The sequence below is a fragment of the Chenopodium quinoa genome, unplaced genomic scaffold (genome assembly GCF_001683475.1).
Source record: "Chenopodium quinoa cultivar QQ74 unplaced genomic scaffold, ASM168347v1, whole genome shotgun sequence".
Lineage (NCBI taxonomy): Eukaryota > Viridiplantae > Streptophyta > Magnoliopsida > Caryophyllales > Amaranthaceae > Chenopodium > Chenopodium quinoa.
The window spans coordinates 3,955,573-4,096,319 of record NW_018744633.1 but is presented as its reverse complement, the minus strand read 5'-3'; the positions used below and the strand labels follow the sequence as shown (position 1 = coordinate 4,096,319).

General features: G+C 38.0%; 17 protein-coding genes, 2 long non-coding RNA genes and 3 pseudogenes across 21 annotated transcripts; 2 read left to right on the top strand and 20 right to left on the bottom strand.

Annotated features, from left to right (window-relative positions):
* The first annotated feature begins 4,032 nt into the window (after window positions 1-4,032).
* Window positions 4,033-7,391, top strand: LOC110701125. The gene is made up of 3 exons (XR_002507315.1): window positions 4,033-4,255; window positions 4,332-4,402; window positions 7,265-7,391. It is a non-coding gene; the product is annotated as an uncharacterized LOC110701125 (long non-coding RNA).
* Window positions 4,602-8,993, bottom strand: LOC110701124 (wall-associated receptor kinase-like 8). The gene is made up of 3 exons (XM_021878715.1): window positions 7,585-8,993; window positions 7,320-7,487; window positions 4,602-5,913 (listed from the first exon to the last, which is right to left on the bottom strand). Exons 1-3 carry the CDS (start codon window positions 8,579-8,581, stop codon window positions 4,739-4,741), a joined length of 2,340 nt encoding a protein of 779 aa, XP_021734407.1. The 5' UTR covers window positions 8,582-8,993; the 3' UTR covers window positions 4,602-4,738.
* A 392-nt stretch (window positions 8,994-9,385) lies between these two features.
* On the bottom strand, window positions 9,386-12,921 carry LOC110701123 (wall-associated receptor kinase-like 8). The gene is made up of 3 exons (XM_021878714.1): window positions 11,590-12,921; window positions 11,289-11,465; window positions 9,386-11,094 (listed from the first exon to the last, which is right to left on the bottom strand). Exons 1-3 carry the CDS (start codon window positions 12,521-12,523, stop codon window positions 9,899-9,901), a joined length of 2,307 nt encoding a protein of 768 aa, XP_021734406.1. The 5' UTR covers window positions 12,524-12,921; the 3' UTR covers window positions 9,386-9,898.
* A 339-nt stretch (window positions 12,922-13,260) lies between these two features.
* LOC110701122 (wall-associated receptor kinase-like 8) lies at window positions 13,261-17,408 on the bottom strand. Its single transcript, XM_021878712.1, has 3 exons — window positions 15,389-17,408; window positions 15,078-15,254; window positions 13,261-14,722 (listed from the first exon to the last, which is right to left on the bottom strand). Exons 1-3 carry the CDS (start codon window positions 16,347-16,349, stop codon window positions 13,527-13,529), a joined length of 2,334 nt encoding a protein of 777 aa, XP_021734404.1. The 5' UTR covers window positions 16,350-17,408; the 3' UTR covers window positions 13,261-13,526.
* Window positions 17,409-29,451: 12,043 nt separating this feature from the next.
* LOC110701121 lies at window positions 29,452-39,243 on the bottom strand (annotated as a pseudogene).
* Window positions 39,244-40,720: 1,477 nt separating this feature from the next.
* On the bottom strand, window positions 40,721-49,977 carry LOC110701113 (annotated as a pseudogene).
* Window positions 49,978-50,915: 938 nt separating this feature from the next.
* LOC110701428 (uncharacterized mitochondrial protein AtMg00810-like) lies at window positions 50,916-51,893 on the bottom strand. The gene has a single exon (XM_021879085.1). It carries the CDS (start codon window positions 51,891-51,893, stop codon window positions 50,916-50,918), a length of 978 nt encoding a protein of 325 aa, XP_021734777.1.
* Window positions 51,894-55,704: 3,811 nt separating this feature from the next.
* LOC110701115 lies at window positions 55,705-57,455 on the bottom strand (annotated as a pseudogene).
* Window positions 57,456-57,878: 423 nt separating this feature from the next.
* Window positions 57,879-61,939, bottom strand: LOC110701107 (wall-associated receptor kinase-like 8). Its single transcript, XM_021878701.1, has 3 exons — window positions 60,125-61,939; window positions 59,897-60,016; window positions 57,879-59,417 (listed from the first exon to the last, which is right to left on the bottom strand). The coding sequence occupies exons 1-3, from the start codon at window positions 61,050-61,052 to the stop codon at window positions 58,210-58,212; spliced, it is 2,256 nt and encodes a 751-aa protein (XP_021734393.1). The 5' UTR covers window positions 61,053-61,939; the 3' UTR covers window positions 57,879-58,209.
* Window positions 60,765-65,500, bottom strand: LOC110701117 (wall-associated receptor kinase-like 8). Its single transcript, XM_021878710.1, has 2 exons — window positions 62,694-65,500; window positions 60,765-60,852 (listed from the first exon to the last, which is right to left on the bottom strand). Exon 1 carries the CDS (start codon window positions 64,788-64,790, stop codon window positions 63,825-63,827), a length of 966 nt encoding a protein of 321 aa, XP_021734402.1. The 5' UTR covers window positions 64,791-65,500; the 3' UTR covers window positions 60,765-60,852; window positions 62,694-63,824.
* A 617-nt stretch (window positions 65,501-66,117) lies between these two features.
* Window positions 66,118-68,843, bottom strand: LOC110701427 (wall-associated receptor kinase 2-like). The gene is made up of 2 exons (XM_021879084.1): window positions 67,925-68,843; window positions 66,118-67,785 (listed from the first exon to the last, which is right to left on the bottom strand). The coding sequence occupies exons 1-2, from the start codon at window positions 68,841-68,843 to the stop codon at window positions 67,562-67,564; spliced, it is 1,143 nt and encodes a 380-aa protein (XP_021734776.1). The 3' UTR covers window positions 66,118-67,561.
* A 1,874-nt stretch (window positions 68,844-70,717) lies between these two features.
* LOC110701106 (wall-associated receptor kinase-like 8) lies at window positions 70,718-83,519 on the bottom strand. The gene is made up of 4 exons (XM_021878700.1): window positions 80,773-83,519; window positions 78,396-79,462; window positions 72,325-72,504; window positions 70,718-72,179 (listed from the first exon to the last, which is right to left on the bottom strand). The coding sequence occupies exons 2-4, from the start codon at window positions 79,369-79,371 to the stop codon at window positions 71,017-71,019; spliced, it is 2,319 nt and encodes a 772-aa protein (XP_021734392.1). The 5' UTR covers window positions 79,372-79,462; window positions 80,773-83,519; the 3' UTR covers window positions 70,718-71,016.
* A 43-nt stretch (window positions 83,520-83,562) lies between these two features.
* Window positions 83,563-86,595, bottom strand: LOC110701110 (pentatricopeptide repeat-containing protein At1g10270-like). The gene has a single exon (XM_021878704.1). It carries the CDS (start codon window positions 86,452-86,454, stop codon window positions 84,484-84,486), a length of 1,971 nt encoding a protein of 656 aa, XP_021734396.1. The 5' UTR covers window positions 86,455-86,595; the 3' UTR covers window positions 83,563-84,483.
* A 2,186-nt stretch (window positions 86,596-88,781) lies between these two features.
* On the bottom strand, window positions 88,782-95,117 carry LOC110701111 (wall-associated receptor kinase-like 10). 2 transcript variants are annotated; one of them, XM_021878705.1, is made up of 5 exons: window positions 95,080-95,117; window positions 91,419-91,428; window positions 90,781-91,363; window positions 90,535-90,648; window positions 88,782-90,268 (listed from the first exon to the last, which is right to left on the bottom strand). In XM_021878705.1, the coding sequence occupies exon 5, from the start codon at window positions 90,000-90,002 to the stop codon at window positions 89,088-89,090; it is 915 nt and encodes a 304-aa protein (XP_021734397.1). In that variant the 5' UTR covers window positions 90,003-90,268; window positions 90,535-90,648; window positions 90,781-91,363; window positions 91,419-91,428; window positions 95,080-95,117; the 3' UTR covers window positions 88,782-89,087. The 2 variants fall into 2 exon arrangements, with proteins under 2 accessions (XP_021734397.1, XP_021734398.1); XM_021878706.1 differs by lacking the exons at window positions 91,419-91,428; window positions 95,080-95,117 and adding an exon at window positions 91,437-91,719.
* LOC110701591 (wall-associated receptor kinase-like 8) lies at window positions 90,030-92,327 on the bottom strand. Its single transcript, XM_021879222.1, has 4 exons — window positions 92,243-92,327; window positions 90,781-91,683; window positions 90,535-90,648; window positions 90,030-90,268 (listed from the first exon to the last, which is right to left on the bottom strand). The coding sequence occupies exons 1-4, from the start codon at window positions 92,325-92,327 to the stop codon at window positions 90,030-90,032; spliced, it is 1,341 nt and encodes a 446-aa protein (XP_021734914.1).
* On the bottom strand, window positions 92,741-109,868 carry LOC110701590. The gene is made up of 13 exons (XM_021879221.1): window positions 108,131-109,868; window positions 107,908-108,027; window positions 106,487-107,669; window positions 103,783-105,307; window positions 99,450-99,643; window positions 97,338-97,389; window positions 96,859-96,912; window positions 96,651-96,757; window positions 96,366-96,458; window positions 96,212-96,248; window positions 94,714-95,551; window positions 94,472-94,588; window positions 92,741-94,223 (listed from the first exon to the last, which is right to left on the bottom strand). Exons 1-13 carry the CDS (start codon window positions 108,978-108,980, stop codon window positions 93,043-93,045), a joined length of 6,351 nt encoding a protein of 2,116 aa, XP_021734913.1. The 5' UTR covers window positions 108,981-109,868; the 3' UTR covers window positions 92,741-93,042.
* LOC110701120 lies at window positions 95,524-98,257 on the bottom strand. The gene is made up of 3 exons (XR_002507314.1): window positions 98,109-98,257; window positions 96,651-97,266; window positions 95,524-95,589 (listed from the first exon to the last, which is right to left on the bottom strand). It is a non-coding gene; the product is annotated as an uncharacterized LOC110701120 (long non-coding RNA).
* On the top strand, window positions 99,097-102,317 carry LOC110701109 (putative wall-associated receptor kinase-like 16). The gene is made up of 3 exons (XM_021878703.1): window positions 99,097-100,296; window positions 100,419-100,535; window positions 100,740-102,317. The coding sequence occupies exons 1-3, from the start codon at window positions 99,423-99,425 to the stop codon at window positions 101,918-101,920; spliced, it is 2,172 nt and encodes a 723-aa protein (XP_021734395.1). The 5' UTR covers window positions 99,097-99,422; the 3' UTR covers window positions 101,921-102,317.
* Window positions 103,387-105,713, bottom strand: LOC110701112 (protein NUCLEAR FUSION DEFECTIVE 4-like). Its single transcript, XM_021878707.1, has one exon. The coding sequence runs from the start codon at window positions 105,322-105,324 to the stop codon at window positions 103,645-103,647; it is 1,680 nt and encodes a 559-aa protein (XP_021734399.1). The 5' UTR covers window positions 105,325-105,713; the 3' UTR covers window positions 103,387-103,644.
* A 79-nt stretch (window positions 109,869-109,947) lies between the features above and the next one.
* LOC110701589 lies at window positions 109,948-116,776 on the bottom strand. The gene is made up of 7 exons (XM_021879220.1): window positions 115,919-116,776; window positions 115,695-115,814; window positions 114,264-115,437; window positions 113,807-113,870; window positions 112,087-112,972; window positions 111,859-111,975; window positions 109,948-111,587 (listed from the first exon to the last, which is right to left on the bottom strand). Exons 1-7 carry the CDS (start codon window positions 116,751-116,753, stop codon window positions 110,398-110,400), a joined length of 4,386 nt encoding a protein of 1,461 aa, XP_021734912.1. The 5' UTR covers window positions 116,754-116,776; the 3' UTR covers window positions 109,948-110,397.
* Window positions 116,777-116,797: 21 nt separating this feature from the next.
* Window positions 116,798-120,942, bottom strand: LOC110701114 (wall-associated receptor kinase-like 22). 2 transcript variants are annotated; one of them, XR_002507313.1, is made up of 3 exons: window positions 119,457-120,942; window positions 117,385-118,560; window positions 116,798-116,883 (listed from the first exon to the last, which is right to left on the bottom strand). XR_002507313.1 is itself a non-coding variant. In XM_021878708.1 (2 exons), exons 1-2 carry the CDS (start codon window positions 119,484-119,486, stop codon window positions 117,496-117,498), a joined length of 1,095 nt encoding a protein of 364 aa, XP_021734400.1. In that variant the 5' UTR covers window positions 119,487-120,942; the 3' UTR covers window positions 116,890-117,495. The 2 variants fall into 2 exon arrangements, 1 of the variants encoding a protein (XP_021734400.1); XM_021878708.1 differs by lacking the exon at window positions 116,798-116,883 and having other exon boundaries at window positions 116,890-118,560.
* A 3,032-nt stretch (window positions 120,943-123,974) lies between these two features.
* Window positions 123,975-130,208, bottom strand: LOC110701118 (flavin mononucleotide hydrolase 1, chloroplatic-like). The gene is made up of 7 exons (XM_021878711.1): window positions 129,040-130,208; window positions 128,107-128,182; window positions 127,138-127,189; window positions 126,206-126,320; window positions 126,037-126,107; window positions 125,012-125,099; window positions 123,975-124,414 (listed from the first exon to the last, which is right to left on the bottom strand). The coding sequence occupies exons 1-7, from the start codon at window positions 129,273-129,275 to the stop codon at window positions 124,273-124,275; spliced, it is 780 nt and encodes a 259-aa protein (XP_021734403.1). The 5' UTR covers window positions 129,276-130,208; the 3' UTR covers window positions 123,975-124,272.
* Window positions 130,209-140,747: the final 10,539 nt, after the last annotated feature.

The following is a 140,747-nucleotide window of genomic DNA, read 5'->3' as shown; positions in this document are numbered from 1 at the left end:
CTCTTCTTGCCGCCTGCTTCTTGAACAGGCGCACTCTCCTTGACATTGTCAAGGTCTATTTTTCCACCACTCGACCCAGTGGCCATAACAGTGGGCTTGACATCCGAGAGATAGCACTCTCGAGCCATCCTCTGATCTCCCCTTAGGGACCCGACTGTTCCATTATCCCTCTCAAACTTGAGCAACATAAGAGATGGGATTATAACAGCCTTGGAATTATTCAGGGTTGGTCGTCCCAGAATCATGTTGTAGGCCGAGAGTTCTTCTACTACCAGGAACCGGACTACCATGTGTCGTCCTTCCCCTTTTTCGCCCAGGCGGATGGGTAAATCCACTCGTCCCACTGGGTGGACGACTCCTCCTCCAAACCCTACTAAAGGGTGGGATGCCGGATGTATGCAATCAGTCTGATATTTTAGTTTCGACAGACATTTGCTACTGATGAGATCTGAGGAGCTTCCGGTATCTATGAGGATTCGGCCAACTCTCTGGTTGGCCACTTTACATTCAATAACGATAGGGTCGTCATGCGGCCCTCTTACCCCTCCTAGATCTTCTTCAGTGATGACAATCTCAGGAAATGAATATTTGGAGGGTCGTTCTTGGTGAACGGAATTTACATCTAACCGTCTGATATTGTCTTTGTTGCCCCTAATAGTGGGGCCGCCTCCTGAGAAGCCGCCTGCAATGGTGTAGACGACTGCATCATCTGTATCGGAGCTGTCGGCCTGTTGATTCTTTTTGGTCGACTGCTTTTTCGAGGAAGTGTTCCCCGTAGATTTCTTGACATAAGTGTCAAGATCACCTTGCTCAGCCAGGCGGTCCAGATACCGCATGAGACTGATGCATTCATTGGTGTGATGACCAACATCTTCATGATAATCACAGAATTTTTCTTGGTTCCGATTGTTTGCAGAACCCTTCATGGGGACCGGCTTCTCAATTGAGATCCGTCCCTTGATTTCCTTTAGGATAAATTGGCTATCCTTGTTAAACACATACTTTGGGGAGTATGGTTTGAATTCTTTTTTCTTCTTCTGGGACGGCTGTTTAGAGGAATCAGTTGCCCAGACCTCTTTTCTCTTCTCGTCTTTGTTTGACGACTGCTTCTGTCGTCCTTCTCTTTTGTCGGACCTTTTCCCGTCTGACTGTTTTACCGTACTACAAAGATCAGTCGCCTGTATATAGGCTTCCGCTTCAATCAAGGCCTCTTGAAGAGTCGCCACCCTCTTTCGGACCAAATCAAATTTGAAGGTCGACCCGTCTTTGAGACCTCTGAAAAAGTCAGTATAGGCTACTTCATCCGGTGACCCTTGAATCTGTATTCTCATCAGGTTAAACCGCCTGATGTAAGAACGAAGCCCCTCCTTCTCGCCCTGCTGAATTGTTCCTAAATCAAGGGTCGTCTTCTTCGCAGGGATGTTCATGGCGAAGTTGGAGGTGAATAAGTAAGCAAGCGTCTTGAAGTTATTTACACAACCAGTCGGCAGGTTGCCGAACCATTGTTGTGCGATTCCTTTGAGAGTCGCTGGGAAACACTTGCACCAAGTGGGATCATCCAACCCTTGAAGGTACATCAGGTTGGTGAATGCCATCAGATGGTCTTCTGGGTTAGTAGTGCCGTCATAGGCGCCTACTAATACATTTTTCACTTTGGCCGGCTGAGCGGCTTCAGTAATTTCCTTGGAGAAGGCCGACGGCTGTTCACCAAGTCTAAGCAACCGTAGCTGCCAGTCCATAGGTTGGACATTTTTTGCTGCATGTCCACCAAACGGAGGTGGCTGTAAAAAATACTATTGTTGCGGTACAAACGGTAAGTTTGGTACCGCCTGGTCGCTATGAAAGCCGGACTGACGGGAGGTGCCGCCTGACTGACTCTCATGATACGACTGAGTATGCCTCATCGAGGTATTTCGCAGACTGTCTTGGAAGTTTGAAGTAGAGGCCGACTCTGACAATCGGTCACTCTTCTTCTGCTCTAGCAGTAGCCGAGCGTCTGTGCATGTTTTCCTCGACCCGTCCGCCTGAATATGACGAACAGGTTTCCTATTTCCTGGAGTAGGAAAACGGTATTTTGTGAAATCAAGGGCAGGTGGCTCCCACTTCCTAGATTTAGGATGAGGGGTCGCCTCTCGCCCTTGAACTGGCTTCCTCTTCCGTGAAGTGGAGGGTTTCTTAGCCGACTGCTCCTTGTCCAGAGCAGGCGGCTTCTTGCTGATCAACTCTTGAATTTCTCCCTTGAAGTCCCTCATGAAGGTCATGAGTTCGTTCCTTGTGATGGGAGCAGACCAATCAGTCGGCTGCTGCCGAACAGGCGGTGCGCCTGCTGGCTCGCTTCCAGTTTGAAGATGTTCCCGCTCCCTCCTTTCGGTATGACGGGTACGTCGGGCCCTTAGGGTTCCGTCTGAAGCTGTGTGAGCTTCAACTTCAAATTCATTCTCAGTATCGTGTTCCGATTGAACTAGAGGGTCGTCCAGGGGACGTCTCTCTTCAGGAGCCGGTACAAACGTGGATGCCATCTCAGAAGTACTCTCCCCACAGACGGCGCCAAGATGTTTCGGGGTTTTCTGATGTCCTGCGGGAGAGTTACAATTCCGAGACTGGAACCGGACGCCTGTACCTGCAAAACAAACGGATGCTCCGGATGATTGGAGATCCGCCTCCGACGGTCAAGTTAGTACTTGATTAAGGAGTAATTAATGCGGAAATTAAAGTGATTGGGTCTCTCTAGGTGAGAGTGTTTAATGTGTGTAATCTGCGTAATCTCCCTTAATGAGGATTAAGGGAGGTATTTATAACCTCGGGAAACGTGCCAATCTAGGTTTAGGTTAACCTTGGGCTGATTGGGCTTCCCTCGGAAGTTGGGCCTAGGTGGCCGACTTCTCCATTAGGCATGGAGTATGCCACGTGTCATGACATAATAGGTCCAAGGCGGACGAATAAGCGTGTGCCACGTGGCAAGCCCTGAGAGGTCCAACTGGGGAACACTTGGCAGGACCTGATTGGCCCACGTGGCGCATTCCGATTGGTGGGAGCAAAATCCCCTAATCAATATGTATTTGTGTTGGAATAGTATATTTCTTATAAATTGTTTGTAAGTGTCGTTTAGCTATTTATTATTAATGAAATCCTTCTTTTTCATGTAAAAAAATAAAAAAATAAATAAAATAGATGTGGGGTATGAGATTCGGGATCGGTAGATTACGAGTGATGGGGGTGAGCTAGTATGAAGTAGGACGGTACAACCTTAAATCCACCCGCTCTATCACCCATAACGGGTATGATCTTTATCCCCATCACCCGCCAAACCAAGACGTTTCCTCACTCTATTGGGACGGGGATGGGGCATGTCTCCTATTTGACTCACTCTACTGACATCCCTAGATCTAGGGGTGTTCATGAATCGGTGCAGACCGAAAAAATTGACCGGACCACCCCAGACCGAACCCGGACAGGATCGAATTAATCGGTCTGGTCTTCGGGTCTTGAAATTCATTTTTCCGGTCTTCGATCCAGTCCGGTCCAAAACCCTATAAAAACCGGTTTTTGGACCGGACCGATTTTTTTATTTAAAATATATGTGAAACCTTAAATAATAGTTAAAATTATCCTTAATAAGCTTAGTAAACTTTAACTTTATAAATTTTTTGCACTAAACATACAAAAAATGATGTAAAAATGACGTTACATTATAGTTTTTCCAATACTTTTTTTTTGTTATCTTTTACTTTATTAAAAATTTAGTATTCTTTTTAAAAAAATTCTTAAATCGTCCAAAGCGGTCCGGTCCGGGTTTTGGACCGATTCTTTCGGTCCTGTCCGGGTTCGGTCCTAACATAATTGGTCCGATTTTCGGTTATTAAAATTCTAATTTTCGATCTTCGGTCCAATCCGGATCGGTCCATACCGGTCCGGTCTTGGACAGATGAACAACCCTACCTAGATCAATATCAAATTTGACTCATGATATTATTTAGATGTGTGGATTTGGATGTGTAGGTCGGGCTTCGGTCTGGCCGGCTTGTACTAGTTATTTACTTGTTTTGCTCCAGACTCGTTATTTCACCTCCACTCGATTCACTGTCCTAAACTCATGAAACAAGAAATGGAGAATGAGAAAATAGTGTACAGAGTAATTTCTCATTGAAATCTTGATTTCTATCAACCAAACATCCCTCAACTTCGTTGTAAGTGCTCCGTAATTATTTCTACCGTTATGAATTCACAATCACCAACTATTACTCTCCATTTATTGGTATGTGAAGAAACACTTCTTTGATTAGTTTATTTATAATTGCGTATCTAATTACAAAAGGTTGCTTGATTTCCAGGTTTGATCAAATTTCCAAAAAATTAACACGACCTTCTGCACGCCAACTGTTTGATGAAATGCCTCATAGAGGTATGTGAATATGCTACTACATTAATTCATTTTTTTTCTTAATTGTTTCTTGTTTTCTTTGCATTATTTATAGATTGTTAAATGTTAGAGTTTACATATAAATGAATCTTATATATATACCCAACAAGATTTGCACTTTTCTGATTCACCCAATTGATTATATAACTTGTTAAGTTTATTTGACAAATTTCGTAACAATTTGAGGAACAATATAGGAATGCAAGACATATATGATCTGTATCGAGTACATGTACTTCAAAGAAGGAATGATTAATGATAAGACTATCATTAAACTTGAATCGAAAGCGTAAGTAGCAAATGTCAAAGATATCAGTGTCATCTGGGACTGAATGACCGAGACAATTCACTAGGACTGGAAGAACTATTTTCTGGGGAAGGACCATATTTTACTATTTCAGTCCACACTTCTTGGGACTTTGGCCATTTTGGAGTAATTATTTGGGGCAAATGGTGTGATCTGACCGCTTCTATTTCTTGTTGAACTTCGTTCATGGCGGGTCTTTTCTTTCCTTCCAAGTTTAAACACCTCATTGCGAGATTGGCAATAGCCAGGAACTCTTCCTTTGAACCCTCTTCTAGGATTTGAGGATCTATAATGTCCAGCAATTGAGAATTTTTCATGTGGGAATGGAACCATGAAATTAAACTTCTGTCTTCTTCATTAGTTGTGCGTAGAGGCTTTTGTGCAGTTAGAAGCTCAATAAGAACCACTCCAAAACTATAAACATCACTTTTATCTGTATATTGGCCTAAGTGAAAGTATCCTGGATCCAAATAACCAAAGGTTCCCATAAGACGAGTAGTTGCATGGGTTTGATCAATAGCGACTAATATTGAAGTCCCAAAATCTGATATTTTTGCCCTGTATTTGTCATCCAACAATATGTTGGACGATTTGATGTCTCTGTGAAAAATAGGATTAGAAGATGATGAATGCAAATAAGATAGTGCTCCGGCTGAATCAGAAGCAATTTGCAGGCGCATTTTCCAAGTGATTGGAAAGTCTTCATTTGGATTATGAATATGATGGAAGAGATTTCCATTTTGAATAAACTCATAAACTAGGAGTGGGACTTCTGTCTCCAAACAACATCCTAATAGCTGAACTATATTCCTGTGGTTAATCCGTGATAGAATTACCATTTCATTGATGAATTGTTGTAACTCTAGTTCATTCACTATGTTTGTCCTCTTTATGGCAACAAGTTTTCCTTCACTCAACATTCCTTTATACACAGTGCCATGGCCACCTTTTCCATGTATCCTGTCCTTGTTAAAGCCATCAGTAGCTCTGTATAACTCATCAGCGGTAAAGATTTTCATCCCTGCTATAACACTTTCACTACAAGAAATTTGTTGCTGTAACAACATGCCACTGTTACGCTCTAAATTTTTTCTTTTTTGCAGAATTTGTTTTCTTTGTTTCGTAACTGCATACAAAAACCACCCAGCTAGAAGCAGAATTATTGTTCCCAGGGATGTGCCCAGTCCTGTGGTATAGGTTGCAAAAAAAAAATGCATTTATGATCAATAACTACGACTTCTTGAGCTAATTCATTTGCATCTTATCGTATCAAAAGAAAAATAAATTCTTAGGGCCTGTTCTCTTTAGCTTAAATTCAGTTCAGTTCAGTTTCTCCTCTCATAAAATGTTCAGTTCAGTTCAGCTCCAATCAGTTCAATTCAGTTCAGTAAATCAGAACAGACCCTTAGCTTACTAGTAGCTATATACAGCTAAGTTACTCCTTCCATTCTCCAATAAGTGTATATTAAGTCTATTAGTACCAAAAAGAAAAAAAAAACCAAAAGTCTAATATCCCTACATTTTCATGTTTCTAATAAATTATAGACAAGATACAAGAAGAAAATAATTTTATTCAGGGGCGTATCAGTTAAATAGTTAAATTTAAACCCACAAGATTTTTCTTAAGTAGTGTGTTATCTTTCTACAAGACTGCAACTGATTTTCTCATTGAGTACATAACAGAGAGACAATTCAATTTGCTGCTTTACCATTTTAAATGAAAACATAAAATATAACTTCTAGGTAATCAGAATTTGGAAACACCAGGAAGCTACAAAAACACGCATTTATATATGTTTAAGCTCAACATTTCATTTCTCTCATTGATTGGGTCACCCATGCTAGTGTTGTGACTAGGACTTTGTATTCTTCACCTTATTCTTATTGCTTTTGATTTTCATCTTTGTTAAAACCAAACTAGATCAAATTAAATGAAATAATTCAGATCTGACTTGAAAAATCAGTCCAAAGTAGTAGAAACAATCATGAAGAACCAAATTTAGACCAAACATGAAAATTAGTCTAGATCAGAAAATTTCACACGGGTTCATACTAGACCAGAACTATAAATATTTAGATGAAAACACCTCAAGTTATCGAGAATATAGCCTGACATTGTTGTTGTAGCGACATGATTGAAGAATGAAGTCAGATTAGAAAATCTGTTTAAGATATTTTCTTATTGAAGCGATTAATTTCTATTCACTTTCCACCGTTCAAGATAGATAAAGGTCTCACTTAAAATTGTTTTTTGTTACTTTGGTTAAAAGACCAAGCATTATGAGTGTTCCTAAGTAGACTTTAATTGCTTGAGGTAAGAAGCCACTAAGCCACATAGGGTGGTTTTGTTTTGTCAGATCAATTTTGATATTTATATCCACAATGATTATAACTATAATGCGTTAGAATTTTGGTTTGTTGCCTTGTTGTAATCTTTTGCTTTTGTAAGGCTTGAATGTATAATCTAGTTATGCAGTCCTAGAGCATCGTTCAATGTCTTTTTAATGCCACATTTCAATAAAATTTCACTTTGGCAGTGTCAGCATATAGGAAGGACTTATTCTTAAAAAGTCAGATGAATTCAGAAATTACCAATAATGACATCTTTGAAGCTGTTTTCTGAAATCTTTACACAGCCAGCTCTAGACTTGAATCCGTCACCAGAATATCCATTTGGGCAAGAACAATTGTAACTCCCTTGAGTATTTATACAATCCATGCTACATGGGCTATTTGAACCAGCAGCACACTCATTAATATCTGGAGGAAAAAAAGCAATTTGGTTGTTAAAATTCCATCATCAAATAAAGAGCAGGGAAAATAGGGAAAGTCTGATAAAGTATGGAGTACCACCAACCTGTGCAACCTGGTTCGAGGTAAGGGTTGCCCTCGTATCCAGAACGACAACTGCAGTGATACTTTCCCCCATCTGATTCAACACACTCACTATTTGACTGACAAACATACGCAGTAGTGTTCTTTTTCGCCTCTTTGCAGGAAGCACTACGTTCAAAAGCCCAATTAAGCACTAAAGGGACTCCCTGCATGGTTCTCTTGAATACAGTGCCATTTGGTGTCAAATCTGAAGCTCCGCCAAAACTGAAGTTACCCTCTCTAGCAAAGAAAGCGTAGGTACATGGCTGAAGTTCACTAATTGTTTTATTATGGGGATTCTCAAAGAACCTGTAAAGATCAATTTTGAACTTTTGCAAGCCAACTGGGATGGATGTCTGGCAACAACCTAAACCTGAACAAGACCCTGGGATCACCTCATTTGTTTTATCTGGCTCAGCGCACATTGCCATGCAACCAGCCCCATAATAAAAGGGAGTCTCATGAGACTGATTCCCTCTATAAACACCAATCATTGCATAATCATTACAACCAATGACTGTGAGCTTGTTTGCTGTGTGTGATATAGTAAAGGGAGAACCTACTATATTTAAGTCCCCAAACCTCTCTGGGATCTCATTCACCTGGGACCTGTAGCACTTGGATGCTATCTTATTCCGAATCACTACTTCGGTCTCTGTTATTTCCACGATTTCCCTATCTTTTAAATCAGGGGGTGTCTCAAGGAAGGATTTCGGTGGGTTGTAGGTGTTGTCACATTTGATTATGAACCAGGCATCAAGTGCACATTCTGCACCAATGCCAAAGGGGTATGGGATGGTTAGATTGCCACACTCCCTCTGACAGCCTTGTTTGGTGGTGTTTCTTGCTGTGAGCATGTTTTTAGGTATTATGGCTGTGTTGTTGCTGGCAAGAGGGGCTAGTGCTATGGCTTTCATTGAGACCAGCAAGAGGAAGAGGAGAAACCATGGAACTGAAAGACTCATTTTTACAATCCTCATAGTTCAATTACCAAGTTCTGCATTGACTAATCTATTACTTGCATTGATAAAATCAATGTCCTCAGCCAGAAAACGCCCATTGTGTAGAAATTGTCCTGATTAAGCATATACTATTTGTGTCTGGTAACATCGTGCGCGACTTGAAATAAGAAAACTTCTCTCTTAGAGCAACTTGACATCCGAAGAATACTTCTATCTTAGAGCTTGAGTTGCATACAAAGTATAATTGCTCTTGGTCACAGAAAATTTCATAATGCATGTAATACATATAGAAAGGAAAATAAAAGAAACAGCCTGAAGTTCTTGTTTGCCATATTGTTATAATAATGTGGATCTGTTTTGAGAGACGACTGAGCTTCAGTGCTCCACTTGGTTATTTTATTTAATTAAATAAAGATAAGTATGCTTTTGACAATTGAAGCATTCTATACTTTTCACAGGATTGACTGTGCATTTATATATGTGTTTGTAGACGAGAATGAAAGGTTACCGTCCACAAGGCCACAAGACTAACCAAGCAAGCTGGCAGAGATGTTTTACATACTTTTCACAGGTTTGAATATGCACTTCATTTATTATATGTATATGCTAGTATGCTACTCCATGATCTTTCTAATTAAAATAAGTCAGTTCAGAACAAGTGGGTTTACTTTAGCAAAAATGATTTAAAAAAGTAAAATCCATTTTAGCAAATATTAAATTTGTTTTTGGATAGAGAATATACGTAAAACAGTCTTCTCTAAAGTTTGAGTTACGGAGTATTTAATTTTAGTAAAATAACACTTAAAATAACTTGTTGGTTTCTTCAATTAGGACTTTCATTCTAGCCTTATACTAGATATGTATCAATGAGTATCAACAGTTTTATAAGAAAAATAAAGTTTAGTACTCAGATTTTTGATCCTGAACCTATACTGGCTTGAGAGGGGGGATAGCTAGATAGCGGCGATTGTCTAGGTATGATAACTCGTTTTATTTTCATACGGAGTACTTGCTGGAGTTGCTGCTACTCTGCTAATAAGGTAGGCTTAACCCAATACAGTTCACACTGCACAGACTCGTTCACAGAGATGTTATGGTCATTTCACATGGGGTAAAGATGGTAAATAATTAGACAACACTTTAATTAAGAGTTCATTTCATTTAGTATGAGACTAGAATTTCTAAGCTAGAAATGAAGATAAACAATAGTTAATTACGTAGATCTTTTCAGTTATAATCTTTTCAACTGTTTTCCAGATTTTCCCAGTCTATAGTTTTTCCCCTTGACTTCTAGACTAACTGAAGGACTATTCCATCATCTACTAGAGATGTAAATTATCTGGGATTGAATAACAGTGACATTTCAGCAGAATCTAAAGAGCTATTCTCTGTGTAAAACGAGCTAGAACTTAAAATCCCATCACAAGTATGTTTAGCTGTTCCATTGTGCTCGGTTTCTAGGCCATTCTTTCGATTTCTTTCTGGGATACGAAGTGACATTACTCCCTCTATCTCTATTAGAACTTCTTTCATGGTTGGTCTTTTCTTTCCATCCAAGTTTAAACACTGCCTTGCGAGATTAGCAATAATATGCAACTCTTGCTCTGAACCCTCTTGTAAGACTTGAGAATCGATAATATCGAGCAAACGAGTATCATTCATATGGGAAAGGAACCAAGATGTCAAGCTTCTATCTTCTTCTTTCGTGGCACGTATTGCTTTTTGTCCTGTTAAAAGCTCGACGAGGACTACTCCAAAGCTGTAAACGTCACTCTTTTCAGTGAATTGACTTGATTGAAAGTACTCTGGATCTAAATAACCAAAGGTTCCCATGACACGAGTGGTTACATGGGTTTGATCAATAGCAATCGACATTGAAGTCCCAAAATCTGACAGCTTCCCCCTGTATTTATCATCCAAGAGTATGTTGGAGGATTTGATGTCTCTATGAAGGATAGGAATAGAAGACGATGAATGCAAGTAAGCAAGTGCTCCTGCAGAATCAGAAGCAATCTGCAATCGCATTCTCCAAGTGATAGGAAACTCTTCACTTGGGTTATGGATATGATGATAGAGAGTTCCATTTGGAATAAACTCATAAACTAATATCGGAACTTCAGTTTCCAAACAACATCCTAGTAACTTCACTATATTCCTGTGGTTTACTTGTGATGATATAACCACTTCATTGATAAAACCTCCTAACTGACTTTCATCAACCACTTTAGCCTTCTTTATAGCAACAATTTTTCCTTCACTCAACATTCCTTTGTAAACTGTTCCTTGACCTCCTTGTCCAACTATCCTGTCTTCATTAAACTGGTCTGTTGCTCTTTCTAATTCGTCAGAAGTAAAAATCTTTAGTCTTGCTACTACACTTTCATCAGTAGCCATCTGCTGTTTTAACAGCAACCCGCCATTCCGCTCGAAGTATACAGCCTTTTGCTTGATGATCCTTCTCCTTTTGATAACAGAAGAAAACCACCAACCAATAAGGAGCAAAATTACTGTTCCCAAGGATATTCCTAATCCTGTAGTTCACACAAATACAGATTAAAATTATTACATCATTACCTCCGCTACAAAACACATTTTATTTATTTATTTATATATTAACTTGCATCAAAAAACAAAAAAACAAAAAAAATTCAATGCCTATGGCATAATCGCTTGACATGTTCTGCAGTCATCTTTTTAACCATAAACAGATTAACAGATAAATTACCTAGAGTGATTTTCTTGAGGGAGGATGAGCTTTTGTCTAAATTCTTTATGCAGCCAATCCCAGATTTTAATCCGTCGCCAGAATATCCTCTGGGACAAAAGCATCTGTAACTCCCTGGAGTGTTAACACAGGCCGTGGTACATGGATTATTTGGACCAGCAGCACACTCGTTGATGTCTGTGCGAAAGTTCAACAAAAATGGAGTGCTTTACTTAGAATCAAATTGGAAATTTACCCTTTATATTTAGACTCAAAAATAATTAGGACACAAACACCAAATCTGAAATGCTCTAGACTGTACCTTTGCAACTGGATTGAAGATAAGGATTTCCCTCATAGCCAGGGAGGCAGCTGCAGCGATATCCTCCCAGATCTGTATCTATGCATTCAGTATTGGACTGACAAAGATATGGTGTAGCAGTCGAATTGTTTTTTTGTGCCTCTTTGCACGAAGTCTTAAGTTCTACAATCCAATCAAGCACAATAGGGGCTTGCTGTAGGATTCTGTTTTGAACAACACTAGTATTTGTCATGTCTGAAGCTCCACCAAATACAAAGCTTCCATTTCGAGCAAAGAAAGCATAGCTACAAGTTGACTGATTAGTAAATGAACGGCGGTTTTCCAAGCTAAAGAGCTTAATATTGAACCCTTGCCAGCCAGTTAACACAGACGTCTGACAGCAACCTGACCCCAAACAAGAACCTTTGGTCACCCCTTCTGAATTGCACAAAGCAATGCAACCACCCTTTTCATAGAGTGAATTCTCTCCAGAACCATCAATCAGTGCATACTCGTCACAGCCAATGACTGTGAGCTTGTTTGCTGTTGATACAGTATAGGGAGAATCCCACATATCTAAGAACCCTGAAACCTCAGAGCTCACATTCTCTTGTGGATCGAAGCAACGTGAAGTTACCTCAGTATTCCAGATAATTATCTGGGTCTCGGTTATATCCAATATGTCTGTATGCCTTCTTGAACCAAATGGTATAACAGGGATCGCTTTAGGAGGGTTGTAAGAGGTGTTGCATATGATACCAAACCAGCCTTGAAGGAAACAATCGCTACCAATACCGAAGGGGTATGGGATGGTCAGGTTACCACATTTCTGCTGGCAACCGGGTTTGGTTGTGTTTGCGGCTGTGATCATGGTTTTTGGTGTTATCAAAGCGTTGGTGACTACCAAGGGGGTTGCACTCATTAAGAGCAAGAGGAGAAGCCATGGAAGATGCATGTTTACTGCTCAAGTTATTTTAGTCTAAGCCTTGAGATATAAAGTAAATTAAAATGTGCACAACAAATGGTAGGAAATTAAGCAAAGAAAGATCTTGAAGGAGTTGGTGTGGCACATGAAGATTTTCAACAATGACAAGCTCCAACTAGGCAACAAGGCTTTGGTACACCGCAGACTTAATAAAATAAGACCGGATCTAGCTCACGCGCTGTTGGTTGAGGTAATTTTTCTAATCAATTTGTATTTCATCAAGTTTTCATTACAATCTTCATTTCAACATCTTTGTGGAATAGAAGGATTGAAGAATATTACTAGTTGAATGATATGTTCCCTTCAAAAATTTGTATGGTCTCTCTTTTTCGCGTTCAAAAGGATGGATAACCCTAAAGTCAACCAAACATTTTTAGAAAGTAATTAATTGATACATCCATAAATCTTTTTAAAATTAGTATATTTGTAAAATAAAATACCTACCTGCCTCATAAGAAATTGAGCATACAAGTATACAACCAATATAGTCATATAGATATATTTTTTGGGTGTGAACACGCGGACTTGCATATAAATTGAAAACACAATAACCCTCTTTTAAAAAAGAACTAAATGGCAAATTGTAGTATAGTATTATAAAATCACATTGAAAATTCCAACCATATTTTCAATAAGTCTAAAATGACACCGTAGTTAGCCTGATATACACGTTATGAGTAAAGAAAACCAATAAAATACAAGTTGATGAATATATATAGCAATACCATTGAACCATCCATAGATTTTATTGACAAATAGTGTGCAAAGCGAAGTACAGTATTGTTTCACAAGTTTTTGGCAGATAAAGATATAATATACTTCCCACAGTTGGAGCTATTAATTCATGTAAGCATAAAAAGAACCTACTTACGGAAAGCTTGGAGAAGAGATTGTAATTTGGGAGTTAGTAATTGTAGGCGCATAATGTTGAGGGAAATACATAAGAGTAGTAATTCATCAGTGTTAAACCGAATCACCTTGGGTTGTTTAGTAAAGATACATCAGCAGAGCTTGAAGAGCTATTTTCCAAGTAAAAAGTGCTAGGACTAAAAAAAACACCATTACTTGTTTCACTGAACATTTGCCTTGATTTTGGCTCGATTTGCTCGTTTGCGTGGGGCAAATGAAGTGACAACACTGCCTCAATCTCTAGTAGAACTTCTTTCATGGTGGGTCTTCTGTTTCTGTCTAGGTTCAGACAACGATTTGCTATTTCAGCAATAATGAGGAATTCTTCCTTGGAAGTCTCTTTCACGACTTGGGAATCAATGATATCAAGTAAACGAGAGTTTTCCATGTGGGAAAGAAACCATGATGTCAAGCTTTTCTCTTCTTCTAGTGTACTTCGTATTGCCTTTTGTCCTGTTAAAAGCTCAACCAAAACTACCCCGAAACTATAAACATCACTCTTTTCAGTATACTGGCCTAATAGATAGTACTCTGGATCCAAATAACCAAATGTTCCCATAACACGAGTAGTTGCATGGGTTTGATCTATAGCAACTGACTTTGAAGTCCCAAAATCTGATAACTTTGCCCTGTATTTGTCATCCAATAGTATGTTGGAAGATTTGATGTCTCTATGGAAGATAGGAATAGAAGACGATGAATGTAAATAAGAAAGTGCTCCAGCTAAATCGGAAGCAATTTGCAACCGCATTCTCCAAGTGATTAGAAATTCAGAGATTGGACTATGAATATGATGATCCAGAGTTCCATTTGGTATAAACTCAAACACTTGTAATGGGGCCTCATGTTCCAAACAACATCCTAATAACTTCACTACATTCCTATGATTAATATTTGATAATATGATGACTTCATTGACAAAATCTCCACACTGATTTTGATCAACAATAACTTTGCACATTTTTATGGCAACAATCCTTCCTTCACTCAGCATTCCCTTGTAAACTGTACCTTGGCCGCCCTTTCCGAGGATTCTATCCTCAATGAAGTGGTCAGTGGCTCTTTCTAACTCTTCGACGGTGAAGATTTTTATTGCTGCCACAACACTTTCATCAGCAGCCATTTGTTGTTGCAATAGTAACCCACCATTTCGCTCAAAATTTATAGCCTTTTGCTTAATGATTCTTCTTCTTTTTATTATAGTAGAAAACCACCAAGCAACAATGAGCAAAATTATTATTCCCAAGGATATGCCTAGTCCTGTAGCTCACAATAAAAATAGATTGAATTACTAATTGAATAAAAATAAAAATAAAAATAAATACTACTTATATTTATAGTTTAATTAAGCCAAACAATTCTTTAATTGCAATATTGTGTTGTCTTCAAATATTTAGAAAGTCTACGTATCCAGTTCCATACTGTAAAACATGATCTACTATTGTTTTTTAAACATAATCCTTGTACTGTATCTTTCTTGATGATAAACATTGTTCGGTATATATTCAGTTCCATACTATAGAACATGATCTATTTAGTATTATCGCCTTTTAAACATAATAAAATGCTAACCTTAATTATTGCCAAAAAGAGATTAGATTCAGAAATTACATACCAAGAGTGAACTTATTGAGGGCTGATGAGCTCTTATCAATAATCCTTACACAACCAATACCGGATTTTAATCCATCTCCAGTATAGCCACGAGGACAGGAGCATTTGTAACTCCCCGGAGAGTTAACACAAGCCATGGTACACGGATTGTTTGGACCAGCAATGCACTCATTGATGTCTACACAAAAGTAAGACGAAATAAATTTCAAGTACCTTACCTTATTACCTTGTAAAGAATTAAATCAACTTTCATTCTTTTTATAGAAAATTCAACTAAAGAAGACAGCATAAAGTGTGACAATATAAACTAACCTGTGCAACCGGGCTTAAGATAAGGATTCCCCTCGTATCCAGGAAGGCAGCTGCAGCGATATCCTCCCTCCTCTGTATCAATACATCTAGTATTTGACTGACAAAGATAAGGATTAATACTAGAATTGCTCATCTTCACCATTTTGCAGGAAGTATTGAGTTTTATGTTCCAATCGAGAACCATATTAAGTTGCTTCATAATTCTGTTTCGAACAACATCAAAATTATTCAGTGTCAAGTCAGAAGCCCCACCGAAGATGAAGCTGCCTTTTTCAGCATAGAAAGCATAGCTACAAGACTGATTAGATAAGAATCTGGCTATTGAATTAACTCCTTGTTCATCTTCAACTCCGAAAAGACTTATTGTGAACCCTTGCCAGCCAAATGGAACGGAATCCTGGCAGCATCCTAATCCAGGACAATGACCCGGAACAGGCTCAGTTTCAATACTACACAATGAAATGCAACCAGTCCTTTGGTAGCTCTCTGCAGTGTCTCCGGAACCACTAAATACCGCGTAATTATTACAGCCAATGACAGTGAGCTTGTTTGCAGTGTTTGAGATGGTAAAAGGAGAACCCCACATATCTAAGTTCCCTGTCTCAAAGGTTACATTCCCCTGCGAATTTTGGCAACGCGAGGCTATAATTGTAGTCCTGATCATTATTTGAGTCTCGGTAATATCTAAGATGTCAAAATCGCTATAGGGTATTACAGGGAAGGCTCTAGGAGGGTTGTAGGAAGTGTTGCATATGATACCGAATGAGCCTTGCAAGTAGCAATTTTGACCGATGCCAAAGGGGTATGGGATGGTTAAGTTGCCACATTTCCGTTGGCAACCGGGTTTGGTTGTGTTTGTTGTTGTGAGCATGTTTTTGGGTGTTATCACAGTGTTGGTTCCGACCAACACTGTGATAGCACCCATTGAAGAGAGTAAGAGGAGAAGCCATGAAAGATGCATGTTTACAAAATTGCAACTCAAAGTAAATTACAGCACTACTAGCAAAAGACTTTTTTATGTGGGGTGAGTCTAAGTGTACGTAGAATAGTCTAATGGTGTTGAAATGCATTTGTGGCTGGAATACACTTGATTTAAAATATCCAGATAATTATTGGTAGGGGCGGGGCAAGAAAATTTATTTGGGGCCCTGTACAATATGTCAATATCTTAAAATGGGGGCCTGTGTAAAATATCAATTACAAAATAATAATGCGTAGATTATAATTATAAATAATAATAAGTCGTCACGTTACACTCCAAATATAAAATAAAAAGCAATGTTTCAATTACAAAATACTAATATATAAGTAATATTAAGTCATCAGGACTCATCACATTACACTCATCACTAATATTATAAATAATTAGCATGTTTTAAGACAAAATCATCAACAAGACAACAACACTTCAACATCAGGAGTTGAAGATTGCAAATTTGCCATATATCCCAATAATTCTGCAAATTAATTATTCTTTTTTCGACAACCTGTTTTAATCCAAAAAAAAAAAAAAAATGCTGAATTGGCGAAATAGATTGACAAACTACAACAATCAAAGAGATTAACTGGGCATCCCCTGTGTTTTCTTGTGCTAAAATTTGATAGAAATATCTTGAATTTCATATCGGAATAGTTTTCCTTTTCCTTGACTCCCAACCCCCACCCACCCAAAAAAAAAAAAAAAAAGAAAAGAAAAGTCATTCACCGTATCACTTTCCTTCGTCATTTTCAACTAACTAGTCAGTGCAAGTGGTAATGGTCATGAATAAATATGAAGAGAAGGAAATTGGTAGTACGTTGAGTTGAAGTAGCATCGAAATGAATTTTCAAAAAAAAAAATTATGGATTTATAACTTGCACCGATTTCATTAATTCAACTCTACCACGAACATTTATGACAACATATAATGATAATATATGGTTTCGAACGACATTATATGACCCGAGATGTATCCCTTAAAATCCTAAGGTTTTTCGATAACGGCCCCAGAAACCTCCAAAATTTCTCAAAAAACATGGATATTAGCCTTTAATTTAGAAATTTTTAACTTTTTTTCGCCCGAAAATAAAAATTGATGAAATATTTACCATGGTCCCAATTATCCTCCGGGAGTCCCATTGAATGGGTGGAACCATCCAATTTACCTTTAAACGACAAATTTACCGATTTACAACTTGCACGGATTTCATTAACTCAAGCCTACAACGAACATTTATGAAAAAATATAATAATCATATATGGTCCCAAACGTCATTATATGACACCAGGATGTATTCCTTGGAATTTCAAGACTTTCCAACACCGAGTCCCGAAACCTTCAAAATTTCGCAAAATGCGTGGATATTATTAGTCTTCAATTTTGGATTTTTTGACTTTTTTTGCTCGGAAATAATAATTGTCAAAATGTTTTCCATGGTCCCTAATACCCTCCTGGAGTCCAATTGACTCGGTGGAACCGTCCAATTTGCCTTTAAACGACCAATTTACCGGTTTACATCTTGCACCGATTTCATTAACTCAAGCCTACCAATAACATTTATAACAACATATAATGATCATATATGGTTCCAAACGGCATTATATGACCCCGAGATGTATCCCCTAAAATCACAAAGCTTTTCGACAACGGGCACCGAAATCTAAAAATTTTATCAAAACGCGTGGATATTAATCTTCAATTTTGGAGTTTTTTGACATTTTTTCGACCGAAAATAAAAAATGCCGAAATTTTTACCATGGTTCTAATAACCTCTAGGAGTCCAATTGGGTTTGTGGAAACATCCAATTTGTCTTTTAATGACCAATTAATTTAATTACTAGTTTACAACTTGCACGGATTTCATTAACTCGATCAAGCCTACTACGAACATTTATGACAACATATAATGATCATATATGGTTCCAAATGACATTATATGACCCCGAGATTTATCCCCTAAAATATTAATACTTTTCTATACGGGCCCCGAAACCTCCAAAATTTCTCAAAAAGTGTGGATATTAGTCTACAATTTTGGAATTTTTTTTTACTATTTTTCGCCTGGAATTAAAAATTGTTGAAATGTTTACCATGGTCCCTATTAACCTCCGAGAGTCTAGTTAGGTGGTTGGAACCATCCAATTTGCCTTTAAACGACCAATAATTTACCGGTTTACAACTTGCAGCGATTTTATTAATTCAAGACTACCACGAACATTTATGACAACAAATAATGATCATATATGGTTCCAAATGTCATTATATGACCCGAATATTTATCCCAAAGAATTTCAAGACTTTTCGACACCGGGCCTCGAAATCTCCACAATTTCTCAAAAAGCGTGGATATTAGCCTTCAATTTTGGATTTTTTTTTGACTTTTTTCGCCGTAAAAAAAAAATTGCCGAAATTTTTACCATGGTCCCTAATATTTTTCGGGAGTCCAATTGGGTGTGTGGAACCAATGAATTTGCTTTTAAACGGCCAATTTATCGGTTTACAACTTGCACCGATTTATCGGTCTACAATGACCAATTTAATTAACTTGCACCGAACCCGAATTGAACTGAAATTGACCCAAACCTGTTTTAACCCGTCAAAACCCGAATTTAACCTGACTTGTTACTAACCTGACCTGAATTCAACGGACCCGTTCCTAACCCGACTCGAATTTAACCCAACCTGTTACAAACCCGACCTGAAATCAACCCGACTTGTTATTGACCTGATCAAAATTCAATCCGACATTATATTGACGCGACCCGAATTTTACCATACGTATTACTTACCCAACCCAAAAATTCAACACGTTTTGTTACTAACCCGACTCGAAATTAACAGGGCTTGTTATTGACCCGACCTAAATTCAACACAAATTGATCCTGACCCGATTTCAAATCACTTTTAATGCAATTTAGACCACCTTATTATTGTTGATCAAAGCATTTTGTCTTGGGAGACCAAGTCGGTCCAGGCCTGCAAAAGAAAGGAGCATCATCCTCAAATTTAAGAGTTAAATATAATATATTTTTGTTGTAAGGTCAAAGGAGATAATTATCTTTCTAAATTATAGACTATAGTTCCCTAGTATATTTCCGTATATATTATAGTCAAGGGAAATAATTAATTATCTTGATAAAAATGATAATTATCTATTTATAGTTAGTTGAACCCGAATATGACCTGACTTGGAAATGACCCGACTTGGAAATGACCCGACCTGATTGTAACGTGCAAATTATTGACTTGAACATAACCTGACTTGACTCTGAGATTGACTCGAATTGGAAATGACCCAACCTGATTATAACTCGCAGATTATTGACTTGAACCCAACCCAACTTGAACCCGAGAATGAACCGACATGAAAATAAATGACCTGACCTGATTATAGTCTGCAAAGTATTGACTTGAACCGAATCCGACTCAAATCCGAGAATGACCTGACTTGAGTCAAACCCGCAAATTATTGACTTGAATCGAACCCGAATCGAATCCGAGAATTACCCTAACCCGTTTTGACCCGTGAAATGCGAATTAAACCCGACCTATTGTTCAATCGACCCGAATGCAACCCGACCTGTTATTAACTCACCTTAAATTCGACTGAAACCCGATAAGAAGTATGACCCGACGTGACCCGACTCACGCATGACCCAACCCAAACCCGATCCGCATAGGTTATGAAATTCATCTGAATTGACCCAACCCGAGTTGACCCGACCCACTCTTACCTGACCCAAACCTGACTCGTTTACCCGAATTGACAGCTCTAGTAGTTAGCCCGATATACACGTTATGAGTAAAGAAAACCAATATAATACAAGTTGATGAATATATATAGCAATGCCATTGAACCATCCGTAGATTTTATTGACAAATAGTGTTCAAAGCGAAGTACAGTTTTATTTTCATAAGTTTTTGGCAGATAAAGATATAATATACTTCCCATAGTTGGAGCATGGAGTATCACAATAATGCAGTTGATGAGCTATTAATTCAAGCAACTATGTAAGCATAAAAAGAACATGTTTGGGTCCAATTTAGTCCAATTGGGCTTAGGCATTAAATGATCCAATTAAAAGCCCAAGGTCAAGGTTCATCTCTCCAATTGTGCTAAAGTCAAAGATAGGCCCTCAAGGCAAGCCAATTGGGCTAAGGCCCAACTTCTCCATATATGAAGAGGTATAAAAGCCATCAATATTACATTTTTACATGGATTCTCATTCATTCTCATATATTCAAGCAAAGCCTCAAGCAACTAATTCTCTTGCATAGTCTTCTCTTTCAACACATTGTACTGACTTTAGCATCGGAGGGGCCTTCCTCGGCAACACCCCCGAGGATAGTTTACGTGTGTTTACTGTGCAGGAAACCTTCGGCCCAACATTACTTGGACCGGATCAAGTCTTCTCCGTTTCATCGGACCTTCGGCAAGGTCCCATTGTTTTCACCCGAAACAATTTGGCGCCGTCTGTGGGGAAGACTTTCAAAAATCTTTAAGCCAAATTTCTAACCAAGATCATCTTGCAATTATCTTAGTAGCAATGGCTAAGAACCGCAAGAGCAAAGGCCTCCGTCAAGGAGCGGGCGAAAAGCCTAAAACCCCTACACCATCACCCTCGCCGGACCGGAACTCTCCCAAGGGTGCCAGCTCGGGGGGGAGGATCATACAAGGAGGATTCCCTTTCTCCCGTAATTCATGACTCTCATTATAGGCCGAGTCACTCTCGGTCTAGCAGGGGTGAGTCCGATCATAGGACACATTCAATGCCCCAAAGCCAACCATCGACTGTGCGCCCTCATTCCCATACTCGGCCGAGGACCCCTTTGACGGGGCCCAGCTCGGAAGAGGTGGCAAGAGCGCTGGCAGTGCTCATGGAGGCGATGAGGGCACAAAATATGCCACCACCTCGTGATCGAACTCCTCCGCATACCCGGCATCAGCGGAGGAAGCTAGACCATGATGGTGGGAAGCTTCCTTCCTTCCGGGAACTGGAAGAGTGGGAAGAGGATACCTGGAAAAATGAAAAAGAGAGGAAAAAGAACCCTCAATTTTTAAAAGGATCCTCATCCTCCCGACCAGAAACGCATAAGAGCAGCAGCTCAGCTTCTCGGCCAGAATCTACTCACCGAGAACCTGAGACTGTTCGCCGAAGCGTCCTCGACCGACTCGGCGGCAAGGAACCGAGCGTGCGCAGTCGCCTCTCGTTCCCTGCGGCCGAGGCCCAGACTTCCCAGCCAGGGACGAAAACCACTCCTACCTCTCTAAGAGGGCGGAGCGCGGTCCCTTCGGCCAGGAACAAGGGCAAGGCCGTTATGCTACCCGCCAGTTCGCCATTCGAGCAATGGATACTGGAAGAGCATGTGCCCACGCTTAAAATACCGTCGCACATCACATATGACGGGACCTCGGATCCGAAGGACCACGTGGCCTCGTATGAGACTCATATGCATCTTTGCCCCAGATCCGAAGCGACTTGGTACAAATATTTCCCAACCACTCTCAAGGGGGTCGCGCAAGCGTGGATCTCCAAGGGAGTAAAGCAAGGCTCCATAACAGGGTGGGATGATCTGTCCTCCAAATTTAGGAGCAAGTTTTCCACGGAAAACCGCCGAGAGAAGACTACTGCAGAACTCATGAGTCTGCAACAGGGGGAAACCGAAAGCCTCCGAGACTATCTGACTCGTTTCAGTAACGAGTCATCCAGCGTCTCTCAGCTGGACCAGGGGCTAGCCGTTTTTGCAATGCAGAATGGCCTTCAGCCCGGGAAGTTCCTAGACTTCATGGTCATGCATACCCCGCAGACCTTGGAGGAAGCTCTGAATGCCTCGGATAAGTTCATCCGAGCCGAAGAATGGAACAAAGCGAAAACCCAACCTCAATTTGGGGGAGGGAAACAAAAACAAATACCCTTGTCTGAAGTTAAAGGGAAAGTCAAAGGCCTCGGAGCAATCTTCGGCCAGCGACCCAAAGAAGGAAAAATCTGCCTCATACACAGGCAGATACGAGACCTACACTCCGCTCTCTCTTCCACGCGCCAAAATTTACAGCGTGACGAAGGAGGAGCAGAGTTACCGAAAGCCGAGACCACTCCCAGAGTGGTATCAGCGAATAAATAAAAATCAGTGGTGCGAGTTCCACGAATCTCCGGGACACAACACTGAGGAGTGTATCCAACTGAAGGACCAGATAGAGGACATGGTCCGGAAGGGATACTTGAAAAAATACATCGCGGATCACCGCGAGAAAAAAGAGTCCGAGAAGTCAGCAAAGGACTCTCGGCAAGACCTCGACTTCCCCCGGAAGAACAGTAAAAAGCCGGAGGGGAAATTCTCTCCGATCAATGTTATCTCGGGAGGAATATACTCTCGGAGGGAGCACAAGCGACAGCTTAGAGCTTTGACTCACCAGGTGAACAACACTGATATTCAATCTCCCCAATCGCCGGTGCCGAACATGACGTTCACAGCCGCCGACTGCCGGGGGATAACGTTCCCTCACGAGGATCCGTTGGTGATCATCGCCACGGTGGCCAACCACGACGTCAGTAAGGTCCTTGTTGACGGTGGCAGCGGAGCAAACATTCTGTTCCGAAAGGCCTACAATCAAATCAAGTTGAAGCCCAAGCACCTTACGCCGGTACCCTACCCGGTATCCGGGTTCAACGGGGCTTCAACTTATCCAGATGGGAAGGTGACACTTCCTATCACCATCGGCTGCGATGAGGCAGCCAGGAACGTCATGATTGAATTTTTGGTCATTGACGCTCCTTCAGTGTACAACGTGATTTTGGGGAGACCCATAATTCATGAGATCCAAGGGGTCGTCTCAATTTATCATCAGCTGATGATTTACGTCTCAGACGTCGGCTTCCCCGAAAGGATACAGGGCAACCAAAAGGACGCCCGAAGGTGCAACTACCTCAAGCCATCCAGTAGTCGCCCAGATAACGACAAGGATGGGGGGGAGAAAGAAAAAGAAAGAGAGCCAAGCACAAAAAAGCCGAAAGGCCTAAGTGCTTCGGCCCAAGGATCTGAACCCAGAGGTAAAGGGCCCGAAAGGGAAAAGGCTAGCTCTTCAGCTGAACAGCAAGACTCAGAGAGCCAGCCGAAGAACAAAAAGACTGGGACACCTGCTGACATAGGCAGCAGGCCAGATTATGAAGAGTCCAGTCCATCAGCAATGGACATGGACCAACAGACTGAAACAGTTGAGTTGGTCGAAGGAGACGTTGAGAAATGTGTAACAATCGGGATGGACCTTGATCCGAACACCCGTTGTGAACTTATTCAGCTCCTTCGGGACAACAGAGATGTGTTTGCTTTCTCGGCAGCTGATATGCCCGGGATAAGTTCAGACCTCATCTCCCATAAGCTTAATGTTGACCCAACGTGTCGACCAGTTAAGCAAAAGAAGCGGAATTACTCCGCTAATAAGAACCGAGACATCGCAGCCGAGGTCAAAAAATTGCTGGAGGCAGGATTCATCGAACCTTGCCAATATCCATAATGGCTGGCAAATGTGGTGATGGTTCAGAAGCCCAATGGTACCTGGAGGATGTGCGTTGACTTCACAGACCTAAATAAGGCTTGTCCGAAGGATTTTTATCCCTTGCCGAGGATCGATCAGCTAGTCGATTCGACAAGTGGCCATGCCTTGCTTAGTTTCATGGACGCATTCTCGGGGTATCATCAGATATTCATGCACCCCGACGATCGAGCAAAGACAGCATTCGTCACGAACGCTAGGGTGTACAATTACAAAATGATGCCCTTCGGATTGAAAAATGCGGGGGCAACCTATCAAAGGCTGGTGGATCAAGTTTTTGCCGATCAAAAGGGCCGAAACATGGAAGTCTATGTCGACGATTCGATCGTCAAAAGCAAAAAACCTGAGGACCATGTTAAGGACCTGGCTGAAACTTTCGCCACCTTAAGAAAGCATCATATGAAGCTGAATCCGAAGAAGTGTGTCTTCGGCGTGAAGTCAGGGAAATTCCTTGGGTTCATAGTCAGCAAAAGGGGGATTGATGCCAATCCCTCCAAAGTCAAAGCGGCGCTCGACCTTCCTGAGCCGAAGACAAAGCGGGATGTTCAGCGGCTCACCGGAAGAATGGCAGCCCTCTCGAGGTTCATTTCCAGAGCTTCGGATAAGGGGTTACCTTTCTTCAAAGCCCTGAAACTCCCGAAAACAAAAGAGCTCGTTTGGGAGGAAGAGCAAAAAGACGCCTTTAAACAGCTTCGGGAGCATCTGGCTCAACTCCCAACGCTGGTTAGCCCAGCTGAAGGAGAAACTTTGTACCTGTATGTGGCCGTTAGCCCAGCCACCATCAGCGCAGTACTGCTGAAGGAAGAAAGTAAAAGTCAGCAACCGATCTACTTTGTCAGTCATACACTAACGGATGCCGAGACTCGCTACCCTCTACTCGAGAAAGTCGCTTTCGCGTTAGTAGTAGCTTCTCGGAAGCTGAGGCCCTATTTTGATTGCCATCAGATAGTGGTCTTAACTGATCAGCCGTTGGAAAAAGTTCTCGGCAAGGTTGAAAAATCCGGTAGGCTAGCCAAGTGGGCTTTTGAGCTCACCGAATTCAGCATCAGCTACCGTCCGAGGGCTGCCATTAAGGCTCAAGCTCTAGCGGATTTCTTGGCCGAATGCTCATACCAAGAAGCGCTAGACAATGAAAAGAAAGTCTGGACCGTGTTTACGGATGGATCTTCCACCGAAAACGGTTCGGGGGCAGGAGTAGTGATAACTTCTCCCGAAGGCAAATCCTTTGAGTATGCACTAAAATTTTCTTTTAAGGCCTCAAACAATGAAGCCGAATATGAGGCAGCAATCGCCGGCCTAGAATTGTGCATCTCCCTGGAAGCCGATCATGTCTGCCTGAAAACAGACTCTCAGCTAGTTGCATATCAGATCAGCGGCAGCTACGAGGCCAAAGAGCCCTCCATGATAGCTTATCTTGCCAAGATCAAGTCAGTCATTGCAGAGCTGAAAACTTTTGAGGTTCAGCTGATCCCAAGGGGTCAGAATACTCAAGCCGATGCACTTTCCAAACTTGCCAGTTCATCTCTTACCGAGCTGAACAGATCTGTATATGTAGAAGTGCGTCGAGAGAGAAGTGTCGACGAAGCACCTGAAGTGTGCTGCGCTGACCCAGAGCCTAGTTGGATGGACCCCATCCTAGCTTTCAAGCTTAGCTCTCTGAGCTTCAGCAGCAGCAGCAGCCTCTGAGAGTTGGACATCCCTAGCTTGGAGCATCTCTTCAGCTGCCATTCTGCTGGCTTCAAGAGCTTCTAGCCGTTGCTGCACTTCAGCTTGTGTGCAGCAGCTCCTTCCTGGATTCGGCTCTCAGTGGCAGCCTTGAATTTGGAGACGTCCACTCCCATGTGCTCTTGGAGGAATTTTTCCCCTTCCATCAGTGGGGGAAAAACTTCCTTCTCCATAGCGTCGCAGAAGGTTTTGAGGGCTTCAGCGGCTTTTTTCTCGTATTCCTCACCCTTCTGCTGCTTCTCTTCAGCTGCTGCTTGCTTCAGCTTAGCAAGCTTTAATTCCTCTTCGGCTACCTTTTTGTCGTGCTCGGCAGCGTCTACCCTATCTTGTAGGGTATCTATCAGCTCTACAGTGAGAGTCTGATTGTGCACGAACTGAAAACAGGAGCACAAGTTAAAATAAAAAAAATAATAAAAATAGAGCTGAATTGTAGAGGAAATAAAGTCAAGGAAAATCACCTGCATCATCAGCAGTTGGTTAGACCTGGATGGGTCAGGAACTGATCTGCTGGATTCGCCCATCCCAGCAGTGGCCTTCAGCGACCAGATTCTTGCCCTATCTACTTCGGACGTGCCAGCAAAATCGCCGAAGTAGGCTGCAGCACCTTCTCGGTTCTGACCCCATATGAGGTCCCAGATGTGATCTGGGATTGGAATTCGGGGGGCCGAGAAACCCATTTCTCCAGATTGCAGAGTCTGGAATGAAGGAAAGGATGACGACGGAGCTTATTTAGCTTTGGATGGCTCAGCATCCTCCTTCTCAGAATAGTCAATTATTATGACCTCTTCTTCTTCAGGGGTGAGGACGAAAGCCTCAACCTCTCTTGCAATGTCTGCCGTGAAACCCTCAGCACTGGGCATCACGGCATCCTTATTCTTGTGCTCAGCAGCACTCTCCTGAATTTCTTCTTGGACCCCTCCCTTAGATTCGGGAGTTTTCTGATCCACCTCCATCTCAAGAGGTGGCGGAGGGGTCTTTTGAGGTGATTGGGGTGGTGGCCGGGGAACCCTCGGCGATCCATTGCCTTCCTCGGGTTACCTTATTTCAACCCCGATGGTCATCGGCCTCCGCTGAAAGTCATGCAGGCCGATGATGGCCATTCTTCGGCGCCTTTTCTGAAGCGGCTGCTCGTCCATATCTGAGTCTGAAGACTCTTCTTGTAACTGGTCTTCGGGACGAACAGGGGCTTTCCCTTCTCTGTGTCTGTTACTCTCTTCAGACTGTAAAAGACAGGGGGGAGGAAGAATGTGAGTAAAAAAAAAAAAAAAAAAACAACAACAACAAAGTTAAGTCTGAAAGCTCACCGAGGTTTTCAGCAAAGCCTCGTCTTCTTCAGCTGCCCTAGCTGCAGCTTCCTCTTCAGCAGCCCTGGAGGACCCTTCTCCTCCTTCACAAGCTTCGATAACCCGTGCAACCTCTTCGGCCGTACGGGCAGCTTCAGCTTCTTCGTCTAGCAGCTGAAACCAGGGATCTCTCTTCTTCCACCAAGGCTTCTGCCTCTGATACAGAGCAACAGCCTCAATTTGGAAGTGGGAAGAGTCTAGATGAACTTCCCTATGCCTCGGTTCAGTGATAGAGGGGGCCCGATCAGTTACAACTCGTTCTCGGTTGACGCCAAGACGAGCGTAGTTAATGCCGACGTTGGTCTCGTCCCGCTCTGAAAAAGAAAAGGGGAAAGGTCAGTTCAATTAGGTTGGCACAGCATAAAAAAGCGAAGTGAGGAGAAAAAAAAGAGATAATTAAAATGCCTCGGCCCCAGCCGAAGAAGCTTACCATCCTTAAACTTTCGGCTGAGGCCAACAGCTGCTAGCATGTTCTCTTGGAAAACATAATGCGTATCGGGGAGCCAAGTCTCTGGGATATGTTGTATTCGGCCGCTACCCCCCCGGTTCGGCAGCTTGCCGAAGATATTCTGTTGATTAAGGTTTGGATCTGAGCCGTTATCTGCGGGGGGACCGAAGCTTCCCATGTCGGGATCAGGCTCAGCAAGGTACCGGGGAGCGCTGAAGACGCAAGGGTGGCTCGGATCCGTGGGTGCCCTAACCCAAATCCATTGACCTCTCCAGTCCTTGTCTGAAGAGTCGTTTGGCCACATGGTTATGTACTGGGGCCGAGACTCAATCCGGTACCACCTAGAACCATGACTTCCGTGCCCACTTTGAATATTTGGCACTAGCCGATGAAGCTTTTTGAAGCAGTGCAGGTTCGACACATACTTGAAGAACTTGCAGACCCATAAGTATGTCATCACCCTTCGGATGCTGGTAGGAGTTAGCTGACATAGGGAAATATTGTAGTGGATCAGCAAGTCTCGGACGAATACGTCCAAAGGGAACCTCAGCCCATACTGAAGTTGTCTTGTGTACACCCCCACATACCCCGGGGGTGGACGATGGATTCTATCGGATGCCACGGGCATTCGGCACCAATACCCATCAGCTTCAAGGATGCCGTAATGCAACTCAATTTGTTCGGCAAACCGATACTGTTCGACATTCTCCACCCACCATGAGTAGGGGCGGTTCTTTATCATGGCCGAAGCTACTTCGGCATCCTCCCACTCTGAAAACCCGGGGAGGATATCCCAAAGGACAGGGGGAACTTCATCGTCCCGTCCAGAAGCGCTCGGCCCCTCCGTTCTCTGAGGAGGAGCCGAGGAAATTGGAGTCGCCCTAATCCCTTCAGCAGGGTTAGACTTTGCTCTTTGTCCATTCCAGGTCCTAATCCTGTTCCTAGGATCGGGAATTAGCCTTGCTCTTCTTGGAGCACGGGCTCTACCTCTAACTCCTCTTGCCATTGATAATTTCGAAGAAAAAAGTCGAAAAAAAAGGGAAGGAGTTCGAATTCGAAGAAAAATAAACTAAAATCAAGGGAATTTACCTTAATCTGAAGCGAAAGTTGCCGATTTACGAGTTCGTAGTGGCAAGTCTCAGTTTCTAAGCTTAATGCTCGGGGAATTTGCGAAGTTTTGATGCGGGTTCTTGGGTTCTCTCGAGAATTTTGGGTTTGTGTTGGTGAATAAGTGAGGAGAGATGACGCGCCTCTGATTATATCTCCAGAAATGGGAATACGGGGAGTCCGCGTTTCAATTTCTCTTAAATACCCCACTAATTAACCGTTAAACACACGACCTTGCGATTAAACTGCCCATTATCCGTCCAACTTCCACAATCATCCGCCTTAACCGTTGTTATATCATTAATTACGGTTTAAATTCAAATTTTTGGATTAATTAAATCATTCACTTCCCTCCTTTTCTGAATTAAATCAAACCCGACCCGTCATCCTTCCAAATCGGGTCTGGGGGGCAAGTTGTTTGGGTCCAATTTAGTCCAATTGGGCTTAGGCATTAAATGATCCAATTAAAAGCCCAAGGTCAAGGTTCATCTCTCCAATTGTGCTAAAGTCAAAGATCAGCCCTCAAGGCAAGCCAATTGGGCTAAGGCCCAACTTCTCCATATATGAAGAGGTATAAAAGCCATCAATATTACATTTTTACATGGATTCTCATTCATTCTCATATATTCAAGCAAAGCCTCAAGCAACTAATTCTCTTGCATAGTCTTCTCTTTCAACACATTGTACTGACTTTAGCATCGGAGGGGCCTTCCTCGGCAACACCCCCGAGGCTAGTTTACGTGTGTTTACTGTGCAGGAAACCTTCGGCCCAACATTACTTGGACCGGATCAAGTCTTCTCCGTTTCATTGGACCTTCGGCAAGGTCCCATTGTTTTCACCCGAAACAGAACATACTTATGGAAAGCTTATTGGGAAAGAGATTGTAATTTTGGGAGTTAGTAATTGTAGGCACATAATGTTGAGGGAAATACATAAGAGTAGTAATTCATCAGTGTTAAACCGAATCACTTTGAGTTGAATAGTAAAGATACTTCAGCAGAGCTTGAAGAGCTATTTTCTAAGTAAAAAGTCCCAGGATTAGAAAAAACACCATTGTAACTTGCTGTTTCACTTAACACTTGCTTTGATTTAGGCTGTATTTGCTCGTTTGCGTGGGGAAAATGAAGTGACAACACTGCCTCAATCTCTAGTAGAACTTCTTTCATGGTGGGTCTTTTGTTTCTGTCTAGGTTCAAACAACGATTTGCTATTTCAGCAATAATGAGGAATTCTTCCTTCGAAGTCTCTTGCACGACTTGGGAATCAATGATATCAAGTAAACGGGAGTTTTCCATGTGGGAAAAAAACCATGATGTCAAGCTTTTCTCTTCTTCTAGTGTACTTCGTATTGCCTTTTGTCCTGTTAAAAGCTCAACCAAAACTACCCCGAAACTATAAACATCACTCTTTTCAGTATAATGGCCTAATAGATAGTACTCTGGATCCAAATAACCAAATGTTCCCATAACACGAGTAGTTGTATGGGTTTGATCTATAGCAACTGACTTTGAAGTCCCAAAATCTGATAACTTTGCCCTGTATTTGTCATCCAATAGTATGTTTGAAGATTTGATATCTCTATGGAAGATAGGAATAGAAGATGATGAATGCAAATAAGCAAGTGCTCCAGCTAAATCGGAAGCAATTTGCAACCGCATTCTCCAAGTGATTTGAAATTCAGAGCTTGAACTATGAATATGATGATCAAGAGTTCCATTTGGAATAAACTCAAACACTTGTAACGGGGCCTCATTTTCCAAACAACATCCTAATAGCTTTACTATATTCCTATGATTAATATTTGATAATATGATGACTTCATTGACAAAATCTCCACACTGGTTTTGATCAACAATAACTTTGCACATTTTTATGGCAACAATTCTTCCTTCACTCAGCATTCCCTTATAAACTGTACCTTGACAACCTTTTCCGAGTATTCTATCCTCATTGAAGTGGTCACTGGTCAGTGGCTCTTTCTAATTCATCGATGGTGAAGAATTTTATTGCTGCCACAACACTTTCATCAGTAGCCATTTGTTCTTGTAATAGAAACCCGCCATTTCACTCAAAATTTTTAGCCTTTTGCTTGATGATTCTTCTTCTTTTTATTAGAGTAGAAAACCACCAAGCAACCACGAGCAAAACTATTATTCCCAAGGATATGCTTAGTCCTGTAGCTCACAATAAACATAGATTGAAATTACTTATTGAATACTACTCCTTAAATTTAAATCCAAACAGTTCAAAATCACAATGTTGTCTTCGATAGATTTGAAATTACTAATTGAATTACAACTCATAATTAAATAGATTCATAGATTACCAAGAATTAATTTCTTGAGGTTTGATGAGCTCTTATCAATAATACTTACGCATCCAATCCCAGACTTTAATCCATCGCCAGTATAACCACGAGGACAAGAACATATGTAACTCCTCGGAGTGTTAACACAGGATGTGGTACACGGATTGTTTGGACCAGCAATACACTCATTAATGTCTACACAAAAATTAGATGGAATTAAATTGAATTCAAGCATCTTTACAACTTTTTCAATATTGTGGGCTCTACAGTTGAATAAAGTTGAAAATTTTGTTGATTTATTCACAAAAATGATGGGGCATCCTCCATCTTAACTAGCTTATTAAGAATCAAATTAATCGAAAATCCAACAAATAAGAGAGGAAGCTAAGACAACATCAAGTATGACTAACCTGTGCAACCGGGTTTAAGATAAGGGTTTCCCTCGTATCCATGGAGGCAGCTGCAGCGATATCCTCCCTCCTGAGTATCAATACATCTAGAATTTGACTGACAAAGATAAGGAGAAATGCTTGAATTGCTCATCTTCACCTTTTTGCAGGAAGTATTGAGCTGTACATTCCAATCGAACACTATAGAAACTTGATCCAGGATTTTATTCCGAACAATATCAAAATTATTCCTTGTCAAGTCAGAAGCACCACCAAAAATAAAGCTACCTAGTTTACCATAGAAAGAATAGCTACAACTCCCTGGGTCACCTCCAGCACTTATACCATGAACAGCTATAGCGAAATTTTGCGAGCCAAATGGGATGGACACCTGGCAGCATCCTCCCAGACAAGAACCCGGAACAGGCTCAGTTTTATTACTGCACAGGGCAATTGATAGGCCGTCGTCGAGCCTACCAAAGATAAAAACCTAACTTGGTCTCTCTAATGGGTAGAAAGGGTAAGTAAGGGTCGATCCCACAAGGACTAAGGGGAGCACTAACAAATATCGATTTGTGATAAGCTAAGTCAAGTCTTTTTGGGTTATGAGTTATGAAGAAAAAACTACAAACAATAATAAAGAGGATCTCGGGAAGGTATCCACCAATTAAGTCGTTCACAAACTACAATTTAACATACAAGACATAGCAATTTGGGGATAAAATTAGGGGAAGTCATCTAAGGCACCCAACTACTCTCTCAAGCTAGAGGGATTACTTGAATCATGAATACAACCTACTCTCGTGGTTACAAAGCATAAAACAAGTGTTAAAGCATAATCACGATGACATAAACATTCCCTTGATCGGAAATTCCTATTCTCATGGCATTTCGGGTCAATCAAGCATAAGGGAGCTAACTCAAGTTCATCTCTCGATCCTTCGTTGAGAAAGCTTAGATAAATAGTTCTAGCAATGGCCACTTACAAGAACTAACAATGAAACCACTTAAGCTCAACTAATTAACATCCCACATTAGCTAAATCAACACATACAAACAAGTATTTGTGAATTCATCAATGATTTCAACAATCCCAAGTAAAAGAACTACTCACAAATCATAATAAATTGCAAAACTAAAGGAATTAACAACTAAGAACATGAAACAAACACTAATCTAACATAAACAAGTAATTAAGGATGAAAAGATACAAAAATAAGTAAATAGAATAACAAAATAGGAGAGAGAGTAAGAAATTCTCATTGATATTGCAAGGAGTATCCAAATCTTCAAGTCTCCTTCCTTCAATTCTTCATATTCCAAGCTTTCAACAAGATTTTCTCACTTTCTCTCTCTAGAAAATGAGAGTTTCTCTCTCTAAAAACCCTAACCTAAGCTAAAAATAAACTAAGAAGATCCCCCCCCCTACAAATGAAGCTAAAGGGATATTATATAACCCCCAAGTAAAAGGACGGAGAAACCAAGAATCGGCCCGTCTACAGGTCGGCACGGACGTGCCAAAGGTTGCACGGACGTGCAGACCTGTTAAAATGAGAACAATAGCTACTGCCTGACCTTGCACGGACGTGCATCAATTGACACGGACGTGCATGAATTGGCACGGACGTGCATCAATTGGCACGGACGTGCAGCTTTTTCTGGCGAAACAGCTTTATTTCGGAAGGTCATAACTTCTTCATTACTCATTGGAATAAGGCATGTAAGCAGTCGTTGGATAGCTCTTGAGATGAAATTTAATATCCAATTTGAATCACTTCAAAAACTTGAGTAGAAAAAAAGTTATAGTCATTTGAAGTTGACCTTAGTGAAAAAATCCTTCCAAAACCCTTCCAAATGCTCTTATTTCACTCTTGTACACTTTTTCTTGCTTCTTTCATTCTTCCATAGCTCCCTTATTTCCTCTTCTTGTCTCCAACTTCTTTTCTTCTTTGTCCAAAAGCTTCAAAGTGCCATATTTATACCTAAATATGCACCAAAACACTAGCAAACCCGTGAAGCATATGATACAAAAAAAATGCATAAAAATAGAGTAATTAGTGAACTAAGCATTGATTTCCCACAATTCTAAGGCTCAAAATCACTTTAAAATCATACAAAATAACAAGTTATCACATCCCCCCAAGCTAAGCTTTTGCTCGTCCTCGAGAAAAACAATAATGTCAAACCAAAGAAGGGAAATAACGTGTTAGAATCTAAACAAGGAGGGGCAACAAGGAGAATGCATATACACACTAATCCGTATGGTAGCCACCACTATCACTTTAAGCGCAAGTGAGAAGCAATTTAAACCTCTAAGTCGCCCTAGAGGACGAGTTTTTATCTCGTGAGGGTTTCCAATGAGCTTGCCCCACAACTCACGCAACCCACAACACATCGTCAAAAATCACACAATTTCAATTTTTCGCCCAAGTCAACTCATCGGGATATGAGACACAAGCAAGACAAGTGAACAACTTTCAAGAATTACCAATCATACAAATGTACACATGAGTTGGGGGTAGAGAGGAGAACTAAACAAGGTTGCACTAGGATACTTCCTTTGGCCTTTTACTAGTTCATTAGAGCACACCTAGATATTCCAAAGTTGTAACAAGCCCTCTTTCGGTTATAAAATCTCAAAATGCTAGTCCACCTCCCAAAATGCACACCCAAGGCCCCTTAACTACACTCTAACTCGGGAATTTCATAAGAAACAACAATGCAAACAAGGTGTGGGAGGCATCCACGAGTTGACCTCTAAAGAAGAGAATTTTTTTATTTTTTTTTTAGAAGTTTTGGGGTAGTTTTTGTTCTCCCCTTTTTTATGCTCTTCTTCTTTTTTTTTTTTTTTTTTTTTATTTTCAATGCCCTCGCCTCTTTTAACTGTGAGCGGCTCTTTCTTTATTGAGAACGTGTGGCTTATTACGCCACTTATTACACATGATACAAGTAGAACCAATTCCCTAATAGAGTTTCATTTCGGGGAGGAAAGGGGACACATCAAGGGCACAAGGGACCACAAATTTATTCAAACATATCCTACTTGAGCAAATTAGACAATATCTTATACTAGGCGTGCAATTGAGCATTCATTGGCTTTCATTTCATATACTCCAATGCAATCAAGATTAATAGACCTCTAAATGACCCCAACTCGTGCACACACTCTTCTAAAAAAACTTTTACTCATCACTCAAGAGTCAAGCAAGCAAAACATATAATCGTCATTTGAGTCTCATCCTTGGCAATTTTTTTTATTTTTTTTATTTTTTAATTTTTTTAAAGTTATATTAAAGAAAAATAAAGAAGACCATGAATATCCAAATGTACAACTATGAACGAATTCAAGCATCAAACTAACAATCAACCCCCTTCATGAAAGTGTGAAGCTACCCCCCCCCCCCCAAGCTTAGACGAAGCGTTGTCCTCAATGCTTTGAAGAGATAATCAAGGGGGAGGGAGGGAGGGAAGGGAACACAATCAATCTCAACAAGTACCTCTAATCCAACATCCATAACTACAACAAAAAACCACAACAATAAAATCTAGCCCCAAACCAAACTCTTTAACAAGCAACCAATGAATGGCAAAAATAATTATAAAATCAATAGCTTGAGAAGGGATGAAGAGAGGAAGAGATATTACTCAATTTGATGCAAAATTCTTCATAAATTCTTCAAAACTTTGTAGAGTATGTTGCGTCTTTCCAATGTAGCAAAAACTCCAAAATTCTTGTGAATTTGAGACTATATGATGTAATTTGGAATGGAGTGATAAAGAGTACCTAATTGAGAATCATTTCATAAAGCTCGTTAGTTCAAATCATCAAACAATTAAAATCCATGCACATCGTTATTCAAAAATAAATAAATAAATAAAAAAAAAAAAATTGCCTTTCTTTTCGGTCTTTGGCTAGACCTTAGCTAGTAAGTAATTTGACAAACTCCTAAGGAGCTTATCATATGCACTTGAGCACATTTCACAAATTGCAACCATAAAAATAAGAAGAAAATTTAAAGAGAAGAAGAAAAGGATATACATTAATCTACAAAGTTTCCTAAAATAAAAATGAGAAGATCTAAAAAAGGTCCTAGATTGAAAAGAAGAAGGAAAAATAAAAGTATACCTATCAACAAAACACTTTATTGGAGATTCATTTGGTAAATCAAAAACCATATTTACATCAAATTCACCCAATTGAGTATCGTTGGTTAGAAATTGATCATGTAAATCATAGAATGAAGTACAAAGAGGCTCATGGGAAGTGAACTTAGGAAGAGAAGTGGGGAAAAGGCTTGGAAATGAGACAATAATATCAAGAGTTTTTGAGAAAGGGACATGAGGCTCAAAAAAAGAATGGTCAATTGGTAAAGACTCAACAATCACCTCACTCTCAACTCTGTGGTCCTCAAAAGAGGGACTTTCCTCCACTTCATACCTTTTATCCTTACTTTCCCAAAATTTATCATGAATATCAAGGCTACTATTTCCAAATTGATAATTATCCTCAACACCTCTTGAATAATCATCAATATAATCAAATTGAAGAATACCATCAACATTATATTTGGACTTTAGTAGACTTATATCATTAGTGGAATTCAACAAACAATCATCAACTTTGTCATTATTCATAATTAAAGGTACATTAGGCTCATTATACAAATTGATGATATTTGGAAAAATAGGGTCATCAACCAAAGGTTTTTCAAGAAGAGGTTTCTCAAAATTTTCATTTTCATTCATTTGAACCCTAGAAGCTTCACTAAGATGATTCATGGATGTACAATTGCTCTTTATGTCCATTAGATTCTTAGAAATCTCTTCACAACCCTCCAAAAAACATTCTAGAGCAATCTCTAAAGAAGACTTGGGTTCTTGAGGATGGGAGAAATTTCGAAAATCACAATGAGAAGAGGTGTCAACATTATGCACATTAGCCACATCATAAGGAGTACATGACATAAAATTGGAATCCAAGAAAAAAGTTGGGGAATTTTGACAATTTGCATCACCAAAACTCGAAACATTAGAATCCAAAACATTATCATCACATTCTTCAAATGAGTTCGCACCATTAAAATGGTCATACATCTCATGATTAGCCATCTCCCAATCATAAGTATCTTTAGCTAGCCATTCAAACATACTCCAATTCTCATTAATGGTTTTATACATAAATTGACCTTCGGACATAGATTCAACAACAACTCGCATTTCATCATTTAAACCTTCAAAAATTACTTCACAAATATCCACCTTTAAAAGTCTATGACCATAATTATAACCAACATAATCATTAACCCTATGGTAATATCTCCAAAATGTTTCATTCTCGTATTGGGGAAGGGAAAAAATTGCCATTTATTTCAATGGAAGAAACCCCAAAATAAAATATAAAAAAGAAAAATAAAAGGGAAAAAAATATATGTACAAAGACTTAGACTCATCTAATCAATAATTAGACAATGTCAACCGAAGTCCCCGGCAACGGCGCCAAAATTTGATAGGCCGTCGTCGAGCCTACCAAAGATAAAAACCTAACTTGGTCTCTCTAATGGGTAGAAAGGGTAAGTAAGGGTCGATCCCACAAGGACTAAGGGGAGCACTAACAAATATCGATTTGTGATAAGCTAAGTCAAGTCTTTTTGGGTTATGAGTTATGAAGAAAAAACTACAAACAATAATAAAGAGGATCTCGGGAAGGTATCCACCAATTAAGTCGTTCACAAACTACAATTTAACATACAAGACATAGCAATTTGGGGATAAAATTAGGGGAAGTCATCTAAGGCACCCAACTACTCTCTCAAGCTAGATGGATTACTTGAATCATGAATACAACCTACTCTCGTGGTTACAAAGCATAAAACAAGTGTTAAAGCATAATCACGATGACATAAACATTCCCTTGATCGGAAATTCCTATTCTCATGGCATTTCGGGTCAATCAAGCATAAGGGAGCTAACTCAAGTTCATCTCTCGATCCTTCGTTGAGAAAGCTTAGATAAATAGTTCTAGCAATGGCCACTTACAAGAACTAACAATGAAACCACTTAAGCTCAACTAATTAACATCCCACATTAGCTAAATCAACACATACAAACAAGTATTTGTGAATTCATCAATGATTTCAACAATCCCAAGTAAAAGAACTACTCACAAATCATAATAAATTGCAAAACTAAAGGAATTAACAACTAAGAACATGAAACAAACACTAATCTAACATAAACAAGTAATTAAGGATGAAAAGATACAAAAATAAGTAAATAGAATAACAAAATAGGAGAGAGAGTAAGAAATTCTCATTGATATTGCAAGGAGTATCCAAATCTTCAAGTCTCCTTCCTTCAATTCTTCATATTCCAAGCTTTCAACAAGATTTTCTCACTTTCTCTCTCTAGAAAATGAGAGTTTCTCTCTCTAAAAACCCTAACCTAAGCTAAAAATAAACTAAGAAGATCCCCCCCCTACAAATGAAGCTAAAGGGATATTATATAACCCCCAAGTAAAAGGACGGAGAAACCAAGAATCGGCCCGTCTACAGGTCGGCACGGACGTGCCAAAGGTTGCACGGACGTGCAGACCTGTTAAAATGAGAACAATAGCTACTGCCTGACCTTGCACGGACGTGCATCAATTGACACGGACGTGCATGAATTGGCACGGACGTGCATCAATTGGCACGGACGTGCAGCTTTTTCTGGCGAAACAACTTTATTTCGGAAGGTCATAACTTCTTCATTACTCATTGGAATAAGGCATGTAAGCAGTCGTTGGATAGCTCTTGAGATGAAATTTAATATCCAATTTGAATCACTTCAAAAACTTGAGTAGAAAAAAAGTTATAGTCATTTGAAGTTGACCTTAGTGAAAAAATCCTTCCAAAACCCTTCCAAATGCTCTTATTTCACTCTTGTACACTTTTTCTTGCTTCTTTCATTCTTCCATAGCTCCCTTATTTCCTCTTCTTGTCTCCAACTTCTTTTCTTCTTTGTCCAAAAGCTTCAAAGTGCCATATTTATACCTAAATATGCACCAAAACACTAGCAAACCCGTGAAGCATATGATACACAAAAAATGCATAAAAATAGAGTAATTAGTGAACTAAGCATTGATTTCCCACAATTCTAAGGCTCAAAATCACTTTAAAATCATACAAAATAACAAGTTATCAGCAATGCAACCAACCTTTAGATGATCCCCAATATAGCCTCCAGAACTATCAAATACCCCGTAGTTATTACAACCAATGACGGTGAGCTTGTTTGCTGTCTTTGAGATAGTAAAGGGAGAACTCCCTATATCTAAGTAATTTACTGAGCCTTCCCCAGAAGGGCTTGTTTCATTTCCCTGCGAATCATAGCAAAGAGTGGCTATGAAAGTATTCCTGACCGTTGTTTGGGTCTCGGTTATATCCAAGATGTCGCCAAAGCCGTCTACAGAATTGACGAAGGCTCTAGGAGGGTTGTAGGAGGTGTTGCATATGAGATTGAAACCGTATGAACCTGGAAAGGAGCAATCATAACCGATCCCAAAGGGGTACGGGATTGTTAAGTTGACACATTTCCGTTGGCAACCGGGTTTGGTGGTGTTTGATGATGTGATCATGTTTTTGGGTATTACCATAGCGTTGGTCCTGACCAACACTGTGGTAGCTCCCAGTGGCGGACCCAGGAATTTCCGATTGGTGGGTCACAATCGATAATCAAATATGTAAAAAAAAAAAAAATTACCGAACAACCAAATAATAGTACTAAAAAATACATCCAAATATTCAAACAGTACAAAATACAACCAAATGTTCATATAATACAAGCAATTTCACATAATGACATAATCACATAAACATATTACACAAAACACAATTACACAAAACAGATTTCACATAAGTAATAAGTTCAAGAGATTTCAATTACACAAAACACAATTACACAAAACACAATTACACAAAACAGATTTCACAAAAAGAATCAATTGATGATTAGTTGATTACCTACCTTGCTTAGCGGAGGCGAGCAGCGGAGCAGGCGGAGCAGCACTGCAATAGGGCCACGGGCAGTCGGCCAGCACCGCAGCACGGCAGTCGGCAGCACTCAAGTCTCAGGCACCGAGGCACGCACTCAGCAAGACAGCAATTCGCCAATTCAGCAGCACAGCCAACTACAAATTAACAAATCAACCAAAGTTTAAACCAAAGTTTAATAAAATTAACTAATTAGACTGAATTAATTTGAAGATTAGAAATTAAAAATAAAAATTAGAAATCAACTTACTAGCGAGTAGCGATTTCGAAATGCGATTATGCGACTATGCGAGAAGCCACGAAGAGGACGGAGTCCACGACCACCGACGTCCGACCACCAGGCGAAGAGAACGGTGGCTGCCTGGCTGGGACGAAGCGAAGAGGCGAACTGAAGAATGGAGATGAGGCGAAGTCGCGAAGAGAAGAAGGCTAGGGCTTGAAGTCTTGAACTGAATTCGTGTTTGGTTTTTTTGGGGAAAACTGATTTTAATTTTATTTTTTTTTAAAATAACTTAAATTTTTTTTTTGGGCCTGGTGAGTCACTTGACCCACCAGGTCTAAGCCCAAGTCCGCCACTGGTAGCTCCCATTGAGGAGAGTAGGAGTAGAAGCCATGAATATGAAAGATGCATGTTTAGTTGTTTACAACTCAAAATAAAATTCAGCACTCTTAAATCTTAATAGAAGACTTATATTGGAGGGAGAGGCTAGAATACATAGTCGTCTAGTAGTGTTGGGCTAAGCGTAGAATACTCTGATCTTGTTGAAATGCATTTGTGGCTAGAATACACATAAATTCAAGTATCTAGATATATATAATATAAATATTACTTCCTCCTATCCAATGCCTTTAAATCTTCATATAAGAGTCTATTAAACTTGAAATGTGGTGAGTCTATTAAATTTGAAATGTGGTTGTAGCATGAGGTACTTAAATGCTTAATATACCATTTCAAAAGGAGTGGACGAGATCACGAGTTTAAGGACCAACTAAAGTATAAGGACCAATTCAACTAAAAGTTCATTTAAGCTGATTATGGTTAAGACTAGGAAATAAGTTTCATATTCTATCACCATTTTCATGACAAACATTAAAAACTTTACCACAAATTCTTATTAATATATATATTTAAAAAATGTAATATAAGATGTCGTTGGATACGTCTTAATGGATAGCTTTATAATATCAAGTTTTTATACTCCGTAATATTTTAAAATGTGTAATGTAATCACACCTTACTTAATTAAAGTCCATTTTGTAGGTGGTAATTAAAAAAAAAATTGGGAGTAAATCTATAAAAAGCGTTTATTATTGAGAGTAATATGAGAAGCCATGAGAGATACATGGCAATTAAGTTGGCAACAAGCCAACAACTCAAAATAAATTATGGCATTTTCTAGCAAAATCTCGTTGACGAAGACTTTAGTGTGGGGGGTAGTCTAAGCGTAGGATAGTGTTGAAACGCATTTGTGGTTAGAAATTTATTGGTAGAAGTGAATCCGTAAATGTGTGGCACAAAGAGCAGCTAATAATACAGAAACATTAATGTTTTTGGTGCAAAAAGAGAGACATTATTGTTGATTGATGCTATATTTCAAATAAAAAAAAATGTTGATTGATGCTACTTGCAGCCCATTTGCGATGTCGTAGTGTTAATGGAACGTGTGGTTAAAGGGATTTATAATATTTTTTTTTTTTTTTAAAAAAAAAAAAAACAAACAAACAAACAAACTTCCGGGTTAGATATAGATATGATATTCAAGATATTTCAATCAAATTTTGCAAGGACAAAACACCAATCTAACTAATTAAATTAATAATTGTACGATATCACTAAGATACAAATTTATTTTGGGTGAACCGTAGTGGACACGGCCAGCTCGAATTTCTTCAAGTTATACATAGTACAAGATTGAAGATACTTGCATCATCTAGGAGTGAATACTTGAGAGGCCTCAATAGAGCTTAAAGACTTGCTTTCCAAATTAAATGTACTAGAACATGAACCACAATCGTTGAATGAGCCTTTGAATGCTTCAGTAACAAACACTTCATCGGGTTTTGTTTGCGTATCTGGTTCATTCACTTGGGGTAAATGAAGTGACAAGACTGCCTCTATCTCGAGTGACACTTCTTTCATGGATGGTCTTCTCTTTCCATCGGAGCTTAGACATCGCTTTGCCAAAGTAGCAATTGTGTGAAACTCTTCCTTATTACAATTTTCTTCTAGGACTTGAGAGTCTATGATATCAAGCAAACGCGAGTTTTCCATATGGGAAAGGAACCATGATGTTAAACTTCTATCTTGTTCTGATATAGCACGTATTGCCTTTTGTCCTGTTAAAAGCTCAACGAGGACAACACCAAAACTATAAACATCACTTTTTTCGGTAAATTGGTTGGTTTGAAAGTACTCCGGATCCAAATAACCAAATGTGCCCATAACACGAGTAGTTACATGAGTTTGATCAGCATCAACAAGTCTTGAAGTTCCAAAATCTGATAACTTTCCCCTGTACTTTTCATCTAAAAGTATGTTTGAAGATTTGATGTCCCTATGAAAGATAGGAATTGAAGATGAATAATGCAAATAGGCAAGTGCTCCAGCCGAGTCAGAAGCAATTTGCAAACGCATTTTCCAAGTGATTGGAAACTCTTCACTTGGATAATGAATGTGATGAAAAAGGGTTCCGTTAGGAATAAACTCAAATACCAGTAATGGAACTTCCGTCTCCAAACAACATCCTTACAACTTCACTATATTCCTGTGATTAATTTGTGATAGGATAGCAATTTCATTGATAAATTCCATTATTTCGCTTTCCTCCAATATCTTTGGCTTCTTTACAGCAACAATCTTTCCTTCGGCCAACATCCCCTTATAGCCGTCCCATGGCCTCCTTGTCCAAGGATTCTATCTTGACTAAAGTTATCAGTGGCTTTTTGTAGCTCAGCAATAGTGAATAATTTTGTTCTTTCTACAAATCCTTCATCCAAAGAGAGTTGTTGTTGCAACAACAAACTTTTCTCATAATATATAGCTCTTTGCCTGATAACCTGTCTTCTTTTGATCATTTTATATAACCAGTAACCCAAGATAAACAATAGTATTGATCCTAAGGTTACACTCATTCCTACAATTGACAAACAAAGCACACAATAATAATTACCAATAATTTGTATCAGTCAATTTACTAAAAGTATTTTAATAGAAACATATATAGTACATATTTAAGAATTGTAAAAACATCAAATGAAAAAAAATAAAAATAAAAATAAAAACCCAAATTACCCTCCTATATGCATGCCTAATAAATAGCGGTTATGCGTTGAGATGGATTTTAACTATTAGCGCATAGCTGCTATTTGTTACCCAGTTAATTTAATTCTATATCTCTACTACAAAAATACAATAGTATTAGAGGTGTCTGGTAAAAGATTATTGGGACAAAATTAGTTTATTTGACCGATGTTAGTTGGTAACCACTACAATAAGCTTATTAGGATGTTTGATGGTGAGTTGATTAAGAGAAGTAATTTTATTAAGTTGCTTAGGGAGCTTTATGATCATCCAACTAATTATTGTCCGGTGGTGATTTCCCTTCATGTACACTCGGACACTTTGTCCCTTGATTAATAAATGCATTAGCTCTGTTTTTCTCAAAAGAAAAAAAAAATATTGTAAGGTGTAATAACAATTTTATCCTTATTTAACCCAAAATCTACCGCAATGAAATACGTCAATGTCTTTTCTTAGTTTTATTTTTTTTAAGAAAAAAGTTAATGTCTTTATTAGTCATTTCACCCACTTAAAGCTTTATAAAACCAACTTTTTTCCAAACACTTTTCTACCGTTACTAATACTATATGTTAGTCAACATCAAATAACAAAATTAGCTTAATCTTTTAGCATGAGATGGTATCATAAAGGTTAGGCTTCTATAATTCTCTTTAAAGGTACTTGGTGAATCGTAACCTTTTGCTATGTCACAGGAGGGAAGTGTCACACCTAAAATACGGAGTACGAGTACGTAGTAAAAAGTCGCCCTTCAAACCAAGGCCAATTGGTCATATTGGTGTAAATGTTAGCATCTTGGTGTTATATAACATATATTGGTATAAAAATTAGCATATTTATACCAATGTATCACAAATTGGTTAACTTTTATACCAATATGTCGTCACTTGCTAATTTGTATACCAATATATCGCCGACAATAATTTTTATACCATTATGTTACAAGGGTGCTGATTTTTATACAAATATGGTTCATTGGCCCTTAAACCAACGCCTATATATGAAGAATAATTGAATAATATAGTAAGGAAACGTACCTACTGCCAGTTTGTATTGGCTTTGATTAGGAGGACTGCAAATAATATTCTTTGCATCCGTGCTGATATCGTTGTAACCTTTAGGGCATCCGCAAACATAACTTCCATTTTTGTTGAAACACTCCGCTAGGCCTTTACACGGATTGTTGAGCGGATTACTACATTCATCAATATCTATTATGTACACATGCATGGAATATATATATTATTAGTAGGGGTAGCGAAAATTGCAGGTTTCCGAAATTGGAAGCAGGTTAGGAATCAATGGGTCCGAAACTGGAATTGGACCTGGCTGTTCCAATTTTAGGTAATAAATTAAGGAACGAATTGCAACCGGTTACAATTTCAATTCTTAATTTTTTGGAACCAGAACCGGTTGGACACTCGTTTACCCAACATATATTAATGCCTAACATCAATAAAATAGCTTAATACATACACAAATATAGGTATTAATCGCTAAAAAGGAACATACATATAGACTAATATAAGTATTTGATGTACACATTCTATACCATATTTTACCCTCGATTTATAGCTATTTTTGTATGATTTCTAAGCTCTACGGAGCCATTTCTCGCTAATATCCTCCTCTCTAGTGTGGCTTGGTCTATTTGATTGATTTTGTAGGCATATGAAGATTTTCGGATGATTTGGACGCGTTTTGGATAGCCACGAGAGCTTAGTAGGATGGAAGAGATTTTTCCCATGTCCGCCCTGGAGGGCAACATTGCCCTGGCAGCCAAGGCGAAGAAGAAAAGAAGTGAAAAAGTTCAAATTCCGTCCGCCCGGACCGGGCGGCATTGCCCTGGCAGACCGGGCGAGCAGAGTATTATGCGAGGAGGTGAAGTTGTTTGTCGCGCCCGACTGGGCGGCTTTGCCTGGTCTGACCGGGCGGAATTTCGCGGAGCTGCTTTCCCTCTTTTTCGGGATTTTTCTTAATTAGGGATATAAATACCCCTTTGTAAAGTCTGACTAAGGACTTAATCATTATCTTAGCAGTTTTAAAACACTACTAGAACCCTAATATTCTCTCTAGATCTAGAATACATTACACTTTCAAGTTTTAATCCTTGTTCATCAACAATTGGTACTTTTCTTCATTCAAGCAATTGGTATTCATCTTCATTTCTTCTTTTACTTCTAATTACTTATTAATCATGTTTTCTTCATTGATTATTGTTTTTTCTTTCATTAATATGTGTGATTAGTTTCTTTATTCCAAGATCTAGCGGAACCCGAATATGATTAATGCATGATTTAATTCTTTAAATTCTCTAATAATAATTGTAATTGATATGCTTAATTGATTATGCTTATGCCAATACTAGATTAGGGTTAATTGGTATTGTTATTAATCCTTTGTTTTAATTTCAACGGGAGTTGGGTTTTGACGGATTTGAATAAATCAATTAAGGGTTTGAAGTTCATCACGGGAGTAGTTGATTGGATAATTAGGAAGTTAGAGTAATGTGCTCAAGGTCTTTAATTTACATGATTCCATGGAAGTAGGCTTGATTGTGATTAGATAAGCCATTGATAACTCGGGAGAGACCATTGGTATTATTCATGGATTACTTTTCCTCTTTAATCAATTAAATTATGTGTTAGGGGTAGAACGACTATTGCATTAATTGTATTCGTGGTGAAGCTTGATCTTGGATGTTTTTAGCATTGAATTGTCATTTTATTAGATTTTATCATTTTAATTAGTTCTTTAGATATTGATTCCCATTTATTTGATTTGGTTACTTGCTTGGTAATTGCTTGAGTCTATTTAATTGGTTGAACCATAGTCTCTTGGGATCCGACCCTTGCTTTCCCGTCTACATAGTAGTGGTCTAGTTAGGTTTATTTTTGTTAGGTACGCGACACGCCTATCAGTATTATAATTTGTACTATCCTATTATATTTTGATAGTTATATATATATGACCTGGTTGTTCCAATTTTAGGTAATAAATTAAGGAACCAATTGCAACCGGTTACAATTTCAATTCTTAATTTTTTGGAACCAGAACCGGTTAGACACTCGTTTACCCAACATATATTAATGTCTAACATCAATAAAATAACTTAATACATACACAAGTATATGTATTAATCGCTAAAAAGGAACATACATAGAGTAATATAAGTATTTTTATTTGTACTATCCTATTATATTTTGACAATTATATTTATCCCTACCTTATAAAAAGTAGGAGATTGTGCTTATAAGAAGTGCACGAACCTATATGCCCTTCAAAATGTTTGTTTACGTTCTTACGTACCCCCATATATAATTTCTTACATTTAAGTCCTTCCATGTGTACAGATGTAATAATAAGTGTTGATCTTTCCCTCTCCTTACATTTATGCACTTTTATATCTATATTATATATTAAAAAACGTTTCTAAAATTGATTATGTGCCACGTCATTCCCCTCTCATAGCATTGTGCCACATTATCACTTAATGACACGTCATTATCATTTAACAAATCATTCCAACTATTATTAAAAAGCTTTTGATGAGTTTCGAACAGTAGAACTTAAATAAACAAGATCTACTTCCTTACCCATGCATCTTAGCCAATAACAATTGATGTCACCTATACATATAAACATAACTATAAATGACATGCATCAATTAAAAAGGAAATACCATATAAGCAGTTTGAAAAAAAAAAGGAATAAAATCAACATTTCACAAACAATAGTGTTAAAAAATTATCTTTCTTTACACTTTATCAATTAGTAACTTAATTTTTAACATTTATGCATTACATACATAATAGATGAAAATATATTTCATTTTGTCAAAAAAGATGATAATATATTTTATAAATAAACAATTTAATCAAAGTGGTAAGCCGGTACAACGTTTGGGCCGCATGCTAGTTATTTATTTATATTATGGGTAAATATATTATAGGTAAATTTAAAGGTCACCTATATTGCAATATTGTATGAATAATTGCATAGATGTTTCCTGAAGAAAAAAAAATTGTAAACAATTGAAAAAGCCATGCATGAAAAATGAAAAGTTTAAACACAACCCAATATACACATTTCATTAATTTATTAAACTATTTACTCCAAAACCCAATGTCGTAAAGTGTTTAAACACAACCCAATATAAAAATCAAGAAAAGGTAAGCCACTCCGCGCGCGTTAGTTGCTCTAGTACAAATTAAAATTGGGTACTCGGAATCTATACCCAACGGTTCCAATTTGATTTCTTAAATTTTAGAACCGGTTAAACATGTTTCAATTCCGGTTCCACATTTTAAGAACCTGTCCCAACCAGTTCTTAGTTTGGTTCCTAAAATTTTGATTGAGTGGTTTGCTTATCCCTAATACAACTATATTAGCCATTTAACTTATAATATCAAATTATCAATAACAAATACTTCGTATACCATAGAATTAGTAGAGAAAATGTACTATTAGTCACTCATAATAACTCTACTGGAAGAAAAAAGAAAATGCATTACTTAGTGTACATACCTTGGCAACCTTGAATGTAGGGATTACCCTCGAATCCGGGCTTGCATTGGCAGCGGTATCCTCTTGCAACGTCAAGGCACTCACTATTATTTCCTTTGCATATGAAATCTGCTTTCGAATTCCGGGCCGTATCACAATCTCCAACTCCAATAATCGATCAATAGTAAACTTCTCGAAGTAAGTAGAGTCTTGGGATAGATTGTCCGCAACATCGGTGGGCATAGCATCATTTGCGACCGCAAATGCAACACTACATGGGTTGAAATCTAGTACATAAGTGTTATTTGTAAAGCTGTAAGCTCTTATGGATCTTAACTGGTCCAATGTATCAGGAATTGAGGCAATGCAACAACCAGTAGAGCACCTATTATTCTTATCAACAAAACCAATATTCATTGCTTGCCTATTGTCACACTTAGCCGAACACTGTAAAAGAAATATTGTATTTGTATTATTATAGTTCCCATAACCAAAAGCATCCACAAACGCATCACATCCATAGCCAAAAAGAGAATTTTTTGTAGATGAAAACTCAAACCAGTCGTGATGCTAAAGCTAATGTATCAAAGTCGATCTTTTTGTCAATCTCTTACAATTATCGAAGTAACTTTCATTTGTGTGGCTAGAACACAAATGAATCAAATATCTCAATAATTATTGCATGCATATTGCACAGTACCAAATAAAGCAGAAAAAAAAAAAAAAACATATATATATAACTTTAACAGTTGTAACTGGTCTATATCGAGGATCCTTGCTAAAGGAGATTGGGTTGGGTCCCGATAAAACTCTGAAATGTCTAAGTAAAAGCATGATGATTTTGATCCTATATCGAGGATCCTTGCTAAAATACATGGATATGAATCCTGATGATATTAGTATCCAATTAGTACATATGATCTTGATTCGAGAGCCGATACACATACAACCATTGTATGTTGTCCCTACATACATACAACACCATTAGAAATTTGACACATCAACTAAACATGGGAGAAAATTAGGAGTCAAATATAAATTGAATTTAATGGGACTTGTGCCTATTATTTTAATCAATAGAAACATTACAAATTAGAGTTGTATGTAGGGACCACATACAACAATTGTATGATGTAGCCTTACCAATTCATATGTTGTCATTTTATTTAACACTCCCACGTCTATGAATATTGTTGCGTGCAGCCCAAATTCTCATAGCCGGGTGTTTTGGTGGAGTATATGTCCGTGTTGAAGAAGCTACCAAATAAGACAAACATTTGTCGTTTGAAATATGAATATTATTTATTGTAATGTTAAATAATATTATTAGTTCATTTGTTCACATAATTATATGACCATAACGTAGAAAGTATTTGTTCTCTTTCCTCATGATCCTCACATTTATTATTTAGCAATGCTCTAATCAAGCATCGTAATAATTAATTCTCCTATAAATCACCCTATATATACAATATCACCCTATATATTTCTCCTAAATCTCCGTGTAAATGTAGTGTATTACTACAGAAATTGAGGGAGTTATATATAGTGGTTAGAAATGAATTTGTATGTAAATTTATAAAGAAAATTTTATCTCATTCTCATGGCAATGCTAAATTTATAAAGAATTTGTGTATGTCATATATATAATGAATTTGTCCCTTTGAGTTTGGATAATATATATTATATATAGATTTGCATACCAAAGTGATATGTCAACTTGTAGGATGTAAAGACTAAGAGCCATACAAAGTGAATAGATAACCAAATGTGCCCATAACACGAGTAGTGACATGAGTTTGGTTGGGTGGTGAAGTCCAACCCACAGGGCTTGGGGGTGGATGAAGGAGGAAAACATGGAACTACTTCGTCTGTCATTCATTGCGAGGTTTGGGCTTGCCTTGAAGCAATGAAGTGGGCTAGGACAAAGGGTAGACAGAGTATTCTTCTGCTCTCAGACTCTACTTCTCTTTTGCATAACTTGCAGGATAACAGTGGTAAGGAGATTTCGATCAACTGGGTGCTTAAGGAACTAAGGGAAGTAGGGAGCTCGTTTCAAAGATGTACAATCCTAAAGGTTCATAAGGATCAGGTTAAAAGGGCAAACGACATTGCTAAGGAATGTCGTGTTATCCTTTCTAACCTAATGTAGTTTTCTTCTTGTTCCTTTGCTATTGTTTAAAAAAAAAAAAACATGAGTTTGATCAGTAGGCACAAGTCTTGAAGTTCCAAAATCTAAAAGTATGTTTGAGGATTTGACGTCCCTATGAAAGATAGGAATTAAAGATAAATGATGCAATTAGGCTAGTGCTCCAGCCAAGTCAGAAGCAATCTGCAAACGCATTTTCCAGGTGATCGGTAACTCTAAACTTGGATAATGAATATGATGAAAAAGGGTTCCGTTAGGAATAAACTCGAAGACCAGTAATGGCACTTCAGTCTCCAAACAACTTCCTAACAACTTCCCATTTTTGCTACATTTGACACTATAGATAGATATTTATTGCTGGTGTAATATTATAGAAACATCCCTCTCCTATACCAAATGGGTATGGAATGGTAACGTTGCCACATTTTTCAGTTGTGAGCCACCAGAAGCAACTGATGATAGACATACTAAAGCAACAACAACTGCCCAAAATAGAGCCAAAATATGTAGCAACATTCTTATAGCTAGCTTTGTTGTGATTTTATTTTTTGAGTGAAGATGAATGCTCTCTTTTTTTTTTTTTTTTTTTTTTTCTTTCAAATAAATCTTACAATTCTATGGCTTAATTAGCGTAGTTTGTGTATGATAAGCTAGATAGAGTGGATAAGTATTTAATAATGCATTGTAATGGATGTTATAGCTAATGGACTGCATATATAACTTTCATATGTTTTTTCTAAACCACACATATGAAAGTTACTTTGATGATTGTAAGAGATCGACTTTTATATCATCAAAGTAACTTTCATATGTGTGGTTTAGAAAAAACATATGAATCAAATATCTCAACAATTATTGCATGCATTATTATTATTAACAGTAGTAAATGTAAAGCAGCGAAAAAAGATGTAGCTTTGCCAGTTAATACTGGTCTACTTGTTGGGACAATAATAATATTTACTTTATTCCAAATAATTGTTTCCCATTGGGTTTTTAGCTCTAAAATATCTACTCGTAAGTATTAGCATAATGATCTTGGTCCGATTTCAATTGTGGATCCTAGGCTAAAAAACTTGGATATAATAAATTCGGATATTTGGTTTAGATAAGGTTAATGCTTGCATATAATAAATCAAATAAGGTTAATGCTTGCACTTAATTTTTCTAGATTTATGTAGGTAAAATTGGTATAAATTACCTTTTTTGTCCAATTTTTTTTGAAAAAAACCACCTTTTACGTTTTTTTTGTTTACTTTACCACCTTTTAAGTACGTAAATTTTTTATTGCACCAGCTCTATTTCAAATCTAACCGATTGTACCTCAACCATACACTTCCAAATCATCAACCTCAACAAAATCTTCCCTTCCATCTCAACCATCCACTTCAATTACCTCAATTTAGGGTTTGAAAATAAACATATACTATAATTTAATTTTTTTAGCAAAATTAGATTTGGTTTTTTAGAGTTTTAGTCAATTTAGTCATGCATTTATATAAAGGGAAGGGTCAATGTCAAATCAGAGGCAAATTAATATGAATATAATTATCTGTATTCTTCTCTTTGATATTCACGGCCAAAAACATGTATATATACTACTAGGGTAACAAACCAAACCCCAATATTCTACCATATCTTTTCACAAGATATATTTCCTAAAATATATCACAATAATATCTCCAATACCCCCCTCAAGTTGGAGCATACGGGTCACAAATGCCCAACTTGCGGAGTAAAAATTCAAACTTGACCTTTCCCAAAGCCTTTGTGAAAATGTCAGCCAACTGAAGCGTCGTAGGTACATATGACGGTTTTATGAGACCTTCTGCTATGGCGTCCCTGACAAAATGACAATCGGCTTCAATATGTTTCGTTCTCTCATGAAACACCGGATTCTTCGCAATGTATAATGTCGATTGACTGTCACAATAGAGGTGCATGCCACTCTCATGTCGCACACCTAAATCTCTCAAAATCCGCTTTAACCACTTCAACTCACGAGTACAAGAAGACATGGACCTATACTCTGCCTCTGCAGAACTCATAGCTACTGTGGGCTGTTTCTTGGTTTTCCACGACACGGGAGATAATCCAAGAAACACAAACCAACCTGTCAACGATCTCCGAGACAAAGGACAACTCGCCCAATCCGAATCACACCATCCTTCTAACTGTAGAGCACTATCAGACCTAAGCAGAATACCTTGACCTGGACTCTTCTTCAAGTATCTCACAACTCGCAAGGCAGCATCCCAATGCTCTACCCTCGGACTCTGCATAAATTGAGATAAAATAGGCACAGAATAGGTCAGGTCCGGCCTAGTGACAGCTAAATAAATCAAACGTCCTATGAGACGTCTATACCTTTCGACATCATGAAAAAAATCACCTTCCGCCAGAGCTGGCCTGTGGTTTTGCTCCATAGGAAAATCGGCTGGTTTTGCATCAAGTAACCCTGTTTCAGTAATAATGTCTAAGGCATACTTCTTCTGACACATGAAAATCCCCTGTTTGTTTCTGGCTATCTCTAGCCCCAAAAAATATTTCAACACACCCAAGTCCTTCATCTTGAAACAATCACCTAGATATGCCTTGAATGACAACAAGGCAGTTTTATCGTTCCCTGCAACAATTAAATCATCGACATAAACTAGCACATTAAGTTGCATTTTCCCTCGTGTCAGAGTAAAAAGAGAATAATCATAGTATGACTGTTTAAAGCCATAATTCTTCAAAGCCGTCGTCAATTTTGCAAACCAACACCGAGGAGCTTGCTTCAAGCCATACAATGACTTGTTCATCCTGCACACTTTCCCTAAGATTATTTTTGTTAAAACCAGAGGGAATTTTCATGTATACCTCTTCCTCTAAGTCGCCATGTAAGAAGGCATTGTGAACGTCCATCTGATGTACTTCCCAATTCTTCACTGCTGGAACCGCAAGAAAAGTACGAATTGTCACCATTTTGGCTACCGGAGCAAATGTCTCATTATAGTCTAGGCCTTCAACCTGATGATTGCCAAATATGACTAGTCTAGCCTTCAATCTTTGAAGATTCCCGTGCTCATCATACTTTTCTTTGTAAACCCATTTACTCCCTAGTGCCTTCTTACCACGGGGTAAGTCCACTAGTTCCCACGTGCCTTGATCCTCAAGTGCCTGAATCTCATCAGCCATGGCCTTTCTCCATCCTTCATGTCGCATAGCTTCCTTGAAATTTTTCGGCTCATTACCACCTGTAATCGCTGCAATATAGTGTCTATGTTTTGCAGAAAATCGGTGAGAATCAACAAAATGTGTTATGGGATAAACAGTACCTGAAGGAGGTGACGTGGATGAACGATGATGCGTGGATAGACTTTTATTCCGAATAGTGTGAGTCACATAATCTCGAAGCTTGACCGAACGATATTTTTCTCTTTTTCCTTTACCCATATCGTCCCCATTCTCCATATACTCAAGGTCTGCCGACTCACGGATTTGCTGCGGAGTAGAGGCCTGTTCTTCACTGTTCGGGGACACAGCAGGCTCACCTTGAGGCTGCCCATGCTCGCTGGAATCCAGTGAGGCCAAACCAGCGTGCGCTGGTGACCCAGCGAGCTGTGCAGAGCTGCTGGCAGTCCCAGCCACGGGGTGGCCGCGGTCTCCTGTGCTTTGCCACGGGCTGGCCGTGGACCCTTCTGCCTTGGTGGTTTCGGCAGCATACTCAAGCATCTCTTCATGCTGCACTGACTCCCTCCCTTCTTCCATACTCCATTCATCATCACTCACACAATCAGCCATATGTTGCACATAGGTAGGCCGTGAAATATCATTGCCAGCAGAAATTTTAAATGGGAACTCATGTTCAACAAATTTAACATCTCGTGATACTAAGGTCTCATTAGTCTCCAAGTCGAACACCCTCCAACCTTTCTTACCAAATGGGTATCCTATAAATACACAACGTCGACTTCTACTAGCAAATTTATCCCCCTTACTGCGTTGATTATGAGCATAACACAAGCATCCAAAAACTTTTATATGTTCATACATAGGAGATTTACCAAACAACACCTCAAATGGAGTCTTAAAATCAAGCAATCTAGAAGGAGTACGGTTTATCAAATGACAAGCCGCTTGCACACATTCCCCCCAAAATTTAAGAGGTAAATTAGCTTGAAATCTCAAAGCCCGGGCCACATTAAGAATGTGTTGATGCTTACGCTCAACACGACCATTTTGTTGAGGCGTACCCACACACGAAGTCTCAAATATTATCCCATTAGTAAAAAAATATTCTTTCAAAGAATTAAATTCCGTCCCATTATCACTACGAACAATTTTGATCTCATACCCAAATTGACGTTTAATTAAAGCAACAAAATTGAGAAACATCAATTCAACTTCAGTTTTATTGCGTAATAAATACGTCCACACACCTCTAGAAAAATCATCTACATTGTTAAAAAATAATGGGAACCACAAGTTGACGCGGTCTTATAAGGACCCCACAAATCAACATGAATAAGTTCAAACAAATGACTAGCTTTATTTTTGCTTAAGGGAAAACTACTCCTATGATGTTTTGCCCGAGGGCATACATCACAAGTTTTAGGACTTCTATTAGAACCACTCATAACAGGAAGATGTTGAAAAACCTTCCCGGAAGGATGCCCCATTCGTTGATGCCACAACTCTGCCGATCGATCCCCATCTATCTTCAAAGCTTTCACCTCAGGAACACCACGGAAATAATAAAGTCCATCCACTCGTTCACCCGCTCCAATCACCTTCCTCGTCGTTAGGTCCTGTATAACACAAAGTTTGTTAGTAACTTGCATAGTGCAATTTGATTCATCACATAATTGCGTCGCGGATATTAAATTGCAATTTAATTGAGGTACAAAAAGAACATTATCAATTTTCAAACCCCCTTGCAAAATCACGGAGCCGATTTTAGAAGCATAAGCACTTTTTCCATCCGGTAGTCCTACCGGACAATGTGGCACATTAGAAACATTCGTCAAAAGAGACAAATCACAAGTCACGTGGTTGGATGCGCCGGTATCAACGATCCAACCCAATTGATCCTTACCATGAAGCTTATTTTTCACAGAAGAAAGATGATCAAGAATCTGCTGTATTTGTGCCGGTGTCACCCCCGAAAGAGCAGCCCCATCAGAAGTTGTGCTCCTGCTGTTTGGGGTGGTCTGTGACCCACTTTGACCCCCTGTCTTGTGTGCTCGGACCTGAGCAGCAGGCACTGCCACGCCCGCCTCGGCCCCCGCCTTTGCTGCCTCCAAAATCACCACGGCCCCGTCCTCTACCTCCACGACCACGGTCACCCCACCATGAAGGATAACCGTTCAATTGAAAACAGTCAGACTCCTCATGTCCTACTCTGTTGCAATGGTTGCAAAATAGCTTCGAAGTATCACTCGAACGCGGTGGCTTTGTAGAGGAATCATGCTGAACTTTAAACGCCATAGCACTATCACGAGCCGCAGTAGTAGACACGGCTGATTCACTCCCCTTCAAGCGTTCTGCTTGAATAATTTGCTGATATGCTTTATCCACAGTAGGTAAAGGATCTTGTGCTAGAAGCTGACCCTTAATCGAGCTATATGTGTCGTCTAGCCCAATTAGAAAATGGTGCACAAAATCCTCCTGGCGCAATTTCTCAACTTGTGCTACAATATTGCAAGTGCAAGCACCACACTTACAAATAGGTACAGCAAAGTAGGTGTGCAATTCATCAAAATTTTTTGATATTCTTCCAAAATAAGCAGCAACCGACTCAGAAGCAGCCTGCTTACATTCACTCAAAGCCGACTTCAATTGACAAATTCGGGTTCCACTCACAACACAAAACCTATTTTTGAGATTAGTCCACAACAATTGAGCATCATCATACTCACCAATGGTAGCCCTCACTGATGAGTCCAAGGTATTAGTAATCCAAGCAACCAACATCGCATGAATAGCCACCCAATCGTCCAATTTATCACTATCAGTTGGTTTTGCGATTGAACCATCAATAAAGCCGTATTTCCGCTTTGCTTTCAACGAAGTCCTAATTGCCCTCGCCCACTCATCATAATTCTCACCTCGAAGTTGAATCGGAGTAATAATATTTCCCGGACCATCACTCGACCCTAAGTGATAAGTCATGTCAACCTTAACTTTCCCTCCATCGCCACCACCACCGGACCCTGAAGCACCGCCAGTCATAAAAAATTTAGGTACTTAAAAGATGGTTTATAATACTATAGAACATTATGACAGTGGAACTCGTGGAAGCTTTTACATATTACTAGCATGTGCAAGCCTACATGAAATCAGTTGACTTGGTACATATAGGAGTATAGGACTAACGGACTATAGATATAGTGTCGTGGTGGATATGACCAGCTCAAATTTCATCGAGAGTTTGAGTGATTGACAAAAATTAGGCCCTTCAAAAGAAACAGGGGATTAAAAAAAATAAAGGAAATAGGCTTATACATGATAATGTTCTTCAATTATACATAATACGGATTACAAGATTGAAGATATATGCATCATCTAGGATTGAATAAAAGAGAAGCCTCAACAGAATTTACAGACTTGCTTAACAAATAAAATGTGGTAGAGCTGGAAGCACAATCACTGAATGAACCTTGGATTGCTCCGTTAACAAATACTTTATCAGGTTTTGGTGTTTTGGGTTCATTCATTTGTGGCAAATGAAGTGACAAAACTGCCTCTATCTCAAATAGCACTTCTTTCATGGAAGGTCTTCTCTTTCCATCCAAGTTTAGACATCGCTTTGCCAAAGTAGCAATCCTGTGTAACTCTTCCTTACAATCTTCTTGTAGGACGTACTTGAAAATCTATAATATCAAGCAGACGGGAGTTTTCCATATGTGAAAGGAACCATGATGTTAAACTTCTATCTTGCTCTGATATAGCACGTACTGCCTTTTGTCCTGTTAAAAGCTCAACGAGGACAACACCAAAACTGTAAACATCACTCTTTTCGGTAAATTGGTTAGATTGAAAGTACTCTGGATCCAAATAACCGAATGTGCCCATAACACGAGTAGTGACATGAGTTTGATTAGTAGCCACAAGTCTTGAAGTTCCAAAATCTGATAACTTTCCCCTATACTTTTCATCTAAAAGTATGTTTGAAGATTTTATGTCCCTGTGGAAGATAGGGATTGAAGATGAATAATGCAAATAGGCAAGTGCTCCAGCCGAGTCAGAAGCAATTTGCAAACGCATCTTCCAGGTGATTGGAAACTCTTCACTTGGATAATGAATATGATGAAAAAGGGTTCCGTTAGGAATAAACTCAAATACTAGTAATGGAACTTCCGTCTCCAAACAACATCCTAACAACTTCACTATATTCTTGTGATTAATCTGTGATAAGATGGCTACTTCATTGATGAATTCCCTCATTTCGCTTTCCTCTAATTTCTTTGACTTCTTCACGGCGACAATCTTCCTTTCCCCCAACATTCCCTTATAGACAGTCCCATGGCCTCCTTGTCCAAGGATTCTATCCTCACTAAATTGATCGGTGGCTTTTTGTAGCTCAGCAATAGTGAAGATTTTTGTTCTTTCTACAACTCCTTCACCCAAAGACATTTGTTGTTGCTGCAACAACAAACCGCCATTTTTCTCAAAATATAAAGCTCTTTGCTTGATAGCTTGTCTTCTTTTGACCAGTTTATATAACCAGCATCCCACGAGAAACAAAAGTATTGATCCTAAGGTTACACTTAGTCCTGCAATTCACAGATTAAGTACACAATAAATAGAATCAATCAATTTTATACGAAGTATTTAATTGAGAAAGAGAGAGAGAGTTTAAAAGAACTAGTAACACGTTAACACCAAGCCTCTAAGTTGATCTTCAAAACCTTTTATATCTTTATTTCACGACTATATATATGTTAAAACATGTGAGAGTTATTGCTCCATCCCTTAATTGTTGTATGATTAAGGCATATACAATTAATTTTTTCCTTTACAAGTTTCGGTGATTGAAGAAATGAGAAAGAAAATTGGTGGGACTGAAAAATTGATTTTGTGAGAGTAAAATAGTGGTTTCAAATTTGAATAGCCATTTATAAAACGGATTAATGGAATGATGCAAATTTAAAGAGACAATCCTAAAAGGATGGATAGTGGAGCAAACTATTGGGTACGAGGGACTATTTTGTAACCTTTTGATATCTAACAAGTTCTATCGAAAATAGTAAAAATATAATTTTATTGCTTAGCTTGTTCTTGTATATAGTAGTGTGGAGTGGACAAGTATGCATTGCCTTAAATTGTACTTCGGTGCAAAACTAGTCCAAAATGACCGCGTCAAAGTCTTCTCGTCAATCTCTTACAATTATGTACATATTGTACCATTAGTTTATGTGGTTATAAAACGAACATGTCATATGATTCTATCTAGATAATTATTAATTTCCTCATTCATGTTATCAAGTGAAGACATGGAGTAAATGAGTACTAACTTTCTCCTCTTAGCTTAGTTTTCTTACTTATCTACCGGGCTAGGGCTAGGGCTAGGGCTAGCTAGATAGTGACCAGACTACACTACTCTCAAATAATTGTTGCATACATAGTTTTACTTTTCTAAATGCATAAATGCAACAATTACTGTCTTTAATTCCCGGTAAGTAAAAGTTACAAAATCGATAATATCAACACAAGTTTGATAAGATTTCACGTGACTCGTGAAAGTTTTTACATATTACTAGTTAGCATGTGCAAGCCTACATGAGATCAGTTGACATAGTTGACTTGGTACGTATAGGACTCTAAATGTAGTGTCGTGGTGGATACGACCAGCTCCGATTTAGTAAAGAGTTTGTATGATTAACAAAAATTAGGCCCTTCAAAGAAAAACAGGAAAACAAAACGGAAAGGGAATAGGCTTATACACGATAATATTATTCAATTTTATCATAATACAACGACCCTAGATTGAAAATCTCTGCATCATCTAGGATTGAATAAAAGAGAAGCCTCAGCAGAACTTAAAGACTTGCCTGGCAAATAAAATGTGCTAGAACTTGAAGCACAATTGATGAATGAACCATTGGTTGCTCCATGGACAAACACTTGATCAGGTTTTGGTGTCTTTGATTCATTCATTTGTGGTAAATAAAGTGACAAAAATGCCTCTATCTCCAGTAGCACTTCTTTCATGGAGGGTCTTCTCTTTCTATCTAAGTTTAAACATCGCGTTGCCAAGTTAGCAATTATGTGAAACTCTTCCTTACTATCTTCTTGCAGGACTTGAGAATCTATGATATCAAGTAGATGAGAGTTTTCCATATGTGAGAGGAACCATGATGTTAAACTTCTATCTTGTTCTGATATAGCACGTATTGCCTTTTGTCCTGTTAAAAGCTCAACGAGGACAACACCAAAACTATAAACATCACTTTTTTCGGTAAATTGGTTGGTTTGAAAGTACTCCGGATCCAAATAACCAAATGTGCCCATAACACGAGTAGTTACATGAGTTTGATCAGCATCAACAAGTCTTGAAGTTCCAAAATCTGATAACTTTCCCCTGTACTTTTCATCTAAAAGTATGTTTGAAGATTTGATGTCCCTATGAAAGATAGGGATTGAAGATGAATAATGCAAATAGGCAAGTGCTCCGGCCAAATCAGAAGCAATTTGCAAACGCATTTTCCAAGTGATCGGAAACTCTTCACTTGGATAATGAATATGATGAAAAAGGGTCCCATTAGGAATAAACTCGAAAACTAGTAACGGAACTTCCGTCTCCAAACAACATCCTAACAACTTCACAATATTCTTGTGATTAATTTGTGATAGGATAGCCACTTCATTGATGAATTCCCTCATTTCACTTTCCTCTAATCTCTTCGACTTCTTCACGGCGACAATCTTTCCTTCGCCCAACATTCCCTTATAGACCATCCCATGGCCTCCTTGTCCAAGGATTCTATCCTCACTAAAGTGATCAGTGGCTTTCTGTAGCTCAGCAACAGTGAAGATTTGTGTTCTTTCAACAACTCCTTCACCCAAAGACATTTGTTGTTGCAACAACAATCCACCATTTTTCTTGAAATATATAGCTCTTTGCTTGATAGCTTGTCTTCTTTTTATCAGTTTATATAACCACCAACCAACGAGAAACAAAAGTATTGATCCTAAGGTAAGACTCAGTCCTACAGTTAAAATAAAGCACACGACAATTATTACCAATTATTTAAACCAGTCTATTTAAAGCACACGACATCAGAAATGGATAAGTAGTAACACACTTATTAACAGCACACCCAAGAATCCAAGGTGAACTTCAATAGCAAATTTAAATTGTCATCAATCATAATAAAATTATGGTATAAAATGTACTAATTTAGCATGAGATGTCACATAAAGTCATAAGGTTAGACGACTAATATATATACTATCTCTGTTTCTTATTATTTGCAACAAAGTAATATTTTATGTCTCACAAATAATACCCCTTTGTTGCAGATAATAAGAAACGGAGGTAGCATATATATTTTTACAGGTAGTTGGTAGCTTTTTTATATACAACAAGTTCCCCCTAAAATTGGAAAAGACGCCCCTAATATATATCCTTGATAATAACAAATCCTAAATATGAACAAGAATAATAGTTAGGCAAACGTACACATACCTACTAACAGTTTGTATCGGTCGCTTAGATCACTAGAGATACAATGATAACTTCCAAGTGTGTTGACACAATATGCTGGGAATTTACACACATTTCTGTCGAGCGCACATTCATCAATATCTAAAAAAATGTACACATCCAACATATATGAGTCTCTTAATTAATTTTCAAAATCATATTAATAACAAACATAACCTTAAGGTAGAATTTGCAAAATGCTTTACATACCTTTGCAATCATGAAGGTAGGGATTACCCTCGAATCCAGGCTTGCATTGGCAGCGATATCCCTTCTTAAAGTCAAGGCACACGCTATTTCCCTTGCAAATGTAATTCTGACCTGCTTGTGCAGTTTTACAATCTTCCGTTCCAATAATTGACCAATCGTAAACAACAGGAAGCCGCAACTTCTGGAAGAAAGAAACGTCTTTGGACAGAAAGTGCGCAACATTAGAGGGTATAGCTTCATTTGCGACCACAAATGCAACACTACACGGGTTGAAATCCACCACTCTCTTATGATCATTGAAACTGCGAGCCGTTATGCTGACTAAGGTTACTCCATCAGGAATCAAGGCCTTGCAACAGCCAAACCCAGAGCATACATTATTTTTACTAGCACTGAAAATCTTTGCTTGTTTTTTGTCACACAGAGTCATACACCCTGAACGAATCTTTGTTGTTTCATTTGTTCGCCAATCAGCACCAACAAACCATACGTATGTATCACACCCCAACGCGACAAGAGAATTTTGGGTCAATGAAAATGTGAACCCATTATTATATAAACTGCTGTTAGTTGCGTTATATATAGTATGATCCATGATCTGCCCATTTGTACTATGATAGGCATAGCAATCATATGCTACGGGGTGACGTACCCAAATTTCACCATCTAAAGTTATCTTGTCTACCTCTGCATCACCTAAATATGTTGTAGGAGGATCTGTACTGTCGCTGCAATGGAGACTATAGATATTAGTGTCAAAACCATTAGTTGCAGTTATACTATCATAAAAACATCCATCTTTTATGCCAAATGGGTAAGGAATGGATAGGTTTCCACACTTTTCGGGGCAATTCGGAAGGGTTGTTTGTGAGTGAGCACCAGATGCAGCTATAGCTGCCCACAATACAGCAAAAATATGTAAAAACATTCTTATACCTTTGCTGTGCTTGTTTTCTGTGCGAATGAAAGATGTATGCTGTTTTTTTTATTTATTTATTCTAGGTGCAAGTGTGCAACAGGCCAACAGTAGTCCAAATAGACTGCGTCAAAGTCTTCTCGTTAATCTCTTACAACTTTCTAAGTACCAATGCACCGTTTGTTTTTGTGGTTAACAAACGTACATATGATTCAAGTATCTAGATAACTATTGCCTTATGTTACGGAGTAATAACATTCTCCTTTTGATAGTACATGTCTTAATAGTGACAAAACTTTCTCTCAAATAGTTGTTGCAGACTTGCAGATATGGTTTTATGTTTCTAAATGCATGACAAATCTATCTCCAATTCTCGGTAGGTAATAAAAACTACCTCCGATTTGTATTACATGCAACTTTGGTATTTTTTATATCTTACAAATAATACACCAAAGTTACATATAATAAGACTTAGATGTAAAAAAATTGATGTCTTAATTTTTAATTTTTTTTTTATTATTATTATTGTTTTCTTATTTATTTATTATTTTTTGATAGGTTACATTTTTCAACATACAACTTCAATCCATTCTCAAAATCTTTGATTTTCTATCAACAAAAACTATTAAAATTGGTACAAAGCATTATAAAAGATTGTGATTGTTCCAACAATATACTTAGCTTGTATATGTTAAATACTGTAATATATACGAAGTATATATATATTAGCTAATACTGCAAAAAATTAAACCAAAAGTCAAATTATCTAAATGACCCTAGTTTAGATTTTTGCAATAGTTTATAAACCAAAAGTCAAAATAGTTTGTTTTTTGCAAATAATTACTTGTGCATACTATGTGAATATTTGATTCAATACTTTGATTTTGGCAATAGTTTGATTTTGGCAATAGTGTGATTTTTTATAAAAGTCAATAGTTTGAATTTTTATAAAATCAAACCAAAAGTCAAGTAAGTATTGCAAAAATCTAACTTTTATAAAATCAAACCAAAAATCCAGTAACTATTATAAAATCAAACTAGTGGAAGACCCTATTTTAGACTTTTATAAAATAGTTACTCCTGCGAAAACAAAGATTTAGTCCAAAAAAAGCTCTAAAATAGCTAATAAAGAAATATGAAAGCATGAGGATCTAGGTCTGATACTGAGTTCATATTAATCAACATAACTCAAATTGTAGATTGCATATGAACGAATGTAATGCATACAGAAGGGAAACATAACAGGGTTTAAGACATATCAGTTGGGTATATCTCTTGATATAGCTTTTACGCTACTAACCAGTAACCAAGAGATGAAGAGAAATTATATAATAGATTTGCGGAAACAAAAAATCTGAAAAAACTCATAACAGAGCACTTCAAAATAGACAGCATGAAGGAAAAATAAAATTTACATGAAACAAAATAGAGGGGTTTATTTTCTAAACAGACAGGCCAGGCCTCGCCCTGGGTGATCCTTCATGTATTTTTAGCAGGCAGGGTGAGCCCTTAGTAAGTCAGCTCTTTACAGGTTTCAAGTGAGGCCGAGCCTTTATATGTTTGTTTGCAAGGGAGAACCAGAAAGTACTCCGTATAATGTAAGAAAAAGAACTCGAGAAGAAGAAACATCACGAGAAGAGGAGTGAAAAGTACCTTGGCAGTCATGAAGGTAAGGGTCTCCCTGAAACCCTGGGTTGCATTGCAGCGGTATCCATCCTGGTATTGCTTCCCATAATTATTGCCATTTCCCCAGCACATGTACATTCCAGCAGTGATAGGTATCATCTTGGCTAAAGACTAAGAACCTAACCAAGTGACCAATCTTGGTTAAAATTAAAGTTCTGGTAATAGGGATCACTATCATCTTTGGTTAAGATCTGTCTGATAGAATACGGTGGTGCATTACCTGCAGCATGATCCTTAGCCAACACAAAGGCGACACTGCACGGGTTGAAGTCTTGCACCAACCGACCTACTGGTCACTCGGACAACTAAATGTTAAATCGGTATTGTTTACTCCATTTGGATGGAAACCAGGCAGGCAGGCAACAGCCAATGCCAGAGCATGATCTAGTAAAAACATCTTCAGGTGCAGCACACAGTCATGCACCCAGAACGGAACACTCTCTTGTTTACTGTGCCATTCAGCACCACTCAGAGAATTTTATCTCATTCTTATGGTGCTGCAACTTCAGCAAAAAAAAAAAAAAAAAAAAAAAAAAAAAAAAAAAAAAAAAAAAAAAAAGGTTTTTTTCCCACTTCAAAAATCTCCACCCTTCCCATAGTGGAACTATTAGGTCCTCTTTCTTCACGTCATACCACACAATGACCACATAATTTTCCTTACAATCACACCATCACTATTTTCTCCGTCCCTATATTCACTTTCATTTTGCTGGGTTTGACTTTTATTAACCAAGTAATACATTTTCCTCAATCCAAGCATACCATTAGTGGAGATTTTTTTTTTTTTTTTTTCTCGGAAGAAAACCCCGAATTTTCTCGGAAGAAAACACTAATCTACAAAACTGTGTTGAATTATTGTATGATATAACTAGGACACAAGTTGGGGTAGGCTAAGGAGACCTTGATATAATTGACTAGGTATAGGACTATACATAGTGCCATAGTAGGCAGGGCCAACTCGAATTTCATCAGGGATTAATGTGATTGACAAAAGAATTAGGCCCTCTGGGAAGGGGAAAAGAAAGGCAAGCAAATAAATTTAAGATCAGCTCAATCTATACACGCTATGAATGGAGTACAAAATTGAAGATATCTGCATCATCTAGTATTAAATAGTAGAGACTCTTCAGCAGAATTTAGAGACATACTTTCCAAAGAAAATGTGCAAGAACCCGAAACATAATCGTAGCGTGAACTTTTCATTGCTCCAGCAAACACTCGTTCAGATTGTTGTCTATTTGGTTCATTCATTTGTGGTAAATGAAGTGATAAGACTGATTCTATTTCTAGTAGTACTTCTTTCATCGCAGGTCTTCTCTTTCCATCCAAATCTAAACAACGCATTGCAAGATTAGCAACTTTGAGAAACTCTTCCTTCAAAGCGTCTTGCAGGACTTGAACATCAATTATATCAAGCAGAGTAGAGTTTTCCATATGAGAAAGGAACCATGATGTCAAACTTCTATCCTGCTCCAAGTCTTCCAGCGTAGCACGTACTGCCTTTTGTCCCGTTAATAGCTCAACTAAGACCACACCAAAACTATAAACGTCACTCTTTTCAGTAAAATGACTGGATCGAAAGTACTCGGGATCCAAATAACCAAAAGTTCCCATAACACGTGTAGTTATATGAGTTCTATTAGTAGCCACAAATCTTGAAGTCCCAAAATCTGACAACTTTGCTCTGTACTTTTCATCAAGAAGTATGTTGGAAGGTTTGATGTCCCTATGAAAAATGGGAATAGAAGACGAAGAGTGTAGATAAGCGAGAGCTCCAGCTGAATCAGAAGCAATTTGTAATCGCATTTTCCAAGTGATTGGAAACTCTTCACATGGATTATGAATATGATGGAAAAGTGTTCCATTGGGGATAAACTCATAAACTAGTAATGGGACTTCTGTCTCCAAACAACATCCCAACAACTTCACTATATTCCTATGGTTAATTCGTGATAAAATTACCATTTCATTGATGAATTCCCCCACTTGGTTTTCTTCCTCCACTATATTAGACTTCTTGATGGCAACAATACTTAGAAATAGATGATTCTTGCACTTGCACATTTCAGAAACAGTGTAAAAGGTCCTAATATGAAGTCATATATGCAAGCTGACATTAGCAAGAAGTTCAGAAGCAATTCGTGTAATAACTAGAATTATTCATTTTGCCAAGTCAGGTAGTTTGTTAGCTTAGCTTGTACTAATTGTTCCAAGTATCTTCTTCTATACTCTACTCCTCTGTAATAAGATTAACTAGCTGTAGATCTTTCTCTTGTCTTTTTTTTTTTTCAATTTGACAAATACTTGTAAAAAAACAAAAAAACACTCTGAATCATAATAGGGAAACTGAGCTGCAAGTGATGGCAATGGAAGATTTAAGATTGAATCAACCATATCAGCGTTCCCAAGGAGATCAGTTAAACTTCACACACTTAAATCTTTTCAGGCTTAATTACCTGCAGAGGTTATTTTGTTTTCTCGTTAATTTGCATTCTAAGCAACTTCCTATGCAACTAAACCAAAATCTGTTCTTGATTAAAATTGTAACATCAATGAGAGACTACTGTGGAATTAACTGTATGTTAATTGACTTTCCACCAATTTGTTCTTGGTTGTTCTTGTAACATCACTGAAAACTCAGCAACAATTATAAAGCAGTATGAAAGAGGCAATATCCTGATGACTTCCTATACCTATTATCATCTTGTTATTCATTAACAGAGACATAGTGAGTCAGCAGCAACAGCTACTTTTCAAGGCAAGGGATAAACAATCCTGGGTATTCTAGCAAGAGTTCTATGAACTTCAGGGTAGCAAGGTCATACACTCATACCATACCAGCGGACAAAGATTCAACATTGGCAGTAGACAGACAATTGCAAATATTTCTGTAATTATTGTAATATTCCAACACAGAACATTGACCGGGGTTAGAAAGTCTATGAATATCCAAACAGGTTTGACAAGACCAAAAAATTGGCTACATAAGCTTAGGGCATAAATCCTGGAAATGTAACTTCAACCAACACAGCTCTTATAACAACCCATTACCATCAGGGATCAGCTTATGCAGTTGCTAAATAAACAAAGTAATGGCTCAGACAACATGGATAATGCAAGCTGAATACAAATCTATTGCAGCAACAGCTTCTTGATTACTTGGGTGGTCCGAGTACTGGAGGAACTTTGTGTGACTAATCTCAGGCTCAAAAACTTCAGATTGTAACAGTCAGTTAACATTATATATAGCCAAGAATCTACGACAGGATAATGCACATTGAGCTTAATTGCCAGTATACCAGAAAAAAAAGAGCTACTTTTTTTTTTTTTTTTTTTGTTATTCTGTGAATGGAGCAGAGCTGCAAGAGGCTGCAATCAAGGATCTATTTTCTTTTTTTTTTTTTTGCATTCTTTTAGCTAAAGATTTTAACACAGAATCCAAGGTTATCGTTTATAGAATAACCCCTTGTGTGCAATTGAAATACTCCTACAAATGTAATCATAAGTATATAATCCATATTTCAAATTTAAATCTGACAAATGACAATAGAACCAGAGGAACATATAATTCTAGCAAGGAAATTCATTCACTAGTTCAAACATTTTTGTCATGTCATAACAATATCCCACATTTTGAAATATAGAAGAATAATCTAGTCTCCAACTATTTCAAGATATAGTGCTCCCAAGCTCTCTAATGGTAATTTGTGGTTGGTGCACCCAAAAGAACGTTTAGTATATTTAAAAGAACATGGGTAAAAAAATGAACATGTTTTTATTTTCTTGCAACTGCAAATCCATCACTCTCTTCTCCTGCAATTTCTCACTCCTCTTTCCCTTCCTATCACTCTCTTTTTTGCTGCCTATTTTTACTCTCCTTTACACCATCGTTTTCATTTAAGAATTTCAATGAATTTGGGTAAAAATCATTTCCAAAGTACTCATTTTCTCTCTCCATAACTTTTCTCTCTATCTTTTTCTATTTTTCAAAAAAAATTCAAAATAGCAAAATTGTTCATCTTCAAAGTGAAACCCAAGAAAAAAATTGAACTTATTTCAACAATTCAACCTTCAAACTTAAACAAATGGTGGATTCAAGTAAAATGTAAGTATAAATTTTGTACATGCAAATTGTTTTTCGTCAATAATTTTAAAGTTAAAGTGTTTAATTTTGTGAATTTGGGGTATTTTTTAAAAAAAAATAATAAAAAAATAAAGCTATAAAGTACAAGTTGTTCAAAAAAGAACAATTAGAGGAGAAAGAAGAATAGTAATGAATTGAAGCCAACCGGAAGATAACCAAGCAAGGTTAATTTTTCAAACCCTAGCTTGTTCTTTTTCAAACACTAACATGTTTTTTTTATTCCATGTTCTTTAAAATATGCCTAATGTTCTTTTCGGAGGTCATGTTCTTTGTCAAACACAAACATGTTCTTTTGTTGAACACTATTATGCATGTTCTTTTACAAATACTAGCATGTTCTTTTTAAAACACTGGCTTGTTCTTTTTCAAACACTAACATGTTCTTTTTATTCCATGTTCTTTGTCAAACACAAACATGTTCTTGTGTTTAACACTATTATGCATGTTCTTTTTCAAATACTAGCATGTTCTTTTTCAAACACTCGTATGTTCTTTTTTTTTCTCATGTTCTTTAAAATAAGCCTAATGTTCTTTAGGGGTGCACCATGCGGGTGCACCATGCTATTTTCACTCTAATGGGGGAATGACATGCATTATTATTTTTCTCATTAACAAATAATCAGAAACTATGTCAACAATTTAATTATTTATTTATTTTATTTTATATTGGGAGGGAGTTCAAGAAATGAGACTAAAGCAAAAAAAATAAATTAAATAAATAAATATAGGTCCACATACCTACTAACAAATTGTATTGGCTACGACGCGCACTGTTGGGATCGAGAATACACAGATTATTTTTTGTGCCTTTCCCGGTGTAGCCTGCCGGGCATAAACATTTATAGGTTCCAACAGTGTTGACACAATATGCTGGCTCTTTACACAAATGACTTCCTTGGGTACATTCATCAATATCTAATATGAGCACATGAAAATCAATATTACTATAAAATCATTCTACTATTTTTCAAAATCAATAATGAACAGAACTTTCAGTGAAGTCGTGTGTGCAATTACTAAATATATCCAGTGCCGTAAGAAGAAAATAAATTACCCTGGCAATCATGAAGATAAGGATTACCCTGGAACCCAGGGTTGCATTGGCAGTGGTATCCCCTCTGGTATGGCAGGTTAAGGCACACACTATTTCTCTTGCATATGTACTCCCCTGATGATTTGGCAGTTTCACAATCTTCTGTTCCAATTGACCAATGATGGACCACAGGAAGTCGCAGATTTTTGAAATGTGTGGCATTTTGAATTAGAAAATCCCCTAAAGAAGAGGGCATTGCATCATTTGCAACCAAAAATGCAACGCTGCATGGATTAAAATCCAACACATTCTGGTGATTATTGTAACTCTTAGCCTCAATGCTAATATTGTTAACACTGTCAGGAATGAAGCCCAGACAACAGCCGATACCTGAGCACTTATCCCTCAAAAGATCTTTTTGTGCTTTATTACATAAAGTCATGCACCCAGAATTGAATAGAGTTGCATTAGTGATCCCTGTACCACCAAACCAAGCATAGGTGTCACAACCAATGGCAACAAGAGAGTTTTGGGTGGGCGATATAGTAAATCTTCTTAACAAATCAATCTTAGATACAAAATGAACTTCACCATCTTTATCAAAACAACTAAATGAAACAAAGTGAAGTACCCTGAATTCACCATCCAAAGTGATACTTACTACCTCCAAATCGGCATCATTCATTAAAGTTGGGGGATCTGTACTATTGTCACAAGTGAGATTGAAGAAAGGACCATCTATTGGGTTATCATAATGACATTCATCCCCTACGCCGAATGGATAAGGGATAGTAATGTTGCCACACCTTTTGAGGCAATTTGGAAGGGCTTTCTCTATATGCGAAGCATCAGAGGCTGCTGATGATCCCACAAAAAATTGGATACCCAATAAAGCTAGTATTGCCCACATTACAATAACAACAATATTTCCCCCTTCCATAACTGTCAAGTTTTTTTTTTTTCAATGGATGTATTTTGAGCTTGAGTTAAAGTCTTCACATCACTTAGAATGTTAGACTGCTACAAGAGTCAAAATTAGTTGTTCCAAAATCTTCAATATTTTTATTGTATGATTAAGAATACATGGCTTTGGTAGACTAAAAAAGATCTTGACGTTGGAGTTGGTGCATTCTTGGTTTGTTTGACATCTAGAAAACGACGAATACTCGCCAGCAAAGAAAACACTAACCTACAAATTTCTATGCCAATTGCCATTATTCTATACAACTAGGCTTTGAAAACACTTTCCAACTTAAAAATGAGAGTACCATTTTCCTACCTAAACACTTTTTTTTTTTTTTTTTGACAGTCATGAAAGCTAGGCAGTGATGTAACTAGATTCGATTTGAGTACCACCTAAGTCTTTAACCAACTAGGCTACTCTTTCTAGGTTTTTTTAAGTGTAACACTTACCAAATACGGTCGTTTATTTTTTTAAGTATTACATTTTTTTTATTTATTTCTTGGCAAAACTACATTTTAATACTATGAATTATCTATGTCTTCTCACTTGCTCTTCACCCAAACCCACTACTACTTTTTTTCATTACTTCGTATTTTTTTTCCTCTTACATTCATTCCGTTTCAATAAACAATATTGATCAAAGTGTAAATTTTAAAAAAACAAAGAGGGAGTAGTTGATAACTTCTTTGAATATGTTTTCTCTTGAGTGTATAAAGATTATGAAGTTATGAACTATGGAACTAAAGAGATTAATGTTAATAATTGTAATGTAGACAGATTCGAACACACCTCCGAAGACTTTAACCAAAAAAAGCTAATCATATTAATACACATCTATAATTTTATAAGTAGAGCGTCTAAAATAGTTATAATTTAAAATTAGGTATGGAATAAAAATTAATTACTGTAAAATATTGAATGAAATTGAAAGTAGTCGTTCCAAAATATCTAATCAAATGCAGGTATATGCATTACCAAATTAGTAGCAATCAATATTGAATAAATTACAAAATTAAAAATTGAAGCTTGCCAACAAAAAAAAGTTGAAGAAAAAATTAAGCTTACCCACAGCATTTTGGACGGAGAACAAATTCAATCGCCGGGAAATTCAGAGTGTCGGAGGAGGGGTCGCCGGAGGTGATAACCCCAGCTGTCGCTGGCCGGAACATTTTATACTGCATCTCTCTTTTTTTTTTTTTTTTTTTTCTTTTGTTTTTTTGGGGTGAAGAAGAGGGGCAAAGCCCTTTTATAGTTTATACCGCATCTCTAATAAGGTTGTACGTTACTGTACATAGATTACAAGTTTGTGCACAAATAGCATAATGTATAACTGCTATAGCGCTACACTGCTACTGGTATTAGCGGTTTTACTTTATACACGAATCAGGTTTTTGGCCTAAGGTAACTAAGTACCTATGTTTATAGGATGTTGGGAATGTTGGGAATGATTTGTTTAATCAATAATGGTTTATGATCTTATGGACAAATAAAATTCTTTTTTTGTGTCATTGAATTACTCCTACATAGGGTAAGGGTTGGTGTAGTTCACCTTATGTTTGTTAATCTGATCAGATTATTTGATTTTATCAAATTTTGACCTTATGCGTACGATAATGAAATATATCAAGTCGGATCTTATTAGATTTGTATTAATGTCGATTTTATTAATATGTAATTTTTAGAATACTTTCATCATGAAATTAAAGATAATTAGACATAAAAAACTGTACATAAAATGATTATCTGATCTGAATTTATTTTTAAATATGGTATGAGTCTTTAATTAGAATTTTCTTTGTTTATAAATACTTTTAACAATTTTACTGGCACACATATCAATGCAACAAAAATCGACCATATATTTATACAATTACATATTGATAAATATTACAAAGTATGAAAATTTTAATATTTGAAACAAGATATACATTGAGAATCATGTAATTCATCCAATAACATTTGATTTTTATAATCAATGCTCATCTTTGATATAGCTTTTATGCTAGTTACAATATAACTCATACTATTATAGATGTACAGCACTAACAGTAGCATAAATTTTGAAGAGAATCATAATATAAGCTCTTCAAAAATAAAATTTACATGAAATAAAATATGGAGCATCCTTGTGGACACATGTTATATAATGTTATCGACTGAATAATAGAGAAGGTTCAGCAGAGCTAGAAGAGCTGTTTTCCATATAAGAAGTGCTAAAACTTGTAAAATCATTATAGTATAAACCTTTGGATGTTTTTCCAGTAGACAGATGAATTGACAATACTGCTTCTATCTCTTGCAAAACTTCTTTCATGGCTGGTCTTTTCTTTCCATCCAAGTTTAAACATCGTTTTGCGAGATTAGCAATTGTAAGAAACTCTCCCTTCAAACTCTTTTGTAGAATTTGAGAATCTATAATATCAAGCAAACTAGAGTCTTCCATATGGGAAAGAAACCATGTTGTCAAACTTCGATCCTCTTCTGATATTGCGCGTATTGCTTTCTGTCCTGTTAAAAGCTCAACAAGTACCACACCAAAACTGTAAACGTCACTCTTTTCAGTAAACTGACTAGATTGAAAGTACCCTGGATCTAAATAACCAAATGTTCCCATTACTTCAGTGGTTACATGGGTTTGATCAGTCGCCACTGATTTTGAGGTTCCGAAATCTGATAATTTAGCCCTATACTTGTCATCCAAAAGTATGTTGGAAGACTTGATGTCTCTGTGAAATATAGGAATAGATGATGATGAATGCAAATACGCGAGTGCTCCAGCTGAATCAGAAGCAATCTGTAAGCGCATTTTCCAAGTGATTTGGAACTCTGCATTCGGATAATGAATATGGTGGAAAAGAGTTCCGTTGGGTATAAACTCATAAACTAGTAATGGAATTTCCGTCTCCAAACAACATCCCAATAACTTCACAATATTCCTGTGATTAATTAGTGATAAGATAACAACTTCATTAATGAATACCTCAAGATTGCTTTCTTTCACTAGTTTTGCCTTTTTTACAGCAACAATTCTTCCTTCACCAAGCATTCCTTTATAGACAGTACCATAGCCTCCTCGTCCAAGTATTCTATTTTCGTTGAAGTGGTCAGTGGCTTTCTCCAACTCCTCAATTGTGAAAACTTTCATTCTCTCTACAACTCCGTCACCAGAAGACATTTGTTGATGCATCAACAATCCACCATTTCTCTCATAGTATTTAGCTCTTTGTTTGACAACCTTCCTTTTCTTGATTAATGAATTTACCCACCATCCACCGAGAAACAGAAGTATTGAACTCAGTGTCACACTCAATCCTGCAGGATGACATATATAAACACTAAAGATTAGGTTTAGACAGTTGATTATTATACTAGTGAAAAATAGAAATAGAGTACATAAAGCCTTGTAAAACCAACAATTCAAGGGGTTGAAGAAAATATATATGGACTTATGCCTTACCTACTAACAACTTGTATCGACCATGATGGTTAGTGTTGAGATCAGGAACACAAGGATTAATCAGTGTGCCATTGCCACTGTAGCCTCCAGGGCATTTGCAATTATAACTTCCACGAGTGTTGATGCAGAGTGCCAGTTTCTTACATGGATTATTGTTTTCATCCGCACATTCATCAATATCTGAATATTTACACATAATTGATTATGATATCATTCAATTGTAAACTACACAAAAATGATGCTACTATACTAGTACTATTCTTTGTTTTAAGGATTGTCTCATTCAAGGCTCTGTGTTAGAATCCAACCTCTTTGTTATGTATTCTTCTTTATTTTCCTTATATTTTCCTTATGTAATGTCTCTTTAGTCTTTCTTTTTATTTTTCTAGACCCTAGGGAGAATTATTGTGTTACTGTCATTTCAACGTTCACTTGTAATTCTCTACTAATGCAATATAAAGCTCTTTAGGGAGCGAATGGTTATTCAATCAAAGCTCTCTACCCCGTTGTTATTGCTTTAAGACTTGTGTGTTGTTTAAGCCTTTATAGATATTGTGCTTGCCTTGTTTTAAAGCATCCCCCACCAAACCAAGAGACCCTAGAGACGTCCTCATTTTCGTCGGTTCCGCTTGTGCCCGCTTCGAAGTATCGGCCGTCACAAGCCCCGACTCCGCACTCGTTGTTCTCGTGCGCCCTCTTGAGACACCGTAGGTCCGTGTTGCTGTGTGCTCACGAACCTCCTTGCTTTAGGCTTGCGCCCTTGTCGCCAAAAGACGAGAGCGCGCCGCACGATCTGGTGTTGAATCACTCGGACCGTGACAGTTTGGTATCAGAGCCAAGTTTGCCGTAGAGATGGCAGAAGAAGGAGAGATGCATAAATACACATTCGAGGAAAGACTTGCTTGGCTTGAAGGCAAGTCCGAACAGTGGGCTATGCTTGAAGAAAGGCTGCCCAAACTCGAGGATATTGTAATAAAACAAGCCGACCAAATAGAGAGGCTTGCCGCTACTGTGGATGGGTTAACGGAGCAACTTAACTTCGTGCAAGGCGTCGCTGATGAAGCACATGATAAATGTGCAACCTTAATGCGTGCCCAGAGAGGGCTCGGGGGAAGTGGAGGTGCCAAGATAAAACCTCCCAAGCCCCGGACCTTCAATGGCACGAGAGATTCAAAAGAAGTCGATAATTTCATTTTCGACATGGAGCAATACTTTCGGGTCTGTCAGTTGGAGAATGAGTTAAAAGTTGATACCGCCACTATGTATTTGGTGGATGATGCAAAGCTTTGGTGGCGCACCAAGTACACCGACATCCAAGCTAAGAGGACGTCAGTGGATACTTGGGAGGATTTGAAGAAAGAGCTGATGGCCCAATTTTATCCCGAGAATACCGAGTTTGTTGCTCGCACCAAGCTCGCTGCTTTGCAGCATAAGGGTTCCATCCGGGAGTATGTCAAAGAGTTTTCAGCGTGCATGTTGGAGATCCACAATATGTCCGAGGAAGATCGCCTATTCAACTTTGTGCGTGGTCTTAAGGAATGGGCCCAAAGAGAAATTTGGCGCCAAAAGATTGATACTTTATCGGGAGCCATCGCTGCAGCCGAAAGGTTGATGGACTACTCCTCAGAGAAAGGACAAGGTTTGAAGAAAGGGAATAGCGGGCCGACACCGAACCCTCCTAGGAACTCCGGACATGGCTCGCAAGTGAGCTCCAACAACTCGAACAATAGATACAATAGGAGTGGGGGAGAAGACTCTCGGAAAAGTGGAGCTTCTTCCTTCTCTAGTAGAGGAAGCACCCCTAGTTCATCTTCGACAGCCAGGCCATTGACGTGTATCCTTTGCAGAGGACCGCACAAGTGGTTTGAATGTCAACACAAGGGAGAAATTGACAATCTCCAAAAGAAACTGTCCTCCATGTCCTTAGAAAACCCCGAGGGTGAAGAAGCCGATGAGGTAGTACCTAGTGAAGGAGAACATTCCAGACTGGGGGCCATTCGCATGATGTGCGCTATGGGAAGAGAAGGCTCTGAGGGCCAACCCAAAAACTCTGGATTGATGTATGTGAATGCGTTGGTAAACGGAAAGGAAACTCGTGCCATGGTGGATACCGGTGCTACCCACAACTTCATTTCAGAAAAGGAGGCAAAAAGACTTGAGTTGAAGCTCCTACCAGAAGGAGGCAGTATGAAAGCGGTGAATTCAGTTGCCAAACCGATCCACGGCGTTGCCAAGAAAGTAACAATGAAGCTGGGAGATTGGAGCGGACAGGTGGACTTTACCGTTGCGCCAATGGACGACTTCAGCTTGGTGCTCGGCATGGACTTCTTACACTTTAGTAAGGCAGTCCCGATGCCGCATCTTAGATCTATTCTGGTGCCCGGGCAGCAACCATGTCTCCTCCGAACCTGCGATTCGGGAAAAGGGCCGAAAGGGCCCCTCCTTTCAGCAATGCAATTGGAGAAGGGGTTGAAGAGGAACGAGCCCACGTTCCTAGCAACACTTTCCACGAAGGAAGATGAAGCAAGTGGAGACTTTCCGCCTGCAGTTGCCGAGCTACTATCAGAGTTCCAGGATCTCCTCCCGAAAGACCTACCAAAAGTTCTCCCACCTAGAAGGACAGTGGACCATGAGATTGAGCTGGTTCCAGGGGCGAAACCCCCAGCACGAAGCCCTTATCGCATGGCCCCCCCAGAATTGGCTGAACTCCGGAAACAATTGGAGGACTTGCTTGAGGCAGGCTTCATCCGCCCATCAAAGGCTCCTTATGGGGCTCCTGTGCTTTTTCAGAAAAAACAAGATGGAAGTCTTCGATTGTGTATCGACTACCGAGCATTAAATAAGGTTACGGTGCGCAATCACTACCCTATCCCTTTGGTGGCGGATTTGTTCGATCAGTTAGGGGATGCAGTGTACTTTACAAAGCTAGACTTGAAGTCTGGCTATCACCAAGTTCGTATCGCCGAAGGAGATGAACCAAAAACTGCTTGTGTGACGAGATACGGGGCATACGAATGGCTAGTCATGCCCTTCGGCTTGACGAATGCACCTGCTACGTTCTGTACTCTGATGAACCAAGTATTTCGAGAGTACTTAGACAAGTTTGTGGTCGTGTACCTCGATGACATCGTTGTCTACAGCAAGACTTTGGAGGAGCACCTCGAGCACCTAAGATTGGTCTTCGAGAAGCTGAGAGAACATCACCTTTTTGTGAAACGAGAAAAGTGTGCCTTTGCGCAGGAAGAAGTCGGATTTCTTGGACACTTTGTGGGGAAGGGTCGATTGAGGATGGACCCAAAGAAGATATGTGCTGTTCGCGATTGGCGGGATCCCAAGAACCCCTCTGAGCTGCGATCCTTTCTAGGACTGGCGAACTATTATAGAAGATTCATTAAGGGATACTCAGAGATCGCAAGTCCCCTCACCGACCTATTGAGGAAAGATTGTCGTTGGGAATGGTCAGGGCCCCAGAAGGAAGCTTTCCAGAAGTTGAAAGAAGCAATGGTCAAGGAGCCGGTCCTTGCCCTTCCAGACATCACCAAACCATTCGTGGTCGAGACGGATGCTTCGGATTTTGCTTTAGGAGGAGTGCTCCTCCAAGAAGGACATCCTATTGCATTCGAAAGTAGGAAGCTGAATAATGCGGAGAGAAGGTATGCGGCACAAGAAAAGGAGCTACTAGCCATTGTGCACTGCCTAAGAGGATGGAGGCACTACTTGTTGGGGTCAAAGTTTACCGTCCGCACAGACAACACCGCGGCGAGTCACTTTCTCACCCAACCCAAGCTGACAGGAAAACAAGCTCGGTGGCAGGAGGACTTAGCTGAGTTCGACGTGGAGTTCACCTATAGAACGGGATCCAGCAATAGAGTTGCCGATGCCCTGAGTAGGCGGGCCGATCTTGCTGCGATGTACAAGTTAGCGCCAATGACGGCAAGCAGCATTGCCACATCCGTTAGAGATCAAGTTCGTGCTTATCTCCCAGATGATCCGATGACAAAAACCATAACAAGGATGATTGAAGAAGGGAAGACTAGACGCTTTTGGTTGGAAGATGGCCTCATCTTCACCAAAGGTACAAAGCTGTTCATCCCCAAAGCAGGGGGATTGAGGAAAATGTTGTTGAAGGAATGCCATGATACGCTGTGGGCGGGACATCCAGGTTGGCAGAGAACCCTCAGTCTACTCGCGATGGGGTACTACTGGCCAGGAATGAAGGAAGATGTGATGAGCTACACCAAAACCTGCCTTGTGTGCCAGCAAGACAAGGTTGACAGACAGAAGCCCGGGGGCTTCCTTGAACCTCTTCCTGTACCAACTCGACCGTGGGAGAGTGTGTCGATGGACTTCATTAGTGGCCTCCCGAAGGTTGGCCAGTTCTCTTCTATCATGGTGGTGATAGACAGGTTCTCAAAATACGCAACGTTTGTACCCTTGCAGAAGGCTTGCGGAGCAGAAGAAACGGCATCTCTCTTCTTTAAGCATATTGTGAAGTACTGGGGATTGCCAAAGAGCATAGTAAGCGACAGGGATACCAGATTCACGAGCATATTCTGGTCTGAGCTATTCCAAATGATGGGGTCTGACCTCAACATGTCGTCAAGCCACCACCCTCAATCTGATGGGCAGACAGAGAGATTCAATGGGCTTCTCGAGGAATACTTACGTCACTTTGTGAGCGCCAACCAGAAAGATTGGGTGAGACTCTTGGACGTCGCACAACTTTGCTTCAACGCTCAAAGGAGTTCTTCATCCAACAAAAGCCCCTTTGAGTTGGTCATGGGTCAACAACCTCTCCTCCCGCACACAGTGGCTGACTGGGAGGGCGGTAGGAGTGCTCAGGCTCGAGATTTTACAAGAGAGTGGAAGCAAAACACCGACATTGCAAAAGCCTACCTAGAGCGAGCATCGCGCCGGATGAAGAAATGGGCTGATCAAAACAGAAGGCCAGTTGATTTTGCTATTGGGGACATGGTGATGGTGAAGGTCTTACCAGAACAGCTGAAGTTTCTCAGAGGGAGAGATCGTCGCCTCATTCGGAAATATGAAGGCCCCATCCGCATCACTAAACGGATTGGGAAGAACGCATACAAGGTAGAACCGCCTGCGTGGATGAGGATTCACCCCGTCTTCCACGTTAGTCGTCTAAAACCCTACCATCCAGATCCCGACGACAGCAACCGCAACGTCAGCTACCGCGCCAACATCAGAACCAGGACAAGAGCCACCCCTACAACAGAAGACTGAAGCTGCTAAGATCTTAGTGTAGATTTTGTAAGTCGACGAGGACGTCGACGACTTAAGTGGGGGAGGATGTTAGAATCCAACCTCTTTGTTATGTATTCTTCTTTATTTTCCTTATATTTTCCTTATGTAATGTCTCTTTAGTCTTTCTTTTTATTTTTCTAGACCCTAGGGAGAATTATTGTGTTACTGTCATTTCAACGTTCACTTGTAATTCTCTACTAATGCAATATAAAGCTCTTTAGGGAGCGAATGGTTATTCAATCAAAGCTCTCTACCCCGTTGTTATTGCTTTAAGACTTGTGTGTTGTTTAAGCCTTTATAGATATTGTGCTTGCCTTGTTTTAAAGCATCCCCCACCAAACCAAGAGACCCTAGAGACGTCCTCATTTTCGTCGGTTCCGCTTGTGCCCGCTTCGAAGTATCGGCCGTCACAAGCCCCGACTCCGCACTCGTTGTTCTCGTGCGCCCTCTTGAGACACCGTAGGTCCGTGTTGCTGTGTGCTCACGAACCTCCTTGCTTTAGGCTTGCGCCCTTGTCGCCAAAAGACGAGAGCGCGCCGCACGATCTGGTGTTGAATCACTCGGACCGTGACACTCTGACTGTTTGGTCCGGCTTACATTTTATTTCCTAAACAGGCAGGTTTCGCCATGAGTGACTTTTCCTGTGTTTTTTGAGGACAGGGTGAACCCTCAATTAGTCAACCCTTTACGGTGTTAAAGTTGTTAATGGGGCTGAGCCTCTATATGTTTTGTAAGGGAGGAGTATAATGTAAGAAAAAGAACTCGAGAAGAATAAACAGAACAAGAAGAGGAGTGAAGAATACCTTGGCAGTCATGAAGATAAGGGTTACCCTGAAACCCTGGGTTGCATTTGCAGCGGTATCCATCCTGGTATTGCTTCTCATAACATTTGCTATTTCCCTTGCACATGTAAATCCCAGCTGCTCGAGCTGCTTCACAAGTTGTGTTCCCAAGCGACCAATCAAAGAAAACTGGAAACTTCAGATCCGGGTAATAAGTATTATCTTGGGTTAGAATCTGTCTGATAGGGTAAGGTAGTGCATTGTCTGCAGCATGATCCTTAGCCAAAACAAAGGCGACACTGCACGGGTTGAAATCTTGCACCAACTGCTGATCACTCGGACTACTAAATGTTAAATCAACATTGTTTACTCCATTGGGAATGGAAACCAGGCAACAGCCTATGCCAGTGCATGATCTAGTATCAACATCTTCAGGTGCAGCACACACAGTCATACACCCAGAACGGAACACTCTCTTGTTGTTCATTGTACCATTCAGCATCACAAAAGTATCACATCCAATGGCACCAATGACATTTTTGGTTGTCGAAAGAGGAAACCTTTTTGTACGTATCCAGGCTCGATATTCAGCAGAAGGAGCAGAAGTATTAGACTTATCATAACAACGATATGAAATAGGGTAATGTACCAAGAGTTCACCCTTCAAAGTAATTTCCTTTATCTCTACCTTATTTCCCAAGGCAAGAATTGGAGGATTGGCACTAGTGTTACAACTGAGGTTGAAATATCTGCCATCATCAAATGGGGTTCCATAGTGACACTTATCTCCTACACCAAATGGGTAAGGGACCGAGATGTTGCCACATTTTTCAGGACAGTTTGGAAGGGCTATCTGTGAGGTAGCATCAGCAGTTGCTGATGATACCCCGGCGATATGCTGACTGGCCAATGAAGCTAGCATTGGCCATAGTAGAGCAACAATAACATTTAGCAATGCTGTGTGACAACCCAAACAACTCCACCCCTCTTCTAACATTTTTTTTTATTTTTATTTGTGCACCAACTTAACAATAGGTGTTCACATAGCTTTATATGAATTTGTTGGTGGAGTACTGCACAATTAACAGCTGCAAGAAGAATTTAAACTAAACAAAGTCAGAATCTTGTTCTGCATACCACAGAAGGCGGAAGCCCAGCAAGGCAGATCAGTCTAGAACTGATACTTACATATTCGATTCAGAACTTGAGTATCATTGTTATCACATTCATTAATCATTTACATACTAGATCTAAATGCATACAATGCGTGTTTCATATATTAAAAAACGTGTATAAAAAATAATTAAGATTATTTTAAGTGGCATCAAACTTCACAAAGTGATACCAAGAAGATAAATAAACACAGTTGATACTTTGAGGGTATTACTATTTTACACAAAATAATAAAGGTTGTTAAGCATACAAGGTTAGTATAATTGGATTATAATTCTATTAATAGTAGGTGTCTTTATTCAGTTGACTAGAGTTCGCTTTCTTTCCTGGCATTTGTTGTAAATTGTAATTAACAAAGTAATTAAGCATAATTTAATATGGTAATTGGATAGAAAATAATTATTGAAACGACTAGTGTTTGGCTAAAATTGTTGTTTTCTACACTTTGCACATGCATGGATCTCCTGATGAGGTGTCTAAAATGCAAATTATTGCATTTCATTGATAAATAATAACCTTATTTAAAAAATCAAGTGGTCAAGTGTAAACTATATGTTACACTATGCTATTAATTTCAATAAATATGACTAATTGACTAAGTCACTTACTAACTATACACACTTCCATTAAGAAAGTTAAATGTGGTCAATGCAATTCCCAATCGCCGAGGTCAATGCCTTCAAATGGAAGAGATATACAGTAACAGTTGAGTTGTTTATGCTTCACATACAAAAATATAAACTACTTGCTCATTTATTTAACATACAAATTGCATATATATCAAAAATACTACATTGATAGATTGTAGTTAGAACTTAAAAGTACACATGATACAAATTGCTAATTACAAAAAAAATTCAACCTAACTTACTAATTAAAACTGATTTATTTTCACTATGAGTACTAATACACATTTTATTTATATCATATGTGCTTACAATTTTTTTAAGGTTCAGACAACAAGCACTAAAGCTATCCGTGCCAAAAACATTACGGTTGTTAAGTTATCCTATTGTTGTTATTATTGGTATCAATAAAATTATTTCGAGTAAAAAGCGTTACGGTTGTTAAGTTATCCTATTGTTGTAATTCTTGGTAACAATAAAATTATTACTTGATATTGAATCCTACATAATTAATCAAACAATGCTATATTTAGTCATATTAAAACACAAAACAGAATTTTATTCAACATAGAAGTTAAAAAGAGATAGAGAGAGAATACCTAAATGAGATCAGACGAAGTGATCCATTATAGCACGTCAATGCTGAATTCAGTTCAAACGAAGCTGCAATTTGATGAAAATTTCTGAAGTGATTTGAAGAAGCAGTCGAATTCTGGGTTGATTTCAGTTCAATCAAATCGATTTTTTTGTCAAAAATCTCGATTTCTTCCAAGAAATAATCATAAAAATTTGTTTATAGCTAATGAAAAATGCTTTACTAGAAATTGAAGAATATGAAGCTTTTGATGAGTTATTGTATTTCAATGGAGCAGTTGAGAGGAATAAGACACAAGTCAAACAACGCTTCAATGAATGGGAAAAGTTAGTCCTCAATAAAGGAATCGTGGACCTTTATTAGTAGACCGGGTATAATTGACTGGCTTAGAGGGTTTATATTGACTTGGGCAGTTGGGCCTATTTATTACTGGCCCGTCATCACAAACAAGAATTCATTACTCCCTTCCTTTCATATTACAATTTTCCAGTGTTCTCTTGTGTCAAGAACGGTACCAAGTCGCAACAAATGGTGAGTTTTATCAAGGGATGGATTCAATTTGTGTTTAAACTACCGGACCTGAATTGGCCGAATAAAAGAGCCTTAGTGTTGTTTTACCTTAACTCGAAATAACTGTTCTTCATAAGCCAAAAGGGAAAATCTAAATCATCAAGTAAATTCCCTTTTAAACTTAGCCAATCAGTTAAAACATAACATATCATATCATGACAATACAAATACAATCACTTATCTGAGACAGCACTGAAGAACCAAAACAGTTAATTCCAGCAATGGTGGTTTCACAGGTTTAAGGTACAAAATATACCTGGTACAAATAGCAATCTTAGGACCCTTTCACCCTTCAGATAAATTTGATTTTTATACTTTAGTAATTTTAGCAAACTTACATGCAGATAGATAAAGAAGTTCAATACCCTAAATTTATGATTGTACATTCGAAACATCAACAATGAAAAAAGAAGAGACTTACAGAGCTCCTCAGCAGCAGCATGGTAACATCAAGGCCAAAGGTGAGTGTGTACATTACCTGCTAATGTGAGATATCAGATCATGCCGCCAACGATGAGAACTAGAGCTGAGATGCAATGGTTGCCAGCTTCGTCTTCTTTGCATCCTCAATCTCTCACAATCAGATTCCTCCCAATGCCATAAAGAGTACTCAAGGCATTGTGACCCTAAATTCCCCCTTCCTTTGAACCTGCAAACTCTAATTTTTTTTTTTTTTTTTTCCCATTGAAAATGAGTTGAAAAATTAATTCTGACAGTTCAAGAGTGGCATGGTGCTTTTTTTATCTTCCCCCTTTTACTGTCACTCTATCAATTATCTCCTTTTTTGTAAATTTGCAGAGTGGAATATTGTATATCATGAGAAGGCTCTTGTAAGAACACCTTCCTCATATGACAACACTTCCTTACGTAAGAAAAAATCTACAACCACACAATATGCCGTTTTTACCAAGCTCGTATAGATACAAGGACAAAAAAAGGCTTATGCAATTTTAAACTTGTAATAGGAAACAATAACCAATGCATTAATAAATAAATATCTCCTTATTATCTAAAAATAATATGCTTAATCATTATACCAATTATTGTAAAATGGATTCAAGAAAAGGCAAAACGTGAACCATCACCTAGGATTGATCTGAATAACAAAGATAGTTCAGCAGAATTCAAGGAATTATTATCTAAATAAATTGTGCTAGAAAACTTGTCTGTGTATAGCTACTCCCTTACCACTGGCGGTACTGGCCATGTGCTGAGTTTCTTTTTGAGGCAAATGAAGTGACAAAACGTGCTATATTGGTGTTTGGATTAAAGTACGTGAGATTTTGAAAAGATTTTGATATTAATGGCAGATTGGCAGGATTCAAGACTGTCTCTTCCTGTCCGAGTTCTACAAGATCTGCAACACCCAAAATAGGTTGAGGAAAAATGCATTTAGACAAATCACACACAAATAAGACAATTTCAGGAAAACAAAAATGTTAATTTTCCAGACAAAATAAGTTCAAAAAATATCATTCCATACCAAATAAGCTAAACCAAACAGAGCCTTTGTGTTGGTCTTACCTTAACTTGTAATACCTGCTCTTCATATGCCACAAGGGAAAATCCATATCATGAAATAAGCTCCCTCTAAAACTTAGCCAAGCAATTAAAGCATACCATATTATAATACAATGACTCATTGTGACATGAATGAATAACAAAATACTCAATTCAAGCAATGGTGGTTTCACAGGTTTAACTTACAAAAATATACTTGGTAGCAATGTCAGAACTTCAGCAGTTCAGCCAAAATTTAAATTTTATCCTTTATAATACTTTTTAGCAAACTTAAACACAGATTGATTAAGAAGTTCAACACTTTAAACTCATGATTGAACATTTGATGATTTGAACATCAATAATGAAAAAAGAAGAGAGAGACTTACAGAGCTGCTGCTCAGCGGCAACATGGTAACATCAAGGACAAAGGTGAGTGCATACATACCTGGTAAACGATGAGAACTAGGGCTGAGATGAAATGGTTTTCAACTTCGTCTTCTTTGCATCCTCAACCTCCCAGAATCAGATTCCTCCCAATATCTCCACCCAATTCCACTTACCAACCCTGTTTTCTCTCATAATCAAAGAATACTCAGCTCACCATTGTGCCTCTAAAGTTCCCCTTTCATTTGAATCTGCAAACTCTAAACGTTCTTTTCATCCTTTTTTTTTTTTTTTTTTTTTTTTTATGAATGAGTTGAACTATATCCTATAGTTTTAGATAGGGGTGGCAATTCGGGTCAGCAGGTCGGGTTCGGGTCAGATTTCGAGTCGATTTCGGGTTATACTTAGAAACTATTAAAAATAGTGTAAAACTTAATATTATTACGAAATATGAAATTTGGGTCAAATCGGGTCGAATTCGGGTTATTCGGGTTTGGTTCAGGTCGGGTTTGGGTCTCTCTCAGTAACTTCGGGTCGGGTTCGGGTCGGGTTTTCGTGTCGGGTCAGGGTTTGCCAGCCCTAGTTTTAGATTGGCATACTGCTTTTTTATCTTGCCTCTTTGACAGTCAGTCTTATCAATTATTTCCTCTTTTTTTAATTTTGCATAGAGTGACATACTGTATATCATAATGTACACATGTATCATAACTATATAAATATGGGCTCATTTAAGGTTTTTTTATTTCCCAAAAAGTGTGTTGTTATCAATATTTACTATAAAACTGTCATGCCTCTTAGAATCTTTAAGGGTGTTCTGCATATTGTTTCAGCTTATTATTAAGATGAGTAAATCAAGTCACAATCATTCGGAAACATAATACTACGTATAAATGAAGGTACAACTTTCGGCAAGCATTTTCAGTCTCATAGGCAATGCATAATTAAGGGAAAATTAAAAAGAAAAAGGAGAAGAAAAAAAAAAGCATTGAAGACAGTGTATAGCACCTGTAACATATCCTTTTTTTTTTTTTTTTTTGACGGGAACATATCCTTGTATCAATATAACCGTTAAATTGTAACATATCTTCTTGGTAGTTTCTCATAAAAAAAACTTTTTATTGACTTTAATCATCAAAACAGATCTCAGTGATGAGTGAAGGCCAAGATTAGACATTGGATTCAAAGTTATCCAAATTACTGATGTTACTCTATCCTCAAGTTCTAGACAAAATTTCAAGTTCTTGAACTAAACCAACAATCATCTACTACCAATAATAGGGTAGCCTTGCTCGGAGTGTCCTCTTTGCTGTGGAGGTCCAGTAGGTTCAGGATATCCTCTTTGCTGCTGAGGTCCAGTATGTTCAGGATATCCTCTTTGATGCAGAGGTCCAGTTGGTTCGGGATGTCCTGAATACCCTGTAGGTCCAGCAGACCCAGAAAATCCAGTTGGTGGCCTAAACCTAGGAGGGCCAGCAGGTTGTTGATGTTGTCCTGGTCCTGCTGATTTAGCGAAACCTGAAGGCTGGGAGTATGGCTGCTGAAAATTTCCCTGCCTCCTCTCATCCAGGAGCCTTTCAATCTCATCTCTCCGTCCCTCCTTTTCAAACTCTTGTAACAGAAACTCCCGAAGTGAAGGAGTGACACCAACACCGTACTTCATGATCTGACCAACCATATTCAAACACACATCAAATACACCACCACCACACAGCCCTTTGATGACAATTTCATACGTGGATGAATCAGGTTTTGGATCCCTTTCCCCCATTTTTGTCAAGACTTGTGAACATTCTAGTGCTTTGTTATTCTGAATCAATTCAGTAAACCACCTATTCGCATAGTCCGTAATCACTCTTAAATTAGCTTCAACCATCATCTCAAACATTCTCATGGCATCATCAATCCTTTGATCCTTAAGATAAGCATCAATCAAGGTTCTATAACCAGTAACATCCGGGCTCAAAGATTTCGACTTTAGCTCCGTAAAGAACTCCTCCGCCTTCTGAATCATCCCATGTTCAGCAAACCTAACAATAATGTTGTTATAACCAGCTACATCCATAGCAAACTGCCTTGACCCCATCTTGATCCCTACCTTCTTAAAAGTGCTAACAGCCTCTTCAAACTTCCCCTCCTTAAAACACTCATTCACCATTATATTAAAACTATCCGAATTCACTGCCTGAAAATTCGGTGGAGTATGTCTATCCAACATCGATTCAAACAACTCCCACGCCTCTTTCTTCTTCTCATACTTAAGCAACACCTCAAGAAGCACATTACAAGTGGCAGGGGTCATCTTAAACTGAAGATCAAGCAATGACCGATACGATTCCATAGCCTCCTTCTCTCTTCCCTTATTAAAGAACCACTCCATAAACGTAGCATTCACAACACCATCATACACAAGACACCTCTCCTTAAGCTCATCAAAAAACTCATTTGCCTTATCAAAATCATCCAAATCCAAAAACCCTTTAATCAAATTATTATAAACAAGCGAATCGGCCCCGAGCCCCTTATTAAGCATCTCCCTAAGAAGATCAACAGCTTCCCCAATCCTCCCAACATCAATTAACCCTTTAGTCAAATGCCTAAAAGTAACAGAAGAAGGACTAAATGGAGCCTCAGCTAAAATTAACTTATAAATCTCAACACCCACATCAACCCTTTTACACTCACAATGACTAACAATCAAAAAATTGTAAGAAACAATGTTGGGTACAATATTAGACTGCTTGAAAAAGAATTGGAAGAGAGAGACTGCATCATCGTACCTCTGAGCTCTATACATAGCAGCAATAATGGCGTTACAAGTGAAGACAGTAGGACGGGTGCGAGAGAACACAGCTTGTCGAGCAAGGAGAGCAGCGTTATCGAGGTCACCGGCACGAATGAGGGATTGAACACGGTTATGGAGGTTAAGGCGGGGGCCGGTGAGAGCAGAGGTGGTGTCGGGGAGAGGGCGAGCGTTGGGATCAGGAGGAGGACGAGGGGCATTGGGGTCACGGCGGAGGGCGTGGAGAGGGGGTTCGACGCGGAGGCGGCGTTTACGGCGGCGGCGTTCGGCGGCGGCTTCTTCGGCGGAGGAGAAGGCGAGGGTGCGAGGGTGGAGGAGAGAGAATGAAGGGTGAGGGTGGAGGTGAGGGAGAGAGGAGGGTGGTGTGGTGGTGGTGGTGGAGAGAGAAGTGCGGCGGAGGGAGCGGAGGAGGAGGCGGTAGAGAGGCATGGTGGTGGTGGAAGGGAGGAAGATTGGGAAATGGGGAAACAGGGGAAGTAGAAAATTTGTGAAAAGTGAGAGGTACTTCTTAAACCCTAACTAAAGAAAGTAAGAAGAGGTGCTCGTAGCATTTCCTTTTTCCTGGTCCCACTATAGGACCGTTTATCACAATAAAATTAGAGTTGACAACTTTTGACATGACACGACAATGTGACCGAGACTGACACGAACAAGTTATTGAGAGAAAATACGAAGACAACATGACATGACACGAAATCAACCTCAACACGATCTGTTTAGATAAGTGGTCTGATTATGCAATTATCTTACGTTTATATACTATATATTGTATTACTATGTAGTTTTTCATAGATTTTAAGAACAACATAAAATCGACACGGAACCAAATACGAATACTACACGACACTATTTTTTGCCAACTGTATCTAACGTTGGATCAAGCTAGAACGAATGGAACTGTAAAATGAAAAATTCAAGTCTCCGGAAAATAGATTGATTGTGGTAGGTTTGTAAATTTTGATCCTACCATATTTTAGAAATTGTGTTTATACACCCGGGTGCACAGTGCACCCAAGAGTATGCTTTGCTCATTTCGATGACTATTGTTCATTTTATCATCAAATAAACAAACAAATGCCCTTGGGTGTACCGTACACCTGGGTGTATAATAAAATCTCTCACCATATTCCGAATGTGGATATATAGAGTTAGGAGTGGATTGAATTCGTTTTAGGAATTTATTTCCAACCTATTGCTATACCATTGTGGTTATTTTTATAGAATAGGGGAGGAGTGTGTGTTTCAATTATAAACACTTATGGTGTGTTTTATTCACCTACTTATTTAAACGTGTCTCGTCTTATTAAAACTTATAAGCTATAATTTAAACTTGAATAACCCTTACCTGAACTTTTTTTTTCTCATGAATTTATCTTATCTATAATTTATAGCATAAAGGTTGATTTTGTACAAATGGACTAAATGGTATATGAGATATCTCCCAATTTATATTATGCACTACAATTCTGTACATCCCTATGCAAATTCAGTTTGGATTAATCTAGTTAATTTTTCTTAATTGATTTTGTGAAAACAGATTCCAAATAACAAATTATACTAACCCACTTTACAAGGCTAAATCAAGTATTGCAATGGAGTTTAATTATAAATAAATCATATTTAAGACTATAAGGGGGTGTTTGGTTCAAGCGTATTAGGTATAAGGTATGAGTTTTTGAAATTCAAGGGGGGAGGTGGGTATGGCTCATACCCATACCTTTAGTTTAAAATTAAAAGGAAAACTATCATTGTATTAAGTTCCAACCCCATACTACCCAGGTTTCATTCCTCATTCCAAACCTATATCATTGTTTGAACCAAACGCCCCCTAAGAGAGTTACATTGCCTCAAGCCCTTAACCCTCTATAATTAAAAATTCAAAAACTTTTGCATGCCCCCGGTTTACAATAATTTTATTGTACATCGAACATTTTCGAAAAGTGACCCTTTTTACTTACAAAAGTGACCCATATTTTCACAAAAGTGACCATTTTTTTCCATAAAAGTGACCCTTTTTTTATACAAAAGTGACTTATATTTTTACAAAAGTGATTTTTTTTTCACAAAAGTGACCCTTTTTTTCCTCAAAAGTGTTTTTTTTCCACAAAAGTGACCCTTTTTTTCCGCAAAAGTGTTCTCTTTTTTTCCACAAAAGTGACCCTTTTTTTGTGACTTTTTTTCCCCAAAAACAGAGTATCAAAATCAATAAAAATAAACACAAACGCATGCAAAAGTATACTTGATTGATGTCGTATGCTTAACGAAATAATGACAATTAACTTAGCTTGTTTCTGAAATTGGGGCTTGAATTGAGAGCTTCTCCTTCTTTAGCTTGTTTCTGAAACAGAGTACCGACGCGAAATTGGGCAGAACAATTCCTTATTGAATTATTTTACAGTTTATTCCTGCTTCAATAGGACATGAGGGGATTTTAAAATCAAGAGTTTATAATTTCTTTGGATGGATAACTAATGTCCTTTCTAGGCAAAAATTTGAGATGACGATCTACAAGGAACAATAGATCGGAGTTCGGCCGGATTATTGGGAGATGCTAAGGGAGTTCGACGGTGGCGCGGCAGCTGGGAGTGGCGACAGGGTTGGTGGTTTGGCGGTGGGTGTTTTTCTCGGCGGTGGTCCGGCTGACTTCGGCGGTGACTCCATGACTTAGAGTTGATGAAGTTACATGCCCAGCCCGATTTACACTAATTTAGTGTAAACCGGATGTTATTAAATATTTGTGTTAAAAATTTATCATATTATGCTATAATAACCTTTATAATGCTACATAACTATATCATTCTTTCGCATCATACATGCACTACTGCCAAAAAATAAGCAAGGAAACAAAATTTTTACAATATCTGAATCTGAAAGTAGTTTGTGTGACTATATATATAGAGTACTTTGTATTGATTCAAACTTAAAACCAAGCTCGTTCCGTGCTATACGCGCAGTCGTGCACATCTCTAATATAACAACATATTGTCATATTGACACATAAGAAAGGGCTTGAATTAACAAAATAACTATGCCTACAACTTTAACCTGAAGTTCCACAGAAATCACGAGATTGGCATCAATGCAGCAACTTCCTGGGAAGAGAATAAGCTTGAGCTGAGGGAGGCTGTGTACACCACACTTATATCAGCAACTGCTTGGTTACATTCAGGGAGCGTCTGCTGTACTGAAGTAGTTTCATTTCGTGATTGCAGCCCCTCGAGTATTATAGCAACTTCTTTCATAGTAGGCCTTTGCTTTCCATTCAAGTTCAAGCATTCTTTAGCAAGGTTAGCCACAGCCTCTAGCTCTTCCTGCTTTGCCTCGTTTGAAACCTCAGGATCAAGGATATCAGAGAAACAGAAATTTCCCATCATAAGAAGAAACTCTGTGGCAAGACTTCTCCATTCTTTAGATTTGTCTGGAGATATTGGCTTCTTGCTAGTCAAGAGCTCAACAAGGACTACTCCAAAGCTATAAACATCACTTTTTTCAGTGAATTGGTTGGATTGGAAGTACTCTGGATCCAAATATCCAAATGTCCCTTTAACTTGAGTAGTCAAGTGAGTCTGATCAATCAGTATAGTCCTTGAAGTGCCAAAATCGGAAACTTTTGCTCTGTATTTGTCATCCAAAAGTATATTTGAAGACTTAATATCTCTGTGGTAGATAGGAGTAGACGACGATGAATGAAGGTATGCAATTGCACCTGCTGATTCTGCAGCAATTTGCAAGCGCATGTTCCAAGGAATGTGAAACTCTTCACTTGGGTTATGGATATGCTGAGAAAGTGTTCCATTTGGGATGAACTCGTAAACAAGAAGAGGTACATCAGTTTCCAAACAACACCCTAGAAGTTTAACCACATTTCTGTGGTTAATTTGAGAGAGGATAACTACCTCGTTTATGAAAGGCTCTAATTGGCTTTCATCAACTTTTTTGGATTTCTTAACTGCTATAACCCTTCCATCCGTCAGCATACCTTTGTAAACTGTACCTTGGCCACCCTACCCAAGTATTCTGTTCTCATTGAAATTATCTGTGGCTACCTCTAATTCGCTGACAGTAAAAACTTTTGTTTTCTCCACAACACAATCATTGTAACACATTTGTCTTTGTAAAAGCAAACCACCATTTTGTTTGAAGTTCTTAGCTCTTAGTTTTATCTTCTTCCTTCTCTTCAAAATCTGCCACAACCAATAGCAACCTACAGACACCAATAATGATCCTACACCAATACTCAATCCTGCAAACAAAACATTCTGCATATTAGCATCTATTTTCTTATCATAAACTCATTTTTGAGCAATGATATGCCTTTCTATCTGTTTTATTCTTTCATATGTATCTAAACATTGAGTTTAAGATAAGCAATTTCCTTAAGCCTTAACCTTTATACCTTGTCATCTGACATAGCATTAGTTTTGATTTTTGAACATTCAAAGTAATTGCTTATGAAAACTGAACTAAATGAGATAATGCCATGTGAACAATTTGAAGTCCAAATGTTACCTAGCACAACTCCCAGAAGGTTCCTGCTCTTTTTAGTTATAAAACACCTAGCATCCATATAATCATCAGAAGTGATGTAACAATCACCTTTGCAGCTTGCACATCGTGGCGACTCTGCAAATTTAATAAACAAAAAAAAAAAAAATTGGACGTATGGTTCCATAAAAATTAAAATAAAATAAAAGCTTTATTTTCTTTTTTTGGTGGTAGTTTGGAGGGGGGGGGGGGTTGGTTAGTCAAACTGACCTTGGCATCCGTTAGGAAGATAAGGATTACCACCTTGTCGTTGCAGGCAGCTACATGTGTAATCACCATTAGCTTGATGCATGTAACAATTTCCAGAACCGGAATCATTTGATGATTGATCAGGTAAATAAAAATATTTCCAATCAAGATTAACCGGTATATGACTTCCACTGCTAACTAGGGACAATAGTGAATGCTGAGGGTTAGATAATAAAAGATAATTCAAGAAATCACGGTTTGCTAATAAGACATAGCTGCAAGTCCCATTAGTTAGAGTGATGTTAACACTGTAAACACTCAGGGGATAGGGGAGACCAGATAAGCAAATCGATTTCTGGGATGTCGAATTGCCCCTGATTTTACTATTACAAACTGATCCACAACGAGCCACTACCTTGTCCCCAACATTGAAAAAAGAAGTCCCTACACAATTTATAGGAGCAAAATCATTGTAAATGGAGGAGAAACTATATGGGCTTCCACCCAAGTTAGCACTCGTCCATGTTGTAGCTTGTCCATTACAGTTAACAGCCATGGAAGCATTAATTGTCACTTCTGGCGACTTTAAGGAAATTTTTAGCACCTGAAAATTGAATTTGGTAAGAACTGGAATTGAAGTGTTACATGTAATTTCATACCATTCACTATAATAGCACCTTGAACCAATACCAAATGGATACGGAATAGTAACATTTCCACACTTATCTGGACAACCAGGTTTTGCCATTGGTGGAGCTGCTTCGACTAAATCTCTTGATAGCCATAGGACAAGTGCCACTGTTGCAAGCATCATATCCATGGTTGCCAGCTTACCACCCAATTCACCTATACCAAATTCTGTGTTTGTGATTTTTTGGATTAGCAATGCAGCAGGCCTGTAGAACTCAAGGGCAAAACATTGAACTAAGATATCAACAAAATTTACAAGATGTTAATAAGTCAATTATTAAAGCTAATAATTTAGCTTCCTTGGCCCACTTCCTGACAAAACTACACTTAGAAACCAATTAGGATGCGTAATTAGCTAGCTGCCTAATATTGACTAAGAGGTCTAAGACACTTGATAAAGGAGACAAAACTGTTTCTAATATGCTGATAGAAGAGTCATCCATTTGGATCACCCTTTTTATAGTAAATACCACCACCGTTGAATAATCAGAAAACATAAAGTCATGTAATACTTCCAAACAAAACTAATATACAATCTTGCAGAAAAGACATCATAATTTACATTGTATGAGACAAATTAATTCAATAATCTAAAACATATTCACACAAAATAGTAGCTCAGAAAAGTCATAGATCCGGTAAGTGTATGAGGCCACTGTGATGTTAATATTACAGGATGTCACAATATTCGCAAACAATATTGACAGATAAATCAGGGAGAATAGCTATGTACTTGGGAAGCATTAAAAAAACTCTACACATAACGTTCACACATCAAACACGAAAAACACACCTGATTTCCAGCTTGAAGAACAGGGGATAGACAAGCAAATCATGACTGGCTCCGGGTTCCTTTTGTTATCCTTCGCAGCTGCCATAACCTTTTGGTCAGAAAAGAGGTTAGACTGCAAGAAGCATCAGCTGCAGATTTTTCTCATTTATATTTTAAGAGGGATGAAAGATTGGAATCATGTTTAACCAATTCAGATTTGTTTGATTCATATCCATAACAATCCGGGCAATTCCCATACAATCTACCATTTTCGTAATGAACTGCCTTTCCACTAAAATGTAAAAAATAGTGCAACAATCAGATATTCTTTCAATAACTATAGATAAAGTTATGTAAACGAATTTCTGTAACCCACTGTAAGTGTTACAACATCACCCACCTATGAAAAGCTAGCATATCTCAAGAAGCTCTATTGAAGGCAGTGGTAGATCCAAGATTTCCAATCAAGGGTAGCACATAGTCATTTAAGAAAATTTAAATGAGAAAAAACATATCAAATAACTGAAAAACCAGACTTTATTTTAGGTGGTTATATTGAAAACAATCGCCAAAAATGGTTAACAAAATAACGGCTTGTGTTAGTACATTGTTGTAGTAATTAACAATTGGATTTTAGACATTTGATTGAGAACTAATTCAAAAAACTGCAAAATATTACTGTTGTACGGAGCATTATATGTGTATAATTTTACTTTTTAATCACAGAGTAAAACTAGTAGTTTTGAACTAGTTAACAAAATATTTCATACTCCTTAAATAATTTGTGAAATGAAACTAGATTGGCGTACATGGTACACTGCTCATATATGAAGAATCAATGCATCTTCCTCCTGTGAAGAGAATGTGCTTGAGCTGAAGGGGGCTGTGTCCATCACACTTATATCAGCAACCGCTTGGTTCCATTCAGGGAACGTCTGCTGTACTGAAGAAGTTTCATTTCGTGATTGCAGCCCCTCGAGTATTATAGCAACTTCCTTCATAGTAGGCCTTTGCTTTCCATTCAAGTTCAAGCATTCTTTAGCCAGTTTAGCCACAGCCTCTAGCTCCTCCTGTTTAGCCTCCTTTGAGACCTCAGGATCAAGGATATCAGACAAACAAGAATTCCCCACCAAAAGAAGAAACTCTGTGGCCAGACTTCTCCATTCTTTAGATTTGTCGGGAGAGATTGGCTTCTTGCTTGTCAATAGCTCAACAAGGACTACTCCAAAGCTATAAACATCACTTTTTTCAGTGAATTGGTTAGATTGGAAATACTCTGGATCCAAATATCCAAATGTCCCTTGAACTTGAGTAGTCAAGTGAGTCTGATCAATCAGTATAGTCCTTGAAGTGCCAAAATCGGAAACCTTTGCTCTGTATTTGTCATCCAAAAGTATATTTGAAGACTTAATATCTCTGTGGTAGATAGGTGTAGATGACGATGAATGAAGGTACGCAATTGCACCTGCTGATTCTGCAGCAATTTGCAAGCGCATTTTCCAAGGAATGTGAAACTCTTCACTTGGGTTATGGATATGCTGAGAGAGTGTTCCATTTGGGATGAACTCGTAGACAAGAAGAGGTACTTCGGTTTCCAAACAGCACCCTAGAAGTTTAACCACATTTCTGTGGTTAATTTGAGAGAGGATAACTACCTCGTTTATGAAAGGCTCTAATTGGCTTTCATCAACTTTTTTGGATTTCTTAACTGCTATAACCCTTCCATCAGTCAGCATACCTTTGTAAACTGTACCTTGGCCACCCTGCCCAAGTATTCTGTTCTCATTGAAATTATCTGTGGCTACCTCTAATTCGCTGACAGTAAAAACTTTTGTTTTCTCCACAACACAATCAGTGTAGCACATTTGTCTTTGTAACAACAAACCACCATTTTGTTTGAAGTTCTTAGCTCTTAGTTTTATCCTCTTCCTTCTCTTCAAAATCTGCCACAACCAATAGCAACCTACAGACACCAATAATGATCCTACGCCAATACTCAATCCTGCAAACAAAACGTTCTGCATAATTAGCATCTATTTTCTTATCATAAACTCATTTTTGAGCAATGATATGCCTTTCTATTTGTTTATTCTGTCATATGTATCTAGCATTTAAGATTCAGCTATTTCCTTAAGCCTTAACCTTTGTACCTTGTCATCTGAGATAGCATTATAAATATTCTAAGTAATTGCTCATGAAAATTGAACTAAATGAGATGATGCCCTGTGAACAATGAAGTCCAAATGTTACCTAGCACAACTCCCAGAAGGTGTGCCCTGCTCTTTTCAGGAGTATAACACCAAACATCCATATAATCATCAGAATTTACGTAACAGTCACCATTGCAGCTTGCACATCGTGGTGAGTCTGCACAGAAGATATATACTGGAAGTAAGTATGGTTCCTATAAAAATAAATAAATAATTTTGGGGGGGGGGGGGGGGGGGCTGAGGGAGATCTGTGGATGCTGGAGGTTGGTTATTCAAACTTACCTTGGCATCCGTTAGGAAGATAAGGATTTCCACCCTGACCTTGAGGGCAGTTACATGTATAATCACCATCATCTGGATCCAAATTACAATTGTCAGAACTGGAATCATTTGATGATTGATCAGGTAAATAATAATACAACCAATCAAGATTAACCGGTATATGACTTCCATTGCTGACTAGGGAAAAAAGTGATTGCTGAAGGTGAGGAGATTCAAGATTATTCAAGAAATCACTATTTGCTAATAAGACATAGCTGCAAGTCCCATTAGTTTGAGTGATGTTAACACTGTAAACACTCAGAGGATAAGGTGGACGAGATAAGCAAATTGATTTCTGGTATGTCGAATTGTCCCTGATTTGATTATTACAAACTGATCCACAACGAGCCACTACTTTGTCCCCACCATTGACAAAACAAGACCCTACACAATTTACAGGAGCAAAATCATTGTAAATGGAGGAGAAACTATATGGGCTTCCACCCAAGTTAGCACTCGTCCATATTGTATCTTGTGCAGTACAGTTAACAGCCATGGGAGAATTAATTGTCACTTCTGACGACGTTAAGGAAATTTTTAGCACCTGAAAATTGAATTTGGTAAGAATTGGATTTGAAGTGTTACATGTAATTTCATACCATTCATTGTAATAACACCTTGAACCAATACCAAATGGATACGGAATAGTAACATTTCCGCACTTATCTGGACAACCAGGTTTTGCCATTGGTGGAGCTGCGACTACTATATCTCTTGATAGCCATAGGACAACTGCCAGTGTTGCAAGCATCATATCCATGATTGCCAGCTTACCACCCAATTCACCTACTAGCAAATTCTGTGTTTGTGAATTTTTGTATCAGCCATGCAGCAGGCCTGTAGAATTCAAGGGCAAAACATAGAAACAAAATACTTTGTATCAACAAAATTTATAAGATGTTAGTAGGCAATTAATAAAGATAATAATTCAGCTTCCCTGGCCCACTTCCAGACAAAATTACACTTATAAAACGATTAGGAAATATAATTAGCTAGTTCCACTATATTGACTAGGACACTTAATCTAGGAGACCAGAATGTTTTTTATTTGAGAAATGGAAATTTTATCCACCTAGGTCATCTTCATATTAAATACAGCCGCCATTAAATCAGTGGCGGACCCAGGAATTTTTGACCGGTGAGTCACAAACTCACAATCGATAACCAAATATGTAAAAAAAATTTTTTTTACCAAAATTCCCAAAAAAAATTATTTACAAAGATCATCCAAATAGAAAATTGACAAGATTACAATACTAACTAACATTTAACAAGCTTAAAATTGACAAGACTAAAATTAACAAACTAATAATTTTTTTTTTTTTTTTTTTAAAAAAAAAAAAAAAAACTTAAAAATTGTTTTGGGCCTTGGTGAGTCATTTGACCCACCAGGCACAAGGCCAAGTCCGCCCCTGATTAAATAATCAGAAAACATAAAAGTCATGAAACACTTCCAAACCAAATTGGTATACAATCTTCCAGAAAGACTTCGTAATCTACATCATATGATACAAATCTTTTCAATTCAGCTAAAATTGTAAATTTTAGTAATAGGTCAACATGATTTTACCACCCAAAATTAACGAACTGTGCATAATTTAAATATCTAAAACATATTCATAGAAAATAGTAGCCCAGAAAAGCCAAAGGTTCTGTAAGTGTACCTATGTATCAGACTATCAGTGTCTGTAATACTAAATTTAAACCTGAATTTCAGACAAGACAGTGAAACATCACACAGTTGAGAAGGCCACTAGGATGTTAATTTTACAAAATGTCGCAATGTTCACAAACAATATACAAATAAATCAGGGAGCCAAGAATAGCTATGTACTTAAGAAGCATTAAAACTCTGCACATAATGTTCACACATCAAGCACAAAATTGGATAACTACACCTGATTTCCAACTTGAGAATTGTGGAAAGACAAATCATGACTGGCTCCAGGTTCCTTTCGTTATCCTTCACATCTGCCATAATCTTTTGGTCAGAAAAGAGGTTAGACTGCAAGAAGCATCAGCAGCAGATTGTAAGAGAGATGAAAGGTTAGAATCATGATTAGCCAATTCAGATTTTTTTTTTTTTTTTTTTATTCATGTCCATACCAATCTGGGCAATTCCAATACAATATACCATTTTCGTAATGAACTGCCTATCCACTAAAAAGTAAAAAAATAGTCCAACAATCAGATAGTATTTCAATAATTATAGATAAAGTAATGTAAACAAATTTCTGTAACCCGTTGCAAGTGTTACAACATCACCCACTTATGAAAAAGCTAGCATATCTCAAGGAGCTCTATCAAAGGGTCATGTATCATTGTAACAAGAATCCCATTCAGCTTCCATTGCATCCTTGGCAGCTATTTCTGAGCAGAAAGGATTGGCTGAATCTGATTTCATCACTCTTCTCTATACACAATATTGTTCATGACCTCGGAGCTTCATATAGACACACAATTAACTCTCATTTGAAATGACAATCACCACACAAATGGCCAGCACGAATTTCACTGCAAGCATGATGAGCACAATTAAACCAATTGAATTATTTTGCAGTACAATCATCATAAGCATGAATGACCTCATGGATCAGAACATGATCGACCTCATCTTGCACGTTCATATTATTAACGCTGTACAGTATGAACAGCATAGAATTTACCAGTAGCTATTGTAATTTACCAATCATATTCTTTATTTTGGGCACTATTCTACTCCTAAATATGATGTACCTAGAAAAAAGCAAGTTAATCTTAAAACCCATCAGTGATTAGACTGATTACAAACCAAACCCCCAACAGCCGAACAATCTAGTCTTAACCCACTAAATCTAAAACAGGTTTTTCTAAAATTGAAGGAAAAATAGATGCTAAACCCTTATCAAGAAATTGGCTTCAATGAAAGAGATGTTTATATTAATCAATACACACCCAGAAACTTACAGCAATTCAAATACGTTTACTCAGTTAAACGAAACCAAATCTTCTCATTGAAAATGCAGACATTAAACTTCAATTTGTAATTAAAATATACGGAGTACAAAATTGAAATCAATATACCTGGACTGCTGGAAAACCCACTACAAAAGAATCAAATTTAATCATTCTCATCACTATATATATATATAAGATCATAAATTATTGGTTAGTAAGAAATGCCCAAATGCAATACATTAATCAAATACCCAAATCCTGAATTGTCAATTAATTCATCATTTATTCATCAATCTTTCAATTTAAAATTCACAAAATTAGAAAGGAAAAAAAAAAAAACCATAATTTAAAGTTGCGACGCTGCAAGAAGAGAGAGGAGGGAAAGTTAAGCAGTGAAACAAAGTAAAAGAACCACTTACCAAATAGCGAGTGACTCTGAATTCGATCAACCTCGGAAAAGTTTGAATTTGGCCGGAATTTCAGAGAGGTTGCAGTTGTTGCGGTGGTGGCGAAATGAAGTGACTAGTGAGTGAGTGACTCAAATCACTCAGGACGAGTAGGACGCTAAATTACTAATTAACCCCTTTTTATCCCTATAACTCTGTAAGGCTATAACAACAATTAGGAGGAGATTTGAACCTAACCACCAAAAAGCAATCCCTGAATCTAAATTGGCCCAACGGAGTAATCAAATAAAAAAAAATGCTCCGTACTAATTAACCTCTTTTTTTATTGACAAGCTAAATGACGTCCTTATTTTACTAGGTAACGCCCACATTTAAAAATGAAGGGACAAACATACCCTCGCATGTATTTCATGTTTTAACTCAATCAAGCATTCTTTCCTCCCAACTAACCACCACCGACCAACTCAATCAAGCATTCTTTCCTCCCAACTAACCACCACCGACCAAGGGCAAGGTCATCAGACATATCGCAGGAATCAAATTCGTCTTTTTTTTTTTTTTTTTTTTTTGGTGAAGGCCAAATGCTTAATTTTTCAAAACTGTAGGGCACAAATTTCAAAAGTCCCTAGGAGATTCGAAAATTCTAGGCGTTTTACCCCGTAGAGTTTTCAAGTTTTTTATACGTTTTTTTATTTATCATAACTTCTGATTCCAAACTTGGATTAAGACAAATAATATATCGTCGAAAAGCTCTAAAAGACTAATTTCCAACCTAATTCAAATCAAGTCAATATCATTTCTATATCTTAAGTTATGATATGGAGTAGGACTCAGTAGGAGCTTCAAGCTGCAAAAGGTTGTTGCAGGAAGATCTCCATCAATATTTCTCTCCGCCTTATACATTAATTAACACTTATAAATATACTCCGTATAAAAAATTGCTTTATTTCCTAAAAAAAAAAATGCTTTCAAGGATTGAATTAATTTGTTTCATACGATGTAAATTATGATTTATGACGTCTTTTCTGCAAGAATGTATATCAGTTTGGTTTGGAAGTACTTCATGACTTAATGTTTTCTGATCATTCAATGGCAGTTTTATTAACTATTAAGAGGTGATTCAGGTTGATGAATATTGTATCAGCAAGTGTATTAAACAGTTTGGTCCCCTATATCAAGTGTTCTAGTCAATATTATGCAGCTACCTTATTACTTCCTAATTGGTGTCTAAGTGTATTTTGACCGGAGGTGGGCCAAGGAAGCTGAATTATTAGCTTTAATAATTGACTTTTAACATCTTGTAAATTTAGTTGACATTTTGGTTCAATGTCTAATACAAAAAAAATCACAAACACAGACTTTGCTATAGGTGATTTGGGTAGTAGTAGTAAGGTGACAACCATGGATATGATGCTTGCAACACTGGCACTTGTCCTATGGCTATCAAGAGATATAGTCGAAGCAGCTCCACCAATGGCAAAACCTGGTTGTCCAGATAAATGCGGAGATGTTACTATTCCATATCCATTTGGTATTGGTTCAAGGTGCTATTACAATGAATGGTATGAAATTACATGTAACACTTCAAATCCAATGCTCACCAAGTTCAGCCTTCAGGTGCTTAAGATTTCCTTAAGTTCATCACAAGTGATAATCAATGCTCCAACCGTTGTTAACTCTACTGCACAAGATACAACATGGACGAGTGCTAATTTGGGTGGAAGCCCGTATAGTTTCTCCTCCATTTACAATGATTTTGCTCCTGTTAGTTGTGTAGGGACTTCTTTTGTCAATGGTGGGGAAAATATAGTAGCTCGTTGTGGATCATTTTGTAATAGTCAAATTAGGGACAATACAACATCCCAGGAATCGATTTGCCTATCTGTTCTCCCCTATCCTCTGAGTATCTACGGTGTGAGCATCACCCGAACTAATGGGACTTACAGCTATGTCTTAGTAGCAAGCCGTGATTTCTTGAATAATCTTGAAATGTCTAACCCTCAGCAATCGCTTTTGTCCCTAGTCAGCAATGGAAGTCATGTACCGGTTAATCTTGATTGGAAATATTTTTATTTACCTAATCAATTCTTAAATGAGTCCAATTCTGGCAATTGTAACATGCATCAAGCTAATGGTGTTTACACATGTACCTGCCCGCAACGACAAGGTGGTAATCCTTACCTTCCTAATGGATGCCAAGGTATGTTTTGACTAACCAACTCCCCCCCCTCCTCCCCCCCCCCCCCCACAAACAACCACCACCACCCAAAAAAAGAAGGTTTTTTTGATGGAACCGTACTTCCTTTTTTTTTTCTTTGCCAGAGTCGCCACGATGTGCAAGCTGCAAAGGTGATTGTTATGTCATTTCTGATGATTATATGGATGTTGGGTGTTATATTCCTAAAAAGAGCAGGGCACACCTTCTGGGAGTTGTGTTAGGTAACATTTGAACTTCATTGTTCACATGGCATTATCTCATTTAGTTCATTATCATAAGCAATTACTTTGAATATTTATAACGCTATGTCATACTAGTACTAGATGCATATGACAGAATTTAACAAACAGAAAGGCATATCATTGCTCATAAATGAGTATATGATAAGAAAATAGATGTTAATATGCAGAATTTTTTGTTTGCAGGATTGAGTATTGGCATAGGATCATTATTAGCGTCTCTAGGTTGCTATTGGTTGTGGCAGATTTTGAAGAGAAGGAAGAAGATAAAAGTAAGAGCTAAGAACTTCAAACAAAATGGTGGTTTGCTGTTACAAAGACAAATGTGTTACAATGATTGTGTTGTGGAGAAAACAAAAGTTTTTACTGTCAGCGAATTAGAGGTAGCCACAGATCATTTCAATGAGAACAGAATACTTGGGCAGGGAGGCCAAGGTACAGTTTACAAAGGTATGCTGACGGATGGAAGGGTTATAGCAGTTAAGAAATCCAAAAAAGTTGATGAAAGCCAATTAGAGCCTTTCATAAACGAGGTAGTTATCCTCTCTCAAATAAACCACAGAAATGTGGTTAAACTTCTAGGGTGCTGTTTGGAAACCGAAGTACCTCTTCTTGTTTACGAGTTCATCCCAAATGGAACACTCTCTCAGCATATCCATAACCCAAGTGAAGAGTTTCACATTCCTTGGAAAATGCGATTGCAAATTGCTGCAGAATCAGCAGGTGCAATTGCATACCTTCACTCATCGTCGTCTGCTCCTATTTACCACAGAGATATCAAGTCTTCAAATATACTTTTGGATGACAAATACAGAGCAAAGGTTTCCGATTTTGGCACTTCAAGGACTATACTGATCGATCAGACTCACTTGACTACTCAAGTTCAAGGGACATTTGGATATCTAGATCCAGAGTACTTCCAATCCAACCAATTCACTGAAAAAAGTGATGTTTATAGCTTTGGAGTAGTCCTTGTTGAGCTTATGACAAGCAAGAAGCCAATATCTCCTGACAAATCTAAAGAATGGAGAAGTCTGGCCACAGAGTTTCTTCTTTTGGCGGAGAATTCTTGTTTGTCTGATATATTTGATCCTCACGTCTCAAAGGAGGCTAAGCAAGAGGAGCTAGAGGCTGTGGCTAACCTGGCTAAAGAATGTTTGAACTTGAACGGAAAGCAAAGGCCTACTATGAAAGAAGTTGCTATAATACTCGACGGGCTGCAATCGCGAAATGAAACTTCTTCAATACAGCAGACGTTCCCTGAATGGAACCAAGCTGTTACTGATGTAAGTGTGATGGACACAGCCCCCTTCACCTCAAGCACATTCTTTTCCCAGGAAGAAGATGCATTGATTCTTCATATATGAGCAGTGTACCATGTATGCCAATCTTTTGATTTTTATGGAAATTCAGGTGGGTGTGTGTGTGTGGGTGGGTGGGTGGGGGGGTTGACCTCATCCGACTCAGGGGGATTGTTTTTGGGTCTGTCCTATGGCAACGCGTGTGTTAGCCCTTAGCCGGCAGCCAAGTTTCATTCGTATGTTGAAGGAGCTACTGCCTTTACCTGACACATATGCTCTAAAACTCCCATATTGTTCCACCATTTTAATGCTCCCACTTACCAAGCTCAGCTTAGGTTTACTTAGTTTGTTAAACTAAGTCGTTGCTATGAGGCAATGTAACCTCAAAGCACGACAAATTGCATAATCAAATTTGTCATCATTTTCGACAAATAATGAAGAAGCAATTTGATTTATTCATCAATTTCGATGTATGATGCTCTTGACATGCAATATACTACTAGTATCTATTGTAATTTACTAATTATATTCTTTATTTGGGCACTATTCTACTCCTAAATATGATGTACCTAGCAAAAAGCAAGTTAATCAGTGATTAGACTGATTACAAACCAAACCCCCAACAGCCGAACAATCAAGTCTAAACCCACCAAATCTAAAACAGGTTTTTCTAACATTGAAGGAGAAATTAGATGTTAAACCCTTATCAAGAGATTGGCTTCAATGAAAGAGATGTTTATATTAATCAATACACGCCCAGAAACTTACAGCAAGTCAAATACGTTTACTCAGTTAAACGAAACCAAATCTTTTCATTAAAAATGCAGACTAACTTCAATTTGTAATCAAAATATACAAAATTGAAATCAATATAGCTGGACTGCTGGAAAACCCAATACAAATGAATCAAATTTAATCATTCCCATCACTATATAAGATCATAAATTAAGCAGTGAAACAAAGTAGAAGAGAGAGGAGGGAAAGTTAAGCAGTGAAACAAAGTAAAAGAACCACTTACCAAATAGCGAGTGACTCTGAATTCGATCAACCTCGGAAAAGTTTGAATTTGGCCGGAATTTCAGAGAAGTTGCAGTTGTTGCGGTGGTGGCGAAATGTAGTGAGTGAGACTGTGGAGTGACTCAAATTACTCAATGAAAGACGCTAATTACTAACTAACCCAATCTCTCTCTCTTTTTTTTAAAAAAAAAAAATAAAAAATTTGTCAGAAACAACCTTTTAAAGTATCCACTTTATTTAAAATAACCTTTTAATTTTACTTTTTTTTTGCAATTTCAGACCACATTATAAATTATTTTTATCAAAGACAACCAAATGCTACTTTCCGGCGTTGACTCTATTTTTCCCAATGTTGACCACTAGTGTGCAACGCACATGAACTTGTATATTGCTTAATACACCAATTTTCCCTCCAATTCACTCGTACTAAAATAGGGATGAAAGAGAAGCAAGGGTTTTAATAGGAGTTAATTGGAGGGAAAAGGGGTGTATTAAGCAATATAGGAGGTCACGTGACTCGCACACTCGTGGTCAACATCGGGAAAAATAGAGTCAACGCCGGAAAGTAACACTTGATTGTCTTTGATAAAAAAAATTTATAATGTGGTCTGAAAGATACCATAAGACGGATGTGTCTATGTGATATGTTTTATGCGTTGACATTCAAAACTAATTGATGATTTTGTGCTGATTAGTTAGACTACTCTCTCTAGCTCTCTCTCTTTATTACAAGTAGGAGGCAAAACTCAACTATTTCTTACAACAATTGGCATCTAATTTGCAGATGCCTCAGTGTCAACATTAAATTTTTGGTAAATTTCACTTTTATAAAATTTCCAAGTCCTAAGAACCAATATAAGTGAAACCAAACATCCAAACAATGTGGTACCACTAATAATAAGAAAAGAAACCTTGAAACAGTTTGCACCAATACAGTCCAAATCTTCCCCTAATTTTCTTTCCAACCCCTTGTCATTCAATTGTTTCAAAGCCTCTCTATCATAAAGTTTGCCTGTGACCACCACATTGAAAATATACGACCCGATTGGGCTAGCCACGGACCCAAAATTGTAGAGTGTGGCGTAGTACTTGAGCCCAAAAATCTCCGATATGATAGCATAAACCAAAGGCCATTGAGCCCCAAAGCAAAACCCAATGATCACTGATGCTATATAGAGTGAGTTAGGGACTGCAAAAGCGATAAGAAGGTGACCCACACAAGAAACAAGTAGGACTAGACTCATCATCATGGGTCTTGGAAACTTGTACTTTTTTAGAAATATCTCAGATGAAAATCCAGAAGTGACTCGACCTAGGTAGTTCCATATGCTCACTAGCGAGACAAATGTGTTTATGCTTCGAGTTGGATAGCCTAAAGAACTCCCTATCTGGCCCAAATTATCAATCATGGTTAGGGTCCCGCCTAGACCACAAATAGAAGCCACAAAAAGGATGAGCATGTCAATACTAAAGAGGGCTTGGAGTATGGTGTAGTCTTCTCCTCTGTTTGGTGGCTTGAATATGTTGGTTAGGCAAGTACCTTGGTTGTCCTTTGGGTCATCATTCGAGGGTTCTATTCGCGGTTGTTCTTCCCTTTGTTCAGCAACAACTTCAAGAGGTGAATCAATTCTTTTGCTTTGACTTGCAAGGTAGGAGTACTCTTCTTTTGCAAAAATTACAAGGGGTAGAAAGACAAGAAAAATAACAACCAAGGCACTTGCATAGTAACCGGCCCTAGTGAACAAGAGACTATTTTGCACTATAATCAAGACCATTAGAAACCCTGCAAGTGAGAGTGATATATAGAGCAGATTATAGAAGACCTTAACCTCATTCTGTTGTCGATCTTGATCCGCCTTCACAACTCTTATAGTTCGAAGAAAAATCATGGAAACAACTGCAGGAAGCCAAGAGATGAACAAAATAAGGTCTTTAGATTTATTACCATAAAAGGCATGGTAAAGTTGTGCAAGGATTGCACTACTTAGACCTACATAGCCCTTCAAAAGTCCTAGCACTATTCCTCGGCTTTCAGGGAAGTTCTTGACACAAGTTACCAGAGCACCCGTGTTGGCAAAGGCTTGTGAGTCGGCTCCTATACAAATGTAAAGACACATTTGCCATACAGGAACGCGCTTGAGATGGCCGGTGACAGCAAGCCAGATCATGAAGTAGCCAAAGTTCATAAGGGCTCCAATAAACAGGACAACCCAAGGTGGGGTGATCTCGTTGATGAGGCCTGATAACACCCCCACATTAGACCCCAAATCCTTGAAGAAGCTAAGAAGATTTAGAGTGTCTTGGTCATAACCCATTGAGGTTTTTATGTCGTTTGAATAAAGCCCAAACATGTATCCTGTACCTGACACTGTCATGATCAGGATACACCCGAAGACCATGAACCATCTTCCAAGGATCAATTGTGATCCAAAGCGACTAATAGAGAATGCCATAGTGTTTTGAGTGCCTACACAGACAGGAAGTTTCTAAACTCGCTTGAAGGGATGAAAGTTGGGTGCTTAGAGCACCCTTATATAAAAGTGGAACGCGAAAGATCAGTTTAACAATAACATGTCACTGCTAGGAGGCCTGCAGAACGACTGCCACAAAATCAAGAAGGAAAAATAAGTTTGAAACACGGATTTTGCGATGCACTTTTCCAAGTTCAAGAAAGTGACAAGTTCTTTACCATTTTGAATGATAAACTCAAAACTGATGTATAATCTGTGTTATTGTGACAGAAATTAATTACATACAGGAGTTAGCTAGCAGTACATCTGTACAAATTACAAGAATTTGGGAGTTTGGCCAGATTGAAAGCTATACACGGCTCTTGCCAAATTCCTGGTAAAATGTCAAAATCACATTTGCATGAGATCTATCTATGTAGTTAAGATTGCAAGAGGAGTTTGATGTTATGTGTGATTTCAAGCATAAAAATATGATTTGATTGGCTCATAACATATTCATGAACTCTGAATCTTAAAAATAATGTGTTATGAAAAATAATGTGTTATGAGTCCTTGTAATGCAAAAATGCCCCTATTAAACCGCAAGTTTGTTGGAAATTATAGTTTAGATCAAGTTGAGTTATTTTTTATTGTTTCCTTGGTTTGAGGAAGTTTGTTATTAGCTTGTAAATATGTTATATAAATACTTCAAGCTCAAGCTAGTCAGTTGTTTTTATATCTGTTAACAAAAAAAAAAATTAGTTATAACAAATTGTTTTTTTAATAATTACTTGCATTGCAATCCCTTTACCTAAGAGTGTAAGACAACATTGTTCAAAGCAGAAGACAGAAAGAAAGCTAGCTAAAAGAAGCAGAATGGCTACATGAAAGAAGTGTTCTTGTAAACAAATAATAAGAAACTCGAAAACAGTTATCTTAACAACTAAGGAGAAGCAGACCGATAATCTGACCTCCAAAGAGGTAAAATTGCATTCTGCCCTGGAAACATCATTCTGCACTTATCTCAGTCTCTGTAATCTATATAATTTTTGACAGTTGATGCACCCCTGCATACGGTATTGAAACAATAAAACTCGCAGTCATAAAACTAATAACAAAGTATACTTACACTATGGATATAAAACATACTATGTATTTTAAAAGCTAGCGAGGAGAGCATATCTCAATAATCATATCCTTCTCAAAAGTCAACTGACAAGAAGAATTCTGGTCTGTAGAGGGCTGAAAAGGCCGGTGTTCACTTAATAAGCCATGGATCTCATTGTTGCCTTGAATAGACTGATGATCCTGTGTCTGCTTACACAATCCATCTAACACACTTGCAACTTCCTTCATGGATGGCCGATCCTCACCTTTTACACTAAAGCATTGGGCTACAAGATTTCCGACAGTAATAAGCTCCTCAGGAGATGCTTCCTTCATGAGTTGAGGCTCAAGGATATCAAAATACTGATTGTTCTTGATTGCACTAATAAAATGCATTGCTAAGTTTCTGTCTTCCAGTCCGGTCTCCCATGAAATTGGTTTTCTCTTTGTTAATAGTTCAACCAGAACAACTCCAAAGCTGTAGACATCACTCTTCTCGGACAGATGACTTGTCAGAAAGTACTCTGGATCAAGATACCCAAATGTACCTTGAACCAGGGTGGTAACTTGAGTTTGATCAATGGGAACTAACCGGGAGACTCCAAAATCCGCTATTTTTGCAGTAAAATTATCATCCAAGAGAATGTTGGAAGACTTGATATCTCTATGGATGATGGGCATTGAAGCTGCAGAGTGCAGATACGAAATTGCATTGGCAGCCTCAGTTGAAATTCTCAGACAGTTTTCCCATGAAAGCCAACGTACACCATTATTGTGTATGTGATCAAAAAGAGTTCCATTGGAAACAAATTCATAGACCAACAAGGGAACTTCAGTCTCCAAACAACATCCTAAGAGTTTAACCACGTTTCGGTGGTTAATCTGGGTTAGGATTACCACCTCATTGATGAACTGCTCGACTTGACTCTGGTCACTTACCATAGATTTTTTTACTGCAACTACTTGGTCATTTGGTAAAATCCCCTTATACACAGTACCAAAACCACCACGTCCAAGAATATTATGCTTACTGTAATTGTTGGTAGCTTCCCTCAACTCTTGAGTAGTAAATATTTTTGTTGAATCATTGCTGCCTTGGTTCAAAGAAAGCTGTTGTTTCAACAAAAAACCACCATTTTGGTGGAAGAATTTCTCTTTCATTTTCATATGCTTCCGTTTCTTAATACAAAGATATATGCAGCTTATGTTTCCAGTACACAACATTAAGCCAATGATTGAACCTGCATGAAGCACTTAAAAGGCTCATCACAGTCTTGCATTCATATATGCTTAACATAAGTTTCAACCAGAGAAAAAAAAACATGATAATAATGCATGTAGCAGTACTGAATTATCTGTTGCAATCCTTATTTTGACTTTCATGGTAGTCTAAATGCTAATCCTTGATTAATAACAGTAGAGCAATTTTTTTTAAAAAAAAAACATAATAACAGAAGAACATAAATATGAAACACTTACCACCAAGAAGAACCAGAAGGACCAGCCATGTATAAGCTTTATCTTCGTTGTATCGGACACAGAGATAATGTTTCCCTTGCTTGATGCACCCTAACTTACATTCCTTGCATTCTTTAGGAACTGGTTAAATTAGGAAAAGTGAACTGAATCAGAAATTGTAATTCGGCAGCACTTTAAATTTTATTCTGAAATGTATCAGACAGTAAAGATCTGTAATGCTTACCTTGGCATCCATACGGAAGATAAGGATTCCCAAAAGTTCCATAATTGCAGTAGCAATCATACTTATCTGGAGGGCCTTGACAATTCTTGTTTGTGTCATCAGCAGGCATTGTTATGTTTCCGGGTGTCCATTCCAGTATTGTCGGGACTACTGCAAACTTAGAGAGACTTGGATCTACAGCCTCACTGATAATTGATGAGGTTCTGTTCATCAACATGGTGCTTGTGCAGTCATTAGTACCATTACCAAAGTTGAAAATGTTCACGCTGTAAAAGTCAAGTGAAGAAGGAAGATTAAAGCTGCAACACCCACGGCCAATGCAGTCATTCGTTATCATAGGACTCTTATCACAAACTGTTGCACACCCTCCTATTATCTTATTGCTTCTATCTAACAAGAGGGTGCTACTCCCACAACCCCCAACAAAAAGAGAATTGTACCCTGCCGTAAACAAATAAGGAGTTCCCCTAAGATCGATACTGCTTATATTTGTATCTAGGATGCTGCAGGTCCTCTGCAGCGGAGTTTTTACTGTAATAGTGTTCTGAACCGAAGTATGAATACCTATCTGTTCAACCTCAAGGTTAAATTTATTCAGAAAAAGTTTTGGGTGCAACAAAGAGGTATTGCAAGTAACCGAGTATGGTAGGCTGTAGTAGCAATCAACCCCTATTCCAAAAGGGTATGGAATGCTCACATTCCCACAGATATCCTGACAGCCAGGCTTTGCTATGGGAGGATCAGCTGTTATCAGTAATGCCGCCGTCAACAATGGGTGCACCCAACACAGAGCTACAATGATGAGCTGAAACAAGTAGGAAAACATGATTCCCAAGATTTTTTTTAGCATGAAATGGACAGCATATAAAATATGAACGATGCATTAATTATATAAAAAACTTCACAGCAATGATCATATAGATAGCAGTCATAGCACCCAAAGAACCCATGATGGTCAGAGCCACCAAATTTAAAAGCTGGTGGAATACTTAATTTTCAGCAGAAAAGTCAACATAAGCCACCTTACCTAAAGTGAATGACACAATACTTAAATCAATATATATTTCTTAACAAAATTCACTTCTATAGGATAGTATATACTTCGTACTGCAAAATTCTTTTGTACCAATTGCTAAAAGTTAGAGAAGTTAAATTTAAAGGAACCAAAGAAGTTCATAATCAACAATATACCTTTAGACCAAACAAAGTATTCCCTCTGCCCTTAAATAAAAGTTTTGTAGAATATGTTTGGTTGTGTAAAAAAAAATTATTATTATTAGACGAAAAGAGTAGAAACTTTGACCATCCACATTGCTAATCTTTTGACAGTCCCATTTTCATTCTTTCTCTTTCATTATAGATCCTCACACATGTGATTAATAGTACATAATTGACCAAACAAAACAATTAAAACGTGACCACTGATTTCAGCAGTTCCACATATCTGCAGGATTTTGTTCTGTTAGAATTTCCACATTTCTCTGACCACTGAGGTATGTATATTGTATCAACGTACCTTGGCTTTCCGTTGGCAGCCTACTGCAGTACTGCACATGTCTGTGTTCTATCTGAAGGCATGACAGAAACGGACAGTTCCAAAATGGGAAGAACAAGTTAAAACGGAGGGAGTAATTAATAAAAGGCCCTAAAAGAGACCTATAATCATAAAGAGCTCATTCAAAATATATATGCTGAGACTCAAAGCATACGATATGTATCATGCTAAGACACTGATATCATACCTTTGCTGTTAAGAGCAAGAAAGTAAACAATTCTTTCAATAAATATTACAGAGTTAATCAGTTTAGTAAGGGGAATGAAGACAAGCCAAAATTAGTTCTTATTCAAAAAATACTGATGACAAATAAAGATCTAGAGCTCAAAATTCATTACCTAAACAGAATTCAGGAAACATGCCTTAATCTGACCTTCAAAAATTACAAGTATTTTACTCAGAAAACAGGACTTTGATGTCTGTGATCTGGTGAATTTTCTGACATTTGACACTCCCCTGCATCCTGTCACAAACCATATCCTGTAGCCCTGGATTTAATACATAATCACGATGATCTTATTCAACAAATGTATTACATTCACTAATTCTGAATTGAGATCTTTAAACAAGATAACAAAAAAAAATCAATTCTTCAGTTGCTTAATTTCCTTGAGTAGATCAAAGCATTGAGTCCACTGGTAGGATTCTTATGGAAAATCTCATTGTCCTGAAACAATTCTTTGTATATGGACAAAGCAAATTCCTTAAAAAGCTAGCGAGGAGAGCTCATCTCCATAATTAACTCCTTCTCAAAATTAATCTGGCGAGATGTATTCTGGTCTTGGGAGGGCTGAACACAAGAGTGCTTATGTACACTTAGCAAGCCATTGTTTCCATTATTGCATTGATTAGACCCAGGGTGCTTTGATTTCTTCATCAATCCTTCTAACTCTTTTGCAATGTCCTTCATAGATGGCCGGTCTTCTCCTTTAACACTAAGGCATTGATCTACAAGATTTCCAATGGTAATAAGCTCCTCCTGAGATGCTTCCTTCATGAGTTGAGGCTCAAGGATATCAAAAAGCTGATTGCTCTTGATTGAACTAATGAATTGCATCGCTAAATTCCTATCTTCCAGTCCAGTCTCCCATGAAATTGGCTTTCTCTTCGTTAACAATTCAACAAGAACTACTCCAAAGCTGTAGACATCACTCTTCTCAGACAGATGACTTGTCAGAAAGTACTCCGGATCAAGATATCCAAAAGTTCCTTGAACCAGGGTGGTAACTTGATCTTGATCAATGGGAACTAACCTAGAGACTCCAAAATCCGCTATTTTTGCTGTAAAATTATCATCCAAAAGAATGTTGGAAGACTTGATATCTCTATGGATGATAGGCATTGAAGCTGCAGAGTGCAGATAAGCAATCGCATTAGCAGCCTCAGTTGAAATTCTTAGACAGTGTTCCCAAGAGAGCCAACGGGGGCCATCATTGTGTATGTGATCAAAGAGAGTTCCATTAGAGACATATTCATAAACCAACAAGGGCACTTCAGTCTCCAAGCAACATCCTAAGAGTTTTACCACATTTCGGTGGTTAATCTGGGTTAGGATTACCACCTCATTGATAAACTGCTCGACTTGACTCTGATCACTTACCACAGATTTTTTTATTGCAACTACTTGGTTATTTGGTAAATTCCCCTTATACACGGTACCAAATCCACCACGTCCTAGAATGTTATTTTTGCTGTAATTGTTGGTAGCTTCCCTTAGCTCTTGAGTAGTAAATATTTTTGTTGAATCATTGTTACCTTGGTTCAAAGTAAGTCGCTGTTTCAACAAAAAGCCGCCATTTTGATGGAAGAACTTCTCCTTCAATTTCATATGCTTCCTTCTCTTAATACAAAGGTATATGCAGCTCATGTTGCCAGTACACAGCATTAAGCCAATTATTGAACCTGCGTAAATAATTTTTTGGCCCATTACTCAGTCATGTACTTGTATATGCTCAACAAACAGGTTACAGGTGTCTTCATGTATCAATAATATTAATGTTATTAGTCAACATCATTTCTGATTTCAGAAAGCATGACAAATCATGTTTTACTGCGCTTTCTTATATCATGCATAATGTATATATACCATAAGCCAATATTGTTTCAGTTGTGAGCCTTGTTCAATTCATAGCAGTCCCTAACACATAGTAATACTCAAGTTTGGAATACTTACTGCCAATGATAAACCAAATGATTCGTTGTGTATTTGGATCACGGTCAATGCCAATACAATGATAAAGATTTCCATCTTTGGAGCACCCTCGTTTGCATCCCTTACACTCTCTTGGGACTAGAATTGAAGGAGACTGATTATGATCACGAAATTAAGATTGAACAGCATAACAATAAAACTATAATGATTAATATATACGAAGTAAAAGTTAGGATTGTTTATGCTTACCTTGGCATCCATAAGGAAGATAAGGATTCCCATAATAGCCATATTTGCAGTAGCAATTAAAATTCTCTAGAGGACCTTCAGCAGGATAGCAGTACCTGTTTCGGTCATCAGAGGGCACTGCTATGTTTCCAGAGGCCCATTGCAGTACAGTCGGGATAACTGCAAACTCTGAGAGACTTGGATCAACCACCTTGTTTACAATTGCGGTCTTATTAATCAACATGATGTTCGTGCAATTATATTCACCTTTACCAAAGTTAAAAACATTTAAACGATAAAAGTCAAGTGACGAAGGAACATCTATGCTGCAACACCCACGGCCAGTGCAGTTATTCGTTATTATATGACCCTTATCACAAGCTGTCGTACACCCACCTAAGGCTTTATTACTTCTATCCAACAAGAGAGTACTACTCCCACAACCCCCCACGATAAAAGCATTGGAATCCCCAAAGAACCAGTAAGGAGTTCCCCTAAGGTCGATGCTAGTTATGTTTACATCTTGGACGCTGCAGGTCCTCTGCAGCGGCGTGTTCACTATTAAGGTGTGTGTATACATGTTTTCTAGACTAATCTCTACCACCTCATAGTTGAATTTACTCAGAAAAGGCTTTGGAGAAAGCAGAGAGGTATTGCAAGTAACAGCATATGGTAAGCTGTGGTAGCAATCTTCCCCTATACCAAACGGGTACGGAATGCTCACATTCCCACAGATATCCTGACAGCCAGGTTTCGCAATGGGAGGATCAGCTGTCATCGGCGGCAATGAAGATGCCGCCATCAACAATTGGTGCACCAACATAAATAGAGCTATAATGATGAGCTGAAACATGTTATAAAACATGGTACCAAAGGCTTTTTGTATAATGGACAGCATATATAAAAACTAAGTTGTTACAAATGAAAAGAGTAGAGCTTCACAGCAATAATCATAATATCATATAGATATCCCCTAAGAAGAATTGATGGTCAGCGGATTCAGATCCACCTAATCTAAAACTAGGGGTATACTTAAGAAAACAAGGGGAAAGTCAACAAAAGACAACTTAACCCAAAGTGAATGCTGTTTCTGGCCAATTTATATAATACTGACAAGATACACAAAATCCACTTCAGAAAAAGGTCAGTGTCAGCATCTATTATCTACAGGGTATTATAATATTCCTTTTTTTCTTTTTAATTTCTACTCAATCACTGAGTAATATAGATTAGAATACCAAGGAAAATAAAATTAAACAAATAGATACAATATAAAATTGAGGGAGGGGAAAGGTAGATAATTTGTGGGGTGATGGGGTTAAGACGATAATAGACATCTAATAAAATTGGAATGAAGGAGAAGTGAATAGAACAAAATAACTCACTAACCAAAAAGTATGTAGAACCAAAAAAAACAACAACCACAAACAATTGGGGCGGCTTATTTTTGAACGAGCAAAGAAATTTAAGTTAAGAAGATACCTTTAACAAAGTATTACCTCTGTCCGAAAATAATGGTCACAACTCATGCGTCCGTTGCATCGTATGTTGAGACTTTGGGAAAAAACAAATTCCCAAAGAAATAGAACTTTGACCTTCCACTAGCAAATCTTTAATCTTTTGACACTCCCTTCAGTATTCACTCTCTTTCACACTAGATTCCCAACCGCCCATGTGATTAAATAATTAACAATACATATTCGACTAAACAAAACAATGAACAAGTGACTATTGAGATCACCAGGCCAGCAGTTCCATATATCTGCAGGATCTCTGTCAGATATTCCACATTAATCTGAGAGTTGCTACTGAGGTTACTATATACTCTGAATCAATGTATCCTTAGATTTCTATTGCAGCCTGCTGGCCATGCCGGTGTCATTTCTTTACAGTGAAATATATAAAAGATGATATCACGATACATGAAGCAAACAACTACAAGCAATACTGTTCTTGCACGTAATATACTAACAAAAAAACATCTAAACTCAAAGCTATTAAAATTAAACAAAGAATCTTAAAACATGCCTTAATTTGATAGACCACCACCTATTTGGTGGAATTGGATAAATTTGATCTCCCAGGCAATTGCATTGTTTGCTTCAGTAAGTTGAAACGTTGTTGCACTTATAAAGAGTGGACATTTTCAATCCTGAAATTATTGTTTACAGTATGGATAAAAGAATTTCTTGATCAGCTAACAAGGGGAACTCATCTCAACAATTAAATCCTCCTCAAAATTTATCTGACGGGTTACATTCTGATCTTCGGAAGGCAGAATGATCAAGTGTCTATGTTCTTCATTATCGTGCTGATTAGAACAAGGTTGTATTATTATCTTCTTCATCAGTCCTTCTAACTCCGTTGCAACATCCTTCATGGATGGCCGATCATCTCCTTTTACACTAAGACATTTCTCTACAAGATCTGCAATGCTAAAAAGTTGCTCCTGAGATGCTTCCTTCATGAGTTGAGGCTCAAGAATATCACAAAATTGATTGCTCTTGACTGAACTAATGAATTGCATCGCTAAGTTTCTATCTTCAAGTCCAGTCTCCCATGAAATTGGTTTTCTCTTTGTTAAAAGTTCAACCAGAACCACGCCAAAGCTGCAGACGTCACTCTTCTCAGACAGATGACTTGTCAGAAAGTACTCTGGATCAAGATACCCAAATGTTCCTTGAACCAGGGTGGTAACTTGAGTTTGATCGATGGGAACTAACCGGGAGACTCCAAAATCCGCTATTTTTGCAGTAAAATTATCATCCAAGAGAATGTTGGAAGACTTGATATCTCTATGGATGATGGGCATTGAAGCTGCAGAGTGCAGATAAGAAATTGCATTGGCAGCCTCAGTTGAAATTCTCAGACAGTTTTCCCATGAAAGCCACTGTGCACCATTATTGTGTATGTGATCGAAAAGAGTTCCATTGGAAACAAATTCATAGACCAACAAGGGAACTTCAGTCTCCAAGCAACATCCTAAGAGTTTAACCACGTTTCGGTGGTTAATCTGGGTTAAAATTACCACCTCATTGATGAACTGCTCGACTTGACTCTGGTCACTTACCATGGATTTTTTTACTGCAACTACTTGGTGATTTGGTAAAATCCCCTTATACACAGTACCAAAACCACCACGTCCAAGAATGTTGTTCTTGCTATAATTGTTGGTGGCTTCCCTCAACTCTTGAGTAGTAAATATTCTTGTTGAATCATTGCTGCCTTGGTTCAAAGAAAGCCGTTGTTTCAACACAAAACCACCATTTTGGTGGAAGAATTTCTCTTTCATTTTCAAATGCCTCCTTTTCTTAACACAAAGGTATATGCAGCTTATGTTTCCAGTACACAGCATCAGGCCAACTATTGAACCTGCATGAAGCACTTTTAAGCCTCATTACACAGTTGTACACTTGTATATGCTTAACATACTAGAGTTATCATGTATCAATTACACTAAAATTTTATAATGAGCTTAAATAATGAGACTCAGCATCATTCAACTCCAGAAAAACATGATAATGTATATAGATATACTAATTTCTCTGCTGAAATCTTAGTTCTGTTCATGGTAGTCTAAATGCTATTCCTTAATTTATAACAGCAGAGCATAAGTATGGAACACTTACCACCAAGAAGAACCAAAAGGATCAACCGGGTATGAGATTTATCAGAATTGTATCGAACACATAGATAATGGTTCCCTTGTTTGGTGCACCCTAGCTTGCATTCCTTGCATTCTTTTGGTACTAATTAAGTTGGGAAAAAGTTAACTGAATCAGAAATTGTAATTGGGCAGCACTTTAAATTTTATTCTGAAATGTATCAGACAGTAAAGATCTGTAATGCTTACCTTGGCATCCATACGGAAGATAAGGATTCCCAAAAGTTCCATAATTGCAGTAGCAATCATACTTATCTGGAGGGCCTTGACAATTCTTGTTTGGGTCATCAGCAGGCATTGTTATGTTTCCGGGTGTCCACTCCAGTACTGTCGGGACTACTGCAAACTTAGAGAGACTTGGATCAACTGCCCCGCTGATAATTGATGAGGTTCTATTCATTAACATGGCGTTTGTGCAGTCATTAGTACCATTACCAAAGTTGAAGATGTTCACGCTGTAAAAGTCAAGTGAAGAAGGAAGATTAAAGCTGCAACACCCACGGCCAATGCAGTCATTCGTTATCATAGGAATCTTATCACAAACTGTTGCACAACCTCCAATGATCTTGTTGCTTCTATCTAACAAGAGGGTGCTACTCCCACAACCCCCAACAAAAAGAGAATTGTACCCCGCCGTAAACAAATAAGGAGTTCCCCTAAGGTCGATGCTGCTTATATTTGTATCTAGGATGCTGCAGGTTCTCTGCAGCGGAGTTTTTACAGTTATAGTGTTCTGAACCAAAGTATGAATACTTATCTGTTCAACCTCAAGGTTAAATTCGTTCAAGAAAAGTTTTGGGTGCAACAAAGAGGTATTGCAAGTAACCTCATAGGGTAGGCTGTGGTAGCAGTCATCCCCTATTCCAAAAGGGTACGGAATGCTCACATTCCCACAAATATCCTGACAACCAGGCTTTGCAATAGGTGGATACGCCACCATCAGTGGTGAAGATGCCACTGTAAGCAATGGGTGAACCAAAAAATATAAAGCTATTAAGATGAACTGGAGCAAGAGGTAGTTCATTGTTCCCAAAATATTTCAATTTTTACCTACCAAGAAGCTGTTTGGTCAGAACCATCTGATTCAAAATTATCCTTCTCCTGCAAGTTCTGAAATCCTTTAGCCCATAATGCTCAAGATAGGGGACTTCAACCTATTAAAAAAAAAGGAAAAGAATACTTGAAATTTGAAAACAGTGTAAAAGTCAACAACATACAACTTACCAAAAATGAAGCACAAAGCACAGCTAACCATGTGGAAGAACGTGAATGTTGAAATAATAGGATACTAATCAAATTATATAATAATTCAATCTGTAATTAATAAAATACCAACAAAACAGTGGTAGTAGCCTTTTATTGGACAATCAAAGATTTTTTAAAACTTGCCTTGTTGTCTGAATAATTTAACATTTCATATCCTTTAACAATTCCTCCTCCTTTCGCTCTCTTTCAAACTAGATCCAAACCCATATAGTTAAGTACTTACATTGACATACGGAGTACTTCACAGTTTACATGGTACATTAAGTAGGAGTGGGAAGCTGATTGTGAAGAAACTAGAGGAAAATTAAGGTCACATTAGCATTTTTTTAACTTCATTTAACTGACAGAAATGATAGCTTCACTTAAAATGTAACGCAATAGTGCTAGACCTTGGAAATTCATCAAGACCTTGCCAAAGCTCAATTGCTCAAAGGCTTTGTGTATCATGCATCTTCCGTTTTACATCACTCCAGATTCTGTCATCTTGCGTTGCAACCCCCTCAACTCCTTGAACACGAGTCCAAAGGCTTCTGCATTTTTTGAAGCTGTAATACAACTTCCTCCATGGTTGGCCTTCTTTCTCCTTGACTTTGGACACACCTCATAGTAAGCTCAGTAAACTGTGCTATAGTAGATTTTACACTTCCTTCTAGCAATAATCTCTGATCAACAATGTCTAACACACAATTTTGTGTTGTATATGAAATAAAGTAACTAACTAAATCACCACCTTGTTTCCACATATTTGCAGGATCTTTCCCGGTTATCAGTTCCACCATAACAACCCCAAAACTATAAACATCACATTTCTCAGAGACCACTAAGGTCTCTGCATACTCCGGATCAATGTATCCTTCACTTCCCACGAGCGGCCATTCTGGTTTCAATTCCTCAGGGTCAATAGAAATGGACAGTCCGAAGTTAGAAAGTTTAGCAGAGAGAGACTCATCCAAGAAAATGCTTGCTGACTTGACATTCCTGTGAACAATAGGCTTTGATTCTGCAGAATGCATATAAGAAATTGCATACGCAATTTCAGTGGCAATTCTCAAGCGATTTTTCCAGGAGATCCAGCACTCACTTGACCTATGCAAATGGTCAAACAAGTTACCATGCATTAACTCATGGACGAGCATGGGAACATGAGTCTCTAAGCAACAACCATAGAGGCGAACCACATTTTTGTGGCTGATATGCTGCTTGATAGTGACCTGATTTAAGAAGAACTCAATCAGTTCATCTGAGCCAGAAAGGCCATGACGGGTCTTTATAGCAACAGCTCGATCTTCAAGGTTTCCTCTATATACAGTGGCAATATTGCGACCAATGATCTGAGCTGGATGATAACCATTTGTTGCACGATAAATATCTTCATCTGAATATATCTTAATTGGCTCTTTACCCTTGCCTTTAAAGCATGCAATCTGCATCTCCAAAAGAACAGCCCCATTGCGGATGAAGTTTCTCTCTTTTTCCTCTGATGTTAATTCATTAATAGTTGGGATTTCAAGCATGTATGGATCATAAGAACTACACGAATAGCAGCTTTTTAACATCTTAAAGACCTGCAAAACACCAGCTAGTTTTGTGAGTGACTTCAGTAGTTGCAATCTAACAAATTACAGCCTAATTACAGCCCTTACCTATCATATAGAGAAAAAGAATAATTAACTGTCTAACAAACCTGAGGCAAAGTAAAAATATATTATCAAACACCATGTTCCAAAATGACAGGTAACCTAAGCTGAAAGTCCTTTTTAAGATCACATTCATATATAACATGGAATTATTGCCTATAGCAGTATAGCCTCAGCACAACGTGCTCCTTTTGAACCTTGGAACAGGAACAATAAAAAAGGTATTCATCAAAATTAGATTTAAAATAACAGATTAACAGATTGCAATCAGCACCCACCCAAGTGCTTTTTTTGCCAAGAAATGGGAGGATGTCAATTGAAATAGAAACCTCATATCCTATACTAGGCAAGATCCTAAGCAAATCGAAAACAAAATTATGATGATAAAGTTATTATACACTAGTAACTAGTTACATAATACGGAATATATGATAACAAACTAGACGTCAAGAAGTGAATTGCAATGCGAATTTTCGTACAAGTTCACAGCCAACAGAATGATGCTCATTAAGATCTTTTAAAAATTTTAGGCATCCTATCCTATATTATATGAAGTAATAAACAAGTCATTAAAAAGCTAAGTAATGCTGTAGAATTTTCCTTAAAAAAAGGTTCTCATACATCATATTTATCCACATGTATACCAACGGAAACCAAGTTAACATGACATAATAACTTCCCCTTTGCTATCAACACTATCCCATGCATTAGCATGAGTATATTCTAGCAAAATCTAATTCTATAGACATACTCAACAAATTTTGTAAAGAAACTATTATGAATTGAAATCTAAATAAAGATGTCAGTCGAATTAATACAATTACCTTGAACTTCATGGGCTTCTGAAGAGACATGTGAAGTAATACACAGAAGAAAAATAGGAAATCAAAGAAGAAAGAGTAGCTAAACAAGACTAAGGGGATCTAAGTTATATCTTTTGGATTGTTGGTATAACCATCAGAAACAAAAATCAGACTTAGAATTTATATTTAAGCCTTCTTTTAGATAAGTTGCCAGTTTGACTTATTATAGCAGTTATAATTGACTTAGTCTTAAGATGCAGTGTACACTGTAACACAATTGAACAGTTGATTAGGTACAATACTCTATTACTCTGACACTTCACTAGAAAATGGGACCATTGCATAGTCTATGGACTTATAAGAGTTATAACCAATAACATAAAATCGATACTCATACAATCATACAGTCGGTAAACAACAACAAATAGGGTGATTTTGTCGAGAAGTTTCGGAAGGTTCAGATGTACGAAATCTTATCCCTAATGAATGTAAAGATGTAACCAAAATACCCTAGAAACGCTGCTAAGCCAAACCTCTAAATTCCATTTTCCATGAAAGTAATTTCTATCTCAACCCAAAAAAGAGTAATTTCAATTGAAAAAGATAAAACCCAGCAAATATATGCTCATTATAGATCAAAAGAACAGAAAAGAAGCATTAGTACTAGTTTCGGCAAAAAATGAGCTAACCGGGCCTTGGAGGGGTGTCTGAGAACCTCGAATTTGGGCCTTGAATGGACCTGCAAAATGAACCCCGAGCCCCGGGGGTTGAACCCGGGGCGGAGCCTCCGACGCCCAAGTTAGTTGCCAAACAATGCATATTTTGAGAGGAGTTTAGGGGAGAGAGTGGAGGAGTATGGTCATCTTAGATGATAAGAGTGACCTCCTTTTACCTTATGCCCTTTGAGGGGTATTTATATGAGTACATAAGTGGGTTTATGAGCCCTAAAATTACATATGTGGGCCGTTGAAGGCCATATTGATGTATTTGACTTATTTGGGGCCTTTTATACCTTTTTTATGCCCTTTGGGCTTATATGGGTAGAGTTACCCAAGACTAAAATGGGTATGACCATTTTAGTACCCAAACAGTACTTATAGTAAGAAGTCTAGCTTAAAGAAATTACCAATTTCCCACCTTCAGTAGAAACGAATTAATAAAATCAAATCAGATAAAGTAAAATTTGAGTTTCAAATCTAGTTGGGAAAGCCAAATTGGATTCCAATCAACCAGAGAAAAAGCTCAAACCTTGCAAGATCTGGGGTCACAGAAACTTTCTTACGAATACATGTGAAGAAACGAAGAAAGCATTTTGGAGGGAGAGATGAACCCTTAAAAAAGGGTGTGACACTGTGACTATTGTCGAAGGGATGAAAATGGTTTGCAATTTTGTATGGATTGGTCTTTGGAAATTTGGCATTCATTAATCGTTAATATTGTGCACAAACTTTTAAAAAAATCGGGTGTACAATAATTATTGTATATCCATTATAAAGATAACCTAAAGTGATTAAAAGTTACCCCTGAAATGAATAAAAGTTACCCCAATATGCGTTAAAGTAACCAAATTCAAATAAAAATTATCTACGCTTTATTAGTAAAGAATCACATTTTAAATGACTATAAATCAATCAGAGGTTTTTCAGTGCGGCAAGTCACATGGTGCGGCACGGTTACTTGTATTTTAGGGTTACTTGTAGTTTGGGGTTACTTGTATGGTGTTACTTGTATTATGAGGTTACTTGTATTGGATACTTGTATCGTGGGGTTACTTGTATGTGTTACTTGTATTCTGAGTAACTCCAGACCAAAATCTCATACCAAACCAGTAACACCCTATAAATAACCCCTGATTAAAACCAATAACAGCCATACAAGTAACCCTACAATACAAGTAACACCTGACAAAACCAGTAACACCCTACAAGTAACCCGACCAAAACCAGTAACACCCATACAAGTAACCCCTGACAAAATCAGTAACACCCTATAAGTAACCCCGACCAAAACCAGTAACACTCATACAAGTAACCCCGGAATATAAGTAATACCTACAAGTAACCCCTGACAAAACCAGTAACACCCTACAAGTAACCCTTGTCGCACCATGTGGCCAGCCACATACAAAAATTTATATAATCAATTATTAGTGATTGAATGTAATTAACTTACCTTTATAAAACTTTTTTTGTTGTTGATTTATATAAAAATTATATTATGTTTAAAGTTACCCAAAAAAAAGACAAAAAGTTACCCTAAAATTAGCTAAAAGTTATCCTTATATTGCTCGATGTACACTAATGTTAGTGTAAACCGGATGTATACAAAAGTTTTTGTTGTGGACCAAATCCATATACAAACCATACCCAATTTGGCAACTACAATGGTTATAGCTATATACTCGTACTTGCTTGCAATTTATAAAACACAATAATTACTCGTATTAGCTTGACCATTTGAGCTAAAAATTAAATTTGCTTGAGAAAAAACTTGCTAGGTTAATAACTTAATATATTAATAAAATTAGATTTAAAAAGCTGAGTAACAAATTAAGACTCAATTAAATCACAGGCTAGTAGCTAACCATTGGAGCATAATTTAGCTACAAAAAAAAATAAAAAAATAAAATAAAAAAAATAAACCAACTGGTTTTTCTATATAGTAACTCTGTTAATTTCACTTTTCTACATGATGCCCCAACATATATCACTTTCCACACTGTAGCCCAAATATACATTTTGTTTTCATACGGTAACCTTGTCGTTAAAAATTTCGTTAGTGGAGCCCACTCTCGATTTATTTATATTTTTTTATTGATTTGCGCGTTGAAAAATGTTCCAGCTAAGGTTTTGGGGTTTATTTTAGGTTTTAAGAAACCAAATTGAGCTCAAATTTGACAAAAAAAATAACCTAAATGCCTCGTTTTGCTTATTAAGAAATGTCTCGATTTACGTGTTTACATTTTAACACACAAAATGAGACATTTACATTATTTTTTTGTGAAATCTAAGTTCAATTTGGTTTCTTAAGAACAAAGTAGCTCCAAACCTTAAACCTAACATTTTTCAACGCACAAATCAATAAAAAAAAAAAAACAATAAATTGAGAATGAGCCTCACTAACGGAATTTTTAACGACGGGATAACAGCAAGGCTGTATAGAAACAAAATATATCTTGGGGTTATAGCAAGGTTACAGTGTAGAAAGTGATATGTGGTGTTGGGGCAGAACGTAGAAAAGCGAAATTTACAGGATTACGATATAAAATAAAAAAACACTCTGTACTCAGCAAAATCCACCTTTGCCATACAATCTTTTATGACTGCACTCAACCAAACTAACCTTATAAACCCTTGTACTCTGTTCCCATACAATGAAAGTTGTTACAACAATAAACCACCATTTTGTAGAAAGAATTTTTCTTCCATCTGATAAGTTTCTACCAATAAGTATTTTTTTTAAATCAAGCTAAAAATATTATTTGAGCATGAAGATTGAAGCACTCTCTAGTCTCTACAACAAGTCAAGCACCAGCAGCAGAAGCGGCAGTATTGGCTTACCTTTCTATTCTTGTTATTAAAGTGTGCAGGATAACCCATAGAGCAAGAAGCATATGTCAACTGAAGTGACTGTACCCCTGCAGTCGTCACAGGAAGTAATCATCTTTCCAAGCAGCAAATAGAGATCCTGTCTCTATAACAACAGGAGAAGAAAGTTATCCATCATAATTACTCTTTGAACTAGTCACCGCCATTCTTGTGCTCAATTTTCAAACAAATTAGGTGCAGAAAATCAAGGGTAAAAATCAAACAACAGGTGTGCAAGAACATTTACTGATTAATATCTGAATCAATCAGTAAAATGAATTTGTAGCAGCATACGTAACTTCTCTTAATGATGAAATGATGCCAATCACAATTTTACAAAATAATGATCAAAATCGATCCAACAAGAAAGAATAGGAGCAAATTTTTTTATATAAAAAATCAAGAATTTTAAAAAAATAAATAAATCACTTAAACTCCTGCTTTTGTACCATGAAAAACATCACATAAATCTGAGAGAGAATATACAACTGAGGAAAGTACCAAAGGTTACCTGACTTACCTCATTGCCAAGTTTCCTTCATCCTCAAAGATGGAAAAAAATTGTGCTCACTGCTCAGTACTTTGAACAGTACGACAAAGTATAATAGAAACATGCAGAATGTAACAGCATAAGCACCTGTTCTTATTTGCATACAATTTTCTAAAACAATAAGCATCTTATTGTTGGTAAATTACAGAGAGAAGAAAAGATGACAGGCCTAGTATATCTGAGATTGTATATTGAAAGAAGATTGTACAAGTCATATTCCTTCGCTCATGAGGTACATAGCCAAATAGAAGGTTGCAGACATTAAAGTAGAACTTCAATATTACAGTTGTATATAACCACGAATCTCCAAAGCAAGAAAAATTGGGAGCATCAAACTGGTTACATGATTACATCTTATCATTTTAGATTCACCGAGACAACAAATATGGTCATACAGAAATGGAAAGCTAGGAATAAAAATTGTATAGAATTTAGATGACCATGTCATGTAGTTTGACGATCATGTCATGGTGCATCATGATACCGATCAAGTCAAAAGTCATATAAGTTTCAGACGAGATCATAACACAAAAGAGAAGATAATTTTATATATACATGATGTTACATGAGTCCCCCCACCCAAATGGAAAAAATCAAAAAAAGAGAACACCAAGAATTCAATGCAGAGTAACAAAATTAGTGACAAAGGAATTCTGCAATTGAAAGAATATCAAATACTAAACTCAAAATGTAACGTCTTTCATGAGCTCATCCAATTGTGGCTGAGCTCATCTGCAGAAACATTTAAGCCAAGAAGAGACAGATCTTTACGTAACACATCTGCACCTTTAAATTGCAGGCCAACCATCCCAACACTCACTGCTCCCTCCACATTTTTTATCCTGAAACCAAAAATCTCATCACAACAGTGACATGTAAAGATTCAAATATAGAATCAGAATAAACAAGGCTTAAAAAATATTCATGGCGATGACTTTTCAGATATGTAAACACTCATAGAAGTATCCTGTATCCAGCATATACAGGTCAAACTATTGAAAGATCTTACATATTTTTTGAAGTCCTATACCCAAGTATCAAGTTTGTGTATAGCTTTCAGATGTATTTGCAGCATAGAACAGCAAAAAAACCTACTAAAAAGCAATGTGGTTTTGCAAATTTTTAAGTTTCAGCCATCAAATGAGCAGTTTGCCAAATTCACGGATGACAGATAACATGAAATAGCAAAGAAAATATTAGAATAAAAGAAAAAGGAAAAGAGGCGATGGGAAAGTCCTAAATGAATTGCATGATTCACAAAGCTCAAAAATGAAAATGAGAGCTGTAGAAAAGGTCCAGTTCAGGAAATAAATTGAATGCAGGCAGTACACAATCAATTTGGGGGTACAGGTTATTAAAAATTCCCTAAAACCAAGACAAGCATTGAACTACAAATCTACAATGAGAGTTTAATATTCACAATTGCTGGAAGCACTTACCGATCATCAACAAATATACAGCTTCCTGGCTCAACGTCAAGGTATTTGAAGGCTTCACTATAAAAACTAGGGTCTGGCTTTAATTTACCTGTAGAGCATTAATTAGAAAAACTGGTTTCAAAACAATTCTTCATAATGAGAATTGAAAAATAAAACAATGATCACAATTGAGCAAACAATAGTTTAAACAAACAGCATCAAATAGTACATTAGCTAGTTCTTTTTTGATATAATATTACAAAACACATGTTATCAGGTTTTTCAGTCCGATAAAAAAGGGCACCAAAAAAAAAAAAAAAAAAAAAAAAAAACCTAAAATAGGGAGGATAAAAAGAAAAGAAGAAAGGTGTGGCATAAAAAAGTGGAAGTCCACAATAATTCAACATAGAAAAAAACAAGTTCTATTCTAGTCTGACAGGTCAGCGGAGAGAATAAATTAATTAGCAAATGACATTTTAAAGCACAATTGGCTCAAGCTACCACGAAAACCAAATACCATCCCTCATAAAATCACCTATTCTGATTTGGCAGGTCAGTGATATCAAGAAGAAGAGAGAATCAACATGGGGAATGAACACAATTTTATAAAATTTTGAGCAAAACTCAAAAAATAAAAAATAAAAAAAGATCAAGGTTCAATGGCATAAAATAAAAAGAACTGATAGATGAGCTTAATCCCAGAGTAGTTCACAGCCATAGAGATTCTAATACTAGGCATGGTTAAATATGACGGTCTATACCATTATTAGAATTCAGGGTCAAATTGAAAAGGGGTGATCAATGATCATTTACAGTTTTGTAAAGATGTTCAGCGATGTACATGACAACAGTTGATTGTTCACAGTTTGTTAGATGGTCTAATCACTCCAATGGAAGGAAGAATTCATCACCACAAAGAAAGAAAGCAAGCAGTCACCCATAGAATAGTTGAACATTTTTTACCAACATTCTACTACGCAATGTTGAAAACAAAGGGCACAACTGCAGCCGGAAATCCATAAACTGGTAGTAAAAATGTAATATACCTATTGTACAGGAGCAGAATGTCCAAGATAAATAAGTTGATAGCTTTAACTTATCCTCGATTAGTTGATACCTGCAAACAAATTACAAAAGTACAAAGTAAGTCACATAAAATAGAACCCAACAAAAACATACTCTATCTTATAAGAGAATGAAGGAAATCTCAAATACCAGATTGGATAATTTGTAAAAGCGTGCATTTCATAGTTGTTTCTCTTTAAAACTTGAAGAAGATCTTCAACACCATCTAAGTAGGAATATCCTCTTTTCATGCATGCTTTCAGGCCTATAAAGAAAATTGTAAAGCTTCAGTCTATCAAATAACTAGTAGCACAAGTTCAAGATATCTACAAGTATCTAAGTATAATACAAAGATCTATTATAGGAGAAAGAGAGCTGGAAATTGGAGAATAGTTACACAGTAAACACTACAAAGTGCTCCCTTATTTACCAAATTGCTCGCAGATTTTTGTATGTATATTATAACTCATTATATAACAATAACACAGGCCACTCAATGATCAATAACTAAAAATATGTGTATCGAAGGAAGGCAGGAGACAAGGGTACTCTCTATGAAACTATAAATACCATCATCACTATGCATCTATATAAGCCCATAATAAAACTAATATATAAGCCCATAATAAAACTAATAAATAAACAAATAAAAATAAGTTGAGTAAATCAATTTTTCCAAACAATCTATTCAGTAGTATTTGACTATTTGGTCTATACAATCCTCTAGTTAATTGCTTGCATGTAACTCAATTCAGGTCCAAACCATCCAATACACCTGAATTCCCACACCTCGAACATCAGTCAAGTTTCAACCATACACCTAAAATAATAAACTTCTGTAGAGTGCTGGAAAAGAAATAGTGATCACATATACCAACAGCAAATTTGGAACTCAATATTTTCTTTTTATTATATAATAATAGTTCAAAATTCCATGAATGACACATTGTAGAGGGTCCAGCCTTTATACCATTTGTGAAAAAGTTAATAAAGGAAATAAGACAATAAATTTGCCCAGCAGTTCAAAACTGAAACTCAGATTCACCATGATCAACACAAGAATTCTAAGTATACCAACTCACCTTCCACATCAAGGTGCCTTCCATCTTTGAAAAACTTTTTAGCTAATTCAGCCTGCAGAGAGCAAACTTATAAGTCAGGCAGGAGCAATGAAATTATAGGCAGCATTAAAAACATATAATTTCAGCAGAACATCTTAATTCCTATTTAGGGGTCTAAATATATACTTTCAAATGTTTTAATATACTGTTAAAACATATCCTGTCAAAGTTCCCACGTATACTATTCAAAATTTTCCCAACAATATTTGCCTCTTGAATTTAGATAAAACAGACATGCTATTGGCTTTTTTGTTTTTCCAAACCGTGACTGTTTCAAAAACAACTCCCATCAAAATAAATCAAAGGGTGACATAGAACATTCACTTCAGCTTACGCATTACCCAGCTAACCAAAGTAAAACTTTGCAAAAACCTATTCCATTTTAAATTATTTTCTAGACAAATATATCAAAAAGGTAGCCATTTTATGTGACTTACTATACAATAACCAATTTTCTGTTCCACTCTAAAATCAGAACTTGTATCCCAGGTGCATCAAAAATTGTGACCTTAAAAGCAAGCAAGATGCTCGGGACAGGCATCCCTGAGACCCTGAGAGCAAGCAAGCATCCCACTCAAATACAAGAGATATTCCCATATATGATGTCGGCTTCTAGAATACAATCAAAATCTATTAAAAAAAATGAAATTTATTAAACTTGAAGAGCAAACAAGATTTTCTTAAACTCTCACATCTGCTACTTACTAAGAAAGTAAGAAGCATATTTGAGAATGTCAAAGGCAGACATGTGGGAAGTTAAGAAAGAGTTACTGAAAAGACGATATATAAAACAGGTGAAACGAAAAACAACTGGAAGACCACAATATATCCAACAACAACCAGTATAAGTAAGAACACAAAGACGGCCATCAGACTGCTCAAGAATCAAAATAAGTTGATGAATCTCACTTCTAGCATTCACCATTATACCTCATTAATCAATCCCATTTCAAACTCACTCCAGGCAGTTGGATGCTTGCATTCCATCAACTCCTTCATGGACATACTGGGGACAAAATCCACAATAGACAAGCAACAACATTACTTAGAGTAACAAAAACAATACAAAGATTCATGACATCTCTTTCAAGAGTTTCAGCTCCTGCAATTCATAGTTCTGGTGGTCAAGCGACCAAAAAGTACTTAGGATATTACTCATATTAGAAAAACCCAGATATGACAAACCCAACAGTTTAAATGTATCAACAGAACCAACATCATTGCTCCAAACCATCCAGTGATAAATTTTTATTGTCTTAATAAACGACTAATACCAATCCACATAGCATGAGGGGGGAAAAGTGTCTTGCTATACTGGTTTAGCTTGAATTTGACTATGAAGTCAAGTTTTTGAGAGTCTTTTACACCAACACTCAAATAAATAAAGAAGTTTTCTCTACAATGTACATTGAGAATGATGACTGAAACATACTTCTAAAATCCACTTTTCTATCAAGATTTTCTTCCAATTCAATTTAAACTCCATAATATTCACAAGTTCCCGCCTTATTCGGCAAATTACCATACCATACCAGTATATCACACACTACCTGCAATGCCTAGCCTCCCAAGTCCCACCCTCCCCCGGCCGGCCGTGCTTGACTAGATCGATCATGCTCTCGAAAGAACATACAGTTCAAATAATCCATATAACATAAACACCCTAGATCAAACCTAATACAACTTCAGATTAATTTGGTGCAATAACATAAATTTCAATCATTTTTTCCCAATCATAATAAGGGGCATAAATAAAGCAGTTTAAGTTTCCAAACCTTTCATCATTAACCCAGAAACATAAACACATCCACATAAAAATGGAAAGAAAAAAAAAAAAGGGAAATCAATGGAATTGAAAATTACCCAAAAAAAGCTGGAACATCATGGTAAAAGGGATCACGAACAAGTGTATCCATAACATCAAACAGCAAAATGGGCAACTTTTTCTTCTCAATTGCAGCAGAAGAATCAACAATGGTGCTAAAATTGGAGCAATTAACACTATCTTTCATGGTAATTGAACTTCTTGAGTTTGACTTTGGTGGGTCTAAAGAAAATTTAAGAGGGAAAGAAATTGTGGGTTTGAAAAGAAGTGCCATTTTTTTGTGAAATTAATTAAATTTAAAAAAATTTGTGTTAGTGATTTTTAGTGTATGAGATTCAATCAAAGAAGCTGAAGAAAGAAACAAGAGTATCATGGACAAATTTATAGGAAATTGTGGAAGAGGATACGGGAGCAGTGGAGTATCAACTATTCAAATCTTTATTTATTTAATTAATTAATGGAGGATAAGATAATCACAAATCACATTTTTGCGTGTAAATGGCAATGTAAGGAAGTGGCGCACGATTAGAGTTTGTTATTTTTGAGGAAATTCAAGTTTATTCCCTCGATAAACTTGAAGTGTTTATCCGGGGGTATTTGCGTCTCTGAGTAAGGGTATACAAGTAAATTGAGCGGGGGAAGTGTTAACAGCCGTTATGTTGGAAAATTTGACTCTAGTTAACCAAAATGTAACTCAGGTAAACTCAACCTTCTGTTAACCAACAAGTAACCCAAGGTAAACTGTTCGATTTTGAAGGGGAAGGAGACAACAAAATTCTTTAAGACGGTGGCGGCTGGAAGGCGATTTAAGGTTTCAGATTTACGGTTTTTAAGACGGTGGTGATCGAAGACGGTAGTGGCGCTGGTTTAGCAACTTCAGGCGGTAACAATTGGAGTGGTGGGCCATCAGACGACGGCGATTGGAGTGGGTATCGACTGGTGGCTTCAACGGCTGAGGAAGCGGCTACTGGGGCGGTGCATGGTTGTGGGTATATATGATCTGTAAAACTTACTCCAAGTTTTTGTCGATTTTGCTTATCTTCATCCCCTCTCTCTGATTGTTGAGCAAAACATTCAAAAAAAAGAAAAAAGAAGGTGGTCACGTGGAGCTTGCAACTACCTATGGTTAAAATGGATCAAACGTCTGTTAAAACCTACATTCCACTTTTTATCTGACACATTTGTTTACTTTATCCACATGTAAGCAATCTAGCAAGATCTGTCACATGCTCTTTTACGGAAGTGCCATCCGATAAACATAGTGAAACGCTAAACATCGCCCGCAATTTACCATATAAAGCCCACAAATATGTTATGATTTGACCATTATGCCCTTTTGCTAAAATTGAGATAATCTCGGTGTAAAAAATGTGGAGCCGTACTGGCTCGTCGGGGGAGACCGGATGGCAGGCCGGAGATGCGGGGGACGCCGGAAGTACGTCGTCGTCGACGGAAAACGAGGTAAGTGACCGCTAAAATTCACGGTTTACCGTCGTAGTGGCTACGGCGCCTAGGGTGGACGCCCAAACCGTAGCCTGGACGTCCAAGCCGGACGCCAGAACCACTAGAATGGCGTCCAGGCTAGACGCCCAGACCACCAAAGTGGCGTCCAGCCCAGACGCCCAGACCACCAGACCGGCGTCCTGGCCAGGCGCCACTCCACTGGGTGAGGCGGCCCTGCCAGGCGCCAGTCCAGTGGGTGTGGCAGCCCTGGCAGACGCCACCTTTAATAATTAATTTTTATTTTTTCCTTTTTGATTTTGTTGTTGTTTTTTATTTAATTTTTTTGTGAAAATAAAAAATCGAAAATGATTTTTTAAAAAAATTCGAAATGGGTTTTTTGTAAATTAAATTTGGAAATTCGAAATAGGTTTTTTTAAAATTAAATTTGAAAATTCGAATTGGTATATTTTTAAATTTAGTTTGAAAATTCGAATTGGGTTTTTATAAAAATTAAGTTTGATTATATATAATTATGTTTTTTTTGTGTTAATTATGTGGAAATATAGAAATTAAATGTATTATCCGTTAAATGTATTTATTGTAATATATAATTGATGCAGGAATATGGTGGAGACGGAAATGATTACGGTGAGATATTTGGACATGATGGTCCATTCGAAGAAGCTCAACAGGCGATTGATTGGGCAAAACAGGTTGCAATTGCAGCTGGATTTTGCTTGGTAGTAGCAACTCATAAATCTCAACGGGATGGTAGAATGGATCGCATTTTGAGATGTGACCGTTATCGCAAAAGAGAAGAAAGAGATTTTCGTACAGCCACTCGGTTTGACATAAAGCGGAAAGGTTGTGGGTGTGAGTTCAAAGTAAAGGTTCGACAACTACGGAGTCGTGACGGTTGGGAAGTGATAGGTTACTCTAAATGGGGGTATCACAACCATGAGATGATAGTATATGAAGAGGGTCATCGACAACTGAGCGGCTTAAGTCCTGCTGCGAAACTAGTTGTGAAAGAAATGAGTGATGCTCAAGTGAAGCCTGCTAAAATATTAGCATCTGTGTTAGAGAAATTTCCAGAAGACCATCCAAACCGAAGACACATCTACAACGTCAGACAGCAACTCAGGTTTGAACGGTCAGAGGGAAGGAACCCTATACAGCAGCTGCTACACCAGGCACAATCACGTGGTTACCTGTTCTGGTTTGATTCTGATGAAGATACAGCGGAGGTGACTCATCTTTTCCTTGTGCATCCTGATTGTGCTGATATGATCAAGTCTTGGCCATTTGTGATTTTGATCGACTCAACGTACAAGACAAACAAGTACAAGTTCCCTCTGGTTGAGATGGTTGGGATGGCTCCAACGAACCAGAACTTTCTGATTGGTCATGCAATCATCAGGGATGAGACGGCTCCAAGTTATTATTGGGTTTTGGAGAAGCTGAGAAACTACATCGGGCCTAATGTTCATCCAGCAGCCATCGTCAGCGACTGTGAGGGAGGTCTCTTTGCCCCCATAGCAGAGCTGTTTCCCGAATCGAACCACTTATTGTGCACATGGCACATCAACAACTGCGTGAAAGTGAAAGCCTACAACCTTTTCAGGAAGAATTTGGAAATGGCAGAGAGATTGGTGAATGGTAAGTGGCGGAAGATCCTAAAGGCTACCACAGAGGAAGCGTATGAGCGAGCATTGGCTAACTTCAGGGATTCGTACCAGTGGTGTCCGGCACTGGTGGACTATGTGATGCATCAATGGGTCCCTCATAGGGAAAAGTTTGTCAAATATTGGACAAACCAGGTACTTCATTTTGGGAACACTACAACATGTAGAGTTGAGAGCGCTCATAGAGCTACCAAGGACTGGATTGATTCATCGACCGCTGCTTTGGATACACTGTTCGCTAGACTGAACAAGTCAATTGAAACTCAGAAGAACGACATCAGGAACTCTCTAGAGGACTCCAGACGACGACATGGTACGATGTATAGCCATTTTATATTTAAGATTCTCCATGGTCGTGTGTCGCACTACTGCTTGGGGTTGATTCTCACTGAGCTGAACAGGGTGAGGGACTTGGCTGACGAAGTGTATACTCGGTGTGGGTGTACTATTTCAGTAACTCATGGATTACCTTGCGCATGCACCATTCATCGCGTTATTACAGAAGAAAGGGCGTCGTTACATGTTGATCAGGTCCATTCATTCTGGAGGACGCTTGTTATTGGTGAGCATGCAGACAATCAAACGGCCGACCGTGAACAGGAAGAGTTGGAGCAGTTCCGTTCGATGTACGACCGAGTGTCCTCCAGCCATCCTTCTATTATTCGTGACGCTACTCATGTGCTTCATGACATGTTCCACCCGTCTAACTTAGATTATGAGGAACCCGAAGGAGTTGACCGTCCTCGAGGTCGACAACGGCGGAACAGGAGTGCGTTTGAGTATATCCGTGGTCTTGGTCGTGGTCGTTCTCGTGGTCGGACATCGTCATCTAGTCGTAGTCAATCTTCATCGTCTGTGAATATGCCCCTGAGAACTGGTACGTTTTGGTTGTTTTTATTGCACATAGTTTTAAAGTGTTACTCCTGTCTTCTTAACTGTCTATAATTAATTATTTGGTGAATAGGAAGAAACGATGTTGATCATGTTCCGTACAAGGAAAGGATACCTGCGATCATCATGTCGTACGTGGAAGGGTGGAATGATGTAATCGGAGATGGTAACTGCGGATTCCGGGTCGTGGCTGATGTTTTTCAAATGGGCGAAGACAACTACGGTTTGGTGCGTGAGTTGATGTACAGCGAAATTGCCTCTAACCGAAATGTTTATCGTCATGTGTACTAGGATGACTTGGATGGCGCTCTCCGGCGTATCCGGTGGGGAGGTGGACCTTGCGGCGAAAATCATTATTTTGACGCGCCCCTAGATCTGTTTGTCGTTGCAAACATTTACAAATGCGCAGTCATGCATTTCGGCCTGGGAGTGCATAGTCAAGCTTATTATCCTTGTACCACGGTTCTCCCTTGGCGGTCGCGTGAGACTGTCACCACACCGGTCAGAGAGCTAGCTATTGCGTTTCTTGGGTCGTCATACAGACATTTCATCCGACTAGACATGTCAACCGATTTTCCGGTGCCACCGATTATACCTCGGTGGTACAACATTTGCACAGCGAGCGTAGAGGGTTGGGATGCGCTATATAATGACCGGATCCACGAATGGAACACCCTAGCTGCATTTTAGTTTTTCTTGTTTACATTCTTTATTTGTAATCTTATTTGTACGTTGCTCTTTTAATGAGAACATTAATATTTTATATTGTATTGCTTACTGCATTCTATATGTTGCATGGGTAAGTTGCGCGGATCCACGAACGGTTATGTCAAAATTAAAAAACAGCACTGATAATATGTTTAAGTTGGAAGCTAAAAGAACAATCTAAAATGTTACAATTTTACAACATAATGTCCAACATAATGCTCTATAAATAAAATACAATAACCATCAGTAATCCCTCCTCGACGACGACTCCCACTGCGCAAGGGTCTGTTCCAGACTATCAACAACAGCTCTCCCTGTTGCACTGATGCTGTCCTTCTCAAGAGAGAGTTTCTGAACGTCTTGCATTATCTTTCCCATCCACTGCATACAACAAAAAAAGAAGATGAAATACAATAACAACAAATAAAACTTAATTAAAAGACAACGATAAATATAATAAAAGACATACCGCTTCCGTGGCAGTAGGCGGTGGCACATAATCATCATCGCTGTGGTCGAGATCAGCGATCAACCTCGGGTGCGAATACCGGTTGAACCATTCCATGTAGTAATGGTCACACATGGGAGTAACCCCAGAGGGCGGCCGCTGCAACTCCGCTGTCCATAATCGAGCCACCATCGGAAACTGGTCCCACGTCCCGGTCATGATATCCGGCCATTCCACGACGTACTCCCTCGACGATGCAGGTCGGACCGCCTTCATCGGGCACGCCGGGGGAGGAGGGACAACTTGGACAAATCCAAGCTGGCGAAGACAACGCTGGGGCATGTACGCTTCGACGATGTCACGATACTGAATGAGTCCCGTGTACAGGGTCCTGGGTACCCTAACACTAGGGTTCGGGCCGAAAGGCATCCAGTTCACCTGTACAATTACAACATATAAAATATAATAACATGAATATAATATGTGCAAATAATAAAATGTAGACTCTATAAATAAACGTTACCTCTAAGGGGGACAGCCTGTCCAGCAATAACCGTATCGATCGGAGGCGGTCAACGGACTTCTTCTCCGAGCGCGGACTCCACGCACAAGCACGCGGCATCCCCTCATCAATAGGAACTGGGTCACGATGTGGTCGCAATGCAGGAAAATACTCGTATATCCAAGTCTGCAATAGAGTCAGACACCCAGTGATACCTACCGCGTCAGCCCGACTCGCAAATCCTAGTTGGCGATACAAATACGCCAACGTAGCCGATCCCCAGGAAAACTGGCCTACACTGTCGGGGTCACACGCCTCTACGATGTCGCGTGGCCTGAGCTTGTTTCCGCCGCTCTTATCCGGAAACAAGGTACATCCGAGGAGTAGAAAAACATAAGCACTCAGCTGTGCGTCGGGCGTCCTACGTGCACTCGGGTACAAACACCGCTGCAACACAGATGCGATCTTCACACCTCCGTGTTCCCAAACACCTAGCGCCTCGGTGTACAGTGCAGCCCTGTCCACCGCCAACAACTCCGCCAGCGAATCTGCCTGATCCGCATCAGCCACAGCACAAAGTCGTTTACCCTCAACACGAATCCCCAGAATGGCCTCGACGTCATGTAACATGATCGTCATCTCACCGAACGGAAGGTGAAAAGAGTTTGTATTCGGCTGCCATCGCTCAATGAAAGCCGTGATCAGCGTACTGTCAATCTTATCGTGCATGGTGGCAGGAACGTGCTTCACCCCAGTGCCCTCCAGTCGCTCGAACATCTCGCTCTCCGCCGGCCAGGCCTCAGCCCATGTACGCAAAAAACTACAAGTCTTTTCCCGGGTATGACATTTCAACAACCCCGTAACTGAAGGCCTCTCCTGGTCCTCCCAAATACGGGCAGCTATGTGTCCTAGAAAGCTAGGAATCACACTCCCGTCAACAGGCCCACCGGGCACCTCACTCCTAACAACCCAAGAATCATTACCCGCCCTCGACCGTTTCCTGCTTGCCCCAGAGACAGTGGACGCAGATGATGTGCCAGATCTACTAACAAACCTACCACCCCTACCCTTACGCACCTCCACCATATGCGTCTCGTACATGTCATCAACCCTCTGACTGAATGGACCGTAATCATCATACGGTCCACTACCATCGTCCACATCCTCATCCTCATCTGCGCCCTCCTCCTGCTCCTCCTCCTGGTCACCCTCCTCAGCATCATCATCGTCATCGTCATCCTCATCCCGACGGTGGATCCGTTCTCTACGAACTGAGGCCGAAATACCACGGGATCTGACATGTCTATGCCCCGACCTCTCCACTGAATAACTTCTACTAAGAAGCTCTATATTCTTCCCCCCACCATGACGACCCTACACAAAATTTTAAAATATATAAACATACAAAAATTTATACGATAAATAATCATCATCGCAAATCAAATACACTAAAAACAAACAAATAATAGTAAACAAAATATAAACGTAGAAAAAATACAACGAAATTGAAAAAATTTATAATAATAAACAAAAAAATATAAAAACAATTCAAAATTATATTACAAAAAAAAAAAAAAAAAAATTAAAAACAATTTTTTAAAAAAATTAAAAAAAAAAATGGGGGGGGCGCCCTGGCTGGACGCCCAGCCGGCGGTGGTGGCGCCAGATGCAGACGCCGCCACCAGTTGGCTGGCGTTTGGGCTGGACGCCACAGCCACGGCTGCGGCGCTTAGACTAAACGCCACAACCGTGGCGGTGGCGTCCAGCCCAGGCGCCAGCCAACTGGTGGCGGCGTCTGCATCTGGCGCCACCACCGCCGGCTGGGCGTCCAGCCAGGGCGCCCCACCGCGTTCACGGCGGTTTTCCCCTATTTTTTTTTTTAAAACAAAATATACCTTTCCACCTTGGGACATCCTTCCCTCCGCCGCCGCCGCCGCCGCCACTTCCTTGCCTTGCCGCCTCGACATTGCCGTTATTTTGAATATTTTTTTTTTAGAGAGGTTGAAAGAAGATGAGCAATGAGAGTGTGAGTGATGAGAGTGTGAGTGATGAGAGTGTGAGTGTTTTTTTTTTTTTAGGTCAAGGGCAATTTTGGGAAACCAAGTAAATTTTGTGGGCTTTATGTAGTAATTTGTGGGCGATGTTTAACAAATCCCTAAACATAAATGGGGGGCTCCTCATTATTTTTACGGATTACTCGTATGATTTTATTTTTCTAGAGATTTATATTTAATTACAGTTATGTAAACAAATATTATGAAATTATCAAAATTTATACGTAGTAAATTTAATTACGTAGGGCCTGTTCATATTTACTTAATTTCAGTTTAGTTCAATTTCAATCAGTTTAAATCAGTTCAGCTCTTAATTTTCCTCTTTCATAAAATATTCATTTCAGCTCAATTCAGTTCAGTTTACTTCTATTCATCTCCAATCAGTTCAATTCAGCTCAGTTTAGTAAATGTAAACAGGCCCGTAGTCTGTTGTATCTTGCGATGTATGTACAATCGATTATCATAACTAATTTGTTTTGCTTCTTTGCACAAAATGGGAAAAATCGATTTTCTCATTAGTGCAAAGTAAGATGTTCGATCCGCATGAATGACCAAACTGAGTAAACAAATGTACCTCATAGCATGGTGGAGATAAGTCCTAAATCAGAGCTTGGTAGCCTTTGCAAGAAAAAAAAAATATGTAGTAATTTTGAACTTATCCAACCTGATCTTCCTGAAATACTAAGTATAGAGTAGCTTTTACCCCTACTTATTTTTCCTAAAACTTATTTATTACTAATAAAATTTGATTTTTTTACTAAACTTTGTTCCGAAAAAGATTGTTAAAAAGGTTTGAATCAATCATCAATAATCATCAATCAATCAATCATCAATAATCAATATTAAAACACACACCAGCAATGACAAGTGTCATTTCCTGATGTGTCCTTAGTTTTTTTTTTTTTTTTTTTTTTTTTTGTTACTATTACTCATATTTTTTGCCTACTTTTGTTTTAGTTGTGTATTATAAGCTAAAACTAAAAAATGCTAATATCAAATCAACATATCACACACTTTTATTATTCCTTGATTAATTTATTATTATATATGATACTTATCAATTAATAATCTATAATATAGATTACCTTGCATGACACGAGATTTAACCTATTTGAGATAAATGTAAAACCTCCTTCAAAGTCTAACCCATTTCCAATGAAAAATTATAAATATAAGTTCACTAGTTTAAGTCCCGTGCAATGCACGGTTGTTATTAACTTTTAGAAAAAGGTTATTGTATATTTTTATAAAATTAATTATACTCATAATATTAATTCAAAAATAAATATAACTTTAACTTTTATACAATTATACCTAACTATATCAATGTCTTAAATTAGCTAGTGACACTTAGAAAAAAAGAGGCTTTATTTATTTATTTTTTATTTTTTATTTTTAAAAAATCTAAGGTTATATATATAGTACCTGCACGTTCTGCGTTATTATTAATACAACTTGTAAGAGTAGAAAATAAAGTGTGTATATATGTCTTAACAAAATGATTTTATGCTTAATTGAATTAAACATTATTGCAAAAGTAAAAAATTGGATGAAAAAAAGTTAATAGTATTATCGAAAACTAAAATAATGTATAGCAATATTGTTTAATAATACTCACCTCATTTTTTTTAATAAAAATAATACCTAATATAAAAGACTACGTATATGTAAAAATATATCAGTTAGGTTTATATGGAAAATTATTATTGTTAAAAATTTTAATTGGAAGAAAGATATTTTAAATTATTATAAAATGATTTCCTTCAATATATAATCTGCATAAAAATAGAAAGTAAAATTGGGCGGGAAAATTTTTAATGACATTGTGACAAATGTCATTTTAGATTCGCTTTTAGTATAGGTTAATTGATTGATGATTTGTACATAGTTGATCATCATCAAATAAAAATCTAATTCTATAGACGGGGTCATGAAAAATGGCTTCCATGAGACCATGACGTTTACTAGCAAGCACTTTTGAGAAAATGTGTGTCATCTAGCTTGATTAATAAAGTCGTTGTTTTTCATGCTTCTTGTTACAAAGTTTTATTTTTTAAGAGTTAAAAAAAAAAAAAAAATCAGAGTAATAGATTTTTTTTTATTTTTTTTTTTTGACAAAGGGGAGTAATAGATTGTTGATTGTTCCAAGTAGAGGATTTAAAATTACATAACGATTATAAATTGCCCTCATGATACTCGTGCACCCTTCTAATTAGCACCAAATCCGAGCTAGACTGTTTTAAGAAAATTATTGATTCATTACGATTTTCAATGATATCCAAATCCTCATGGATTATGTTGTCGTTCATGACTTACACTGGATAAGACATAAGAGTTTGAGGTGTCAATTTAAAACATGGGACGAGTTGGATGAGGTTTAATCATGTTTAATCTATTTCAAAGTTAAGTCGAGCTAAATTATTGTGTTTATATAAGGAAATTTTGACATTTGCTACAAGGAAAAACGCCTCCATTCACATTTGCTACTGTTATAATTTTTTAATTTTTTAAAAATTTTGCTACCACCTAAATCAGAGTTAGTTAGAAATTACTACTCCATGCCTTACACCGTAACAGTTTCCGTCAGTGAGGCCGAACCACCCTCCAGCCACCCCACTGCCACACCCTCCCCTCAACTGCCACACCCTCCCCCCCGCCAACGGCCGGCGACCCTACCACCCTCCCTTTCCCCCACCTAAGAAGCTAACTGTAACACCCCCGATTTACTAATTAATAATAAACAAGAATTAAAGGAAAATAAACGACCTTTAAATAAAATTGCGGAAGCATATACACCTAAATCGGAGGTATCACCACCACACTCAACAACCTGTCAATTGTTAAGGCTTACAAAATCCCAACTGTATAACTCAATAAATCTAGGTGAGCTATTTATACAACTTTACAAACTTGTTATAACAAAATAATCGAAACACTTGAGCTCCTTTAGCTACGACCATTTGATCAACCTGTTTAGACAAACTTGGCTGCTCACCATTAAGGACAAATTCCAAAATAGATCGTCGCAAGGCCACCATGAGAAAAAAACATAACTGCAAACACAAGTAGCACAACAAAACAATACACACACGTCAGCAAGAAGCTGAGTAATCATCACATATCATAATACAGAGTATAATAGGATAATCAACATTACTAGTTCAATTAAACAATGCAGTTCTAAACATACATTGCACATTATACTCTGAAAATAACCTTTATCAACTCAACCTCGAATAATAATACAATCCTTCACTCAATTAACTCATAACCAATAAATGTGACATGCTCTTTGTTTTATACCTAGCCTTGGACATGGGTAATTCGAATAAAACGAACAAGTATAAAAACTTGAATACTCGCAATAACCAGAAAACACTTTGAAGCAGACCACATACGGGTCAACTGCAGGGGACCATAGAAAAACAAATAGTAAAGATTGTACCTCATTCTTAACTCATTATCATTATCTCATTACCAACATGCCAAGGATTAAGGTCTATAACGCCGAGCCTCAAACCAATAACAAAATAATAATCTCAACCTTTTGATCTCATACAACGATCAAATAATCATTCAAATGATAATAAATAATATCTCAATATTGACACAGGTTCCCAATTCATATATGACAACATATTCAGCTCATCAAATATCTCAACTCTTATAGAACTAATACTAGTACCAAAATTAATCAAATCTTAACCAAAAGAAAAAATAATACTCTGCATTATAACAACCCTAAAACCTCAACAACAATACTCCATAGAGCAACAACATTAAAACCCTAGCATAGTTGTATAATCAATTATGTACAACAAAAATAATACAATACTCAAATCTAATCAAATCATAATACCATAATAATTAATCATATATACAAAGAGTACAAATAATAAATCATATCACATATAACATTACGAAAATATAAACATCTCAAAAATATAGTGTGATTACATATAATAAATAATAATTAAACATAAAATTTGTGTGATTACATAAAATAAATAATACA

Excerpts from the sequence above, each read along its gene's own strand:
- LOC110701124 (XM_021878715.1), bottom strand. The coding sequence starts at position 8,581 with ATGAGGATTGTAAAAATGAGTCTTTCAGTTCCATGGTTTCTCCTCTTC. Across the intron at positions 7,488-7,584 it reads CCTCGAACCAGGTTGCACAG|ATATTAATGAGTGTGCTGCT; the intron begins GTTGGTGGTACT and ends TTTTTCCTCCAG. Across the intron at positions 5,914-7,319 it reads CTTCAAAGATGTCATTATTG|GACTGGGCACATCCCTGGGA; the intron begins GTAATTTCTGAA and ends CCTATACCACAG.
- LOC110701123 (XM_021878714.1), bottom strand. The coding sequence starts at position 12,523 with ATGCATCTTCCATGGCTTCTCCTCTTGCTCTTAATGAGTGCAACCCCC. Across the intron at positions 11,466-11,589 it reads TCTTCAATCCAGTTGCAAAG|ACATCAACGAGTGTGCTGCT; the intron begins GTACAGTCTAGA and ends ACTTTCGCACAG. Across the intron at positions 11,095-11,288 it reads CCTCAAGAAAATCACTCTAG|GATTAGGAATATCCTTGGGA; the intron begins GTAATTTATCTG and ends TGTGAACTACAG.
- LOC110701122 (XM_021878712.1), bottom strand. The coding sequence starts at position 16,349 with ATGCATCTTTCATGGCTTCTCCTCTTACTCTCTTCAATGGGTGCTATC. Across the intron at positions 15,255-15,388 it reads TCTTAAGCCCGGTTGCACAG|ACATCAATGAGTGCATTGCT; the intron begins GTTAGTTTATAT and ends ACTTTTGTGTAG. Across the intron at positions 14,723-15,077 it reads CCTCAATAAGTTCACTCTTG|GACTAGGCATATCCTTGGGA; the intron begins GTATGTAATTTC and ends TGTGAGCTACAG.
- LOC110701428 (XM_021879085.1), bottom strand. The coding sequence starts at position 51,893 with ATGCAACTTAATGTGCTAGTTTATGTCGATGATTTAATTGTTGCAGGG.
- LOC110701107 (XM_021878701.1), bottom strand. The coding sequence starts at position 61,052 with ATGTTTTTACATATTTTTGCTGTATTGTGGGCAGCTATAGCTGCATCT. Across the intron at positions 60,017-60,124 it reads CTACCTTCATGATTGCAAAG|ATATTGATGAATGTGCGCTC; the intron begins GTATGTAAAGCA and ends ACATTTTTTTAG. Across the intron at positions 59,418-59,896 it reads CCGATACAAACTGTTAGTAG|GACTGAGTCTTACCTTAGGA; the intron begins GTATGTGTACGT and ends TTTTAACTGTAG.
- LOC110701117 (XM_021878710.1), bottom strand. The coding sequence starts at position 64,790 with ATGTGCAAGTGCAAGAATCATCTATTTCTAAGTATTGTTGCCATCAAG.
- LOC110701427 (XM_021879084.1), bottom strand. The coding sequence starts at position 68,843 with ATGGAAGGGGGAAATATTGTTGTTATTGTAATGTGGGCAATACTAGCT. Across the intron at positions 67,786-67,924 it reads TTATCTTCATGATTGCCAGG|ATATTGATGAATGTACCCAA; the intron begins GTAATTTATTTT and ends TGCTCATATTAG.
- LOC110701106 (XM_021878700.1), bottom strand. The coding sequence starts at position 79,371 with ATGTTAGAAGAGGGGTGGAGTTGTTTGGGTTGTCACACAGCATTGCTA. Across the intron at positions 72,505-78,395 it reads TTATCTTCATGACTGCCAAG|ATATTGATGAATGTGCGGAT; the intron begins GTATTCTTCACT and ends GTAAATATTCAG. Across the intron at positions 72,180-72,324 it reads TCGATACAAGTTGTTAGTAG|GATTGAGTGTGACACTGAGT; the intron begins GTAAGGCATAAG and ends GTCATCCTGCAG.
- LOC110701110 (XM_021878704.1), bottom strand. The coding sequence starts at position 86,454 with ATGCCTCTCTACCGCCTCCTCCTCCGCTCCCTCCGCCGCACTTCTCTC.
- LOC110701111 (XM_021878705.1), bottom strand. The coding sequence starts at position 90,002 with ATGCTGACGGATGGAAGGGTTATAGCAGTTAAGAAATCCAAAAAAGTT.
- LOC110701591 (XM_021879222.1), bottom strand. The coding sequence starts at position 92,327 with ATGGCAGCTGCGAAGGATAACAAAAGGAACCCGGAGCCAGTCATGATT. Across the intron at positions 91,684-92,242 it reads TTCTTCAAGCTGGAAATCAG|TTCAATGTTTTGCCCTTGAG; the intron begins GTGTGTTTTTCG and ends TTGATATCTTAG. Across the intron at positions 90,649-90,780 it reads TCTTCCTAACGGATGCCAAG|AGTCGCCACGATGTGCAAGC; the intron begins GTCAGTTTGACT and ends TTAAATTTGCAG.
- LOC110701109 (XM_021878703.1), top strand. The coding sequence starts at position 99,423 with ATGTCTAATACAAAAAAAATCACAAACACAGACTTTGCTATAGGTGAT. Across the intron at positions 100,297-100,418 it reads CCTTCCTAATGGATGCCAAG|AGTCGCCACGATGTGCAAGC; the intron begins GTATGTTTTGAC and ends TTTCTTTGCCAG. Across the intron at positions 100,536-100,739 it reads CCTTCTGGGAGTTGTGTTAG|GATTGAGTATTGGCATAGGA; the intron begins GTAACATTTGAA and ends TTTTGTTTGCAG.
- LOC110701112 (XM_021878707.1), bottom strand. The coding sequence starts at position 105,324 with ATGGCATTCTCTATTAGTCGCTTTGGATCACAATTGATCCTTGGAAGA.
- LOC110701590 (XM_021879221.1), bottom strand. The coding sequence starts at position 108,980 with ATGCTAAAAAAAATCTTGGGAATCATGTTTTCCTACTTGTTTCAGCTC. Across the intron at positions 96,758-96,858 it reads TATTGGAATTGCCCAGATTG|TCTAACCTCTTTTCTGACCA; the intron begins GTATGGACATGA and ends TGCTTCTTGCAG. Across the intron at positions 94,589-94,713 it reads TCTTCCTAACGGATGCCAAG|ACTCACCACGATGTGCAAGC; the intron begins GTAAGTTTGAAT and ends TCTTCTGTGCAG.
- LOC110701589 (XM_021879220.1), bottom strand. The coding sequence starts at position 116,753 with ATGAACTACCTCTTGCTCCAGTTCATCTTAATAGCTTTATATTTTTTG. Across the intron at positions 115,438-115,694 it reads CCTTTTGGTTCTTCTTGGTG|GTTCAATAGTTGGCCTGATG; the intron begins GTAAGTGTTCCA and ends TGCTTCATGCAG. Across the intron at positions 111,588-111,858 it reads CATTTGGTTTATCATTGGCA|GTTCAATAATTGGCTTAATG; the intron begins GTAAGTATTCCA and ends TTATTTACGCAG.
- LOC110701114 (XM_021878708.1), bottom strand. The coding sequence starts at position 119,486 with ATGTCTCTTCAGAAGCCCATGAAGTTCAAG. Across the intron at positions 118,561-119,456 it reads AGAAGCCCATGAAGTTCAAG|GTCTTTAAGATGTTAAAAAG; the intron begins GTAATTGTATTA and ends GGTGTTTTGCAG.
- LOC110701118 (XM_021878711.1), bottom strand. The coding sequence starts at position 129,275 with ATGGCACTTCTTTTCAAACCCACAATTTCTTTCCCTCTTAAATTTTCT. Across the intron at positions 128,183-129,039 it reads GATGTTCCAGCTTTTTTTGG|TATGTCCATGAAGGAGTTGA; the intron begins GTAATTTTCAAT and ends TTTTGTCCCCAG. Across the intron at positions 126,321-127,137 it reads AAGGCACCTTGATGTGGAAG|GCCTGAAAGCATGCATGAAA; the intron begins GTGAGTTGGTAT and ends TTTTCTTTATAG.